Below are 144,179 nucleotides of genomic sequence, written 5' to 3' on the forward strand. Positions count from 1 at the left end.
GGTCTTTGTTTGAGCGTAGAGCTGAAATAAAGAGAAAATTTGACAATCACGATATGTCAGTTTGACCAAAATCGTACATCGTCACCAGAATGAGCTCACGATTTGATTTTTATCGCCATATCGCCCTGTTCTATCTGGTTGAGGAGCTTCTCGTTTCCCTTGTCAACATACACACACACATAATAAAATAAAAGCCCAGGACGTGGAGAAGATTCCCCGGGTGCCGTCTTCAAATCGCCCACTGTTCCAGACAAATATAATTGCAGTGTTGTTGAAAGATGAGGGTAATTTTCCCTGTTGGGACAATTAAGTCTACCTACATCAATTATGAAAGAAAATAAGCAATAACCCATAATGCATTGCTCCGTTTCAGTGCAGCCAATGTGACCTTTTTGCAGCAGTAAACACTAATCGAGTTCTTATTTTGAATATCACCGTCGTTATTGCGCCAAAAGTCATGTATTGTTCATGTTAAGTGTAGGTTTGACGACTTATTTTACGAAAACAGTTAACATCATTAGATTTAAGGTTTTGCTAAAAATCTGGCCTAGTTTTTTTAATTTTCGTGAAGTTTGTGATTTTACTTCCTGGTTGGACATGGGCAGGAGTTGTGACATGCGACAAATATGAACTATGGCGCGTGTGGGGGCTGTTACGGCGCGTGTGGGGGCTGTTACGGCGCGTGTGGGGGCTGTTACGGCGCTGATTTTTAAATTCTTCCTGGTCTTCTTCAAGTATTTTTGATGTCAGAAAATAAATGCACTGGTCAAATTGTCTCAGCTCTGCTCTGTTCCTCGTCAAACCACTAAAGTTGCTATCCGGGCGATTACAGTATCGTTTCCTCAGGGCCCAGTGCGAGGAGGGGCCCCTAACAAAGGCTGTAATTTGTGTTTTTCATTAGACAACATGTAGTGCTGGCCCACCAGGAACATTTGTACACAGGGCCCAGAATTTTGTACTACATATCTGGCAACCATAATGTTAAAAAAGTCCAAAAATGTATATAAAAAAATAAATATAGATGACAACAACTTAATAGTTATGGTTACATTTGTATATAGTTTTTTTTGCATCTTTGAGGACCTTTCACACATATTCATACACCAGTGTACGCAGACACTGGGGGCAAGGTGGGTTAAGTGTCTTGCCCAAGGATACAACAATAGTATTCAACTATGGGAGACGGAATTGTACCGCCAACCTTCAGATCAGTGGACAAACGTTCTATCAACTGAGCTACTGACGCACACTAATTTTGAAAGGAAGGTTTCATCTGTCAGAAAAATACCTTCCTTCTGTGTAAATTGCTTCTGCATTTTAGATGGAAATTTCATTCTGATTCATTTTTAGAACTCAGCGCTACTTCCTGGATTTTTGCTTTTTCTTCTTAACTTTTTCCCCACAAATTACCACTTAACTGATGTAAAACCATGACAAATATTTACCACAGGTCCTATCCCAACAAACCAAGCCGACCGCGAGAACAGTATAAAATTATATACTGCTTTGCCACTTTGTATTATTTTATTAAACGGATTTTGAAGTTCTGTTGCTGTGAAAATACCATCTCACGTTTTCAATATTACAGTTTGATTACAATTTTGGAGTGATTTCTTGAGATTTTTAAAGCGTAAAAGAGTAAATTGCAAGGAAATGATCAAAGTACTGTACACAAAACGCACAAACAGATTCTCTAATGATGGAAGTAGAAAGTTGGTCGCTCATTTTTCCTTTATCAATTATTTACAGATTTAAAAACAATAACAACAGCCATTTCTATTAATTCCTCATGGTTTTTTTATTTTATTTATTTTGTAGCATCAAACTCAAACTTCAATTTAAAATAATACAAATTTGGCAAACATTTTTATAACTTAATTACTATGTTAATGAAGTTGGCAAATACCCTGATCCCTTGTTTGTTTTGTTTTTTTATTTGCCTGGAATGTAAAATTTTGTATTACACTTGCATGTCCACCGTTAATTTCAGAAAGTCTGTTTTTATTGCTGAAAAAATAAAAACAGCCATGAGCAGGGTCGCCGCTCCACAGATTAGACCTGCAACATGTCCTGGTGGCATCATCTTGATTAATTCCATGAAGACAGGAATGTTAAATGCCATACTGTGGAACATTCCAGGCAAATTAATAACATCTCCATGTAGCGAACCTTTGAAATGGAGTTTTGACACATTTGACAATACAAAACAAAGCTGCATAGTGTTTTTCTAAGTTGCAAAAAAATGGTTTCAGGTTCTTGGCGTAAACAGGAGAGGAGGAAAAAGTTACGATAGTTTAGTTTGTGTTTGATTTTACCAGTAGTATTGATATTTGATTGAAAATTTAGCGGATCAGGTATCGATTTCCTTATCTTACAGTACTTATACAAACTCGAATTAGCCATTTTGAGAACACAAATCCATTTTTTATCAACTTGAAACTTAAAATTATTGACCTGTCATACTTTATGTTAGCTCTGAACCGTGGGAATTTAGTCACTGGATTTATTTTACACTGTCTTGTTGAAGTACAGCTGCTGTATTGGGTGCACAAATAAACTTAGTAGCTTTATTATGGTGATAAAGCTGTAATTAGACTAGCCGACCCAGTTGTATTCTCACATATCACCACTAGAGGCTGTCTAGATCGTGTGCCAGCTTTGGTCTGAGAGAAGAAGACCAGAGAGCACCGGTCTGAACAAACAAAGGCCGTGTCTCAATTCGCCAAATGCACCTTTTGAAGGGTCCCTTCGAAGTACTCTTCAAAGTGTAGTTTGAAGGTTCCGGACGAGAATGTGCCCTCCTCAGTGTAGCCGCCATCTTGCTGAAGTGGGACAGGCCTAAACCACGGCCCGCACATCCACCGTTGTCTTTGAGCGTACGTTATTTTTAATTATTTATTATTTAATAGAAGAAAAGTCAAGTTGTCACAGCTGTTTCTTTTTTTTTTTTTTATTGAATATCAAAGAGGCAAATATAACGTTTAAGGTGATTTTTTACTCATTTGTAGCTACTTCCTAACTTAAACAAAATATACCTTGTGAAAACGTAATAACAGAGAGGTAACAATATAATTTTTACATTCATAGTCTATAAACCAGAGAACACTGATTAGTTGTACATAATGTGGGATATTGCAGTTTAATAGTTCAGTATTTTGGCCAGTGGCTACACCACTTTAATAACAGTAGAGGGCACTGTTTCCCTTCTATGCCGTACGAGTTCTTTTCATCTGATTATTATAAGGTATTTTCTAGCAGTGCAGCGCTACATCAAGCTAGTATCTTGATTTACTAACTCCAAGGTAAATGACACGTGCCCACGAGGGAGTGCAGACCTATGGAATGTACCGGAACTCATGAAGATTTTGTGCACGTCTCAGGACTCTCTTCTGTCCTTTCCTCAGAGTCCGTTGCTTCATTGTTCACATTACCTGTGTGGATCATTAAACCCTTCTGACTTTACGTTTCAGTCTCTTTGTCTTTGACGCTTACAATAGAAACGAACATTCGTACATTATTCTTATTGCAGTAATAATTTCTAATGATAATAATGTCTCTTATTGTCTAGCAATAACTGCACATTCCTTTATTCCATGTAACTCTCCTCCTTTTTAATCATCAAACACACGGCCTGTACTTATCTTTATTCAGATTTAACAGTTTCATGTCGCACTGTTGTAAATGAGGTAAACCAGTACGAACATTTGAATGTGTATTGCGCAGCGGACTCCATTTTCTTCTCTTTTTTTGTGTAGTTGCGGTGCATGATGGGATATAGAAGTGCGTGAAGTGTGCACGGATGCACGCTCCGGTTACGTTCGATCTCCATGGAAACGGTGGAAAGGGAGGGGCAGGGTTGTCGGGCGCATTCAGTAGGGTGCATTGAATTGGGACAGCCCTTGTCGCGCCGGAAATTTCGTAACTGCCCTTCGACGCACACTTCCAATGGTGATTCTAAGGCCATTTTGGCAAATTGAGACACGGCCAAAGGCCAGGTGAGGGGAAAGAGGGGAACAAGTTTCACATCTGCCATCTACTGGTGAAAAAAACAGAAAACAAATAAACTTACAGGCAGTAGCTGTAACACATTTTAATATGTTAGGATGTTTTGATGAACATATTGTCACAAATTTTTAAGGAAAGTAACTTCAGTAGGTTGATTTTTTGGTTATGGCAGAAAAGAAAGTCCAAGTGTCAATATTTGGCATCGGAATTGCGAAAGATGGGTTGGTGCATCTCTAGTTGATTTAGTATACAGTGGTCCCTCGCTATATCACGGTTCACCTTTTTACATAAATGTTGGATCAGTGTGACTCTGAAGTGCTGTATGTTTGCGAGTTTTCTCCTTGACAAAACCCACAATGTCGATGAAACGTTCTGCACCGACAAATTTCAGAAACGCTTTGGACATAAAAGTGTTTCTCTGCACGAAAATCTGCAGATATTGCTGGAGCAGAGACACGTGGACAACAAATTTAAACTGATCATCGAGGAAGAGGGATATAAAATACGAAGGTTTGAACTTTGAGAGTGTTTAAACGAGAAAGAAATGTGAGAAAATGTTAATGCATGTGTGAGAAAAGTATAAAGTGTGTGATGAGGGGTTTTACAACTGCAAAACATGTAATAATTGTAAAAAATAAAGCTGATACTTAGCTGATTTAGCCTATAACGAGTTATTTTTGGCCCGCGATAAATGAGGGACCACTGTATCGGAAAAAACGGTTTTGTCACCAATATAAATTATTCTAACCAACATACAGCTGAAACACTCTGAACATAAACACAGTGCCACATAATACAGTTTATGAATCAGAATTGTAAAAATCATCAATAAATGGAAAAAAGGGAATAAAAAAATCCCTCTGCAAAAAAGAGGGTCCATTCTTCTTAATCACATCCTCATCGATTTATCTGTGTCTGTTCCAGGGTCGGTGTACGGTAGCTGGAGGACGGCGCGTCGCCCTCGGGTGCCTCACGGGGCGGGCAGCGAGGGGTCGATGATGGAGTGGGCGGGGTCACAGGTGAAGGAGACCGTGATGGCGTAGCGGGTGCCCCAGGTGACCCTCTCCACGCGGTGCAGGTTTTCTGAGCCGGATGAGAAGAAGGATAACCGACCTGAGGAACGAAAGAAAGAAAGAAAGAGCGAGCACGATGAGACCAAATGGACTTGATGCACTTTTTGTGTCGTATGTATTTTGTGAATGAAGTAAAAAGGTTGAGTATAAAAATAGAACGTAGCTGTGTAAAATGGTGAAAGAGGTTTTATTCGAGCTGAAAAGGTCAAATATACATGGAAGAAACTCGACGTGAGATTCAGTTTTGCCTGCGTTACGAACATTTCCACTTTGATTGTTTTAAAAAATATAGATGCTTAAATTCACCAAATGATTCAGGATTACTCACTCGTGCGTAGAGCTGGAGACTTTTCAAACGTCTGTGGTTCCTCTACTTTAACACAGAGGTGATTTACTTGAGTAACTGCAGTTTTTGGACACTTTCACTTGAGGAATATTTTGTTAACGCCAGTCTTACTTTAGCACAATTATGGATCTCGATGGAGAAGCTTCGAAAGTTTGGTTTTAACTAAAAATCTAAAATGCAGCTTTTTTTTCCTTCTGATTATTTTTCCATTTTCGTCTTTGCCTGAACTTCTGTGTAGCATCTGCAACCGTCACATTTGCATGAAGATTTTCATTCCCAGAGTTATTCGACCTGTTTTTAATGATTTTTTGCTAGTAAAAGGTGCAGGTCTCCATGGAGATTTTATTGCTTTGTTTGAAAGGTTCCACGTATCTATCTACATTCTACAATGTCATTCCTACTGCTCGCCTTTCTAAAGATCTCCAACTTGGCCACCCGTTTATCTCCATGGAGAAATAGAGGTTTAAATCTATACCGTGGGACATTTTAGGCAAAGTAGTAACATATCTCCATGGGGACAAGCAGGTAGTTTACCCAGCAATCGAAAGGTTATGCAGTGGACCTTTAAAATATAAAGAACAGACAAAAATAATTGATTTTTTAAATTTATTTTTTTAATCCTAATATAATAATGTCATACTTTTACACACCAACGTTGTTTGTGTTTGTATTTACGTTTGGTGAGTTACCATAAGTGTCTTTCTGAACTGAAAAAAAAAACAAAAACAAAAAAACAGAGTAACCGATGGCAACAGTATAAATAATCAGGTTCAATATTGGTGGATTTTTCTTCTGTACATGAAAATCTGCGTATTTATTATCTGAAACTACGAGTCGTGTCCACTGTATGTTTACTTGTTCACTGGCCACTTTATTAGGTACAGGGAGGCGGGGGGGTATTTAAAAGTTGGATGTACAAAGGAAAGGAGGAAATGATTTTTTTATTCATGTTTGTACTTCCTGTAAAAATCCCATTTTCTATCTGTCCAGGAACTTTCCAGGATTACCTCATTTTGTGCATATCAATAAAAAAAATTGAATTATTGCGCTGTATTTTGTGTTTGTGTGGATTACTAAAAGAGATCAGACTGATATGAAAGTAAACTACAAGAGAATGAATACAGAGAAGTGCAGTAAAGTACATTTGCAGAGTATGAGTAATGTTAGTTCAAAATAATATTACTCAAGTATTAAGTACAAAGTAGTGGTTCAAGAAATTACTACTACTACTACTACTACTATTTAAGTAAGAGTCATTTAAAGAATAACTGCCAGGATGCAACAACTGATTTAAAATTTTAAGTTTAAGTAAAATAAATAAATGATAAATAAATAATGGCCAAAATCTGGTATTTTCAAAAAACGACACAAAAATTACAAAAACTAATGTCAACGTAAAGTTTTTGTCACTTGTAGATGTACTCGGAGTGGGAACGACAACTAAAACTTTAGATTTACTTAGAAGCGTTAAGAATACTGTTTCTTCCATAAAAAATATTACGTATTATTAAGTAGGAGTAAAAGTATGCTGCTAGAAAAGTACTCTGAAACGTACAATTTCTTTAAAAAAAAAGTTGCTCAAGTAAATGTAACTGAGTGCTACCCCCCTCCGTCAATTTATCATAATATATTGACTTTAAAGCTGCACCATGTAACTTTTCTGGTACGTCACCTGCTCATCTCCATGGGGATGTTATTGCTTTGCCTGGAATGTTTCACAGAATAGCCGTATCTAAACAAGTACGTACGTTTATTTACCGGCATAAGAAAACACCTGTGATTGAAATGAAGGCTAAATCAGTTTAAAGCCACACTGAGGAACATTTGTCTATGCATGAGGCCAACCAATAACTCACAGATCAGGTTAATGTTGTGTAAAATAGGACACTTCTCCCACATCAGCTTTAACTTGGCACATGCAGACGTATCATTTGTCAAAAAAAATGAATAGAACGTCCTTTATAAAAATCACTTTGCGGGAACAAGATGGGCCTCGAGTGAAAAAAGGGAACAACAACATCAACAGTAAAGTTTGTATTTTTTGGAGTTGAAAATTTATACCAACTTTAATGTCTTAAAAACATGAAAAACAGAAAAGTTTAATTGAAATAGTTCAGTTATTACTCACTTATCTTATGCATTTAGAACATCCCAATTATTCACGCGCTTTTCACAACTTTCAGAGACCAGAGCGGACAACTACAAACAACAATTAGCATGATAATGAGCACTTCCTGATTATCGGACAAAAAGCAGCCTGCAGTGGAGCATATTTTGACCTGAACAGCTGCTTATAAGATATATCTGTACTGAGACAAGACGAATTTTGCTCAAATACATGGGAAAAAAATCAAGTACAGGACCTGCTTCTGTCCATAGAGATGTTAAAGTTTTGCCTGGAATGTTCCGCAGTATGGTATTAAACGCCAGGCCAGGAGAGGCGAGCCCCCACTCAGAGTAAGAATGAAAAAACGTCTGTAATTGAACTAGAGCTGGACAATACGACAATACTTATCTCTTATCCTATTATTTATTTTGCCGATTATTAAATGTAGTTTTTATTCAATTTTATTTATACAGCACATTTAAAATACAACTTAAGCTGTTTAAAATGCTTCACTCGAAAGTCAACAAAAACAGACGCACAGGCACAATAAAACAACCACGATAAAACAATAAAATGCCAAGATGTACTGCCAAGCTAGAACCAAATGCCAAAGAGAAGAGGTGGGTTTTTAGAGGCTGAGAGGACAGAGGACAGTTTCTAAAAACATCACCCAGAGGAAACGTCATTGTCAGTACGATTTTGTAGCTTCTCTCTTTACAGGCCGAACTGTTCTGCATCTCAATCAACAATTTCACAATTTTTCATATGGGTAATTATTAAAAACATGAATTAATCAAACTATCTGTTGCATTGCCCAGCTCTAAATTGAATAATGTTGTACAGTGTAACATTAAAATCACTATGGAAACAAGCAGATGGCATATGACCCACCAGAAACGTAAAAAAAAAAGTTTTTCTTAAGCAAACTGTTGGTTAAGTCTATGACAAAAACATATTTTAGATTATTATTATTTTTTTTACTTTTGTACTTAGCCTCTTGGGTCAAATTAATTAGCGTTACGCATAATAAATCATAAAACGTTACAGTCAATTCCACATATTTTTACACATATTGGCACAGATAGTTACTTTCAGCGAATCTAAAAAAACAGTATGAGGCGTTCTGCAGCTAGCCGTCGGAGATAAAACTTGTTTGAAAAGTGTAGTCTCCAAAAGTGTAGTCTCCAAACTTGCCGAAAGCACAATTTTTTCCAACTATTTGAGCAAACTTTTGTTGCCCGGTACAGAAATATTGTATAATCAGCTCTCGAGGTCAAAATAAGTCCACTGTGTACTGTCTGCATCGAATTATAAAGTGTTTTTTTGTACGTTGTTAGCATGCTAGTTGTTGTTAGCTTTACCGTCATGACAAAAATCCTCACCAGTCTCTGAAAGTTGTGAAAACAGCTTATAAATTCATCATGGTGAATAACTACGATGCTCAGGATGCATAAGGTAAATGAGGAATAACTTTTTTACCACTAGTTCTGCAAATTTGTTCAGTTTTTCCTGTTTTTAAGACTCTAAAAAAAAAATCACGAAATCACGTACAGCGTCTTTCACTCTACACTATGCATGAAGACGCATTTGAGAAGCAGCTGCGTTTTGTGAAAGTTTGTGTTTACAGTCAAAGAGGCGTGGAAAGTACAGAGCTGACAGACGAAAAAAAACATGTTTACATCTCGGAAAACGTAATCGTAACGTAATTTTGGTACATTTTTTTTGAGGTTGTGTCACAGCAAAAAACGGCACAAAGAACATCCATTTTAGAAATAACTGGTACTTTTGTGTTGCCTGAACGTAAAATGTTGTGTCAATAGTCCTGTTACTATATCGATACCGTTTTTGGGAGTCAATATTTATCGTGTGTACTTTTTCTTTGTAGAAAATGGACATTTTTGGTTATTTTTCTGTATTATGACGCAATTTGAACAGTAAAAGGTTGGATTATGATCTTGTGTGACTCATTGTTGCTATAAACTAACTCAGGGGTGTCCAAACTTTTCTCATTAAGGGCCATATATAAAAACACAAACAAAGCTGAGGGCCGATTGAGGGCCATAGACAGATCGTGAACACAGTGAATACTTCAAATCTGCATTTTTATTACAAGTTAGACTGACCCACTAGACCTTTATTCACGCTCACATCCTCAGTGGGATGCATTAAATATTTGATATGGGCTTGTTGAAGTAGATTTTCAGAAATGTACAGTAAAAAGTACCGTTCAAAGTAATATGGGCCGATTCACCTGGAAGCTTGAGGGCCAAGAAAAATTGGTCTAAGGGCCGCATTTCGCCACCGGGCCACAGTTTGGGCATGTGTGAACTAACTGGTTAACTGCTGCATTCTGGCATTTATTTATTTAGATTACTTTTCGGGGATAATTCTGCTTTACTGTTTGGTTTTCAATTGTAATAACCGTTTCCTAGGGAGAAAGGAAGCAACACGAAATAATAATAAGTAGCTTTTTTTAATTAGTGTGGTGATAAATGAAGGTACAATGATAATGACCGTAAATTTTAAAGTTACACGAAACGAAAGGAGGCTCCTGCGAGTACAAAATTAAGGTATAAGTTAAACACAAAGTTTGTCAGTCTCACTCGCAAAGTTTCAGGGTTCAGTCCAGAAACGAGATCCGGCGGCAGGGAGTGGCAGGGGGCGGGACTTTTTAAAGGGGAGGAGCACACCTAAGAGGTCCGTGGAGAGAGAGCAGGCGTGTAGGAGGAGGCCGTAATATCAATATTATCGTTTATCGTCTATAATTACTTCAGCAATACGTCGCAGTGTAAAATTGGTTATCGTCCAGTTTAAAAAGAACACAACTTTTAATTAAAAAAAAGTGTTCTGTCTATTGGCTGAAATATGACTAAATCCTTTGTGAAAATAGGAATAAAAGGTAATAGGACTTCAATAATATTTAATGATCTAAGCTAATAGAGGAAATGTAACCCTATTTTATCAATGAAATAAAAGATTCACAGTGATAATCTAGTAAAATAAATCTCCATTTCAACAATACCAGCCAACACCCAAGTCCAAACAACCGCACTGATTTTCAATTTCTTTTTCTCTTTTTGTCTAGCACAAAATAGCACTGTTTTGTGTACTTTTAAATAACTTTCTTTTGGTAATAAAAACAGCGAAGTCTGACATTTCAAAGAGCTGTGGAGGTGATGAAAAAACTGAGTACAAAATAAATTCTCCTTATTCCTGGAAATGAGCACATTTTACAAGGAAAAAAAAAAAGAATATGCTATCGAAATATTAGTTTTGTAGCTGTAGATATGTGTGAATGAAGCTCACAAGAGTCAATATATGACTTTTAACACACAGATCCTATATTCACAATGCAAAATCAGTATCAGTAAATATCGGTCATCGACCACAACAGCAAGACACATATTTGTTGTCAGTATCGGCTCAAAACAATCTATATATGACACTATTCTTGCCCCATAGTTTCTTAAATGAAGCCGCTTGTCTCTTTTCCTTAGTCTCAGTCACATCTATAATGAGTTTAACTTCACAGAGGCAGGCAGGATGATTACGTGAGCGCTTTAGCATGCATGAGTCACCTCCTTTGTTCGATATATACGTTTGCATGCACTGGGCTGTGTTTTCAAACCACGGGGAGGTTGCTGACGTGACTCGATCGATCGCTCCCACACTCAGGAGGCATTAGCGCAGGTGAATCACTGGTCTCTCGGGGGGCCCGGTTCATCACAGATAGAACTATACGCAGAGGTCTGAAAACGGGAGAAGTTATTGAAATTGTGTGGGTGTAGTGAATAGCAAACAAGGGTAAAATGACTTGGGCAACACTGGAATTTCGCCACTGTGGGACAAATGATGGTTCTTTTGTCTTAAATGACGTTTAATCACCGATAAACCTGACCTGCATTTGCCTTTGTGAATCGTTCAATCATAAAGTGAACCCTGAATTGAATGGATTTCATTTAGAACTGAATTTACGCTTGGAAAAACAAATGATCAGTGTTTTAATTCATCCTTTTTTTTTTTTTTTACACCTTTGGCATCTGCAAACGACAATGACAAAGATGGAGCAGGTGAGCTCAGCAGCCTCTTAATTTCACCTTCTTTGGGTCATATCAGCAGAAAGTCAGCGAAACACAGGAGCTGATGATGGACTTTAGCAGGAAGGAGCGGAGGGACAACCATCCACTATCCATCAACGGTGCTGAGATGACACAAATGGACACTTTTAATACGTGATCACCTCTCAGGAGCTGTTGTAAAACTGCACACGTCAGCAGAAGTCCTGACAATGTCTGAGACTCAAGGTCTATGTGGTCACTCATTCTGTCCCCATGCTCAGACTGCTCACGATGCAGCCACTAGTATTCAGAATAATTCAAAGTAGAAAGAAGAGCTCAAACTGCACAGTCCAGTCCAGTGGTGTTGGCAGAGACGCAGCAGTGCTCTGGATTCTTTCCGTTGGGAGTTTTTTTGCCGGACACCACAGCCCTCTACAGTAAAGACATCTGCTCTCATATGAGCTCTAAACTGGACGCTGTCACAGTATTTCTGATATGTATTACTGCTATAAACTTTACCGCTGTTACTGTTTGCGTGAGGCTCTTCTCACAGCTGCTCAGTCGAGGTTAACCAGCTCCCTCGTGGGTCAAACGTCAGTGTGGGGGCGAAAACATCATCCGCTTAAATGTCAATCTGCAGTATCTCCTCTTCCAACGCACGTGGTCATCTCTGCCAATCCCAAACAGTTGTCATATCTGACCGTCGCTTATCAGATGGTCAGTCTCCATTTGACCGTCTCACCTCATCAGCTCATCAGTACCTGGAGGATTTCTCACCAGGCCACAGGCGGTTCTCCATCTCCCGTTTTAATCCATCCCTCCGTATCTGCTTCAGACAAGCCTCCTGCTTTCGACTCCGAGCACTCCCAGCTCTCCTGATTGTCACGTCGGAGTTATAATGAGACCCAAATCATCAACAAGCACTCATCTGAGACCTGAGCATAATATTAGCCAGTCAAAATATGTCACTGATAGAGCGGAGGCGCTTAATGTTTAATGCATGGCCTCAGTCATGCTCAGGCGGGCGAGACCAGTGCAATCCTTCACTGCTGTAGACGCCAGTGTCCCTTCTCTGACCTATAAGTCTAATTGAGCAGATTGTCCTTGGCGACAGGTATCATAATTATATGCTTATTTGAACAAGTTAAGCTCAAAAATAGGACAAATTTGGACGTGAATAGTTAATAGTCTTGGCATATTTCAGAACTAGCATAAGACCACATGGTAATATTAAGTTCAATACTAATCTAATCTTGATTTACGTGTTTTTTATAGTTGGAAAATGGCTACGTGACATTTTTTAACCCTACATGAATGAGCCAGAGTTAGATTTTTTTGGAATAATTACAATGCAAGCACAGAGAAAAGGGTGGAAACTAAAATTTTCAGAGTACTCAGTAGAGCACATATGTCAAACTCAAGGCCCGCGGGCCAAATGTAGCCCTCCACATCATTTTATGTGGCCCTCAACAGGCTAAATTAAAAAGTATGATGGTCTTAAAATGTCATTTTAGCAAGTGACACACAGTTACACAGCCATATTTTTACATCTAGGCAAATGCATCTGCAATATTTGTATCTTGAATGAGTAATAAATAAGTTAAAAACAAGTTAAAAAAGTAGTTAGATTTATTTTACATCTGGCCTTTTGAGGGATGCCATTTTGCTGATGTGGCCCTCGGTGAAAATGTGTTTGACACCCCTGCAGTAGAGGATTACACAAACATGCTTGAATTGGGCTTATGGTGAGGGAACACAGTAATACTATGGTTAAAAGCTCAATTCTACGTAAAATGTCTCGTTTAAAGAAACTTTTAATGCAATTATCAAACAGAATGTCCTCTGCAAAGAACAAAATATCAGTTTTTATATAGAAAAACGTCGTACCTGTAGCATGGGCCTTCACAAACTGTTCGTGTGTTCCTTCAGATTTCAGTCTTCTCTCAAATGTGAACGCTCCTGCAGTTTTTTTTCAAACATGAATCGCACATCTAATCAATAAATAAATAACTAATAAATCAACCAATGACACTAATCTGCTTCACTTTAAGAATGGGCTGATATGATTTTTTGAGCGAATACCAATTTCCGATATTTGGCTGATAACAAAGAGGTGCATTTCAGTCTTTCAATATTATTTCCAAATAAATGTTCTTTAATTGGAAATAATAACACTGGTCGGTTAAAAATAAGCTTTTGTAAATTTGAAATATTAGTATCGTACCAACTCCAGATGGTAGACTGAAAAAATATAAATAAATATATCCTCAAAAAGTAGAATTGTCCTAAAAAAACATCCAATAGCCCAAAAAATAATAGATACAGGTTAAAGTTTTAAACATGAACTAAGTGCTGCAAGATGGTTCCCTTTTTCCAAACCAGAATCTCTTTTATATTCATTCTTCTGTGTCATCTGCAGCTATTAAAAACATGCTATTCATAAAGAAGTCCGGCTAAGAGCGTTTCACTTTAACAATACAAAATCTCCACTGTGCACGGAAACAGCAAGGCAACAACGATTTGAACTCTGAAGATCTTCGCTCGCCAAAAATGTTAATAAATCTTAAAAAAGAAATAGCAAAAAATTGATTAACTGAGACAAGTCGGAGCGAAAAGTACCACATCTGATTCAAATTAAGCACGATTCAACATGATCACAATGAAGATTTTGGTTGCATCTTGTTATTGGAACTTGGATTTTCCACACGGTCAATTTGTGGGGGATTAGGCAATTACACAATGTCAAGAAGAAAAACACCATTCAACTGTCAGGAAATCGTAGGAGAGAGAAGGATGACATGATTGACAATACAAAATGGTTGTTCCAAAAGGCGAATAATTCAAAATGGTTCCACTAAAGTTTTATAAAAAGAGCAAATAAGCAGATAATTTTGAAAAAGAGAATTAGCAGCATGGTTATTTGGATTATTACTAACAGATAGATGATTAGATAAGTCTGATAAAGGTGAAGAGACTTTGCAGGGGATCTAGAGTACACACTTCTCCAATACTTTCCAAAGATAAATTCAGATGGCCGTGATTGACAGGTGGATTAGCCAATCGGGGACACACGTGGTTCAGTCATATCAAAACAGATGTTGCTGCTCACGAGGAAAAACTATAGGAACTGAATCAATAAGCGAAGAACTAAAGTGTTAATCTGAAGTGAGAGAAATGTCATTTTGTTCAAAGTAATGGGTGACCAATGTGAAATAAAACAAATCTAATTGGACGGTCGTGTTTGAGACTGGCTTGAGGTGGGACGGAGAGATTGGGGATGAGACTGATATCCCTTTGTATAAAAAAATGCAACGAAATGTCACTCTGACCTTGCTAATATTAAACTCTATTTAACTTCTAGCAAATCATAGGAGAGAAAATGTTGACATGTGATTGACAGCTCATAATTACAATAAAAAATGAATGTAAGAGAATTAGCAAAATGGCTGTTATGAGAATATTCCCGTCAGAGAGATCATTTAATGAACGTGAATGGACACTTGTGGGAGATTTTACTTCTTTACTTTTACTTTTACATTGCACTGTAATGCTGTGGTCAACCTCTACACCGTATAACACTAGAAAATAAGTCTAATTTAATGAAAACTCTAAGTGGCTGCCTAATTGAATCAAGTCATTTATATATATTTTTAAATTGTGTCCGGAAAAAACAATTACTGCAGTTCTACTAAACGTCAAGCATATACTGGGAAATGAAAGGTTATTCCAAGAAGAAAATTAGACCTTCTGAATTAGTGCATTACAGTTTATAAAGAGCTAAAGGAGCCACGTCCAGATTATGGCTCAGGGGGCAAATGGTTCTCAGTCCAATTTCTGTTTTTTCAAGTAATTTTGCCCATTTTATCATAAGCAGGACTTTTTTTTTAAAATCTACCTTGATAAATAATAATAATAATACATTTAGCGTGTGATTTTGAGGATTTGTGCATGAATAAATGTCTGGTGGATCAGTCTAAACTGTTACAAATGCAGTATTCCCTGTATTGACCAGCAGTCTATAGCCCATTGTCTGCGTTTCATGTGACCCTCAGTGAAAAATTTTGAACACTAGAGGACAGTCAAACCACCTAATGTAAAAAAAATACATGATTTATTTGTAAAATTTCATCAAAACTCCTTCAACAAAACAAGTAGCAAGCAATTTTCTTCAATCTCACCCAACCTTTTCTGCTCTGAAGGACAAGATTCACATTAAAAACCAAACGCAGAAGATTAATTAAAAAAAAACATGTCTACCTTTTAAAATTCACTACATTTTTCCTAGCCTAAGTGCAAATCCCTGCAGTCACTTTCCCTGTGAGCGCACCAAGTGAAACAGCTGGAGGAGCTCTACAGAAAATACATTTAGCCCCTGGAGCACTGAAAACGGATAATAAAACTATTAAAGTACCAGACTTGGAAATGTCCCTGCTGCTACATTTGGTAAACGGGCTGTATGCAACTATGCTGGAGGAATATTTGCCTTACCGCAGCTCAAATACATTGCTCTGGCCTCTGAAAATGATAAAAAAGTGCGTATAAACTCATCACTGTGAATAATTAGGATGCTCAGAATGGATAAGGTAAGTGAGGAATAACTGGACCACTGCAAAAAATGTAAAATGAAATAGTTACGCAAAAGGAAATGTTGGTCCTTTGGTTATAATCTTCAACAATATGGCATAAAATGTAAGTATTTCCATTTTCGTGAATCATGCAGGTGACATTCCACCTCTAGAAAGTTACATACTATCACTTTAACAGTTCTGTGTGTCTGTTATATAAGATAATAGCTCTCTGAACGGCTAACTCAAGTGTATTCCTTCCTTACGCACTTACGGGAATTAACTTTACCACGGCGCAGCTGCTCACCTCCTGCAAAGCGTTTATATCTCACATCTTTAAGTGTTTTTAATAGGCTTATCCAGACTACGCGCAGATTTAGCGGGGGTTTAGCTGGGATTATGTGTGTGTTTGTTATGAGGCGTAAGTACCTGCCCGCGGCTCCACTGTGCGGTTGCCGTCTTGATCCATGAAAATGAACCTGCCTCCGGTGAAATCGCTGCCGTAGTCGGTCAGGTAGAGCAAAGACGTGTAGTCGAAAGAGCCGTACGTCACCTGGAGGGAGATTTTAAAAGTCAAATAGGAGAGACACCGGTATACGAGTGAAGAATAATGAAAAGTTTTTTTGTTTTTTAATGGCTAGACTTTGACATTTAGAAGAGGGATTGCAGCTGTTTAATGACAACAAGTTATAAGTGGGTCAGAAAATGTATGAGGGAGGTTGATGTAAGAAGCTAGGCTAGGCTAAACTAGAGTTAGCGGTGACCAACACTTAGTGAGATATATACACTGGTAATTCTTTGTTATGCTAGATTTTGGAAAGCTAACTGTGTCTAGTTTGATTAAAAATAAAGACAGCAAACGACAAAGTTAAATCTGTCAACTGGACAAATCTTGTAGGAGTGAAGACGTTTCGCTGCTTGTCCAAGCCGCTTCTTCAGTTCTGGTCAGAATGCTGGTGGACACTGCCTTAAATCTATCTGAGGGGAGGGGCTAACCACACTGAAACTGTAAACAGCTTTTGTTTCCAGTTTCAGATGAGACTCCCCTATTCAGCCCTTAACGACCTTGCTATTGTTCTCATTGTTCTGGGTCTGAGGATGGAGTTGTAGATGGGGAGAGATTATGTCTCAGGCTCCATTCCTGTTTAAGGAAGGATTCTCTTTCCTAACAAAAATAGCTTCTTTAACTCCTCTCTCAAACCATTTATTTTCTCTGGCTAAGATCTGAACTTCACTATCTTCAAAGGAGTGGTTAGTGTCTTTAAGATGGACGCCGGTGTTGGTACATCCTCTTATGGAGTAGCCGTTTAGTTTCTCCAATGTAACACTCACTGCACTGTTCACTACACTGAATGGAGTAGACTACATTACTTTGTTTATGGATCGGGGTTTTGTCCTTACCAATTTTTGCCTTAAAGTGTTTGTGGGTTTGTGGGTAACCCACAAACACAATATACAGTATAATAAAAGATGAACTTGCAACCTGCCCGGTGAAAACATTTCAGGACTTTCATCACCAAGCATCTTTCAATGAAAACTCAGCTTTCATCATTCTAATGTATTGTATCTGCCTCTCAGTGTAAATGCCAGGAACACAATTGTGCTGAACTTTTCACAATGGTCCAATAAGAGAAGCAGTGAACCATGTGAGCACTGAGACACAGAAGAATTATGATATCATTACAAAGAGGCGCTGGCGGGAGTCTAGTGCTCAGACAGTCCCACAGTAACACAGCTCCAACTGATCCGGTTTCAAAAGAAAGACAAATTCAAGTCTGATATGGAACATTGGCAAAATTGTAGTTTAATGATGCCTTCAAAGCCTGTTGCTCCATCTGCAATTTTTATAACCCTGCACTCAGTATTTCACAAGCCCGACTCGCTGCTTCCAACAAAATATAATTGACAACACACAGTTTGTCAAACTTCAACCGATAATAATTTTTCCAATTATGTAAGCGTTTTAAAACAAATAAGTGGATTTTGAAATGACAACATTTAGTCTGACATGGCCTTTTCTCTAACAATCTGTTATTTAAAAAAAGACAATTTTAGATACAATGATTATGCAACTTCTGAGGAAATTATGGGTCACAAAAGGTTCCAAGGGTAAAAAAATAATTGAAAAAGTCAGTACGGCCTAGTTGACATTTAAAAAAAAAAACAATGTCTAAAAAAAAGCTGAGTGTTATAGAAGGAAGTAATGGTTATTCTGTGGTGGATTTACTTGAAATTTGGAGTCTTGGATATTTTAAGAAGACGTATTGTGCTTGTGTTTGCTATGTAGTTATATTTAGTTATATTTAGCACACAAATCACAATATTCATCCAAAACGACTTAATAAAAGAAACCGCTGACTTCTGTGTTGGAAAATTGTGGAGCCCAGTGGGAGCTGTCACTGAAAATGTCATTATAACAAAGAGCAGATGATGGATAGCTGTAGGTCAAGATAGTAAGTAGTGGATTTATTTCAGTCGTACCAAAAAAAATCCTTATTATGCCACTGAAAGTAGGTACAGAGCAGTGGGCGTATACCGGTGGTGCTGAAAACAGGGGTTAATCGGCAATATAGTGTCCTAAAAATAAGCGATTAAACATTGCTCAAACATCCACAAACCATTTAAGAGAGTAAATGAGAAGGGCAAACAACTATAGCATGGTTGAAAGCTCTGAAAAGTCAATTTTGCATAATACGTCTGCTTTAAATTAATAAATAATAGAAACTGTATTAAATATTTACAAATAAAAAGCATACGAGCTGCATATTCTTGTGCCTTTTTACCATTTGCTGATCAAACAAATGCAGTTATACAGTATTTTATCTTGATGGGATATTGAATTTTGCTTTTAATTTGTAAACTCAAGTCTCAAGTTGTGATGTATTTGTTGGATTGTGCCGTTTAAAGTTATCTTTGTTAAGATTTAATCAATAACTATTTTATTTTATTGTATTTTATTTTATTTTTGTATTTATTTATTATTTATTTTGTACTTTTATTTTATTATTTATTTATGTATTTCAAGCACATGTATCAGTTAAAGTTATGTTAGTTATCTTTGTTAAGATTTAATCAATAACTATTTTATTTTATTTTTGTATTTATTTATTTTTTACTTTTATTTTATTATTTATTTATGTATTTCAAGCACGTGTCAGTTAAAGTTATGTTAGAGTTATCTTTGTTAAGATTTAATCAATAACTATTTTATTTTATTTTTGTATTTATTTTTTTTAACTTTTATTTTATTATTTATTTATTTCAAGCACATGTGTCAGTTACACTTAAAGCACATATCACAAATTAATCCTTATGTAAGCTCAAAAAGGAGTGGGAAGAAGAAAACTAAGAAAAACTAAGAACATTTTAATTAACTTGCATTGCTAACTAAACTTGCTAACTATCTTGAAAAACACTTTTACAGTGAGCGGGCCCGGCTCTCCACAAACACGACGTGTAACTTGCTTATAATGGCGTCACCTGTTTCGATGGAGACATGGAGGAAAATAATACTGATCAAATTAATTAGTGGTAAACAATGTCAGTGATACCAGATTATAAAATTACTATCTAGTATTTGTAGTATTTAAAGACACAGTACCTGACTTTTACTTAAACTTTAAACCGTTTGCAGTGGAAGTTATTCCTCAGTTACCGCACGCATCCTGAGCATCCTAATTATTTACCATGATGAGTTTTGATGCACAAAATACACAGCGGACACAAGAGCTACTTATCAAATATATCTGTACTGGGGTAAGACAAATACTGCGCAAATACATCGAAACAGGGTCTATAACACACACAAACATTGCATTCCTTCCATGTCTCATCATATTTTCATTACAATTTCAATTTGTATGTCTAATAAAGTTAAATCTGATCATATCATTGCGTCACTATTGCATTTATTTATTTATTTATATGACCGGACCAAAACGCCCAGCAGCCATGTAATGACGAGGGACATGTCTGCAGCACACGGGACAAACATACTGACTATTATATTCATTTGCCCAGATAACATTTGACACTATACAGACGGCATGATCGATGGGACTGATGTCAGTTTCAATTTACATTTAAATTAGATTCCAAGGCCAATTAGCAGCAAAAAATGTGCCGCAAGAAGGAGGGAAAGCAATGGACTATCCCACATGTCAGGGTCGGCAGGAGAAATGAGCTCTGGAATTTGAATAGACTTTGAAACCGGGTGGAAAACTGCCTGTAAAATGGTCAACTGAGTGAATTATTTATTAACAAACATTATGCATTCTAGTGGACTTTTTAATTTGCACGCGTTTGGTCATAATAAAATAAAATAACACTTACATTTGCAAAACCACACTTTCGAATTGAGGTGTTGAAGCGCCCTCTGCTGTCCGTATAGAAAAAGGCCATTTCGGTGCTGCCAGCTCAGTCTTTGTTATCGTAGCCTACCTAATCAGAGGTATAATACTCCCTACAATGGAAGCACAGCCAGACTGGACTGTACTAGACTGGAATGGACAACACTTTCACAATGTCTCCAGGCGCTGGGTTCTGTACTTTTGGTAAATAAACTTGGGACTTTGAGGTCTACGAGGCTTTTGGACAGCTAGGTTTTCCGACGCACAAAGCGAAGCACGGATACATAAAGAAAATACACTGTAGATGATTAGGGACATTAAAACCCGGGATAAGATAGGCTGCAGTAGGAGATAACTAGCTGGGGGAAGTATGGCAACCTGAGCACTATCCTCTACTTTGTCCTATTTTCTCATCAGCAATGCTATTCACATGTTGTCCCCTGTCCCACTCCCCCTGTGGAGTGTAACACTTTCAGATGCCCCGATGACAGCTGGACCCTCTCCTAGTCCTCGCCTGGTCTTCCTCTTCCTCGCCTGGCCGACTTTTCTTGTTTTGTCTGATTTTTCCTGTTGTTTTGTTTTTGTGTGTAGGCAGCACGGTGGCTGAGTGGCAACACTCATGCCTCACAGCAAGGTGGTTTGGTTCGATCCCTGGGTCGCCCAGGCCTTTCTGTGTGGAGTTTTTCATGTTTCTCCCCGTGCCTGGATGGGTTTCCTCCGGGTACTCCGGTTTCCCCCATCAACCAAAATATGAACGCCCTTCGAGACAACTGTTGTTGTGATTTTGGGCGTTACAAAAATAAATGAATTGAATTGTCAGTGCACACATTAAAGCAGTATAGACTTATTTTAAAATGACCACATTAAATGACGTGGCGGGCCGCATTTGGCCCCTGGGCCTTGAGTTTGACACATGTGCCTTATTGCATTTATTCAGTGTGTTTTTACGTTGCACTTTATCACCGAAGTAAGTTTCTAGTTTGTGAGCTGTGTTCACTGACGATGCCAATAAAAGTCTTCTGATTCTGATTCAATAGTTTAATGTCTGAAAATAATTATGAAGTCACAGTCAAGCATCTGGTGACGTAGAATATAATTTTAAATACAACATTAACATCATTAGCCAACATTCTAGTGACGGTAACATCAAAATGGTCTCACAAAAACAAAAAATAAACATTGCAGGATTCCGTGAGGGACACAATTTACAACAGGATAGACAGTGTGAGGAAGAGGCTTGAAGTTATGAATTAAATAGATTATAATGGTAATATAAAAGAGTAAAAGGAATATTTTGAAGAATATTTTGGGAAAACAAAGTCTGACTTTGTCTCGTCTTACGTCTGCTGCACAGATGTAGTTTTGTTTTTTGTCTTATCTGTTAATCTGTTTGTGAAAGAGTTTATAAAACATGCGTCACTTAAATATATTTGCTCACTTTATTATTACTATTTCAGTATTTACATTTTCTTTATCTAATCATTTAGCAGGCATGTGTATACGTCAAAACGTCTGTAATCTGATTCGTTTTGGACACTTTATTTAATTGCTCTTGGGACTGGAGTGATTGGGTTAAGATGAACTGAAATGTAATTTTATTTGGGGAAATAATAGGAAGTCGTTCTGTTATAAAAAGGTTTCATTTTGATGTGAGGTAAATTAGAATATTACATTATGAGTCACTGTGTTTGAAGCTTATTGTGAAGAATTAAAGGAGACAAAATGGAAACTGTTAGAAAGCTTGTGGTGTGCAGGCAGAATAATCCCAAAAACACCTCCAGCTCAGGGCATCGCAGTTTTCCATGGCCCTTGAAGATGTTCATGATGACACATGGTTTTCAACCGTTTATCAGAGATCATTCAAATCCATCGCTTTTACCTACCTACTGTTAGTCGTCATGTTTGAATTGAGTTCCTGCCAACTTATGCTATATGTTAAATGTCTCTCTTTTCTTCCGTAATAAACAGTGCTTTTCTTTTGCAGTAAAAAGGCGTCTTGTCACTGCAACCTTTTTATCTGTGCTAGATTATGGTGACATTCTGTATATGAATGCTTCTTCTTCATGTCTTCTAATGTTGGACATAATGTATCATGCTTCCCTGAGGTTTATTACCAACTGTAGATCTATGACCCATCACTGTGACTTGTACTTAAGAGTAGAATGGCCTTCTCTGGCCACTAGAAGGCAGGGGCATTGGTACATTTTTATTTACAAAGCTATACTTGGATTGCTGCCTCCTTATATTTGTACTTTGATCACAAAGAAAAATAGTGGCTCTTACTCTTTGCGATCAAATGATCCGTTGTTGCTGTCTGTTCCTTTTGCCCGCACAGAGCTGGCGAAGAAAGCCTTTGTTCACTCTGCACCTTTTACTTGGAACTTGTTGCAGAAAGACTAGAAATTGACTGAACTTGTCCTTAAATGTTTTTAAAACTAAACTCAAAGCCTTACAGACTGCCTCAATAATGTGCAACTGTTTTTCATGATCTATGCAATTTTAACATTGTTTGTTTGTATGTACTTGTTTTGAAATGTGCTGCCTCTTGGCCAGGACTCCCTTGAAAAAGAGGTTTTTAATCTCAATGGGACCTTCCTGGTTAAATAAAGGTTAAATAAATAAAAAAATAAAAATAAATGTAAAGGTCTGAGTATGCTTCAGTTGTTTTTAATTTCCAGTTTAGTTTTCCTTCATTGTTAAGAGCTTTTTAGTGAAAGTATAAAGTTTTCAGAGGAGGGAACTGTGAGAGAAATTCGACTTAGGTGCTGTATCTAGGGCACTTACTGCTAGCTCAGTCCTTGTCATCTCGTCTTACGTAATCAGAGGCGTAATACCTATGATTATGTAAGAGGCTGGACTGTACTAGACTAAAATGGACAACGCCATTACAGCGTCTTGAGGGTTCATGTCTCCAGGTGCTGGGTCCCGTATTGATGGTAAATAAACTCCATGGCTCCTTTCTTAAAATCTCGGGCTGCTAATTTATTCTACAACAGCAACGGGAATGAACAGGGAAAAAAAAACAAATCAAATCTCCTTAACGCAGTGAATGCTATGCTATGCTAATACAGCCATGCGTTTTTGTTATGAGTTTAAAAACAGTGTAAGAAAAGCCTGGAGTTTTATCTATGACACAACTAAACGGGCAAAATGTGAACTGAGCATTTTGAGACCTCAGAGCACATGTGTCAAACTCAAGGCCCGGGGGCCAAATGCGGCCCACGACAAGGTAAATTTAAACGTATGACTGTCTTAAAATGTCAGTTTATCAGGAGTTACGCAGTTACACAGACATATTTTTTATATCTTTGCAAATTTGAGACGAACCATTTTGCTGATGTGGCCCTCTGTGAAATTGAGTTTGACACCCCTGCCTCAGAGAATATGACTTTAATAGATGAATGAAACAAGCGTGAAAGAAGAAAAAATACAACTCCAGGTATGTTTTTGATGAGGGTACAACAGTATAACATGGTTACAAGCTTAAAAAAAGTCATTTTACCATAATATATGTTCTTTAAATGTCCAAAGTTATGCTGTTTTTTTTACACTTTATGTTTCACCTTTTATAGTGGTTTCGAATCCATTAAATACATGGAGTTGTGTTTGAGAAATCCTGCGCATTTAGGGATGCACTGATACCGTTTTCTCACAGTTCGATACGTATCTTAAAACGTGGCTAAGAATATTAATATGTAAATGTTTCCTCTTCTGTCTTTTGTTCTATCAATAAATTTCAAAAATAAAAGAAAGCAAGCATTACGTTTGGGCATTTTTTTCTTTCTTTGGACCGCAGTACCTTTCTGTGCTTTTTTATTTGATTTGAACTAAACAACATTTAATTACATCATCTCTTTTATTTGCTCAAATATCGCAGGGTTAGACTTTCATAGAGCAGTTTTTGACCATATCTGTGAAAATATGGAACAATCAACTCACTGGAGAAGTGACATTGTGAGGGTCATATTGACCCGTCCAGGAATGATGTGTTTACAATTTGAGCACACAAAGTCTGGTACTGATATTAACATTCTATCCCCTTCATTTTAATGAGGCAGCAAAATAAAAACATTCATTTGGACGTCAGCAGACAAATGGTTATTACATTTGGCAACAAGTAATACTGGCCAATATCGAACTTCCAGCTCCAGTTTCTCTAATGCAGGATTTGTGGTGATAAAATAAAACTAATATTTTACCGTCAAACTATTGAGGGCCACTATATTTTCAGTGCTTTAAGGTGCAGCTTAATGTTACATATTTTCTCGGGGGCTCTGGTGTTACTCACGTGTGGTCGAGTGGTTGTCAGTCGCCAAAACAGCCCTAGTTTTACATAGTTTGTGGCGTCTGGAGGCTAATGCTAACTCTTTTATGGAAAATGCTTTGGAGGTAACGTATGGAAAGGTACCAGGTTTATAAACAATAAAAGAGTCTATTGATTCAGTAACATAAAGGCTGTAGTCCGTTGATTAGTCGATTAGTCGATTAATCGGTCTAAGCTGACTCACCATTTTATTTAGATTATAATGAATAGCAGAAAGTAGAAGTTAGTGAGTGGGTGAGTTAGCTGAAGATGTTGTATTTTTCTGCTATTTAATTGTAAAAAGGCAGACTCAACTCATGATTTCCAAGTTTAACTCAGCTTTATTTAAATACATTGTTTCTTATTAATGTTTTTTGCATAAATAGTTGTTTTTGCATGAACTCCTGTGCAGGTGTACTTTTGTGAGTGCAGTTTGAGTCAGATACATAGTTGATATAATAACCATAAACTGTATATATAAATGAATATAGGTAACACACTAGTCACCACGTTCCGAATGGGAAGTAAGCATAGGCACAGTGGTTCCTTTGAGCGCTGGTTTCTAAATAAAAATTGATAAAAACGCAGCCCCTCTCGCTATAACTGCTACTGTGAGTCTCATCGTGTTTGTCTTAAAATGTTCGTATTAACCCCGGGTGTTTTCATGTTGCTATTTTCTCCCTAAATTAAGATATGAACATTAATACCAGACCAATCCGGTGCCTGTTTTCCTGTAGGTTGCTCCTGTTTTGATTGACATCCTTGTTGCTAAGCCAATGGTGCCTTGCTGCTGATTGGCTCTTTGGTTTCATGCGCAAATTTCCAAATATGGTTCCTGATTGTAGTTAGCCGCTATAACTGCTAGCTGCTTAATTTGGTTGCAATCGAACACTATAGATTTTTTTATTCTTATTTTATTCTTATTCTTATTTAAATGACTTTTTATTCTTATTCTTAAATTCTATCCTGTGGTTGTGGCATCGGTTAACTAAGTGAATTTCCCTTCGGGGATCAATAAAAGTGATTCTGATTCTGATTCTGATTCTGATAGATGACGTCACACTCCTTAAGTCCATTTTCATTATCCGGTCTGTGGTAATAAGGCTGTTTACTGGTCATAGTGAGCCCAGAAACTCACATAATGTTTTAATTTTTATTTACACAAACCTGTTCTATAGTTACTTGAGGGATAAATAACAGCTGCATGACACGTGTGGATTTATCTTAGCTTTTTTTTTGTTTTTAAAGTCTCTGCACTGGTATCGGTTAATATCAGGCATGAGCAGATACTTGAAATCGATATCGGAGCTAAAAATGCTAAATCGGTGCATCGTTTTTCATTATAATCCTGGATATGTCATGATTGGAACCTGGATGACACTTTGGATATCTCTTATTTATTACTTAAGCAGAAAAATATTGCTCCAAAACATTTTTCCAAGTTTCAAAAGTAAACCTAATACTTCATTCTAAAAGTTGCACAGGCGGTATAAAATTTCTGACACCATGCCAACTGCACAGTGGCAAAAAATAGCTGTCTTTTTTTATACTTCACACTGTTCATGTCATATCCAAGTGAACAGAGACACAGGCAGAGGCTATTTAAGGACTTCTTGTGTGTATTTGTGCAGGATTCCTAACTCCATGTGAGGATTCAGCATCTGCTCTGCGCTGGGGGGGAACTAAAGGGTTGTTGCAGTAAGTACGTTGTCCCCTGAGAGCTAATCAGCTGAATGTGGACTAGAAGTCGCAGACTCAGTAGAGAGATTTGAATATGCATGTGGGGAATACCGTAAAGGGCAGGAACTTTTGAATACAGAGGAGGAAAAAAAGCTGTACTACGGCTCGGCGTGTCAAGATATCAAATTCTGAAGTTTGATAAAATAAAGACGTAAATATAGACGATAAACGATTGACAGAGAACATTCAGGTTTTTAAAAGCAGGCTCAAGACCCATCTTTTTAGCATAGCTTTTGATTAGTATTTATCATTTTAGTTTACTTCTCTATTTATTTAGTCTTATTTAGGCTGGCTAGTGTGTTTATGTTTTACTTATGTTTTATTTACTTGTTTAGTTTTGACTTATTTTATTATTTATTGATTATTTTATTATTTATTGATTATTTATTGACTTATTTATTAGGTTTGACTTATTTTATTATTTTTAATCATTTTAGATTTGCCAGTGTTTCCTCTGAGGAGCCCTCTGCACCGGGAGCTGTGGTTGGCTGTGGCTGCTGGGCCCTGGCTCGTGGGCCCTGGAGGTTTGGTCTTGACCTCATCTCTTCTCGGGGCCCTGGGCTGGTGTGTCCTGTGGCTGTGGGTGACCCTGTTCCTGGTGCAGATGGTTCCTCTGGTGGCGCTCTCTCATCTGGTTCATCTTTATCCAGCCTGTTCCACTTAAACATATTTTAAATGAAACTGAGGTATTTTAACATGTGTTGAGGTGGGGGGTGGGAGTGTGTGTTGGGGTGGGGGGTTGTTTGGTTATGATTATTGATGTGTTGGGGTTGGGTTGTTGGGCTGTCGGGTGGCTGGGTGGGTTTGGTGGGTGGGACTGATTTTAATGGTTTGTAAAGCACTTTGTGTTACTTTTTTTTTTGTATGAAAAGTGCTATATAAATAAAGTTTGATTTGATTTGATTTGATGACAATATTGCTAAAAAAAAATCATGAGCGGCAATAAATAAATAGCAGAATGAAACAGTTTTGTACTTAATTTGCATCTGTAATTGGTCATAAAAGTTAATTCAACGGCTTAAATCTTATCACACAGCCAAAAAATAACCAAATTTCCCAATAGCGCAAAGAAAAAATACCCTGACCTCTAAAAATACTGCTCTAGCTTTCATATATTGCACAATAACAAGTGAATGTGGTGATTATTTGTCACACACTACGCCTTTATCTGTAGAGTTACCTACATCTGCAACGATTAATTGACGTAATAAATACAAAAAAAAAAAGAATTAGTATTAGTAGTATTAGTAGTACTATTTTAATATCTTAATCATCCCTAAAACACATACGGAATGACCTTTTTAGAACACAGCCAGTGGCATTATTAAATCTAAATGTCAAAAAAGATGAATGAATTCCACTTTTCTTCGATAATAAAATAAGAAATGGTTGTATTTTTATATAGCGCTTTTTGACCTTCTGGGCACTCAAACGTCAAGGAAATACTCAACCATTCGCGCACACATTTATACACCAATGTACGCAGACACTGAAGGAAGGGATAATAAACAATAATATCTTTTATCGTGATAAAAAGGGTAGACAATAATCGTTAATAATCAGGACATTTTATGTATGTAATCATGATAATCGTCATTGTATCACCAGAATGTGCAGAAAAAAGCTACTTCTCCCTGATGATCTTGTCTAGATCACTCTTGGTTTCACTTAAAACGAAGGAAAATACTACATCAGTTGTTTAAATATGGAACTTATTCATTATATTAAAATTGTAATCATACATATCCACAACATTTTTAACTGTCAGAATCTTATTATCGTGATATAATCGTTAATCGCAATTATTTTGGCCATGATAATCGTGACACCAAACTTCAATATCGTCCCATCGACTTGTTGGATCAGAAGACGATCACTCTCCCAAATGAGCTACTGCAGTGCCTTCAGTCACGTATTTCAAGTTTTAAATGGTTGAAAATGTATTAAAAAGTCTCAATGTACATTAGAAAAACAAGTTTGACGAGTTGACTGATCTAAAAAGTAAATGCAGGCTCAAAACTGATTTTTTTTTAGCTGATTTTATTCTACACTCTTTTCTTTTAATGCTCATTTTATTGTGCTTATTTAGGATTTTGTTTGTATTGTGATTTTGAATGACTTTTTTCTTCTGTAAAACACTTTAAATTACACTGCCTGGCCAAAAAAAAGGTATACACTCTAATATTTCATTGGACTGCCTTTAGCTTTAGCTTTAACCAGAGCTATTGTAATGCTCGTTGGTGACATATAAGGTGAATGCCGGGTTACCTTATCGATGTGCGGGTGCCAGTATTCGTCATGCTGCGTCTTGGCCTCGGTGCTGTTGATCCTGGAGAAGAAGGTGGGCTTGGTGAGGAAGAGCACGTTTACGTCCAAAGCAAACGTGTGCGCGATGGTCTCCTGAATCCTCCGGCGCACATCCCTGCACACAAACACACACACACAGAGCTCATCACGATCACGCTGGGGGTTTGGGAGCGCAAGATTTATACAGCTGTCAGTTTAAAACAATATTCCCAAAGTTCAAGATCCAATGCGGTTGAGGTTTCCAAAGACAAGAAGGATGACAAGCTCGGAAAGTATCACAGTTGATTTGCATAAAACAGATTATAATGCGTGTGGAGATTTTTCCCATGTATTGAACCGGGGTTTCAAGATTAATCCGAATCAAACTGAGATTACAATTTGAGTAAAGAGTAAAGTCTGCGTTATACAAGGAATATATAATGTCATATCGTTGGCGTATGAAGGAGTCTTCTGTTGTTACGATACCAAGTCCGTTCTTTGTTTTTGCCAAGAAATTAGTTTAGAATAAGGCTACGCAATTTGGGAAAAATATCAAATCACAGCTCAAAGTTCATATTTTAAACTCATCCAAGATAATTTTACTAGTTTTTAAGCAGAATAAGACAGTATATTTTGTTGTTTGTGGAGGAAATTGTGGCACTTGAACAAAAATGCACCCTTTGCGAATTGCTAATTGTGCTCATTGAAATTTTGATTTGATTGTGATTAATCTTGCAGTCTTATAACTATTTCATTATTATTGGATAATCCGGCATGCTTAGACCTAGTTTGGGCCTGGGTAAATCCACATTTAGTCTTGCTTTAGATATGGATGACCTGAATATTTCTCTTTGGATCTGCTTTCATTCCATTTTAAACAACAGTAACGTTTGGCTCAGGTGGTATAGTGGTCGCTCTTTTGCCTGATGGTTGGTGTTTTCCTTTACTTTATTCTACAAATATGCAAAACGTATCCAAAATGACTAAATCTCATACATTAATATGCTCATAAATACATCCACATAATCATGAAATTAAAGTACTTAATTAAAACAAAATCCTTTACATGTTGCATATCTCTCTTTGAATGCATTCATAGAGTTTCTGTTAAACTTGGGGAAGCAGGATTTATTCAGCCGTCAGTTTAAAACAATATTCATGGAGTCTGAGCTGAAATGTAGTCAAGTTGTCCAGAGAAGATGGGGGAAAAAAATAGAAATGAATCACGCTTAATTTGCATAAAAAGGATTATAATGTATATGGAGATTTGTCAGATTTACTGTTCTCAAAGCAGGATTGCAAGATTAATCAGAAACCAACTGAAATTACAATTACAATATTTTTAATTAATTAGTAAACTGTAAAAGCTGCGTTATACAAGGAATATATAATGTCATATCATGTGTGGTATAGAGGAGTGTTTTGTTGGTGCTATAAACACGTCTATAGTCCGTTTTTCTTCTAATAGGGCTGCACAATTTCAGAAAATTTGAAGCATTGTTTGCGATTTATATTTTAATATGATTCTTTTCCGCATTTTAAATTTGTCCACAACAATTGACAAAAAAGACCGAAATACGACCTGACAAACTAATACAAGAATCACAGTTCAGTGTTTGTACAGATCTTACAGTTCTTATAAAGTTGTATCCTTTGTGATTTGCTAATTTTGTCCATTAAAATTGTGACTTTGATTTGAAATCCTCATTTAATGCCATTTTACTCAGTGGCCACAATATATGTATTCAGTATTGCTGGGTTTGCGGTGACATGTCAACACACAGTCTATAGTCCAGTAAAAGTTAACACAGATGGGGACAGCTAAAATAAAAAACAAAGGTTAAAATGTTTTGTTTTGTTTGATTTTTGTTGTAATACATCGAGTTCTTTGGTCTAGTCAATAACAGAAATGACCAGCTCCAACATTTGTGCATTTACCTTTTGGATATTTCATGGCAGTGTAAAGGAAATTCAAATATTGTGAGATTATTTTACCTTTTAGAAGTCACTCGGTCTTGTAAGTAAAACTCATTTGGTTTAGTCGTCAAAGACTTTTAGAAAACTTTTCATGTAAACCTTTGTTTGTTAACGTTTGATTGCTAATCTTGTCAAAATATCAGCACATGTATTACTCTTTATAATGTAAGTGCTGATAGATGGAATCAAATCAATCAGTCGGCTTTGAGATCTCTCTCCTTTGAAATGTATCACACCTTGTATTGTTTTGACTCCACATGTTCCATCCTGGGGTGATTCAGGTCATGAAGCCTCCAGGAGCTCGTCTGACCACACCTCAGTACGAGCGTCACATCTTTACTTTGAAATGTACGTCCTCTGGTTCATCTCAATCTATATAAACCTGCTGATTTCCATGATTCGGGGTCTGACATTAGGAGGAGATGCTGTCAGACCAATTTCTTGCAAGAAATAAACTCTTGTCTTTGCTTCAACGTTGATTAGAACCTGCGAAAGGAGTCTTCTTATTTCCACAACAGCATAATACAATATCAATAGGCAAAACGGTCTCCTCATGTGGGACTACGACATCACGGCACTTTCTAGACTCTGAAAAACACAGATGCAAACTCACCCTTCTAATGGCCATTGTCTTTAATTCTGAATTCCAAACTCGTACCTGATTGTTTTTGCATTGAGGAAACCGTGCAGCTGCTTCAGAGTCTTTCTAATTTCACTGCCATTTCACTTCAGAGATTTCGGAATGATTGAAAAAAGCACACAAAGGCACTAAGCGACTTCAGGGTTGTGTTTGTAAAAAGGTTGTAACCGAGCAGACACTTGCAAATGAACGTATCATCTCGGGCTCGTGACGTCAATCTAAACTCTTTCTTCAACGACTTTTTTTTGTAAAACTCCCTCACACGGGATCAAATCTTGTTTTGTTCAGTCCTTGCGGAAAGAACGCGCCGTCGCTTTTATTTTAATTGCGTTTCATTCACCTGTAAAGCTGGAAATCCTCTTGTGTGAACACTTTGTCGATTTGGTCCCCGAAATACCTGCAACCCAGAAAAAAAAAAAAACTAAAATAAATTATCTCCACAAACTCACCAGACCTCAAAAGACGGGGCAGGTGAGACAGCGCGAGATAGAGGTTAGCATAAATTAGCACATACGTGAATGACATGGAAGGGTGCTCTGCGGGAGGGTGGCGGGTGCCATCTTGGGTGGGTTGCTAATTAGGATAAGCTTGATGAGGGCGATTGGGCGCGGTAAGGGTGACACGGGGAAATGAGCGCAGATGGAATGTGGTGGAAGTGATGGATGGGGCTGGGCTCATTTGACTGAAGGAGTTAATCACAAAGATTGGTGATTGGATAATGTTTGGGTGAAGGAACAGCTACAGGGTGAGAATGTTAGCTTGTATGATATTAATATTGAAGTTGCTGTATACTGTAGTTTGAAGTAGGACAAAGTTATTCCACACTTACCTCTCGCAATCTGAGAATATTAGTTATTCAAAGTGAGTTTATAAGCGATTCTCACAACTGTCAGAGTAGTGTTTTGCGGTCAACAACTAGCATACCAATGTGCACTTCCGGATTATTGGACAACAAGATGTATAATAATGTATAATAATTAGATTAGACAGCACGCAGCTCATTTATTTTGATTTTTAAGAGGTGCTTATACAATATATCTGTTCTGGGGCAAGATAAATTTTGCTCAACTACATGGGGAAAAAAATCAGGTACAGGGCCTTTAAAGTGAATTTTGAGACCTTCATTGATTAAATTAAATACACTTCAATGTCCCAAAGGGAAGTTTGTCTTGTGCAAAGCAAGGCTGTCACCACAAGGGGGAGTTGGAGGAGAGCCTGGATTGTATTATTATCTCTAATTATTATGAAGTATTATTTGCATTTTGATTACAGTGGTCCCTCACTATATCGTGGTTCACCATTCGCTGTTTAGCCTTTTTTTTTGTGTGTGAAATTTTCCATGCTTTTTTACATCGTATGAACGTGCATTGTGTTGTGCGTCCTGATTGGCTGTTGGACTGTAGACCATTGTCCATCAGTCTCCTCCGTGCCGTGTCTCCTGTACAGTACAGAATGTGTTCAGACAAATTTACATAAACGTTGGATCGCAGTGTGACTCTGAAGTGCTGTATGTTTGCAATTTGTTTTCTCCCCGACAAAACCCACAATGTCGATGAAACATTCTGCACCGACAAAGACGCCTACGAAGGTTTGAACTTTGAGAGAGTTTAAACAAGAGAGAAATGTGAGGAAAGTGTATAAAGTGTGTGGTGAGGGGTTTTACAGCCAAAAACATATAGAATAATTGCAAATTTCGCCTATTGCGGGTTATTTTTAGAAAGTAACCCCCCCGAGATAAAGAAGGGACCGCTGTACACGTCACCGCATGGGCCATTATAAACCACAATGCACTGCAAGAGTAAACGCAGAGTAACAGGACAATGACAGGTATTTAAACTGTGCGCAACACAGCTGAATGAAGCTGATAAAGGTGCTATGTAAATGCACTGTTTAGCTGTGATTATGAATAAACCACTAGCATTAGCCGCTTAGCTAAAGAGCATCCAAGGAAAAAAGCTCAATATTCCAGTGTGTTTTTTTCTCCAACTTAAATAAACTATGCATAATTAATATTAGCCCATGAATACTGTAGAATCACTCAGTTATGCTACGTGTTTCTGAGATAAACACAGTTGTAGGGGATCACTTTGGTGGCATAATACAAATAAACGCTCTAGTTAACCCGGGCAAAATGTTGTCACTCAGTTAAACAATAAATGACAGTTAAATCGGTTATCCATGAAAACCCCAATTTGTTATATATATATTTTTTCTTTTCTACTTGTGAGCTGCCATGTTTGTTTTGACATGACCTATTTGAAATCCGGGAGACGGGATACAGTTCCAGACCGACACGTCTTTGTAAAGTATTGTAAAAGCTTGTGTGGTCTTCGCTGGCCGGGGGAATCGTGTCGTTAAGAATGCAGGATTACTCTGACAGATGTGGAAGAAACAAAACACCACAAGTTTTTTGGAGAAAGGACATAATGGTATTCCAATAAACTTCAGTAGATTTTGCATCATGTAAAAGATCTAAGAGCGGGATTGTGACTCCGGTGTTTACCTGTAAATGTTGACAAACTGCTTGCCCATTGACAGCGCCCCAGAGTGCAGGTCGAGTATGGAAGCCTGCGGAGGACATGCAAATTACAATATAAGAGCAATACAACAGAAGAGGTGTGAGGGGTTGCATTCAAAACACATGGGTACTCTGTTTATTAGCATCAGTTTTTCTCAACGTGAGGCCCGTGCACCACTGGGAGTAATAAAAAACATTATTAAACATTATTTAAAGGCACTGGACCTGATTTTTACCGTCTGAAAACATGAAAAACAGAACTAGTTAAATGGTTTGCACTGGTCCAAAGTTATTCCTCACTTATACGATGCATTCTGAACAACCTAATTATGAATTTCACAACTTTTGGTCACGGTAAAGCTAACAACGACTAGCATGCTAATTGCACTTTTTGCATTTTCCTGATTTTTGGACTGTAAAACAACAACACCTTTAATTTAGTTTGTGTTTTTAACCTCAATTTGAAGTTTAATGCACATTTTGGATTGTTTTTTGACATTTTTTTGTACTTGTACATGTTAAAAACTGATAATTTTGTTCAGACTAGTGCACATTTTAAACTTGCTGAGGAACAATAACTCAAAGATAGAAGGATAGGAGGTTATATAAGTAAGAAAATGCAATAACAACTGTTCCATCTTAATCCCATTGCAATTAATCTTATGGCGTTATTTTTAATGATCAATTTTTTTCTTGGCTCTGATCCCCTTATGCAGCTACACCGCTGTGCTGCTTTCCAAGCCCCTAAAAACAGTTCATTTTCTCAGACATGCCCCTCACCGCTGCCCCCCTCTCTCACCCCGTGCGGTCCTTAACAGTTCATAAAGATTGATTTCCACAGGTCGGCAGAGGACGCAGAGGAGAGAAGAGAGGACCTTTCACACTTTATAGTAGCTGGCGAAGAGCGAAATATCCATAGTCCTCAAATCTGTAGTAGTGAGTCCTCCGGAGATATAGCACAAAAGTTAGAAGAACTACAAACTTATTATTACAGCTTTTACGTGAGATACTAGATAAGAGCAAATTGTTACAAGCTTCTAGGGCAAAATAATCAATAATACAACTCAAAAGTTAAAAATGTAAATAAAATATAGTCTATAATATATAAAATATGTTAAATAAAGCTGATTTTATTCACAATTTTCTTTACTAAGCCCAAAATTAGGATTGGTTTAGTCCTCGTCTTGTTTTTATTTTTTCTAGTTTCATTAGAAAAACTTAAAACATGTACATTTTTTGTGTTTAATATAATATTCCAGTTCTTAAGAGCCATATCCCGTATCCCTCACAACATTTTTCAACAGCGTGCACCCCTACAAGCCTCCATTTCTAACATGAACAGACGTGGACTGTTTAAAGATGCCAAGTCCCACTCATCCACAACTAGTGACACTGACAATCCTGAAGTGCTTAATTTCAGCTTTCAAATGAATTCACTACCAGACATGTTCATATCCTGATTTACTGACAAAAACAGCTACCGTAAATTTCGGACTACAGAGCGCACCTTGATATAAGCCGCACCAGCTAAATTTGAAGAGAAAATCAATTTTGTACATATATAAGCCGCACCTGAATAAAAGCCGCAGGTTTTCATATTGTAACATGAGACATTTACACAGAAAGACGGTGCACCGACACACTTTTTTTTAAACTGTGCCTGAAAATTGGCACCAACACGACAACAACACGGGATGAACACATCTGCAGGTTTATAAAATAAAGCTGCACCAACACGGAAAATCTGCTTTTATTTCCTCTGAAAACTTTTGTCGTCTTTTTACATTGACCAAGTTGGATTCATTGATGTCGAGCTTACGTGCAGTGGCTCTATTTCAGGGGTCGGCAACCCGCGGCTCCGGAGCCGTATGCGCCTCTTTCAGCCTCATACTGCGGCTCTGCGTGGCTTGGGAACTAACACAGACACAGCTCACAGTCCTGCGTAAAGAGCCCTGATTTTCAGACGCTGTGCGCACAGGGGTCAGGAGCAACTTTCGCCCGTCCCTAATGACACACTAATAAGCTCGTCCGTAGATGTATCATGAAAATCCTGCTGGAAATCGCCACAGAAATCTATTTGATGTAGTAGCAAGTTTATTATCTGCTCTTGTCTCCGCGGTGACGTATCACGTATAACACATCAGACACGACGCACAAAAGTAGAGCCACAAACGAGTGAAAATGAGCCAAAACAAAAGTCTTTGGAGAGCTTTTAACAAAGGGGAAAAGGACAACTGAGGAGCCAGAAGAGGAGACTACGACCTCCAAGAAAAAGAAAGATAAATTTAACAGACAATGCCTACTTAAAATCTGGGTTTGTCGCTGCAGGTGACTCTCACGCACAGTCCGCTCTGCGTAACATACGGGAAAAGCAAATAAGGCAATGAAACCTTCAAAACTGCTTTGGCACATGGAGAATAAGCACCTGGGATAAAATGATACGCTACGAGTTTTTTTGTTGTTGTTTTTTTAAAGAAACTGCGGAGCAGAGTAGACATTATCACATAATCAGCGCGATGCATGATGCAGCGGTTTGGTGAGTTGTATTTTTTTAATGCACTTAAGTTGTTTTTGCCATATTTATCTGCCACGTGTAGAAGGCTTGTCCGTGAAAGTAAAACCTACATTATTCCGTTACATTATTGTTATTATACAGTGTTATCTTCATTTTAGATGTCAAAAAGTATTTGCGGCTCCCAGTGTTTTATTTTACGTGGAAAGTGGATCCAAATGGCTCTTTGCGTGTTAAAGGCCGACCCCTGCTCTGTTTCCTGTCTGTTTCTTTATCTTAAAAACGGCATCATATCCATTTCATGATGCGCAAAATGATCGTTCAAAATCAAAACTAGTGAATTCTTCAGAGCAGAATCTTTCCCCACGTCTGTCTCACTTTTACGTTTACAGCTAGAGAGCGCCCCCCAGGGTCCGTTATCCAGTAAAATTCCATATATAAGCCGCACTGCTGTAAAAGCCGCAGGGCTCAAAGCGTGGAAAAAAAGTAGCGGCTTATAATCCGAAATTTACGGTAAATAAAAGGATCATCCAATCGAGTAGGTCTGGGCAATTAATCAAAAGATCAAGAGATGTTGAATCTGTCGTGTCTAATCATTGCTGATATGTTTGGGTCTTTTTTAGTGGAGAGGTCGTCTGTCAGGAAAAGCATGTGGTTTGGAGCAGAAAAAAACAACACTGGAGGAAGAGATTGGATCATTTTTTGTGTTAAATGGCAGAGATAAAAGTCTGTACTCTTTATGGTCAAGAAATCAGTACCAAGAGACATTTAAATTCACTTTTCTAAAGATGATACACAATAAAAATCTAAAATTGTGATCGATCAATATGTGAAAAAAAACAAAAACAATATCCCACAGCCGTACAGTCCAGCCTGTCCAGTGTTTTTTGGTTACCATTACAACAAAATGTCCCAAGTGAGCCACCGTAGATAATCATATAATATGGTTCTAATATAACATTGAACTGTATCCCGTTATTACGCAACAACCAATTTCTCTCCATTATGTCTAGAACAGGACTCCTTAGCTTTTTTAATAACTATTCCGCTATGGCGCCAGTAGCAAAGTTCCCAGCCAGGCTCAGACGGGGCGCTGCTGCGGACTTTGCTGTACTCTGAAATAATAATTTACAAGCTTTACAATATATTCCTTCTGAAGCCAACTACTAAATCATTTCTGTCCTCCTTATGCGAGATATTGTCATTTTGTTCTCATAAATATTTAATATGATCACACTCGCAAAGATGGGCTATTTCTGTTGAGAAGAAACAAGTTACAGTTTCACTATGTCAGGGTGAAGTGAGGTTAGCAACATCTTCAAAAGCCGTACTTGTATATACTATGAATTTTAAATGAGAAAAGATCAAGATTTGGATAGTAGAGTGTTGCCTTATGGAGATGGAGTGGGTGTAAAATGAACGGACGTATTTTTCAAGAAGAAGAAAAAGCGCAAACTGTCTTTCTTATTTCTTTTGTTATATTGAACAGGTACCGCGTAAAGCTATTCCTGGAGTATAGATAAACCATTTTGAAGTAGACAGTCTCATTAAAAGGCATGAGCTGCAACAAATAAATAGCAGAATGAAGCAATAATTAGCCATAAAAGTTAGTTATTCAGCACTCTACAGCTCAAATCTTATCGTATTACAACAAAAATACCCAAAATCTCCCCACTTTGACAGACAAATTGTAAACATGAGAAATATTCAGTCCCGAAATATCTTGTTCCAGCTTTCATATACTGAATGATAAGTCGATATAGTGTTTATTGTTACAGTCCTAGTGTGAGGTGTCTTGCCCAGTGACACAATGACTATAGACTGTGCAATTCATCATATTTTAATCCTGACATTCCAGATTCCCTAGATCAGCGGTGTCAAACTCAAATTCACATTGCACCAAAATTAAAAACTAAGATAAATTCATGGGCCAAACTCAATATTTATTGAAAAATTGACTGCACCTGACATGTAATGCTTAACCTTTTTATATGGAAACAAACTTTAATTTTGCTTAAACACATAATCTAGAACTCAAGCTTGATATTACAAACATGAGAAATTAAACTTGAAATAAAAGACACATCTGTAGTATTAATTTCTTATATAAATACATAAAAAAAAAAAAAAAAATTGTCTCTGTATGTAGTAATTAAGTTGGCCGAGGTGACCAGTAGCTTGTTTGCAAATGAGCGTCAACAGAAAAAGAGGGGCGCTTGTCAGTCTCAACTGCAGCGTACTAGTAAAGCATTCTGGGATTTGTAGTATTAGTGGTGCATGTGCTATATACCAGCAGGGCAGCTCTAATGCACATTTCTCACAGGCCAAATGTAATTACACCATGGGATTTGCCCCTGAGCCTGAGTTTGACATAGGTGCTCTAGATCTAGCTAAGGAATCCCAGCTAGAGGACAGGTCGGAATTCTATGGTGGAATTTGCTGTCAGATTTCAGACTGAATCCCCCATAGAGTTATAAATGCACTTACTCGCCACTAGAAATTATGACATTATCAGATTTTAGAAAGTGAAGCTGACCTATTTAAGGCGCTGTACCTGATTTTTACCATCTTAAAATGTGAAAACAGAACTACAGTCATCCCTCACTACAACGCGGTTCACCTTTCGTGGCCTCGCTGTTTTGCGGATTTTGCATGCTTTTTTTATTGTGTTCTACGTCTTGATTGGCTGTTGGACTGTAGACCATTGTCCATCAGTCTCCTCCATGCTGTGTCTCCTGTACAGTACAGAATGTGTTCAAACAAATTTACATAAACGTTGGATCGCAGTGTGACTCTGAAGTGCTGTACGTTCGCAATTTGTTTTCTCCCTGACAAAACCCACAACGTCGATGAAACGTTCTGCACCGACAGAGACGCCTACGAAGGTTTGAACTTTGAGAGTGTTTAAACGAGAGAGAAATGTGAGAAAATGTGTATAAAGTGTGTGGTGAGGGGTTTTACAGCTGCAAAACATGTAGAATAATTGTAAAAAATAAACCTGACTACTTTGTGGATTTCGCCTATTGCGGGTTATTTTTAGAACGTAACCACTATACCACTGTACTTCATTTTAAACAGTTTGCAAAGGTTTTTCCTCACTTTCCTTTATGTATTCCAAGCATCCCACTTACTCACCTCAATGAGTGTATAAGGCACTTTTCCCAATTTTCAGAGACCAGAGCATAGTTCCTGACTTGGACTTGTTCATGGCTGGCCCTCTTGTGCCACCTACAGAGCATTAGCCTGGCACTGAAAAGACTTGGCATGCAGTTTGGTAGTGCAGAGTATCAATTTGATTTCTGCTATCGGTAAACATGGAATAACCAATCAGAAAATGAGAAATAGTTGGTGGTTAAAATTGCTGTGGCTTGTTTTTTACAGTTAAGTGAACAACAGCAGTCAAAACGTATTCCACTTTTTTGCATTTTGAGCATCGTAATTACTCACCGCAATGAGTTTATAAGCACTTTTCCCAACTTTCAGAGACCCTATGACCTACTTTTACAAAATATCTGCACTGGGGCAAGACCATTTTTAAAGTAAGGACATCAGGTACAGCCCTTGTTAAACCGTTTTCTCTCAGTGTCTTCCAAAAAAATATCTGAACATCTGAACATAAATATGCTAATTGTGAACTACCGAGCAGATGGACCAAAAAGTAAAACGCACCTATTAGCATATTCTCACTTACTTTTTAAGGGATATTGAATCTTTGTCAGCTCAAAATAATGAGCTTCCAAAAACATGTGAGTGAGTAAGGTGAACCTGCAGAAGCAAGAAGCACAGCCCTCACTCTGCACTTTTAGGACGCACTCAGTTATTTGTGACAGCGCCAATATTGTTTAAATGGGTAAACGCAGTATAACAACCACTTATCTTAATAAAAAAAGAGAAAAAGTTTTGTCAACAGCTGTCTGTGTTTTAAGTATCGTTCGCACAAAATCAACGTATGTAGCCGAAATCGTAGCAGAAATTATGTTTGATGCGTGTTAGGCCCGAGCCCATACAGGGCGTAGGGCCTATTGCTTCCATGCACTCATCGTTGCAGACTGTCTTCACGAAGTTGATTACATCTTGAAAACACATTGCGTCAATGGGAGACGTCCCGACGTCAACTTTGCCGTAGAGCTACGAAATTCGGTACACACATTCTTCAAGTGATGCCAAACAAAAAATATTATTATGGCCACGCCCTCTGACACACCGGAAGTCGGCCATCTTGGATTGAAAATTCCAAAATGCCGAGTCAGCGTTTTCGCTGACCTCGCATTTTAATCAACTCCTCTGAAGGCATTTGGGAAAATTAAATTTTCGGGCACAACTTCGTGAAGACAGTCTGCAGCGATGACAGTCTGCAACATTTGGGAAAATTAAATTGACTTTATCAGACATAGGTCTGATTGACTTTATTGATTGGGATGACCCAATGGAATTTTGTGTCAAATTTGGTAACATTTCGTCATACAGGGCATAGGGCCTATTGCTTCCGCAACGATGAGTGCATGGGCTTCGCCCATGCACTCATCGTTGCAGACTGTCTTCACGAAGTTGCGCCCGAAAATTAAATTTTCCCAAATGTTACCAAATTTGACACAAAATTCCACTGGGTCATCCCAATCAATAAAGTCAATCAGACCTATGTCGTCTTTTGCACCGTGTTGCCATGGCTATGTGCCAAACTGCCAATGTTATCCTAATGGGAATCCTCCCAATTTTTCCCATTCATGGGAATAATATTAGTTTCATGGAATAATGTGAAATTTGGCACCATGACTCTTCATGTCATCCTGATCAAAAAAGTCAATCAGACCCATGTCATATTTTTCACTGTGTTGCCATGGCGATGCGCAAAAGAGCCCATGTAATCCTAATGGGAAAATTTCCAAATTTTCGTACATTTCAAAGTCTTATAACGACTTATTACCGTCAACGACGAACATAAAATTTGGCACAGTGATTCTTCAGGTCGTCCCCAACAAAAAAGTCCGGGGGCCAAGTTTGTATTTTGCACGGTGTTGCCATGGCGATGCCTGGAAAACCCATGTTTTTGCATTTTGTGCATCAGCACTTCCAATGTGTTTTGACTTGTTTGGTGACAAGTGCAGCCCAAAGCCGCAATAAAAAAGGGACAAGTGGCGCATCAGCGCCACCCACAGGGAGTGCCGGGTCGGCCGAGTGCAAAGCACGGCCCGCGAGGGCCATTCGATGCCGCTTGCGGCTTTAATTTATTTATTGTGCTTGGTTTTCACCGTCCAAAAATTACAATTCAACGTATCCTGTAACTTAAATACATTTCTTTTCTTTAACTAAATAATGGTAGACAAACTTTAAATTATATAGACAGCTACTAAAGTTAGTAACAGTTAGCTAGTTTTGCATCGGCGCTCGTTGCCATGATGACGCTTAACCTACACCTAAATCCATTTCTTAACCTTTATGTAGCAGAAATTATGTTTGATGCTTGTTTATTTATTGTGTTTGGTTTGAACCATCCAAAAATTACAATTCAGTGCATCCTGTAACTTAAATACATTTAATTTCTTTAACTAAATAATGACAAAGTTTAAATTATATAGACAGATACTAAAGTTAGCAACAGTTAGCTAGTTTTGCATTGCCGCTGGTTGCCATGGTAGAGGTAAGATCTTAAGCCCAAGCCCGAGTCCGAGCCCGACCCGACCTGAATTTCGGGCCGGGTCGGGCCTAAAATGTCAATCTCTCCGGGCTTCTCTCTAGCTGACTTTTTAAAAATAAATATATGTTTATAAAAATGTATACTAAAACGATGTGTGGATACTAAACTTAGGAATACTTGTTATAAAAAAAATAATTTGGATAAAACAGAGAAGGCGCTGTAAGGTAATTGCTATTTAACTACTAAACAGGAGCCGCAGAGCCAGAGCATACTCTGCGCACGTGAACGCCCCCTCTTAATAATTTTCCCCTCCGCAAGTCTGCATCTATTTTGACCTGGTATCCCTGATATGGAGCAGCAAGAAGTAAAGGATAAACTAAAGACAGGGGAACTGAAAAGGCAAACACGCACCGGCAAGAGTGAGGTGTGGAAATGCTTCAAATTGATTGTTGAAAATGCTACAGAAACTTACGTTGGCTTCGCTGAATGTAGTAAATGTGGCGCTTTGCTTTCATACGAGAGCAAAAAGACTGGCACCTTGACGCTGAGCAGGCATTTAAACAGCTGTACTGGCAAAAGTGATGATCAAACATCTATATTATCATTTGTCCCAAAGACCGCACATCTTCGCGCTAAGCAGACCATCACAGACAAGTGCGTGGACTTTTGCTGTCAGGACCTTAGACCATTTTCAGTTGTTAGTGGAGAAGGTTTTTTATTAGTAGGCTTATTTTTACGCATGTTTAACTTTGTTTGGTTCTTTATTTTTTTTATTTATCCTCACAAATAAAATATGAAATTTCGGGTTTGCTTCGGGCTCGGGCCTGCAAATCAAGTTAATTGGTCGGGCTCAGGCTGGGTCGGGCTTTAATACCCGCGGGCCTGGGTCGGGTTGGGCTGGATTTTTTAGGCCCGATCTTACCTCTATGCCATGGTGATGCTTAATCTACACCTAAATCTATTTCCTAATCTTAACTATTACCGAAACTTCTTCTCCTAAACTAAAATTGTTTCTTAACCAGTTTAACCACAGTGAAAAAGACGCATTTATGGACTTAAACCTCAAAAACCTCAAAACTATGTGCACCATGTTGGGTGTTGCGCTTTATGTAATTAAGTATTAAACTCACAAGTTACAACCCCAATTCCAATGAAGCTGGGACGCTGTGTAAAACTTGAAAAAAAAAATAAAAAATACAAAAATACTTCGGGGATGCTCCTTTTATATCCAATCATGACACTCACCTGTTTCCCATTAACCTGTTCACCTGTGGAATGTTGCAAACACGTGGATTTTAAACATTCCTCAACTTTGCCATTGTTTTGTTGCCCCTGTCCCAGCTTTATTGGAATGTGCTGCAGGCATCAAATTGATAATGAGTGAATATTTGCTTAAAAATGATAGAGTTTACCAATTTGAACATTAAATATCATGTCATTGTAGTTTATTCAGTTCAATATAAGTTGAAAAGGATTTGCAAATCATTGTATTCTGTATTTTTTTAAGTTTTACACAGCGTCAAAACTTCATTGGAATTGATAGACATAGACATTATCTTTCAAACAGCAGGTGGCGCTGTTTCTAAAAGGGAAGCAGCAGTGTGATTCTGCAGCTGAACAAGAGAAACCCAATGTGAGACTGTGGCTAGTGTAAGTAAGTGGGTAAAAACAAAATAAACTGAATTGGATTTATTATTTTTTGATACATTTAAGAGAGGGTTCATTTATGGTGATATAAGCTTTAAAAAAAAATCTTAGTTTGTCCTCTTAATTAGAATGTTCTTCTTGGTTATAATGAAGCGTTTTACATGATTCTTTGCGAGACGTTGTTTTGCTATATTTGAAGAACACATTGACAAAACTGATGAGCATCACTGAACCAAAACAAGTACAATGTTTAAGTTCGCCTGGAGCCAAACGGAGCATTTCAAAACACACAATATTTAAAATACGATACTATTTAAGTATATGTAAGTAAATTATGTAAATGTAAGGCTCCAGGAGAAATGCAAACATTTTCTTATTCGAGGTTTTAAAACAACTTTTGGAAACCTTAACTGTGGTATTCCACAGTAAGAGGTAAGAAATGTCAAATTTATTTAACAAAAATCTATAAATATGACCTAACTGTGTCCCCAGATACAGTTAGAATCTAATCCAAATTGCTCTTAATGTAACAACTGTAATATTGACTTATTCTTAATCACAAAAACACTGTAAATGATGGCCAAGTTGTTTGTTATAATTTGATGTTTTGGTTTTCAAGACAATTATTAATGGAGCCATGACTCCCCTGAAAATGAGATCCCAAATCTAGTGGGACATCCCTGGTTAAAGAATAATAAATCCAATCAGAAACCAAGAGCCTTACTTTTGGGTTGTGAGTTCTAACACTTAAATCTAAAATTAATCCTCACGACTCCAATTTACACCAAAGTAGTAGAGTGTGAGCGCAGCAGTGAAGCACACACGCAGGAATCACTTTGCATTTTAACGGTCAGATAGTCTACACCAGCAATCATACGCACATCCAACGGGCGTAATTACGGGACGCATCGATGAACTAGGTTAATTTATCAGCGCCAATGTAGCGTCTCCGGACTTTTAGCAGAGGAGACATAGGAAAAATAAACTCCCAATGCCCTTTCAAAATAAGATCTCTAGAAACAATACAACATGCGTCACATCCAGGACTTCAGGGAATGAGTCGTGATGGACATCATAAAGTTTATAGCCGTATAGGGGTGAATATAATACAGTTTACAACAAGTCATGAAGATAAAGGCAGATGACGCGGACTCCGAAACTTGCTAAGTGTTCAAATAATGCAAGCACCGCAGCCACGGCTTGTTACTGCTATGAAAACCATTGTCCCTCTTTTCAACTTTTTTTTTTTCTTAAACGTAATTCATCTAACCAGCAATGAATATTTAAATTATTTTTTTTAAGTAATATAAAACAGTTTGGTGTTTAAAGGTGAAAATATAAAGAGGCTAGCATTGCAGGAGCTAACTGTAAATGGACACTTTTAAAAACACGTGTATATTCTGCTTTTCCTACGTTATGTCACTGCAGCTCCAGGTGTAAATTCCGGGTGAACTTGCGGGCGTCCTCCATCTGTAGGTTAAGGCGCTGGTAGCACAGGTTCAGTTGTTGTACCTTTTATTTGAGTCTATATGTTTGTAATAGGGTGTAATAACTCCAGATGCAATAACTCCAGCTGCTATAGGACAGAGCAACAACTCCAGCTGCTAAAGGCAAGGCAAGGCAAGGCAAGTTTATTTGTATAGCACAATTCGTACACAAGGTAATTCAAAGTGCTTTACAGAATAAGAAAGATATTAAAATCACACAAATCAAACATAAATAATCACAAATAATCATCATAAAATCAACATTAAAAGAGAAGAGTGCAGAATAAAAACCTGTCAGTCATATGCACAGCTAAACAGAACTGTTTTGAGTCTGGATTTAAACATTGTCAAAGTAGAGGCCTGTCTCACATCTTCAGGAAGACTGTTCCAAGTTTTAGCTGCATAAAATTTAAACGCTGATTCCCCATGTTTAGTCCTGACTCTGGGCACCAGCAGGAGGCCGATCCCTGAAGTCCTCAAATTGCGAGATGGTTCATATGGCACTAACATGTCGGAGATATACTTTGGACTTAGGCCATGGAGAGACTTATACACAAGCAGAGCTGCTTTAAAGTCTATTCTTTGAGCTACAGGAAGCCAGTGCAGAGACCTGAGCACAGGACTTATGTGCTCATACTTCCTGGTTCTAGTCAGGACCCGAGCAGCAGCATTCTGGATGTACTGCAGCTGTGTTAAGGCTCGTTTGGAGAGGCCAGTGAGCAGGCCGTTACAGTAGTCTAACCTACTGGAGACAAATGCATGGATAAGTCTCTCTAAGTCTGGCTTTGACAGTATACCTTTGATTTTTGCAATGTTTTTTAGGTGGTAAAAAGCTGCAGATGTTATTGATTTGATGTGGCTGTTAAAGTTCAAGTCTGAGTCCATTATTACCCCTAGATTTCTAGCCTGATTTGAAGGTTTTAGAGAGAGAGACTGGAGGTGACTGCTGACACTTTCTCTATGTTTCTGTGGGCCAAAGATGATAACTTCAGTCTTGTCTGAGTTTAGCTGGAGAAAGTTGTTTTGCATCCACACACTGATCTGTTGGATGCAGTGGCAGAGTGAATCCACTGGTCCATATTCACCTGCTAGTGAGACATAGATCTGAGTGTCATCTGCATAGTTGTGGTAAGACACATTATTGCTGCGTATTAACTGGCCTAATGGCAGCATGTAGAGATTGAACAGCAGGGGTCCCAGGATTGAACCCTGGGGCACCCCACAGGTCAGGGACATTTTATCTGATATACATTTTCCAATTTCAACAAAGTACTCCCTGTTTTCTAAATAGGACTTGAACCAGTTTAGTGCCGTACCAGAGATGCCCACCCAGTCCTCCAGTCTCTGTAAGAGGATCCCATGATCAACAGTGTCAAAAGCAGCACTCAGATCTAACAGGATCAAGACTGAGACTTTGCCTGGACAGTGCAATAACAGTGCAATAACTCCAGCTGCTATCGGACAGTGCAATAACTCCAGCTGCTATAGGACAGTGCAATAACTCCAGCTGCTATCGGAAAGGGCAATAACTCCAGCCGCTATAGGACAAAGCAATAAGTCCAGCTGCTATAGGACAGTGCAATAACTCCAGCTGCTCTCGGACAGTGCAATAACTCCAGCTGCTATAGGACAGAGCAACAACTCCAGCTGCTAAAGGACAGTGCAATAACTCCAGCTGCTATCGGACAGTGCAATAACTCCAGCTGCTATAGGACAGTGCAATAACTCCAGCTGCTATCGGAAAGGGCAATAACTCCAGCCGCTATAGGACAAAGCAATAAGTCCAGCTGCTATAGGACAGTGCAATAACTCCAGCTGCTCTCGGACAGTGCAATAACTCCAGCTGCTATCGGACAGTGCAATAACTCCAGCTGCTATCGGACAGTGCAATAACTCCAGCTGCTATAGGACAGTGCAATAACTCCAGCTGCTATCGGAAAGGGCAATAACTCCAGCCGCTATAGGACAAAGCAATAAGTCCAGCTGCTATAGGACAGTGCAATAACTCCAGCTGCTCTCGGACAGTGCAATAACTCCAGCTGCTATCGGACAGTGCAATAACTCCAGCTGCTAGCGGACAGGGCAATAACTCCAGCTGCTATAGGACAGTGCAATAACTCCAGCTGCTATAGGACAGTGCAATAACTCCAGCTGCTATCGGAAAGGGCAATAACTCCAGCCGCTATAGGACAAAGCAATAAGTCTAGCTGCTATAGGAAAGTGCAATAACTCCAGCCGCTATAGGACAGGGCAATAACTCCAGCTGCTATAGGACAAAGCAATAAGTCCAGCTGCTATTGAAGAAGCAATTTGAGAGCTGAAATAATCTAAATTAGTTAAATACAGCGGCATGAACTTTAAAAACGCAGCAGTGCTTTAGCTCTTAAAAGGGCCTTAACCTGATTTTTCCCTATATATTTGAGGAAATGTGTCTTTTCCCAGTACAGATATGTCCACTATGTCCTGTCTTCATCTAATTATAAAGCGTTTTACTGTCCGAGAATCAGGAAGTACACACGTACACACTTGCTAGTTGTTGTTAGCATTACCTTGACGGCAAACTCCAATCTGAAAGTTGTAAAAAATGCTTATAAACTCGTTGCAGTGAAAAATTAGGATAAAGTAACTGAGGAATAACTTGCTTTGTTTTCACGTTTTAAGACGGTAAAAAAATCAGATACAGTGTCTTGAAAAGGGTCACAGGCTAAATATGCTAAAACAAACATATGAATAAAGCATACTCACGCCTCCCTCTGACCCGGCCAATGCCAGCCCTCTCTCTGCGAGCCTAGGAGCAGACAGAAGGTGCGTTTGAGTGTATGTTTTATTCAGCTGCACAGACACATAGGAGATGAGCACTAGAATACACTGTGTTGTTTACCTGCGCAGTACCTGCGCCTCTTCTCTGGTCACCACGCCGTCTGTCACCGCGCGACCGCACTTCTGAGGGGTGCAGCCTGAAAGAAACAACAAAAGCGTGAGAGGGAATTGGATATGAGGCATGTTTAGTGAGGAGATATAAAGAAAGGGAAATATATATAGACAAAAAACAGATAACTACAGTACAATAATTAGGTGTAACTATGAAGCTAGAAACTATAAACCAGATATTCTGTGATTGAACTGTAACCCGATAATTAGATCTGATATTTTGGTGTGTGTCTGCAGCACAAGAAAAATCTGATTATCAAAAACACCTGGTGACATTTGCATAATTCTCTTTGTTAAAACCTGCGTGAACAATCAAAGAAATCAGACTTACGCACGTCAGATGGAACTGTTGACATGACATTTCAATAAGAACGAGATTAAATAATTTTGACTCAGTTTATAATAATTAAATAGGGTCTGTGAATACTAGCCCTGTGCACACTAGCTAGCGCACCGGGTCTCAAAGCTAACAGTATATATAAAATAAACAAGCTATTCAAATTTAAATTCATTAAAATAAAGACGACCCGATTGTTTTTAAATGCAGATTACTTATTATGCATCAAAATCAGCATTAGCGTTAGCATCGAGACACACTCATCTCTTTTTGTAAACACAGAAGTGCTCTCCAGTGAAGTATTTGTTTTATTTGTCTAGTTTTTAACATGTTATCAGTGACATCCACCCGCAGCGCCCCGTCCACTGACTGATCTTTAAATATTTATTCATTTTAACATGACTCTGCAAAAGCCTCATAGAGATACAACTGGACAGGAAGTAGTGATGCTAACAGTGAGGCTGCCAGGTGCTGCACAGAGCCAGTTGTGCAATTCATTTCATTGACTTTTTGTGCTTTTTCTGGTACTTAGTTAATATAGAAGTATAACATAAGTTGATCACCATTTAGATTTTGTTAATTGTAACATGCAGGACTGATGTAAAACTAGGGCTGCACAATATATCGCAAAAATATCACAATACTGGCTGACGCAATAACTGATATCACAAGAAATTTGAAATATCACAACACAAAGTCCCCATTTTGCAAGAATTTACTGCTTTGTATCTGTCTTTATTTTTTCAAATTATCAAAAACAATCATAACAATGTGGGTGGGGATAGGGGGTAGGTGAAAACAGACATTTTCTGAGCATTCAAGCCTCAAACACAAGATTACAGTACTCAAACATGCACGAATCAATTGGAATACAACTTTGAGTAAGCTAATGATGAGGGAACAACGTTATAACACGGTCAAAAGCTCATCAAAGTTGATTTTTACACAGTATGTCCTATTTGTCATAACAGAACTGTGGATTCTCAAAACATAAGAGCTTAAACAGTTTTATTTTTCCTCTGAAATGCAAACAAATCTCAATCTCAAGATAATTATCCAGCTGTGTGCGCAATCTTGTGACAGTTTTATCAGCTGAGATACTGTCCCATGATCCTTACTGATAATTAAATTTCTGATCTATGTTATAATGCAGTTTCCTCAATACAAACACTCCCAGAGTTGTGTTTTGTTTCATTCACACATGTTTAATGCACAAACCCTGCAGATTTACGCCGACTTCTTCTCTCAAATGAAAAAAACCAGAGCATTTTGAGCTTTGTAGATGTAGACAGACTAAAAATAAAGTGTTAATCAAACATGTGTGAATGAAACAAAACACAACTCCAGGTCTGTTTTTGAGGAGGTAACAGCATTAGAACATGACTTAAAGCTCACAAGAGTCAATTTTGTGTAATACAGGACCTATAAAGTAAGATTGCAAAGTATCAGAAGAAATGATTTTACTTTACTTTCCTCTGTTTAACTGTCAATCTCAACAGTACAATAGCCCATAACTCTTTCTTTGTCCAGATTGACACATATGGTTGCCATTTTAACACTAACATGACGCACACACAGGCCAGGTGCGGAAATCAGCTCTTGTTCAGTCGAGATAACTTATTTCTCCAACAATGAGGAAATTCCGGTGTTGTAATGCACAGTTTAAGAACAGAAAGAGAATGGAAACAGGCAGTTACAAATCCAGATAAATAAATATTAGAAAATAGACTTAAACACAACACTGTCCAAGTAAAATAAAATAAAATGAAAATAATTAAAAATTAAAATAAAATAACGGACTTCGACACTAATGTACAGTAAGTGGTAGAGATGGGCCGATATGAATTTTTTTTTTTTTTTTTTTTTTTGAGCCGATATGATACGATGCTGTGCCTGATAATCGATATTTGCCTATATACATTTTTAGCTTTTAAAATCCATAGCAAGGGCCACAAATTTAGCTAAGTTGAAGTAAAGATCGTTAATTAACTTTTCACTTTTGTAAAAATAATAACAAAATGTGTTTATCTGGAATATATTTATTTTATTTTATAATTTGTTATGCGTTTCTGCAAAAGATACAGCCATTTATTTCTATTTGAATCACTGTCCATTCTTTGAGTCTGTTCAAAGAATGGACAAATAAATAGTTTTGGCAGTACCAAAACTATCTGTATTGAATATCGGTGTGGAATGGTGATATCGGTGGATACTGATATCGATGACTCAACTCCCTAATAAGTGGCTCAAACTATTATTATACACAAAGCAGCACATGCACAGGATAAACAGCAGGTAAAGTGATTCAGTGTATTATACAGGTGAGTCACAGTATGTTAGAGTATTGCGCATGATTACCGCAGGAGGATGACACATGTACAGGGCGAGCATTGTTCATTTTATAGTCTGACAGCAGAAGGAAAGACCTGCAAAGACATTTCTTTCGCACAGCAACAGTGAATCAGTCTGTCACTGAAGCTGCTACGTAGAGATGTGTAATAGTTTTGAGAGAACTTTTGTCACGCCCCTTTTTTAGTCAACCCCTCTTTAGTCCTTAGACGACGACCGCTCTATATAAGGTCCTCTATTCACAGTTTGCAACACAATATTTTAGAATTAGATACAGACAGTGCACAACAGTCTGATTTTGTTAGATTATAGTCTATACAGGAAAATAAAATGTATTAATTTACCAGAATAAAGTCAGATGCCACTGTTTTACATTGAGTCTTATGGCTTGTGATGTAGTAGTAATAGAAATAGGAGTAGTCATAGTAGAAGTAGTAGTAATAATAGTATTTGTATTAGTAGCAGCAGTAACAGAAGTAGTAAAACCATTAAGAGTCGTACAGTATTCCTAGGTAGTCTTCATTTGACCGAGGTTGTTGGAAAGAGCAGAGAAATTCTATAACTCTCCAAATAAATAATACTTTCGGTATGTTGCGTCACTGCCCTTTCTCAAAGCATTGTTCAAAAAAACTTGTAAACAAACTCTGGTGCCGCTGCCCACGTTGAAAAGTTTTTGACTACCTCCCTCCGTTAGTTTAGGAACACATTCTGAACACATTTTTCAACACGACCAAATCCCATTGACATTTCTCAACAATAAAGTCTCTCCCGCTGTTGAGGCAGAGAAAATGAGTTTTCATAGGGCCCAGAAAACCTGGCGGTGACTACAGCAGCCGAGAGTCGCAACAACAGGCACAGTGGACCGGTGGACTGGAGAATGAAGGAGGAAAGGGACAGAAGGCGAGGGGAGATGTGGCCTCTATCGGCAGCGGTGAAAGCGAGGGACGGCTTGGTGCGGGAGGTGCACATACGCAGCAAGAACCACAAGCTTTCTGATTGAGTGTCAGGTGTGTCGAGGAGTTGTGCTGTCCGTGTAGATTTGACCCTGGAGTATAAACCAGCCTTTTCTTTGCGGTGAAGAGGCCATGAAGCAGGGCTGGTCCAGCCTATAACCAGACTAAGTAGCTGCTTAGGGTCCCGAGGCACCAGAGGCCCCCCAAGAGCCCATACATTTATACTGAAAATAATATAGTATATAGAGTTTTACTGGAAACGGGGGTTGTGTGTTTACATTTGTTTTATATCTAGAGAAGCAACATATCTGCTGCTGCTACTTGTTTGTTTGTTTTTTCTTGCCGAGAAGGAGGGTCTAAGGACAGGGGATGTTCTGGGACAGTTCTCCATCTGCTTTTTTTCTGTTGATTAATTTGCGTGTCTGTTTCTCTTTCATTTAAATTAATTCTCATGTTCAGCCCTAAGAGGAAACTGTTGTGATTTTGGGCTTTACAAAAATAAATTGATTTGAATTTTGAGTCGGGCAGAGGTGAGGGCAGCTCTGTGTTTACACCGGTGCAAGGACCCGACATAATGTAAATATAAGTCCACTGTCCCGACTGGAACACATTAAAATCCACCAGAAACTTGTCTAGAATTTCAAAAATCTTGATCCCCCTATATGTTTGTGCACTGTTCTTGTGACTATAGTAGTTGGTCACATAAACACAAATACAATTGGTCAAAGTGATGACAGCAGAGTCATAATGTGTCAAATGTGAATCCCCAGAGACAAATTCATCTTAGGGGCCCCTGAAAGCTAGGTCCGGCCCTGCCCTGAAGCCACACCATGCGTTTGGTAAAGCAGACCATCCACCTGATAGATAAAAACTTTGAGCGTCTATGCACAACAATATGGCACTCAGAAAAAGTTGCGACTTTTGGGCACGGGGCAAGGACAGATTTAGATTCACTGTAAATATGAACAACCAAGCTGTAAAAAGACACATAAAAACAGTCATCATCGAAGCAAAAAAACCTGCACTTTTGGTAACAGTGTCATATTTGGAGGAGATTCACGCACTTGAGGCAAAGCAGCGGGCTATAAAATGGATATTAGAGGAACTGGAACTTGAAACTAAATTAGGTAATAGCAAAAGTGGCTGTGTTAAATGCATCAAAGACACAGTAACACTGGACTCTGGAGCACTGTCTGCATCCAATTATGAAGCGTTTTATAGTCTGATAACCAGGAAGTGTGCGCTTACCATGTTAGCTTTAGAGCTGTGAAAAGAGCTTATAAACTCATTGTGGTGAATAATTAGGATGCTCGGAATGAATCCTAAGGCAAGTGAGGAAAAACTTTGGACAACTGCAAACCGTCTAAACTGAACTAGGTTTGTTTTTCACGTCTTTCAGCCAGTAAAAATCTGTTATAGTGACTTTAATCCCAGTCTGTTTCGATTCCCGACGGCTACAGGATTGAGCAGACTTCCTCATCTACCATTATTACCCTACAAAAAAACCCTACCAACTTTATAAACCTGAAAATGCGTTTTAAATTACTCTTTAAAGCTAATGATATGGTCTTGTATTTGTTCTCTCAAGGCTCACACAGGAAATGAATTGGGACCTGCTGTAATTACTTTTACTGTTTCAGCAGACGTCTCGTGATTTATTGTTTATTTCCCGTGGTACATGCTCTGGTATAGATCTGATCTCAGACATGTGTTTGGACAAAATCGTCAAATCCTTTCAATCCACAGCAGCCTTGGGGTTTTGCAATAGGATAATATAGTAGCCTAGCGTTAATAAAAGGACCTTAACTGGAGGCCTGTAGTCGACTAAACACATAAAAGCATATCCATATCCAAAAGCATATAACTGTTTCATTCTTTTATTTATCTACTGCAGCTCATGATTTTTTAATACTGTAGATTTAGAATAGTTCTGTGGTTTAAATTTGCTCTTACTTTCGATATTATCATTTATCGTCTATATTTACTTTAGGAATATATCGTGCTTCAAATGTTATCGTGACAGGCCTAACTACATCTGCACAGGAGCTCATGCAAAAACTACTATTTACGCAAAAGAAAAGCATTAGGAAACTTCATAAACTTGTGAATCATGAGTTTAATCTGCCTTTTTACATAAATACAACAAAACATCAAAAATCTTCAGCTAACTCACTAACTTCTCCTTTCTGCTGTTGTTCCATAAATTCCTTATAATCTAAATAAAATTATTACTCAACGAATGCAAATTTTGGTCGACTAAGACTCCATTGACCGATTAATTCACTAAAAAATTAAATGACTACAGGACTACTGATTTTAAATTATTCTTGTCAAGATAAATGCTTTTTTATATCATGCATTGTGTGGTAAAAGCTGCTAAATAAGAACAAAATGAGACTGTAAAATATAACATATACATTTTAGATTGCATTTTCTTTAAGAACTAATATAGAACTCCCTTTTTATATCCAATCAGGAACACTGTTAAGAATCATGGGAAACCAACTGCCTGAAACTATCCCAGACCCTTGATTTTCTGTTATGGTCATTTTTAAGAGTGACAAAGAAAGCTTAAAGTAGCAGAGGTTGGAGAAATATGTGGAAACTATTGCATGATCCTGTCCCAAGCAGTTGTTTCTATGTCATGATGCAATATCCCAGTGGCAGAAAGCATTTTGAATTTAAATATTTATCATTTATAATGGTTTATAATATAAACCACTATTACGCAACCACTTATAGGTGCACTGTATTTTTTTGGTGGAAGTCATGCTACCTGTTTGTCATGTTATTGCTTATCTTTGTTCCACTGAGGTATCAAAGTGAACTTATTCAGTTACAGGTGTTTGCATTGATTAATGAACCTTTAAAAAACATATTCTCTTACAGTGTGCATCCTTGCCTCTCCACAGAGCTGACTTGGCCTGATGGCATCATTTTCTTGTCTGCTTGTCTAGAGATATATACGTTTAATGCCATACTGTGGGAAAATTCCAAGCAAGGCAATAACATCTCCATGGAGACAAGCAGGTGGCCAACACTCCGCCAGGAAAGTTACACAGTACAAAGAAATACTGATACTGGAATACTCAGATGACATAATTAAAGAAACTGTATGTAAGATTTTTAATTTCATAAACTTGACCTATCTTGATCTACGAGTTAACATATAGCTTTTATGCTTTTACTCACAACAATTCAAATACTGATTTATTCTTAATCACAATAAACACTGGACATGATGGCCCCTTTATTTATGTTATAATTTGGTGTTTTGGCTCTCAAAATGACTCAAATCAGAAAGTAAAATGAGTCTCACATGAATTGATTCTGTTGGTGAGTGAATTCTGGAAGCTCATGAGGCATGGCCCATCCAGATACTGAGAAAAACGTGTATGTGTCATTTATCTGCAGGTTAAAGCACAGGCAACATACAGTTCCTTTAAAAAATAAGAATGGGACAGCTCCAGTCAGTTCTGTCAATCTGGGCAACACTGCCATCTGTTGGACATTACAAAGTATATAGCAGATATTTGGAAAACTCTGTGTCTCACTGCTGTCCATAATAAACATAACTGATAATTTATTGACCATTAATTAACAGGCACGTTGAATAATGCAGCATAGACCATTAAGTTAAAAAAAATTATAAATGCATAAATTATGAGAAAGACACAAGTATTTCTACTAGAGATTAACCGTTTTGACTTTTCATGGCCGATGTCGATTGTTTAGAATCCAGAGAGACGGATGGCTGAGAAGCTCTGTCGATATTTTTGGGCCGATATTTGGGGCCGATCTGAGTTACTTTCCCCATATTGTGTAATTTAGCTGTGCAGTTACATTTGGTGCAGTATCCTCTTCATACTAGTGTTCAAAGAAATTTTTATGCATATTTTACACAGCTGGTTGGCCCAATTTATCATTTGTCTATCACTTATTTCAACATATCGGAAACCTCTTCTCAACAATAATGACTGTGTTTCTGATACTGCTATTATATTGTTAGATTTGGACCATGTTTTGTGTTTCGTTCCATGTCATATTTGTGCAGCGAGTAACGCGTGCCTCTTACCTGGGAACCGTTTGTGCTGGTCGTAGTCCTCGGAGCAGGGCACAGTGTAAACTCTGGGCTGAGGGGACACCAGCTCCCCATGTCTCACCAGCGTCTCTGTAATGTCTCCGTCTGCAGAGGCCAGGTACAGCCACAGGGAGGCGCCACACACAAATGCAGTTACCAGTAAGAGCGCCAGGAGCAGTCTGGAGCTGTGCCACGCAGAGCTCTGTCTCAGGGCATTACCGCTGTGGAGAGTTAGACACATAGTACAGTCATACTCAACCAAAAGTTGTATGCCCAACCATTCTATTTAGATTATATGGGACAACAGCAGAAAGGAGAAGTGAGTGAGTTTGTGAGTTGGTATTTTTTGGCACGTGTAAAAAGGCAGATTAAACTCAGCCTTCACAAGTTGAATCTGTCTTTATACAAATACATTGTTTCCTTGTACGTTTTTCTGCATGAATAGTTGTTTTTGCATGAACTCCGGTGCAGGTGTTGTCTTGTGTTTCCAATTTGGGTCAGATACATAGATAGATAATAGTTTAGAGAGCCTTTGCCACATAGTTTTGAGCTTTTTGGACCCTTTTTAGTCAAGATCAGCAAGGTTTAGATCAGCAGCGCAGTCTTTAGTCGACCAAGAATATCATTAGTCCACTGCAACCCTAATAGACAGCTTAGTTACACATTAGTTTAAACTATATTGTACTGACAAAACTATTATTTTGCATTATTGTGCCAATCTGTCAATCTGAGAGGATGATTATATTGACTTTCAGTGTATGTATTCATTACTGCTCAAGTCTCAGCACTGGCACGTTCCCTCTACTTACTTAAGTGTACATGTATACATTAACTGCAAAAGGAATTGTCCCCAATTTTATTACAATCTGGACATTAACCTAGTTTAAGGAGACTTAATTAAAAAGTGTATACAATTTAGCAATTCATTAAAAGCCATCTTATTAATTAATCAAATCCAATAAAATATTCTTTTTCCTCTAAATTAATATTCAAAGCTGTCTAAAAATAGGCATTAAAAATGTTACATTATTCCAAACGTAATACATTATTTAAATTATTGTGTTATTTATAAGATACATTAATAAATATGAATTAAAATACTAATAGAAAGTAATTCCCTTCATGTCATATTTGTTTAGGTTTTCGGCCTGCTGGAAAAACTGAGAAAAATTTAATAAAAGTCTTGAAGCTGATTTGAGCCTTGTGTCTGTTTTTCTGGGTTTTGGTCACCCTTGTTTTGGTCTCTATGGAGATGTTATTACTTTACCTGGAAAGTTTCATCTTATTGCACTTATCTACTTTTCTCTGAAACAGTTACAGGTGTTTCTATTGCTCACAAATGCCTTGAAAAAGATGCCTTCTTACTGTGAGTGGACTCGCCTTTCCTCAGATCTGACCTGTAACTTGACCAGGCATTAATCATCACCTGCCTGTCTCAGTGGAAACAGATAAGTTGAAGGCTTTACTGTGGAACATTTCAGGCAAAGCAATAACCTCTCCATGCAGACCAAACAAGACAATACTGAACCTTAAAAATAAAAAAAAATGCATATTTTTATACAATTTATATTTGTGCCACGTACCACCACAAAAAACATTCAGCTACGTCATTCAGGACAACTAAAAGAAAATGGAGTCAAGTCCTTTTTTGCTTTGTTATTGCCATTCAGTGTGTAGCCTAGCTTATTTCATCATAAAAAACCCACTCACCGCTTAATTTTCTTCTCTATTTCACTCGCATTCGCCCCTTTAGCATTTCTCATCCGCACCTGGGCCATGGTGGCTGTAGATCTCTCTTATAAAGCGTATAAAACCCACGCCATATGCCAAAGTCTACAGTTTTCACGTTTCACATCATTCAAATCGCCACCTGCATCCTGCGACCATGCACTTCCTGGTTGGCTCACGTCCGCTCTCCTGATTGGTGGATCCGAAGAGAAAGCTGCGCTGTGATTGGTCCGCGTCAGAGCGCTATGGAGTTTAACCAGAAACGCATGTAAACAAAGAGCTGACGCAGTTTTGACGAGTTATTTTACAGTTTTTAACGACGTAGCGCTAACGTATTGAGCTGAAAATAAAATCTGGTTTATGAATTAACGCATGGAGGCTATAGAAGAGCTGTCAATGTTAGATTAGCTGTATCGGGGCTATATTTCTTCATTTTATTGTATATTTCAGATTACAGTCTGCGATCCTGCATCATGTCTCCACCCTGGCCAACAGGAAAGAAGCTTGTGCACCTAGATCTGAAAGGTGCACCTCCAAGAATAAATTATCTTCTCAAGGTAACACCAAAAGAGTCATTGGTTGTTCATCAGATCTTTGGTGTGTGGCTATGATTTTCAAATGTGAAATAAAATGCATTTTGTGTGTTGCATGTGATTGTCCCCTTAATACATTTTCTTATTGTTTTTATTTTATGTTAATTATGATCATTTGGTTACATTAGGCTTGTAGATACTTTGTTTAATCTGGCTGTCAATATTGTAAAATGAGTTTCTCTCAGTTCTCAAATGAAAACCTAGGACCGTTGCCATGACAATTAACAATTAGAGCTAAATGTAGCTTTCAAAATGTTGCATAGAACAGAATGATGCAAGATATTGATTTTGCCTACATGAAGGGGCAAAGTACAGAGAAGGTGATAAAAAGAAACTGTTGACTTGTTTTGCACCTGATCGTACCTTAATAATTTCAATCTGCAGTTCGTAATTTACAGGAATAAATGATACAATGCACTTACAACCATTCAACAATTCAGTGTCCATTCTCTGTCTCATCCACACCATATCACAGATGTACAATACAATCACATATCTCAGCATTTTACTTTTACAAAATCATGAGTTAGTTTCATCTTATTGCTATAATCTTGTTTAGCGAGCCCGTTTTCTCTCTGTGCATTTAAATTATTTATTTATTTTTGGTTTAGTTGATAGATCTGTTTGCAGAGCTGGGAGCAGATGGGCTCCTGGTGGAGTATGAAGACATGTTTCCTTATGAGGGAGAGCTCAAGATGCTGCAAGCATCCACACAGCCTGCATACAGGTGGGTACAGCCTGCATACAGGCGGGCACAGTCTGCATGTTGTTGCTGAGTTTCATTTGCAAAACCAATGTATAATTTAATATTTTATTTACACAATGATATACCGGTATATATTTGTGTGATAGTAAAGAGGAGGTGATGTCCATCCAGGAAGCAGCCAAAGCTAAAGGACTGGAGGTCATCCCACTCATCCAGACATTTGGACACATGGAGGTGAACATTTATTTATGACTTCTTTTTACTAATTTAAAAATTATATATTATTGCAAATGTTATTTTTTCGAATATATGATCTAAAAAAAAAATCTGTTTAAAACGGCTGCAAAAGGAGATGAGTAAAATAAAATAAAAAACAGACCACACTTTTTTATTTTTCAGTCTCACTTCACTTTTGTGCGATACTTGAAGCTATATTTACAAACGGCACATATTAGCACATATTGTCATAATAATATAAATAGTGCATTGCCAGTAAAACATTTAGATGTTTTTGTCACCCACTCTAACTTACTTCAAGTTCACATTCAAGCCTCATGATGTTTATCCCTCTTCTTGTAGATTGAGCAGTGCAACTAAATAGAAATATCCACCGGTTGCATAATAGTCTTCATTTTCCAAAAGGTGTATTTTAACCAAACTCCCACGTTTTAAAATATCTTTTTTATTGGAAAGGCACATTTGCCATTTTAATATTCAGGGTAAAAGTACAATGTTCTTGTTTTTAAAGACCTGTATAGATATTTTTACAGTTGGTTCAGGGATTTAACAAAACTACAATGTTACATACAGTTATTTTTTTATGCTTTATTGAAAAAACCCTACATATGTATTGCACTTGTGTGTTGTTGTAGTTTGTTTTGAAGCAAGATTGTCTCCGGGATTTGAGAGAGGTGGACCACTGCTTGGGCACTTTGAGTCCACACAGGGACAGGCCTTTGCAGCTGGTCATGCACATGCTCAGACAAGTCATAGATTTGCACCCAGGAATCACCACTCTGCACATCGGAGCAGACGAGGTAATGTGTGACTAAACAGCATGTTAAAGCTAAACTGTTTAAGTATTATAATGAACAATAAGAGACCATTATAGTTGGCTGATACGATATACAATATTTGTCTCACTGGTGTAACAGATAAACATTTCCGAAACTGATATTAAAGGCGCTGCACCTGATTTTTACTCTCATAAAAAACATGAAAAACAGAACTAGTCCATTTTAAAATTTGCAGAAGTCCAAAGTTATTCCTCACTTACCTTATGCATTCCAAGCATCCTAATTATTCACCACAATGAGTTTATAAGCACTTTTTACAACTTTCAGAGGCCATCATTGTAATGCTCAATAAGTAGAATGCTATAGAGCTCATCAGCATTACTTTCTTACAATAACAGTGCGTTATAATGACACGCAGACAGAGCAAAATTCAGATATATTCTCTTTGACATTTTAAAAGCTATAGAAAATTAACATTTAATAGCAGTGTATTTGTCTCGGATATAAAATCATTATTTGCATGACTGTATAAACATCCAGTCATATTTTTAGCCTAATTGCTCTTCTATTTATATCTGAGGATGACACATGGTATGAGCAAACAGAGACGGGGGAACATTAAAATTATGGTGACAAACAATTAAACAATGTAATGAGGAACGTGTCCGGAGATGTTCTTAATTATGTTGTTTCAATGTTTTCACTGTGGTAATTTAGTAGATGACAGGCTGCATAATATTTGTTCTTCAAATATAGTGGAGGGCATTTCAGAAATGTCTCAGACACCCCAGTCTCCACTTTCTAACCCCTTGTTGTCGTGCGTTGCAGGTGTACTTGTTGGGCGAGGGGGAGGAGTCCAGGAGGTGGCTGAGAACATCTGGTCGCAGTGTGGAGCAGCTCTTCCTCAGTCATGTGACCGCAGTGGCTCGGGCCGTGAAGACAGCCTGGCCGCACCTCACCGTCCTGATGTGGGACGACATGATGAGGGACATGAGCCAGGACACACTCAGGGGTCGGTTAGACAATAGCCATACAAGAAACAATCAAGTATTTACTGCTATAGGTGCTAAAGGTGCACTATGTAACTTTTCTGGTGAAGAGTGTTGTTGCTTTGTCTGGAATGCTCCACACTATGGCATTAAACATATTGATTTGGCATTTATTTTATTACAAGTGTTTTCATTACTCAAAAGTACCTCCTCTCCATAGATCTGAGCTACAAGACATAGATGCGTGTAATGTCATACTGTAGAATATCCCAGGCAAAACGGTCACATTTTTATATAAATGGTCACATTTTTTACACACATTCATACACCAGTGCACGCAGACACTGGGGATGAGGTGGGTTAAGTGTCTTGCCCATGGACACAACAACAGCGTTCATTTGTGAGAGCTGGAATCGCACCGCCAACCTGTAGGTCAGTGGATCCTACCCCTCTACCAATGACGTTTATGTCGAGAGAGGGATGTTGAACCGCCAACCTTCGGAGCAGTAGACCGTCTGTCGCAAAGCAATAACATCTCCACTGAGACAAGCAAATGGCATACCACCCACCAGAAAAGTTACGCAGTGCACCTTTAGTATCTACGAGACATGGGGTGGGTGATACTGACAAAAATGCACATCTATATTAGATTATATTTTAGCAATCCATCAGAAATTGATAAAAAATAACTACAAAAGTGCAAAAATATCTACCTTTGTTTGCAAGACTATACTATGCAAGTGTCTTTCTTTTTTTATTAGCTCTTTTAAAATGATGTACTCAATTTTCACGTTTTTCATTCACATTCTTCAAATCATTTTTATACATATCCACGCAACAGTCATCTACATTGGAATAACAAATGCAATAATTTAACATAGCTCTTTCATTTTATTATCATTACTATAAAAAATGTGATACGTTGAATGACACCAGTTCATTTCTTTCCTCATCTACAGACAGTGGTCTAGTCGGACTGGTCCAGCCAATGTTGTGGGACTATAACCCTGATCTGGATGTGGACAAAACAGGTACTATCTACTTGGATACTACCACAACTTACAAAAGCCAAAGCGGTGCATCATTTTGGGCTGTACTTAGTAAGTTAATTTAAAAAAAAACCAACAACAAAAACTCCGAAAAGTCCAAAATAACATACTGCAAAGATTACTTAGTTAATAAAGTTGATTGAGCTCGTACAATTACACTTGGAAAACTCTAGAGCGTTAGATTTTTGATTTTTTTTTTTCCTTTTACAGCGCAATAAAACCAAAACAATAAAAATAAGCCACAGTGTCATCAGAAAAAAAACCTAATAGCCACAATGATGCACAGTTTTTTCCTTTGCTACAATCACAACAATCACTTTAAAATCCTGTTGTCTTCTTACACAGTGTCACTATTAGAGAAGTATAGCAGGGCCGGCATGGCGGACGTGTGGGCTGCTAGTTCGTTCAAAGGCTCCACCAGTGTCCACTGCTGTGTGCCGTCTTCTCAGAGACATGTGGACAACACGCTGCAGTGGCTCAGGGTGGCGGAGTCTGTGTCGGTCGCGGTGCATTTGAGGGGCATCGCGCTCACCGGTTGGCAAAGGTACTCACCACAAATCTACAGAAAGTCAGTTCTCAGATTGCCTTTACTACAAAGCATCTCTTGGAATTTGCGAAACACCGAATTACAACATAAATAACATGGGAATCGTGTCCAGTTTTTCGTAATTAAGCGTAAATCAGTATTAGAACTGTTATTAGTAAGAATTCTATTTGATTTGAACATGTTTACGTCACACCTGGGACACAGAAAATAACCCTATGTAAGATATAACATGACCTATAAGTTTCAAATAGCTAAAGACCAATGCTAAGGCGTCCAAAACTCCAGAATAAAGCTTTACATATGATCCCCTCTTGTGTGTGTTTCAGATATGACCACCTGTCCGTGCTGTGTGAGCTGTTACCCGTCGCTCTTCCCTCTTTAGCTGCTTGTCTCCAGACCCTCATCGACGGACTGTTTGACGTTAAAACTCAAGACAAGATCACGTCCAAACTGGGGATTTCATCTGTGGAGGTAGAGGCGATGGAAAGGTACATCTGAATACCGATTGTTATAGCAAGATTAAAGTGCAGTTTTCATGTATTTTTTTCTAATTATGACTTGGTTTGGTGGGATTGTACCAATGGTAAATATGTATCATAGTTTTACATGGCAGTTTAATCAGGAAGTAGAGCTGAGTTGTAAAACAGACACTCAAAAAAATCCATGTAATTCCATCTAAAATGCAGGGACAGTTGACATAGAACAATATTTTCTGGCAGTTTAAACATTCATTTCAACCCAGAAGAGACACAGATAGACACACGGAGAGAATTATTAGTGAGCTTTATTGAATGAGTTATCTTTGTTATCGTTCGGACCCAGGCAGAAGATACGATACAATACGACGAAGATGAAGAACATGGTTTACATTTAGGAGATGGAGGTTGTAGAGGTGACGCCGAGGAGAGTAGAGGGGACGATGAGATAATGAGAAGCCAAGGAGGTGCTGGGCAGGAGACGGGGCGCGGCACAAATCAGAGCGACCGTGCATCTTTAAAGTGGGATTAAATTGGGCAGACTGGGTGCTGATTGGATGAAGAGGAGGTGTGGCGAGCAGCGGAGTGGAGTAATTGGCGTGAGGTGATGTAGTAAACTCTGGAGAAGTGGTGAGGTACATGGGAGCACAGTTAGGTGGTCCAGGCTGAATTTACTCTAGCTTAACAAAATAAAAGCTGCAGTTTATTTTTACTTGTCCAATTACAGCAGTTTAGGGCTTTGTTACCATTGGTTGCTAGGTAAAAGTTTGCTGGAATTACTTGTCATATCTGCTGCCGGTTAATAAAATTAGAAATTTCACAAAACTCACCAAGATTTATACATTTTTTTTGTGTGTTGCAGAATTTCACAAAACACCACCATGTTTCCAGGGAGATTTCTGGCCGAGATAATAGTTGATCTCAATTCATTTCTAAATTCTGAAGACGTGCGATACTTTGAGCACAACATGTAAGTGATTTTGATGTGATTTTAGAATTTGCATTGACTTTTTTTGCAGAAAGCGTTTAAAAAGGTGCACCAAATAACTTTATTGATGATGTGTATGCCATTAGATGTTATTACATTGCTTTGAATGTTCCATAGTAAAGCATTACTTGTTTTTACACCTCAAAAACATGCATTCTTACTGTGAGCAGGCTTCAATCTCCACAGAACTGACCTGTAACTTGGCCTGGTGGCATCACACGCTTATCACGCTTATAAAAGTTTAGTGCTGTAGTGTAGGCAAAACAATAACATCGACATGACAACAAGCTTTTTACACTCCACCTGAAAAGTTACACAGTGCACCTTTTCATATGTTTGATATAAATCCATTGGATCACTTGGAGATGGGACAGGAATTTGTTTTTCAGTTTGCCACGCTCGTATTTTTGTTGAAAACACGACCACGAACGCACAAGCTCCTGAAAATGTGTCTTAAGTTTTCATTTAAATCATTATTATTATTTAAAAAGATTTTCAGGCAGTGTTTGCAAATGTGTGCATTGTGTCTTGGAACTGCTGAACATTCCCCCATAGACATCCACGTACAGTCCAGTACCCCCCAGAATGGTGTCACAGCAAAGTATTAATATTTATATCACCAGAAACAAAGTATAAATATGATGATGTACTGTATTTGAATTTTTATTTTTATTTTTTTATTTTTTTGACTCGCTTTTTCTTTATTTGCATTGACTCGCTGCAGGTTTGTACGAGGTTGGTTCAGTCCTCACCAACGACAAAAGAAGATGGTCAACCCCCTGATCGTAATGCAGATCCAAAGCCAAGCTGCAGCGTAAGAATTTGAGACAGTTTTGTGATTTTTTTTTACAGGCTCCCTCCAATAATATCGAAGATTTATTGATGCAATTACGACTACAAGAATATAACTTTATTTTCTAATGTTGAAAAGTCCTCATTTATATATTTCCTGTTCCTTGACACCATTTACTTCACTTGAAATATACATAAAAAGTCCAAGGTGCCAATATTTGCAGTACATGTACAGTTTATTTATTAATTTAAATCCCCATTTTTCCTGTAAAAGAATCCATGTTTGTTGTTTGCGTGCAGAATATATGTCATGTCATTATATTATTATCCTGTGCAGGTATGTGTCAGTGCTGCAGGAGAAGCTGGACGTCCTGAGAGGAGAGATGAGCGCCCTGTACCCAGACTCCACAGTGCAGGAGTGGGAGGAGGAGCACGTGTGGCCAGTCCAAGCGTCACTGCAGAAGGTTCTGGAGGACACCACGGCCTGCCTGAGGGACATGCTGCCGGGACAGTCAGGCTAAAGACACTTTAACCGGAGCTTTAACCGTAGAGTGTGATGTTTGCGCCGCAGTAACACAGCCTTTATGTTGAGGAGAGCTGAAGGATTATGGAAAAAGACCTAATTGTGATTTTTCTAACAAACATATTGATTCATATCGATTTGGGATTTATGAGTTCTTAACAAAAATACTGAAATATGAACTGACAAACTAACACAAGAACCACATTTCAGAACGTGCGTGTACAGATCTAATCTACAGGGTTCGACTAAAGTTTATTTATGTAGCACATTTAAAAACAACTTCAGCTGCACATAAAACAAGGAGAATATTGTTGCTATTGAAGGAAATTATGGTGCAATTATGGCAGCCTCTTTGATTAATCTTGCAGCCTTTTAGTCAAGTTTACAGTTTATTTTACTACAGCTTATCCATTAAAGCTGAGCCGTTGTTTTAACAGAGTTTCTTATGCTAAAATGTTGCATGTTCTGGACTGGATATTTTGAATTACAAGCCCGACTCCACAGACCGTGATCCCTTGCGTTTCAGTGCAGTAAAAGTTAATTTGAACATGTTTATTGATGTATTAGTAATGTACTAACACAGTAATGACATGAAAGGATTCTTCATGAGTCCACATAGTATTACATTAAAATAATTCCATGAGTTTTATACTAATACCTACATACACCAGTCAAACGTTTCGATAAACCATCTCATTCATCTTTTACTACTTTCTACCTTTTAGATACACACCGAAGACATGAAATATATGATGCAAGATATGTGGAATTATGTAGCAAAACATTTTTTTAAATATATTTTATAGTCATATCCTCCAAGTAACCACCCTTTGCTTTGTCGACAGCGCTGCAAACCTTTGACCTTTGACCTTCTCTCAATGATTTTCTTCTTTTCTTCTTTCTTTTCTTCTTTTCTTGAGTCAAGAAATGTCAAAAGTGCAAAGCAGTGGTCCAAGCAAAGGTGGCTACTTACAAAAATCTGGAGCAAGTTTTGAGTTATTATGAATGTATTTTTATGTGCTACGTTCCACATGTGTTTATTCCTAATTCAAAAAAACATAAATGAAAAAGTGTGTCCAAATTTTTGACTGATGAGTGCATATGTGCAGTATTAAAAAGTGTTTAAGTAATCAAGGCAGTCAAAGTTGGACGGTAATGTAACCTTGGATATTTCATTTTCTACTGTGAGGAAAACATCTCATTAAAAAAACAATAAAAAACATCTTTGCAAGCACAAAAAATTAATCATGATTCCCACATTTCCCAAAAGAAATCTCCTGACTTTTCCATCGTTCAGTCTTTGGTTTTAGAATACAACAAAAACAACAATTGGAGGTATTTTGCAAGTAATTCACTTTTGGCCCCAAATCCTTCGTGCTTAATTATAGTTTGCATTTGTCTGTTTAGGAAATGTTCAAATAGTGATTATCATTGTCATTACGGAAGAGTGAAAACAAACAGGAGCTTTGAATGGTATAAACACATATTAGACGCAAGCGGGAAGGCACCAAGGATTATGATAAAATGGTAGCATAGGTTTGATTCAAGCGAAGGTCCTAAATATAACCAAGATATTTCAATGAAGTAACACTAATAAGTAGCAATTTGAGCAGGTATCCATACTAAACAAGTTACATTCACAGGACAGAAATGAACCTTTCCTGAATAGTTTTAGAATGATCTTGAGCTGCATCAGAACAAGTATAATACACATAGACTAAAATACGCCCACGGACGATGGAACCTTGACGACTATTTACACAAATATAAGGCCACACAGTAATTTAATGTTGAAAATGTCTATAAAGAAAGAGTGTTTTTAATTATCATTGTCTTATCACAGTCGAATTTTAGTATCATGACAAGACTGAATAAAATGACTGGGGTGATTTGTGTTTTTCTGGCTGTAAAATTTGTTCTGATTGGTCAAAACTGGAACCAATGACACCTACAGATGCAGTGGGGTCTGAAGAGTAGAATGAGATAAAAAAAAAAAAAAAACAAACTCAATTTGACCAAAAAATGACTTAGACAGTTATGATATGAGACCGGGGACTATGAAAACATCTTTAGACAAAAAAGGTGCACTATGTAACTGTCTGTACGGTGGGTCATCACCTGCTTGTCACCATGGAGATGTCATTACTTTACCTTGAATGTTCCAGAGTATGGCATTTAACTTATCTATCTTGCATATATTCAGTTACAGATGTTTTCATTGTTCAAAAAAAGCTTGGACAAACATAACTTTTTTACTGTGTGACATGTGACTCCGATCCTTGTGGCATCACCTTCTTGTCTCCATGGAGATAGCAAAGTTTAATGCCATAATGTGGAATATTTCAGGGTGGCCAGAAGGTGACACAATCAGTAGAAAGGGGTAAACATAGATACACCTTGACAAAAAAAAACATATACAGTATTTTCCAAGCTATAAGTCGCACTTTTTTTCTGTTGTTCTCTATTTTATTGTTATTATTATAACTTCCCTTTAAAGATAAAATGTCTGTTCTTGGTCTCAGATTTTGTAAAATTAATATCCCCAAAGCATGCGACTTATAGTATAGTGCGACTGATATATGATTTTTCTTCATTATTATGCATTTTTTGGCTGGTGCGACTTATACTCTGGAGCGACTTATAATCCGGAAAATACAGTAATTATTATGTTATTTGCTAAAGAGGGGGATATTATGCAAAATTGACTTACTCCCTTAACTTTATAATTATAAGTATTAGAATAATTTATAAACCCTGACATAAACCCTCTTTTAGAACAGCAAATTCTGTTTTTTAATTAGTTGACAATAACTAACATTTTGGCATGAAATACAGCACATAAAGCTTTCATTTGATACAAAACTTAATAATAATAACCACCCTTGATATACTGACATCGCTAGTTGCCCCAAACAGATAAAAAAAAAAGTTCAAAATGGCGGTAGATGGGGGTCAAAGTTCTCGCTCTGATTCGCTGCTGTCCTCCTCCTCGTCACCTCCGTAGTCCTCCTCCTCCTCCTGTTGTGATCGCTTGCGTAGATCGTCCAGCCCCACAAACTTCTTCAGTAAAGCTGCTATTGCCTCCACGTCACTGGTACAAGACACACACACAATGCTATAAATATCACTTCATAAATACACAAAAATATCATTACACTTTACAATAACTGCACTTTAAAGGAGCTGTGCCTGTGTTTTACCGTCTTAAAAACAGAACTAGTTCATTTTAAAGAGTTTGCTGTTATTCCTCACTTACTTTATGCATTCAGAGTATATTATTCACCACAATTTTAAGAGTCTAGTGAGAAGTTTTGTCAGGGTAATGCTAACACCAACTAGTATTCTAACATGGACTTTCTAGATCAGAGGTGTCAAACTCATTTTCACCGAGGGCCACATCAGCAAAATGGCCGCCATCAAGGGCCAGATGTAACTGTGCGGCAGGATGAATGTCACTAAATGTAAACAAATGTCATGTAAAATAAATGTAACTACTTTTAAACTTGTTAAATAACTGTTTCTGTATTTATTAGTTATTCAAGTTGCAAATATTACGTGTCTGTGTAACTCCGTGTAACTGTGTATTTCCTGATAAACTGACCTTTTTAAAAGTGTGTGTCTGGTCAGCGCACACCTTCAGCACTGCTTCAAAAACAGCCTTTTAATTATTGGACTATTTCTTGTTTTCTTGAAGGCTAACTTTAGCAGACTTAGCTCCGTGTTTGGTGTCAAAACGTCTACGTAGATTGTACTGACCCCGTCTCATGACACAAAAAACATACAGATTTTCTCCTTAAAGCACAAACTTGTATTCACCTTTAACACCTTTCTTGAAACTGCCTTCCACGCTGACAATTTTCCTCTTCCTGAACAATTTGGGATGATTATTTGCAAATAATCTCATTAGTTTATTGTCAATGCACACATTAAAGCAGTATAGACTTATTTTAAAATGACAGTCAAGCCTTAATTTACCATCTCGTGGGCCACATAAAATGACGTGGTGGGCCGCATTTGGCCCCCGGGCCTTGAGTTTGACACATGTGTTCTAGATGCTGTACACAGAGGACTTATTTTGACCTCAACCTCAACAGCTGCTTATACATTTTGTGGAAAAAAAATGGAAAATAACAGTTCCAGGGCATTCCAGCCCATCTGAGTCATTTGATTTTGCAGTAGCCCAACGTTGCACTGCTGCCAATAATATCTAACTACTCACTGACCACGGAGTTACATTTGACCATTGTAATGCGCTGTGGTCTACTTCCATTATGTGGCCAGACGCGCTCATGTCACTGATGCGCAGTAAATACTTAACTGGCCAAAAAACAGGAACCATCACGTCGTTACAACAATAAAGATGATGAGCAGAGACAGGGATGGTACTGATTTGTATGTGGTGGAAGCAAATGGGTGAGTAAGATGTAACATGAGACCAGTGGTGTGGAATTAAAATGATGGAAATGTAATAATATGTTTGTAAGTGCCCTACATACAAACGCTATTGGATTGTAGCAGTAGTGGACTCATGGAATAATGTTAAGCAGTTTAAATGAGGCTAAAAACAATAGCCCCCAGCTGTTAGTAGTAATATAATATGCTTTTGAGAGATTATTCTACTGTACTAAAGGCACGCCACCTGCTTGAGTCCATAGAAATAGAAAGTTAAACTCATACTTTGCAACACTTTCCATGGAAATAGATACATTTTATGCCATATTGTGGAATATCGTAACCAAAGGAACAACATTTCTATGGAAACAAGCAGGAGGAGGCCCTTTTGCAGCCCAAATAAGAGTCAGTTTTGTGAAGTTTTAAGCAGAACAGTAAGGACACATGTTTTTGTAAGTTTGTCAGTGCAATGAATAAACACAACCAAAATTAACACAATGAACTTGCTTTTATATTTGTCTATTTTTTGACTAAAAGTTGCATGCTGTGGCTTTAATTACAAATGTTCTTTTCCTTTTATGGCTCAATCACAATCATCAAAATGTATCTTTCCTGAACATAAACAATACAGACTTTAATTGGTGCCATTTAACACAAAAATAGTTCAATTTCTTCCTAAGTCTGAAACACAACCTGCTTTTACAGACAGAGGATTGGCTGTAGACCTCCATTAAAATGTGATTAATTACACATTTATTTCACTTATTTACAAGTTAAATAAATTATAAATAAATGAAATAATAAAACTCATTTGGGGAGTGTAAAATCAACAGATAGACTTCATACCAAAACACAACTTTGCAAACACTTGATTAAAGGTGAAGTCGTCCATTTGAGCGTCATATAAAATATACTTTACACACCAACAACTGTCAGGCAGCGAGAACAACAAAAAAGCAACAACAAAAAATGCACTGTTACTTTTCTAGACGCAACTTGTCTATTTGTCTCGAAGGAAATGTTGCTTTGCCTATATGTCTCACAATATTAAACATATCTATCTTTCAACAATAAAGTGGCACTACCAAGTCAGATCTGTGGAGAGGCAAGCATGCTCAAAGAAAGAATACTAAGGTTTTCTAAGGTATTTTTTTAGCAATAGACACAGCTGTAATTGAACGACTGCAATATACGTTTAATTCCATATTGTGAAACATGACCATGGATACAAGCAGATGGTGGACGCAATTCCAAAAAAAGTTATATAGTGTACTTTTAAGGATAATATGAGAATTTTACCATATATATATTTGACCCTCTTTTGTCAAATCATTCTAGTATTTGTGTGTGAAAACAATTTAAAGTTAATATTATTTCTATGTGATTTGAACCTTTCCCTTACCTGCGTCCTCTCAGCATGGCGCTCTGGGTGAGGGGGTAGGAAAAGCCTGTAGCGAGCCTTAGCATTAGCAGGTAGCCTTTCCCCAAGTAGCGCACCCTTTCCTCTTGAACGCAGACGTCTCGCAAGTGCGCCATGTCCAACACCACTGGAGGAGGAAGAGGAGGAAAAATGTTAGTTAACTTGATACTCTCCATCTAAAAATCAATTCCATCTGAAAATCTACTAATATAGTTTTGTGCCAGTTTCTGTTTCATATTGATTTAGACCCAGTAATTTCACAGCTATTAAGCACAAAACAACGTGAATCATTTTGAATATCTATATTTAAAGGTACAGCATGTAACTTTATGGAGGTGGCATCTCCATGGAGACGAGCACGTGGCACCACCAGGACAACTTACACATGACCCCGCTCACAGTAGAATTTAAAATGCATTTAAGATACATTTAAAGCCATACCGTGGAACAATTCATGCAATGCAACGTCTCCATTTCAGAAAAGTTACATTGTACTCCTTTAAGTAAGCTGATTATTATTTGTGTTAAAAGATAGGGCCGTAGACTGTACAATAGAAGTGGACTAAGGGACTGTGACATCACCCATAGCGTTTGGCTCTAGCAAAAGGAAGTTGGTCAAGGATAACAATTATAGGGGCGAATTTGCAGCCAGGTTCCATATTTCCGACCGCAAGTATCATAGCAACCAAAGAGCCAATCCAGAGAGAGGCTGTTGAGGTTAACGCACTGCTAGTTTATCAAGGAGCAGGTGCTTAACAACGCGATGAATCAAACCTGTTGCTAAAGCTAACGAAAGCAACCTCGGGGGAAAGAGGGCACCGCATTAGTCTGTTATTAATGTTCATATGTTGATTTACGTGGATTAATACAAATATTTTAAGAGCAAAATGATGAGTCTGACAGCAGTAGTTATGGAGAGAGGGGTGAGTTTTTGAATAGAAAGTGAATAGTGTAGCCAGTGAATACTATAAAAAGTAAATAGAAAGTGAGAGTTGATGCTCACTTTCTATTTGGAACACAGAGGCTAGCAGGTTAGCTTTGTCAATTTACAGTCTATGGATAGGACCTTGAACTACCCCCATCTTTAACATCACAAAAGTTACATTGTGCACCTTTAAATACAGATTGAAGCATTACAGAATTCCATATTACTTCTATACTGCTTCCCACGCCAACTTTAAACTAAAATATGGATATTATTTTGCTTTTAAAGACAGCACTTAACCTTTCTCTTGTCCCTTCTTCCATAGTGTGAGGACATACGCGTACAAGCTGAACGTCTTGAGCTCAATTAGGTTATTGGTCTTATCGAACACAGCCTCCTCCCACTCCTCCATGTTCTGCATCGCCACAAATAGACAGCCGCTGATGTAGAAGAGCTTCCACAGGATGCTGTCTATCAGGAGCAAGGAAAACCAATCAAAGGGTGCAAAATACGCAACATGCAAATAAGTGAAACAATTATGCAAAAAAGCTGTGGTACCTGAACTGTAGTAGGCCGCAGCTACACCAATAGATGATATGCCTGAAAAAAAGAATATATTTTACCTGACTGCAATGAAGCTTTGTGAATGTTTTATAAATGTGTATATTACATTAAGTTAATACTTCGATATCTATAATATAATATCAAGTGTCACAGTGGAGCAACAGTGGCAAAAACATGGTCATTGTGTCCTTAGGCAAGGTACTTCAGCCATTTTGCCTGTTGCCATGAAATCGGTGTGTAAGTGAGTGCTGAAGGGCCAATGGTTACATCAGTAGCTTATCACTGTTGAGCGTAGACTGAATGAATAATGCACTGTAAAGTGTCTTTGAATGTGTGGGTGTGTGTGTACACTCGGGTTGTCAAAAGTATCAAAAACAGACTCTAATCGATACTAAAACTAGATAACCTACTAATTTGAGAAGGTATAAATGCTAGAAACAGAAATGAAACTTTCCTCAACAGCTTTAGAATGATCTTGAGATGAATGAGACCTGGACAACTGAGGCATTACACAGATATAAGACCACATGGAAATATAAAAGAAAGTACTCTTTCTTTATTATCATTGTGGTATCGCAATCAGTATTGAGTATCGAGTCTGTCCCTTAGTATTGAAATCGAGTACTGAATTTTAGTATCGTGACAACACTAGTATATAATCACTTCTAGTATTGTAGCCTTTATTACTCTACTTAACCTCTTTTCCCTCTCAATCTCAATAGTAATGAGTGTCTTAGTTACTTGTTTAACTTGTTTTAATAGACCTGTCTTGTATTCCTATTCATATGTTTTATTTTTTTTGTTATTCTGCTGCTGCTCATGCACTTTGCTTTCAAAACACAAAAATGTCCCCATTGTATAACAAATTATGGTTATGTTATCTTATTAGTGGCGTGTACTGCATATATAGGAGAGATGGGGGTAAATTGAGACACGTTTTGCTTTGTTTGTTTTTTTGTCAAAACAATTTCAATTCTTTTTATTCAGTAGATCATACAATCCTCTTGAAGCATCTGAAGCATATTGGATTTGACAACTCTACATATAATTGGTTCCAAAATGATCTTTCAAACAGAACCCAGGCGGTAGTGTAGTGTATGATGTGTTTAAACCTTTTTTTTTTTGCTGGTTTTTGCTGTTTGCCTCATCTTACCCCTCTCTCCTCTACTATAGTGCACTTACCAACTAGAAGAGACCACGAGCGTATCCCAGGGGCCCTCTTGAGATGTAGCAGGGTGGGGCTGTGTTCCTCCACTGTCATATATCCCATCTGGATAAAGGCCAATTAAAGAGTAAAACAAAAAAAACATTATTGTATTTAGACCTGCATACAGTTCATTTAACACAGAAATACGTTTAAAATATATACATAATTAATTTAAAGTGTACACAATCAAGATCTGAAGCAGGGACTAAACCAAGACTAAAGAAGGACCAAATGGGGATGCTGCACTGAGTACCCTCCTACCATGTGACTGATAGGATGTAAACAACAGCATGCTGGATAAAAAGTAACTGATCAATTGTGTTAACTTACTTTTACTTTGTCCCAGTAGTGTTTCTTCTAAGAGAATGTAGAAAATAGATGCGATAATAAACGAAAGAACATACGGTAAATTATAAGGAAGCACTTCTGTTTTTCTGGACGATTTGGCAACAACCGTCATGAATGGGCGCCGCTTCCTTCCGCATTCGGCGCGCGCTGATTGGCTGGATTCACCGCTCATGCAGCCTTCAAAATAAAAGCTCAATACATGTTTTTGCTTTTCGGTTTATTTTGTCCTCATTGTAAACTCGTCTTAAATATTGGTATATTTATGTCTATGTCATTTATGTCTTCGTCCTTTGTGGTGGCACTTCCGGTTAAGTCAGAATCTCATTAATTTCAAAGGAAAATTTTAGAAAAGTTTTGCTGCTAAAATATGATATTAAGTATGTTGATTTGTGTAAACGTTCTCGGTTCATGTGCACCAATAAGTCAACAATTCACCGATTCTCAGGGAGGATTTGACAATGGCAGCACCCACGGAAACTTCCAGAAAAAGGTAAATACAATTTCGATAAGAAGATTCATATTAAAAAATATAAAGTTTAATATTTTATTGTGTCATCCTCCACTTCCGGTGCAGAGCTAAACCAATCGTGCGCATGCGTAAACTCACCGGCGTACACAATGGACCTGGACCTTCGCGTTTTTGTCTTCCAGATGTGATCGCTTTGAAAATAACCGAGGATATATGTTGTAGGAATCTGTAGCCATGCACCGGAGCTGACAGCAACCAAAAAGCGACATTCTGTGCGTAAAAACAAGCCGAAAGTGTCCCTGTATTCTGAGATGCCCTTTACTCCGCCGTGTTGTGTCACTACGGTGTTGGGTTGATGCCATTGTCCACTAACAGTAAACAGAAGTGTCCGCGAGGTAAATGGATTAAAAGCATTGTTTTTTGGCTTGGATTGCATGTAAAATATCTAAAATGCACTACAGAATTATGTGCAACAGTTAAGAATTATTTGCTGTGATGTTTACTATAATTTAAGACCTCAAAATGGCTACAGTAAGTAAAATAATAAACATTCTATATGAAAAAAGCTTAAATTCAGCACTGGATTATTGTGTATTTATAATGGATGAGTTGTTCTAAATGTAATATTAATCTAATGAACTAATATTAAAGAAAAGAGCACTATGGAACTTTTCTGGTGGTCATCAGCTTATCTCCATGAAGTTGTTATTGTTTCTCTGGAATGTTGCACGGTATGGACTTAAATTTATCTATCTCCATGGAGACAAGCAGGGAATGTCAGGTTATAGGTCAGATCTGTGATGAAGCAACCGCACTCAGAGTAAGAATGCTTTTAAATGAGGTTTGGAACAAGAAAAACAGCCATAATTGAATATATTGCCAAACTGTGGAACATTCCAGGCAAAGTAATAACATCTCCATGGATACAAGCAGGTGCTGGAGCCCTCACCAGATAAGTTACATAGTGTACCTTTTAATATTAGTAAATAAATAAATACACATCAGTTCTCCCCCTTAACTGCCTGATGTAACCACATTTGTATGGTTATAGTTTGGTGGCAAATTAAAAAAGAAAGAAGATTACTATTAAGTTACTCTACCTTGAAAATAATACATAATAAGTAACCGTAAATAATAACACAATAGTGATTAGTGTTGTCACAATACTAAAATGTCAATCTTGATTTTGATACTAAGGAATAGACTTGATACCGACACAACAATGATAAGAAAAAATACTTTATTTAGACAATAGAATGTGATTTTCAACTTCTCAAATGAGTATCTAGTTTTGATATTTGTTGTAGTAATACTTTTGACAGCCTTACTCTGCACTCAATTTTGTCACCCAGGTTGAACCCTAGAAAGTCACACCGCGTCACGCACCATAGTAATACATGTTTTTACAGCTTATTTCAACTTCCCTCCTTATCCTTGTCCTTAAACTCTCTCTTCATCACATGCAAGATTGCTGTTTTTGTTTCTCTGCTGATATAATTAACAAAAGCCATTAAAAACCTTAATGACCGGATACTCGAGGCTTCTGTCATTTCCCACCATTATATGGCAGTTGTATTGGTGATAAGAAGAGATAGTACACTGCAGTCGTGTGGTGAACGGGGGAAGGGGAGGTTCAACAACTATGCAGTTCAATAGTTAGAATGGCTTTTAAGGACAAGCTTAGAGCAAAATGAGTGGAGACTTTATGATATTTTTATTTTTAATTTAAAGCAAAGGGGCAAAGATGGCAGAGGTGAGCCTAGCCAAGCGGAAGGAGAAGTGTGAAAATTGCACTAAACAGGTACTTTTTGTATATTAAGATCACAATATTTCAATGCATTTTGTAATGTAGTGTTGTATTTTATTTTGTGAGGTTTTTTTTGCTTTAGATTTTTTTTTAATCTATTTTTTTTCCCCAGTGCAACAAGAAGCAGACAGAAGATGGCAACAGCTCAAACCACAACAACACAATAGCAGCTGAACAGGTAAGTTGATGATCATATTTGTCCCGTATGTTGCTCACTAAATGCAGTATACACAGGGGTGTAACTAGTTACAAAGTATAATGTTACTGTAATTGACTAGAATTTTTTGATAATTGTACTTATTTGATTTTAAATGTAACTAATTACAATAACATGGCGAATACAAGCGCTGAGTTAAAATATCTACTCAATTGCCCTGATCCATAGCTGACTCAGCTCTTGGCCAGAGCTCAGAGAATATTTGGATTGTGGTTTAAAATGATTAAATTCAGTTTTAAATGGTTCAACTTATGTAAGATACTTAACTAAAATGCAGCTTTGTTAAAAACTAACTAGTAGCTTGTACTCTGAGTAGTATTTTTCATATGTGCTTTTTACTTTTACTTAAGTACAATTTTGGAAGCAGCACTTGTACTTGTAATTGAGAAAATATTTAGCCATGTTAGTGTACTTTTACCTAGTACAAATTTGCAATACTCTTTCCACCCCTGAGTGTACTAGCAGTCAAGAGTTTCTACAAGTTTTTTTAATTTATGTTTCTTCTCTATTTCCAAGATTATTTGCACTGTAGATTAGTTTTGCTGCTCATCCAAGCTGTTTCTTCAGTTCTGGTCAGATCACTGGTGGACACTGCCTTATATCTGTCTGAAGGGATGAGCTAACGACACTGAAATTGTAAACAGCTATTGTTTCCAGTTTCATCCTTAACGGCCCTATTCAACCTTCAATGGCTCGCGCTATTGTTCTTTGTTTGCTTTTGGGCTGAGGATGCAACTGTAGATGGAGGAGAGATTATGTCTCAGGCTCCATTCCTGTTTAAGGAAGGATTGTCTTTCCTAACAAAAATAGCTTCTTTTATTCCTCTCAAACCATTTTTTTCTCTGGCTATGATCTGTACCTCAATATCTTCGAAGGAGTTTTTAGTGGCTTTGAGATGGAGATGTACGGTGGACTAGGGTCCAGAGGAGCTCTCGCTATGGTGTTGGTACATTCTCTTATGGAGTGACTGTTTAGTTTCTCCAATATAACGCTCCCTGCACTCTTCACTACACTAAATGGAGTAGACTGAAGTGAAAACCATTTCAGGAGACTTCATCATAAAGCAGCACTGTCAACAAAACAAACAAAAAAAACTTTGAGAATTGAAATATAAAATATTAAAAAAAAACTGTGTTACTTTACTTATTTGCTACATAATTCCATACATCTTGCTTCATATATTTATGTCTTCTGTCTGTAAAATGTAGAAAGTTGAGACTGTCTGATCCTTCATTTGTCCAGGGGTGGTTCACTGTAGAGATGGTTTGATCGCAAAACATTTTTCATGGGATTTAATATTTATTGTTAGAACATTAAATACGTTGCATTCAAATAAAATAGCAGCAAACAAGAAATTTTGTGTTAGTCTTGCATTAAAAACATAATTTTAGGTAATCATATATTCATAAATACTGCATATCACTCCATAGTGATACATTAGCCAAAATGCCATAAAAAAGAAAATAAAAGAGCCGTGGAAAACCTGATAAACTGCTGAGTCACTACGGGTAAATGCAATTATCACACTAGTGTCAGAATGCTTTTATTTAGCATGTACTTGAGATCTTATAACAACACAATCCTGAGCCGTATTGACACAGAATGAGAGCCACATGTCATTCAGTCAGCCCCAGGGCAGCTAGTGTTGATCACAGTGCTCTTGTGTCCCTGGTGCAGGTGAGGGAACCTGGCCAGCTGCTGTTCAGTGCGTGCCTGTCCTGTGACGGCTGTCTGTCTGAGGAGGAAACACTCATGATCTCACAGCAGAGTCTGGAGGATCTGCACAGGGTGTTGGCTCTTAATAAGGTATGGGGATTACTTTTCAACAAATTCTACTTTCATAATAAATTGTACTTTTAATGGTAGTTTAGAGACATTTTTGATCTACTTGAGCTATGTTATTTTAAGTGTTTGTCCACTGATCCGGAGGTTGAAGGTTTGAATCCCCGACGTAAACATTATTGATCGAGCAGTCAATAATGTTTATTCATCTCTGACAAATCTGTACATAAAGGGAAAAAATACCCCTAGAAAAAGAGTATATTTAAAAAGAGTTAAATGCCCGTATTGTGTTCCTCTGTTTCAGAAATGTGATGCGTCCAAACATAAGGTCCTGGTGGCCTCAGTCTGTCCACAGTCTCTGCCATTCTTTGCGGTCAAGTTCGGACTGGACATCGGCGAGGCGGCCCGAAAACTGTGTGGGTTCTTAAAAAGTCTAGGTGAGTTAAGTTAAGGAATAGATGATAAATAATTTAGACCAGAACTAAGTCATATTTTTACCTTATTAAACATTGTTGTAAGTCCTTGTTGTGGTGATTAAATCATTTTTGGGGTGTTGGAGTGTCCATGTCTCTGGGCAGAAAACCAGCCTTTCAACATCGCTGACTCCAACCCAATCGTGATTATGATTTATGTTTTTTTTTTTTCTTGTTAAAACATTAAAATAGCAGATGTTTAGTTTAGTTTAGTCAGTGAAATTTAATTAAAAGTAAATCAAATGTATTCCTCCAAGGTCTAAATTCTGCTCCAGTCCACATACATTTGCTGAAAGAGGATTGGCTATAGTTAAAGAAAGTCCCAAGATAAACATTGACCATTTGAAACTAACTGCACAGCCCTAGTTTGGTATAAACCAAATACACTTATTTTAACAAGGAGCGATGGTTACAGCTGGAACAGCAGGACAGAGGGGAGAGAGAGTGTGTTTATTGTAGGAATGTGCGGTATATCAGTTCCATTATCAGTATTGGCCATGTGATGGAAATGTATGTGTATTTTGTGAAGAAAGTATTCTTATCATGTCTTTGTGTAAATGCATAGGAAACTTTATGTTGTTTTACCTGTCTCCAAGTGTAAAAGTAGATTAACACGTGACTGTGAACAGATGTAACTCTGCTTTTGTAATGTTAATGTTTGTCATTTTGCTATATATTAATAAAAAAAAAATACAGATATAGATAGAGTTATATTCAAGACCAATACTTTTTTGGTGTTGCTCCATTTTCTGTGTGCCCATGTGGCTTTCCCAGATGTCGTCAGTGCATCACATTTGTCTGTGTGAACAGACTCAACAATGGAAATAGAAGAGCATTCTGTGGCTGTTTGTTTACACAAAAATATAACGAATGATTTTATATCCCAGATAAATACATTTTGTTATTATTTTATACAAAAGTTATCGACCACAGCAGCAAGCCAAATATTGGATATCGGTATCAGCTCAAAAACATTCTTCTCGACCTACTCATTATATTTATTCTTTCTATTTTGTTCTCTTTGTGCAGGCGTAGCACATGTCTTTGATACCACAGTGGCTGCAGGCTTCAGTATATTGGAAAGCCAGAGGGAGTTTGTTTCCAGGTACCGTCGGAGGAGCCACGACAGCAACACCCTACCCATGTTCACCTCGTCCTGCCCAGGTAACAGAGCACTACATTTTCTTGCACGCCAGGAAAACCGGATAACTGTCCTAGTCCAATTTAAACCGATTTATCAGAATGTATGTAAACCCGGGCACTCTCATCTCAAAAATCCCAATAACACATCTCAATGCGTACTTTGATACCTGTGGCATTTAACTGCACAATCCAATGTACTTTAGAGGAGGCATTCAACTGCACTGCGTAAGAAACAGCCACGGAAATATTATGTGTTTGGATGTTTGTTCACTCGTTTTAGATCAGCAGTGATGACAAATTATGGCCTCTACACCGAGCACCCACACACCAAGCACCCGCTGTTTTGTTGTGGGCTGCTATTTTAAAGGGAAAATGAAAACAAAAAGTACCGCAGCTTCAGTAAATATTTGTGCTGTAGAGAGCAAATAACTTAATGCTGTTTCTAACATGTCTGAAAATCAAATGCTCAACATAAATAATATCTGTCTTATCAATTTTTTTGTGTGTTTTGCGGCTTACCAAAGTGTGTTTTGCGGTAAAGAATTGAATTTGGTTGATTAACGCACTCGGATTTTCCCTACAACAACTTTGTATTGAATATAGCCTAAGTTGCGCAGACCTGGTGCAGTGAGATATGGAGCAGCTTCCTACCACTCCCAAACCATCGAGATAGCACTAGAAAATGACACTGTAGCTAGAATTTTTCATGTCAACGCTATAAAGTTTTCTATTCTAGTGTTTTAATCCTTTTTAAATGGACTTTTAAATATATTCAACAATAAAACTACAATGACTGAAAATATTTTAAAGCTGCACAGGCTGTGCTTTCTGTTTATCTCTGTTATTGCTTTGCTTGTTCTACAGTTTAGTATTAAGTTTAACTACAGGTGTATTTATGGCTAAAAAATACATATATTCTTACTGTAAGCGGGATCACCTCTCCACAGATATGAGCTGTAACTTCTGTAAAGTCTGGTTGCGCCTCCTGTTTGACTCTATGGAGATAAATAAGATTAATGGCAAAGCAGTAACATCGCCGTAGAGACAAGCAGGTGCATAGTGCAACTTTAATTATATAATGTTCTCTGCAGTGTCATAATATACTTCTGTCTCCATGGGGTCTAATTATTATTACTTTATTATTTACTGTGTAGTTCCTGCTAACTCTGTAGTTTAGACGTCTCAAAACACGGTGACAAATATGGGACAAACATTCTGAAATGCATGAGATACTGGTATTAGTTAAACAATGTTTAACTGTTTATATTTCAGACTTTCTCAAATATAAAATTTCTCAAGTAAAATTTGAGTTACACCTCTTCTATATCTCAACATAACCTGGATAAAGATTCTCATCTAACAACTGACTAACTTAACTAACAAAAATATACAGGAAAAAAAAAAAAAAAATTGAAAATTGAGGAACACAAGGGGAAAAAGTGCCCAAACCTAACACAGTTGTATCGTTCCAAAATGTGGTATTACACTGAGAGCAAAAATAAAAAATGACAAGAAAGAAAAAAATATGAGGCCAAAACTGTCAATTTAACCGCACAGCTTTATTTAATTATTACAAATTATATCATATTTTCATCTTGTCTCATTCTCGTTACACAGATGTACCACAAACAACAAAATCCCTCGTCTTATTCTGTATAAAAATCACTACGCTTGTAATTACTGTACAGACATCTTCAGGAAATGTGAGTCTTGCTTTATTTTGCAAGTTTATATTTCAGTCAATTCTTCTGGACGTGTTTAAAATGTAAACTTTGAACAGAATCCTATTTTAAAAACATAAATCTCTAATCACAATCGCAATGCTTCAGAAAAATCGCAATTCCATAATTTTCTCAAATCGTTTTACAGATATGGTATTAAGGTGCTTTGTGAAATTCTCCCTCACTTTAGATCTTGAAGGACAAATATGTCTTTTTGTGCATGTAAAGGGTGGATCCGGTATGCAGAGCGCGTCCTGGGCAGCCTGGTGACCCCTCACATCTGCACTGCCCGCTCCCCTCAGCAGGTCATGGGCTGCCTCATCAAGGACTACTTCTGTAAACAGCAGGTACGTACGACAGACACTACGTTTACATGCACGCCAGGAAAACCGGACAACTGGGCTATTACAATTTACACAGATTTAACAAAATGCATGTAAACTGAGGAACTTCGTTTATCTGTTTCTGCCAAAAGTTTCTGTCAAATATGTATAATAACCATTTACCCGTATAGCTGCAAAGTTTTAGTGTTAATACTAAATTACTAAACGCACCTGAATGTCTCGTAGCCCCCATTTGAACCTATTTGTTTCTTTGACCTGCTCTAGACTGGGACACGTGTGGTCTGACAGGTTTTGGGGCAAAGACGATTTGAATTTGGTTGTTTAGCTCACTCAGATTTCTCTATGCATGTAAACAGTGGAAAAAAAAATAATAAATAAGACAATACTTGGGTTTTTTTTTGGCTATTACTTGTTTTCATACATAGGACATATTATTTTTAGTCACAAAAAGTGTAATACCAAAGTAATGTTGTCACAATACCAAAATTTCAAACTTGATTTCGATACTAAGGAAGAGAATCAGTACCAATATCACGATGATATTATAAAAACAATAGACAGTAGAATATGATTTTTAACTTTAAATTGTAGTACGTTCTTTTACAATGACCATTTGACCTTATATCTGTGTGATCCCGCAGTCGTCCGAGTATATTCCATAGTGGTCCATGGTCGTATACTCGTCTATGTGTCTTATACTTGTTCTGATTCAGCTCAAAATCGTTTTAAAACTTTAGATTTCCAGGTTAGAACAAAATACATTCAAACAAGGACCATTCAAATGCATTAAACTATTATCCACTATATCTATATGTCACTGTGTATCTAGCTGTATCTTATCTGATCTCATTTTAACCCTGAATGTCCCTGTCTTTTGTTTGTTGGCCCCACAGAAACTGAACGCAGAGAAGCTCTACCATCTGGTGATCGCTCCATGTTTTGATAAGAAGTTGGAGGCGGTGAGGGAGGAGTTTTACAACAGTCTGTTAGAGAGTCGTGACGTCGACTGCGTCCTCACATCAGGTTCATATATATATATATATAAAGCTCTGCCTTATCTGCTGCTACTGCTACTGCTGCTACTTCCCCCTGCTAGAGCTGAGGCTTTTTGCTGTTTTAAAAAAAATGAAAAACAGAACTAGTTAATTTTAAACTGTTTGCAGTGGTCCAGAGTTATTCCACACTTACCTCATGCATTCAGAGCATCCTAATTATTCACTTTAATGAGTTTATAAGCTTTTCACGACTTTCAGAGACCAGAGTACCGGTAGTAATGCTAAAAACAACTAGCATGCTAATGTCAAACTTCTTGATTATTGAACACTAAAATGCTTCCTAATTAGATACATAACAAATATGCTCAAGTACATGGGGAAAAATTGGTTATTCGACCTTTAACTATCTAGGTTAGAGGTTCTTTTGGCAGAGACCGTTGTTGATTTCCATTGTTGTAGTTCAGTGTTTGTATCAAGGCTACAATAATGTGTTTTCACCTCAGACTGTGTATGTATAACAGGACATAGCTAACCTGCTAGCCGCTGCTTTCCAAGTAGGAAGAGAGCATGGGCGTTCTTCCAGCTCCACCAGCTCTGGTTTTAATTTACCTTCTATTGAAAAACACCCCCGTGCTGGCAGGATTCTCATTTTGATCTTAAAATATTCATATTAACCCCTCTACATGATTCTGGTGTTTTTATTTTGCTATTTCGTCCGTAAATCAAGCTGTGAACATTAATGACAAATCAGAGGCCATCTTTTGCTAAGGTCGCTCCCGCTAGCATTGGCATCAGGTTTGATTGACAGCTTTGCTAAGTGCCTGCCCCCTGCTAAACCACTTGGAAGAAGAACAGGAAGGAGCGTTACCGTCTACAGCCTCACTCCTGATTGGCTGTTTGGTTGCTTTGACACTCGCTGTCGGAATTCCACATTTGGAACTTGGCTCCAAATTAGCCGCTATAACTGTTAGCCTCGATGAGCTTCATTCGGCTGGAGCCAAATCTATGGGTGACACTCCCTTAGTCCACTTCTTTACAGTCTACGCCTCAGGTTCATACACAGCCCTGCCCCATCTGCTGCCCTGCTACTGCTGTGCTACTGCTGCCACTTCTGATGCTAATCATGCTAATGCAAACTTTAGGGCTGCAACAATAAAACGACTAATCATGACTTGTCTAGTATAAAAAATAATTTAATATAAAATAACGTATTGTGATAATCGTTATCTGGGCCATACAGACTCTCAAACACATGCCACATAACTATAACTAATTTCATTTCTGGGCTACTGTGTAGTAGTAAGTGCACTTTTCATCAGTGAAGAGTGCTACATAAAAAAGTTTACGTACTTAAAGAAACTGTATGTTTTGATTTTAAATTCCATGACATGACTTTTCTGTCTACTCATATGCCATTAATGATTACTGGAAACAATTGTATTTCTGATTTATTCTTGATAACAAAAACATTGGTCAGGATGTGCACATTGTTTGTTTGGCAGATAAATGTCTAAAGCCTGATAAAAAATGTCTTTGTGTGTGACAGGTCAGATCTATGGGTTGATGGAGCAGAGGCAGGTGACAGTGGAGGAGCTGGACTCATCTCCACTGGACCACATGTGAGTACTGATCTAGTCCTACTGTACAGGTTCTCCATACATGCTCAAGTACTTTCAGTTTATTTTTGTAGAGCCCAAAACCACACAAAAAACAACAGAATATTTATAAAATGAAACCGTGAAACAGTTATTAGTCATTAACACACATTTACACGAACTGAACCAGACTTGAACCAGGACTGATGCACATTCATTAGCAGACAGACATGTGACCGTGTGGGTGTTGTTCTTTTACTTTTGTGTTGTTGTTGTTGTGTAGTCTGGGAGAGAGCTGTGAGGTGGACCTGCACAGACATGAGGGCCGTGGCTCAGAGGGCTTCCTGGAGCACATCTTCAGACATGCTGCCAAAGAGCTCTTCGGTCTGGACGTGCACCAGATCACCTACAAGACGCTCAGGTAATGAGCCGCGTAACACAAGGCAATGGGCTCAGTCAGTCAAAACACGAATTATGTCAGACTTTTCAGACGTCCTTAACATGATTAAACAACAGTATTTACATTACATATTGTATATTGTGCGGTTATTATACAGTAATGGTTTTCTGCTGTCAGATGCTTACTCATGTCCATTTACAATGTTCTTATTTGAGTAAAGGTTTTAGTTACTTACAAGCTTTATGTCGACAATATTAAATTATTTGAACATGTGTTTCTTGCCCAGCTCAGTTTGTCTCTTTTTTTGTCCTTTGAAAGTACCAGATATTTATGTTTCATCCTTCCAATAACTCCATCTTCAAAATAAAAATCACATTTTGTCCTCAGTTACTCAGTACAGTTACTATCAGTTGAGTAGTAGTTTTCTCAAATACTTGACTAATTTCTACTGCTGCACTTGTCCTGTCCTGAATACTCACTGAACGGTCTGTGCAGAAACCGAGACTTCCAGGAGGTGACTCTGGAGCGGGATGGGGAGGCTCTGCTACAGTTCGCTGCAATCTACGGCTTTAGAAACATTCAGACTCTGGTGCACCGCATGAAGAAAGGCCGTGTGCCCTACCAGCTGGTGGAGGTGCTGTCCTGCCCCGGAGGTAACTACGACCTAATGTATGATCTGCACGACTGTGGTGTGGAAAGTAATAAATAAAGAGTTAATAGTTGAACAACGCCAAGTAAACACATTTTGTTAAGTTTATTTTGGTGTTAAATTTTCAAAAAGAAGTCTCTTTTTGGCCTGTGGCCTTCATCAGGCACATGATTATACAAGATTGTACAATTTAATAAGGTGTGAAATTTTCACCCGATAATAGTGGTTCAAACCAAACCCCATCAATACTGGAGATAATTCAGAGGATTTAAATTAGATTAATTTGATTTGTACAGTGAACTGTAAAATAAAATTATTTAATACCCTAAATAAATTATTCTGTGCAAAGCACCATATTTTTACCTGGCAATTCCCAAAATGTGTTTTTGCTGTGTAAATAGTATTATTAGTATTGTGTGTAGTATTAATCATTATTATAATATAAAAGACAAACTGATTAGAAGTGAATGTCCTATGTATATTTTTCTGTTCAAATAAATACATATTGTGTATTAATATTATTTATGTGAATAGATATTATGTAATATCTTTAATATTTAAATTTACATAATAGAAAACATTTCCATGATTTAGAAAGGAGCAGATATGAAGAAAAAAATCTTATGTTTAGTTAAAGTTAACCCTTCATTCACGTTTAAATTTAATAATTTCACGGTTGTGCCGTCCTTCAGGCTGCCTGAGCGGTCGGGGACAGGCTGAATCAGAAGAAGGCCGTATCGACAAAGGCCTGGTGCAGCAGATGGAGGAAGCCTACACCAGTCTGCCCGTCCAACTCCCCGAACTCAACCCAGCCATCCACACCCTCTATCAAGACTGGCTCCAGGGACACGACTCCCCTCACAGCAACGCACTGCTCCACACCGGATATCGCACCAACAACCTCCTGCACCCGCAGCCCCCGCACATGCAGTGGTGACCCATAAGAACTGTGGCAGAGCAATAACCTGGAATTACATCATGGTACATCATTGTAAAATTACATTTTAATTATGGATTTTGGATTTTCATTGCGTCATTGCAAATTTTCTTTTTTATGGATAAAGCTGCACCATGTAACTTTTCTGATAGGAGTATTCCACCTGCTTGTCTCCATGGGAATGTTATTGCTTTGCTGGGAATGTTTCAAACTATGGCATTTAATTGTGTATCTTCCCTGTATTCATTACGTTGTTTTTTTTTTTTTTTTATTGTTAGGAAATACTTTGAAAAATATGCATTGTTTCTGTGAGCGGAGTCGCCTCTCCACAGATCTGACCATACTGTGAAACATTCCAAGCAAAGCACTAACATGTCATGACAGGCCAAAATAAAACATGGTAGTTTAAAATGCGTATGACAGGGTAGACCGCTCATGTCAATAAAACATTTATTTTCATTTTGGTAAATAAATTTACTTCCTTGTTGGAGCAGCAGATATGAGGCTGGCAGAGGTTAATCTTTTAACTGTTGCCTTGCAAACATGATGCTGACACCTGCCAAATCGAGATTGCACAGTAGATTTGTTTGGACAAGGAAGGCATTTTTCTGACAGTTTAACCTTTCATTTAACAAAATAAGGCGTTGCTGCAAGTAGGATGGAATGTCGTGTGTTGACATGGGTAGAAGTATTCCAGTTTAGCACAGGTACTATCTCACCAGACCAAGTAATAATTAAACAAACCTGTCATATGCACTTTAAAGAGCCAGTATGATGCTATTTTCTGATCTATGTTATGTTGTTTTCTCATCACAAACATACCTCCTATACAGCGATAGAGCCTCCTGCCCTCCGCCTGAAGTTATAATGTATTCTTCCATTCAGCCACTAGGCGGTGCTGCTGGTATTCTCAAAGGGACACAGACCTGTTTCTGAGCCTCACAGAACACAAAGAAGACTTAAAGTGGGTATCATGCAATGTGATCCAATAATATGTAGCTAAAAGGATCCAGTGGAATTTTATAATGTAAACTGGAATCATGCATTAAAACCGTAAATGCAGTTTTGAATTGTATATTGTAGCTTTATTTATTTTAATTTCGAAGATTAAATTGCATATATTACACTGTTTTCTGATCTATGTTATAATGTCCTCATCAAAAACAGACCTGGAGTTGTGTTTTGTTTCATTCTCTCATGTTTAACGCACAAATTCTGCGTATTTAGGCTGAGTTCTTCTCTCAAACGGAAAACACTGTTCCACCTTGTGATGTCATGTGGTGATACAGGAAGTGCTCCTCTGTGTTTTTAAATTCCACACACCTTCAATAGAATCATTTGGATCATTTCAGCCCTGGAATTGCCAATCTCTACTGAACTAAAGGTAAAAGGAGCTGTTAACTTGAAAACTACTGCTACATAACATCACAAGGTGGGACAGTGTTTTCCAAGAAGAACTCAGCCTAAATATGCAGGTTTTGTGTGTTAAATGTGTGTGAATGAAGCAAAACACAGCTCCAGATGTGTGTTTGATGAGGTAACAACGTTATAACATGGCATAAACCTCACAAGAGTCCATTTTGTGTAATACAGGACCTTTCCAGCTAAGAGAATGTGTGAAAACCATAGTGTAACAAAATGCCTGCACACATATATATAGTGGTCATTTTGGTCAATAGGTAGTACTTTTTATGATAAATAGAAATAATATCCAATAAACACTTAGTAACACTGTGATTTTGGTGTGAATCAAACTTAATTTTAAAGGTTCTACATTTTGCGTTGAGATTTTAAAGTGAGGGTATTACGCAAGATCAATTTTTTTTGGAGTTTTCTACCATGTTAATCCATTCTTTGCACACTCTCCATTATTTCACAGTCAATTTGGTCAAACATTCAATACATTTACATTCATATTTTGCCCATACATGCACCTAAGTCTCCATAGAAAGTCACAATGCCACTATAAATAACTGCACGTTTGGTTCGGCCATAACCAGTGTTTTATTTGAGCTTTAAACGAGCTGTAAGTGGGACATTCTCTCAGTGTTAAGTGGATAGATAATGGGCAGATAATACATTCTGACCAAAAGTGGGGAACCTGAGCACGCTTTCAGACTTTGTATATATATATATTTTTTTAATTATAATGTGTGGGCAGTCACTGTTGAGCTTCATTGCACCGTGACACAGAGACAACTGTCGATAATGTCATGCAATTGTCTCCACACAGTTGTCATTACTCTCTACCCACTTAATGTATTTTTATTCTTGAAAATGCATCATCAAAAGCACAATGTGGTTTAGTGTTTCCCATGATTTTTAGCCAATAACGTTCCAGATTATTCCTGAATATGTCCCGTTTAAAGTGTTCATATGACGCTGTTTTCTGATCTATATTATAATTTCAATTTCTACTGAACAAAAGCTAAAAAAGGCAGTGTTAACTTGAAAACTACCACTTCGTGACATCACAAGGTGGAACAGAGGAATAAACGGTTGCTCAAACATGTGTAAATGAAACAAAACACAACTCCAGGTATGTTTTTGGGGAGGTAACGGCATTAGAACATGACTTAAAGCGTACAAAAGTCAAGTTTGCATGATATGAGAGCTTTAATAACAAATTATGAGTAGTGATAGTTTTAACTTTTGATTTTTGATCATCTGTGTCCACGAAAGCCAGTGATCGTTTAACCAGCTGTCAGGGGATTTTTTAAACAAGCTGAACCAGTGCGTGGCTGTTTTCATCAGCGCTGGAACTACGCCAACGATGTCACAATTGTAGTCATAGTAACTGCGTAAGAAAACGAAAGTTGTTATGTTATATTCAGTTCAGTTCATTGTTGCATTAAGTCTTCTATTTTTCCAGAACACAGACGGAAAACAAAACCAAGCTGCTCAACTAGTACAATGAATAGAGATAATTGGTTGTGTGTTTTCCCCATTGTCCTGCTTTCAGTTTTCAGTTTAGTCCAAATATAGAAATGGTCTTGGTTACTTTAAATGATCCTGGTTTCAGTTTTGCTGTAATCCACATGAAAGGTTAAACTACTAATTTCTTTAAAACATAGTTAACATAATTATAATTTGACTTTTACTAAAAAATTCAAGTTTTTTTTCATTGTCCAGGTTTGGCGAAGTTTATAATTTCACTTTCTTGTTGGACACGGGCAGCAGATACGACGTACATAGAGGTAATTCAGTGTCCAGCTGTTATCTAGCTACCGTAATAGAATCATAAAATCTCCAGTTATCCTTAGACTGATAAAAAAGGTACTGGCCACATCTAGTTATAAACAGATTTATTGTCCGATAACAAGGAAGTGAGTTGTTGTTGTTCACCTTACCGTGATGGAAAACTCTGCTCTGGTCTCTGAGAGGTGTGAAAAGTGCTTATAAACTCATTGCAGTGAGTCATTAGGATGTTCAGAATGCATAAGTTAGGTGAGGAATGAGTTTGGACCACAGCAAATGAGCTAGTTTGGGGTTTTTTCGTGTTTTTAAGAGAGTAAAAATCAAGTACCGTGCATTTAAATGGAGCAAACTACAAAACATCTGATGTATGTCTTACAATTGGATTTTTTTTATTTTTGTAAGCCCGCTGATGCAGTGTAAACAGAAACGCAAAAAGGGAAATTAACGCTGAATCTTTAACGTCTTTTTTTGAGTAGCTTCTGACTTTTTATCAAGACTTAAACTGCGATTTATATTGTGCAAAATGTGCTGTATTTGTTAGGTTTCAGTCGTGTTATAATGTCATTACCTCAGACCTGGAGAAAAACAGACCTGGAGTTATGTTTTGTTTCATTCACATATGTCTGAGTGACGCTTTATTATTAGTTCTGTTCCACCTTGTGATGTCATGCAGTGGTAGTTTTCAAGTTGACCTCTACCTTTAACCTTTAGTTTATGTTGTTTTTTTGCCTCATTAAGGGCCACATGTAAAACCACAGACAAGCTAAGGGCCAGTTGAGGGCCATAGACTGGTCGCTAACACAGTGAATACTTCAAATCTGTGTTATTATTACAAGTTAGATCCTCAATGGGACACTTCAAATATCTGATATGTAGAGTAGATTTAAAGTAGATTTTCAGAAATGTACAGTAAAAATCACTGTTTAAAGTAATATGGGCCAAGAAAAATTGGACTGAGGGCCGCATTTTGCCCGTGGGCCACAGTTTGGGCACGCCTGAACATCCTAATTATTCACCGTGATGAGTTTATAAGCGCTTTTTACAACTCTCAGACACCAATGCAGAGTTGTGTCGTGACGGTAAAGCTAACAGCAGCTAGCATGCAAGCACGCACCTCCTGATTATTCTTATAAAAAGCTTTGTAATTAGATGCAGACAGATACAGCGGACTTATTTTGACCTGAAAAACACATTTTACTCAAACACGTGGGGGTAAAAGAACAGGTACAAGACACTTCCAGTTTCCGCAGAGGGACAAGTGTGAATGATGTAGGTATTTGTACAGTTTTACACGCACAGAAAGGGTCACGTGGGTTTTATGTTGCAATGGTAGCCAGAAAAACTAGACTTACCTTTACACACATTTCACGCTGAACTTTCACTTTTATCTTACCTGTGTGGGGGCGGAGAGTGACTGTTGGACTGAGTGATTTGGAAGTGCACACTTTCCCTCACTGCCATCGAAGACATAATCTAATGCACATGTTTGGAATTCTCTGCAAGGTAGGATTTCACAACTTTTACATTTGTGCTGAATGTAGCAACTTAACATGATGATGATGCTAAATCTAGAAAATTATTTAAGATACTTTGTAAAAACCATTTTGCAGCTAGAGCTTCTTTGTTTTTATTTACACAGTTTAACCCAATGAGAGCACAAGGGTTCTCTTATTCTATGGTTGCCCTGTTTAAAATACAATACAAGCAGACCCAAAAACCCAAAGCAAACAAATATACAAGTCCATATAAAACATTAAAAACAGGTGCAGATGCGTGTATAAAAGTGTATTAGTAGATTATTAAACTGCGATTGTGTCACCAATGCATACAGTTTTGTTTTTCCTTGGAGTACGTTCCATTTTTGTGAAGTAAAACCGCTAAAAATCCTCTTTCCCATCTCAGTTTTGGTGCAGCTTATGTCTTAGCCTTATGCCATTATAGTCATGTGATCTGGTATTAAATGTTCCGTTATCAACAATTAACAAGCACTAAAGGTATTTTCTTGCAGTTTTTGAAGAATTCAGTTTGCATGAGTGACTTGGAAGAAATTGCACTTAATATCTACTACTTCACTTTAATTTTTTATAGATTTTTTTGGGCCAATACAAAGGGTATTTTTGTAAAGCTGACACACTTTACAGCCGTTATATCGCAGTTGTTGGGTCAATACGACCCAACAACTGCATGTTTTAATGCCCACAGTCAGAAATTGTTCTAGTTTATAATGCACTGCGCTGTTAAAAAAGTAAATACTCAGTAGCTTTTTGTAATCTATTTGTATATAAAAGTTTTTTTTATTATTATTTTAGCTTATTATAGGCATTTATTTACAATTATTCCATTATATTTTATGATTGCAGGGTTGTGAAAACTGGTGTAGCTTGACTTATTTGGGAGGCTCTAAGCAAAACATTTAACAATTACAATGCATTTACGTTTAAAGTTGCAATTTGTAACTTTTCACCTGCTTTTCTCCATGAGGATGCTTTAGATTTGTAATTAAACCCTGCTGCACGTTTTGCTTATCACAAAAAACAACCTGTAAAAGAATAAAAACAAGAGACTAGATCAGTTTAATGCAGTATTGCGGAACATTCCAATCAAAGCAAAAACATCTCTGTTGTGCAAAAATTACAGTTGTAGATGAAAAGTAATCCATTTACAAAGCTCGGTGAGTTTTGCAATACAGGAAAAAAGGTTTATTGTTTGTTGCAGCAGATACAGACAGGACAGGGCCCAGGCCTGCCCTGGCCACAGACCGGTAACCTCCTGGCCTCTCCCCCAGTTCCCCTCTCCCCTAAGTCCAAGTCTCAACCACCCAACCAACCACCCACCCACCAGTCACCTCCCCGAGCATCTGAGCTCTGACTATTTTATACCAGAATGACAATGCTACATACATTTCAAAGCAGAGTGACTTTCACACCCATATGATAATGAACTTTTACACTTAGACAGGTAGAACAACAGCGAGTTTCTTGTGGGATGGAGACAGAGCTTCACACATGTTAATGTCTCGTCTGGGTCTGGCAGACTGACACAGATGAAATGCTTTTTAAATACACAACATGACTATACTTAAATTTCTATCACACTTTCTCCCTTTTGATTATTCATTAATCATACTTCATAAACAATCATCACAAACAGAACATGCACAAAAACATTCATTATTGTGGATCCAAAACAGATCCATTATTGTTGACTGAGATGGAGGGAAATTCAACAGTTCATTGTTGTGTTCAGTTCAGTTTGTCCTTATCCAATATGATTTGTAGTCAGACAGTGAATGCTGTTTTAACATGATGGTGGCGGTGTTCAGTTAAATCTTTCCCATCACCTGTCCTCTGTCCCTTTATCCTCCTTCTGACCACACATGGCTGTACTCTCCGTCCGCACGCAGCTTGGCGTCTCTCTGGCCACAGCTCGTCTCTGGAGTTGTCCTTCAGCCCATGTGTCGATTTCAGGGCTGAGGTTGGGGACAAGAGGAACAGGTCGAGTTCTTCTGAGTCACATGAAAAGAAGTGAATAGCTGAATTTTTCTGAAGTTTTTCTCTGGTGACATTGAAACAGCAGAATGGTTTTAATGATGTAGGTCTGATTCAGTCCAGGAGAAGACCATGTGTCCTCCTGCTCAGGAGAAGACCATGTGTCCTCCAGCTCAGGAGAAGACCATGTGTCCTCCTGCTTAGGAGAAGACCATGTGTCCTCCTGCTTAGGAGAAGACCATGTGTCCTCCTGCTCAGGAGAAGACCATGTGTCCTCCAGCTCAAGAGATGTTTTTGTTTCAAGTCCAGGTGGAAACTTATCCCTGGCTTCAGATGTTGTCAGGTTACAGGTCTTATAGTTAATGGAACATTCTCTAAATGATAACACCTTTTTTCACACAATCCAGTTTTGAAAACTAAAATTAAATTTGTAATATTCCCCCTTTGACACATTTATATATCTATATATACATGTGTCAATTTTGGCTTAGTTATCTTCTGCTGCAAGAGAACAGTCAAATTACTGTTGCTGGAATAAACATTTTGTGAAGCCCAAAACTGTTATTGGTTAGTTGTTAGTGTTGTTAGTGTGTGATTATTTCATAGGAACATGTAAAGAAAAAAGAAGAGAAATTATGCAGCATCCGCATCTCCTGTAACAAAAAAGAATTAACAAAATCGCAGGCGCTTAGTCGTCAAGGATGGTCAAGTCAGTCAAGTCAGTTTGGATTTCTGATCACTATTAGCTTTGATTAGGCCTTCATTTTGTTTTTAAGAGAGCTCTTTACAATTTTTGGGAATTCGTGGAAGAATTTGGTTTCTTCTTCCTAATTACAATTGAGGAGGGTTTTTTTGGTATCAGTTGGACTTTTCTTAGGACATGTTTGTCATTAAACTCACTGCAATGATGAGACAGAAAAACACACAATAAATACAAAATTTTTCAAAAAGGAAATATAAAGAAACAAAGAAATGTAGACAATGAGTAGATCAGTTGAAACTGCATCCTGTCATTTTCTTGTTGACACGGTTTACAATGGTTTAGCTGTTACACACATATTTTCTGATGTCACATATTTCACACCACACAGTTTGGTTGATCAGGTCTAAGGACACACAAATGTACAGTTCACTTCTTGTGTCATGCTCTGTACTTAACCATTTTCTTTCTTTTCTTTTTTTTCAGATTTTTTTTTTCAGTTTTTGTTTTGTTTTTCTTTTTCATTTTTTTTCTCTTTTTTTTACTGTTTTTTTTTCTTTTTTTCACACTTAACATTGCGAGTGAATTAGAGCATACTGTTGACATTATGTACATTTATATTTGTCTGCATTTTGCTATCACATATTATCTTCATTCTTCTGAATTTACTCTCCCTCATGAAAAAAGTTAATCTGTCCTTACACTCAACTACACAGGGATTCTCACCCTTTTGCCTTTTACCAGTTAGTAACCCTAGATAGGAGTTTCACCTAGTGACTGTTCGCTAAATAGCAGGGACTTTCACCCGTTTGACTGTTTACTAGCTAGTTACAACTAGAGGGGAATTTCACCCATGACTGTTTGGTAGTTAACTGTAATGACTCCTAAACCTCACTCTGGAGAATAAATTAAAGTATGTCCCAATACTAGATATTATACAAAGCAAAAAGTAGCACAACTAAACCCATGCACCTTTAAAATGCAGAGGGCTTATGGCGTAGAGGGCACTCCCGTCTCCATTGTCCAACTTGACAACAGATGAAACAAGGTTCATTGAAAAATCTTCTCTTGTTCTTTTGATGGGCTCTCCTCCCATATTTGCTCTGCTTATGTGTTGGCTGATGAGTCTGTAGTTGTCTATGTAATTGTGAATTCACTCGGTGCTTTTCATGTTGTTGGGTCTTATTGTACATAGTCACTGCTGCCATATGCAGTTCTTTCTGAATTCTTTCTTGCTTCATTATTTTCTTTCTGTTTAGCTGTTCATATGCATGTGTGGCGTGTCTTTTCAGTTCAGTTAGGCGAGCAGCATTCCAGCCAATGCAGGTTTTCTTCACAGCTGAAGAAATGTCTGTTTTTAGTCCATTAATGAAATAGTTACACAAATATGTTTCCCAGACATCACGAGTTACACCTAAGTGATCAGGTCATGTAAATCCACTGTGGGTGTTATATACTTCTGTTAAACGTGTGAGAAACTCTTCAGGGTCCTCAGTGTCTCTTTGTTTGCAGGATTGGATTTTGTCAGTATCGATAGAGGCAGGAAAGGCTTTTGTGATAGCTGTGCAGATGTTATTCACAGCTTCTCTATACAAATCATTGGAGTCATGCTTCCAATCAACATGATTGCATCGCAGTTCAGTGTTTTGAAGTTGATCAGCTATTTTGTGCCATTCAGTAGGTTTCATTTTCAGGATCAATACTCTCCTTAGTTCTCTCATAGTAGGTTTGAAATCTTGACAAAAAGTGATAAGTTCTTTAGCAAAATCTGACATGATGCTGTAGGATTGGGCAGATGTTGAGATGCTGCAGATATTTCAGAAGAAATCCAAGGGCGGAAAACTAATGTTGAACCTTGTGGACCAGAGACTTCAACCATTGTCATAGTGTACATTGTGTCTTCTTCAGCACAGCTCACTTTGCTTGTTTCCATCTGTATTTTCACGTGTCCATTACTGTCCTGTGTTGTAGAGTTATTTGGTGAAGGATCAGGCAGACAGGTTGGATGGGGGTTGTTCAGATCTGGATCAAACTTCAGTACAGTCAACTGTTGAGACAAAGAGTTCTGCGAGTGGGGCAATTTCAGCTCACACATTTCAGTTGCATCTTCAAAGAGAAGAGGCTTGTGCATAGTTTTTCTGATTTTGACTTCAGCTTCGTCTTTCCACATTTTTAAACATTCCTTGTAATTTTCGATGTTTTCAAATTTTTTTTTATCAAAAATGTTATTTTTTCTCTCATTTCAACTTCAATTTCACATAATTTGTTTTCCAATGCATGAACATTTTTTAAACTGAATGCACCAAGTTCTGAAGACTTCTTATCTCCATGTTTTCTTCTAATAAAATCAACGATGGGGCGTCCTGGAGGGGAATACTTCCTTGAAGTTTTGCTCCCCATTTTAGATGTTTTAGCACTCGTAACTTCCAGTAGTCCCAAAAGTGAGGAAATCAGGAGTGGTGGAGGGCCATTGTTGCTTGGATTGTATTAGCAGCACGTTGTTAGGGCAACATGGTGGTACACACATGAGATTTTGGACCCAAAAAGACTGAAAAGTTGTGAGATGAATCAAAAATGGCATAGGATCAGAACTATGCCCGTTGGGTATGTTTAGTTAAGCATTTTGCATTTCCAAAATACATTCTCCTTTGATTCACCAGTCTTTGTAGATGAAGATTTCCTTTACAAATGGAAAGAAGCCTGTATTGGGAAAGCTCACCAAGTAAACCTTGTTTGAATCCAGCGGTGGTGATCCAGGACAGAAACCAACGTCCGTCCATGTTCCTGTTCGAAAGATCCGTGCATCAGGACAGAAACCAAAAGGAAGACAAAATCCCATCTTCACTGTGTTCTGGACGACCACTCGTGGGTCCCACTTCTGACACCATTATTGTTGTGGAAAAATTACAGTTGTAGATGAAAAGTAATCCATTTACAAAGCTCGGTGAGTTTTGCAATACAGGAAAAAAGGTTTATTGTTTGTTGCAGCAGATACAGACAGGACAGGGCCCAGGCCTGCCCTGGCCACAGACCGGTAACCTCCTGGCCTCTCCCCCAGTTCCCCTCTCCCCTAAGTCCAAGTCTCAACCACCCAACCAACCAACCACCCACCCACCAGTCACCTCCCCGAGCATCTGAGCTCTGACTATTTTATACCAGAATGACAATGCTACATACATTTCAAAGCAGAGTGACTTTCACACCCATATGATAATGAACTTTTACACTTAGACAGGTAGAACAACAGCGAGTTTCTTGTGGGATGGAGACAGAGCTTCACACATGTTAATGTCTCGTCTGGGTCTGGCAGACTGACACAGATGAAATGCTTTTTAAATACACAACATGACTATACTTAAATTTCTATCACAATCTCTACAAAATCCGACATCTGGAAAGCTGCCAAAGCCTTGACAGCCGATCAAAAGCAGTTTGATTTTGCCAAAAAAAAAAATAAAAATGTATTGTTTTTGCAGTGACAGTAAAACTCACAGATGACTTCCTGATTCTTGGATAAAAAAATGTTTAGTGTTTTATTTTGACTTTAAGATCTGCTTATACAGCACATCTGCGAAAAGACACATTTTGGTCCAATACATGGAAGAAAATCAGGTAAAGTGAGGTCATCAGGCATTATTCAGCATAGAGATATTCACTTTTACTCTTTTATTGTATCAAATTAAACAGAAAATGCACCCTAAAGTCTCTATAGAGGTGAAATTTCCCATTTTGTGCACTGTGCTCCAAGAAAAACAAATGTACTACAACCAAAACATGAGTGTGTTATGCATATTTTCCACTTTAAAGATGATTTTATGTGCTCTCCATGTGTTCTCTTGTCAATAATGTCGCAATAACTTCACTGTGTGTTGTAGGTGCCACACACTGCGAGATGCAAGTTCGCAGCCTGGTTCTACTTTGGGTTTTCTTCGTTCAGGGGGAAAGAGTCGAAAATAAACAAAGTACGTTATTACATTTGATATTTCTAATGTAGACGAGGTAGAGTATAGTCAAAATATAGTCAAAATAAGAGTCATAACTCAAGTAGAAGTAGCAACAAAGTAGTGATCCAGCGAATACTTAAAGCACAAATGGCAGGTTTTTATGTTTTTTTCCTTATTATGACTTGATTTGTGATAAATATTACAAAAAATATTAATAGTTTTACATCAGTTCAGCTTGAAAAGTGACAAAATACAGGAAGTAGCGCTGAGTTGTAAAGCAGAATCCATCAACACTGAAAATTCCCTCGAAAATATAAGGACAATGCACACACAAAGAGGTGTTTTGTTTTGTTTGGTTTTTTTCTGGAAGTTTAGACCTTCACTCAAGGAAATCTAATCATAACTATTTCACAAGTTAGATAGGTTTTGGCCCTTGTTAAGATTGCGGTTGCTAGGTAACAGTTATGTAAGCATGTGCCATATCTGTCCAACCAGGAAATAAAAGTATAAACTATGCTTTAGAGGAAGAGTAATCTAACCTAACTACTACTCAAGTAACAGTCTGCACATAACAGCTATTTTATTATTTGTTAAATCAGTAAATAATGCACGAAATCTGGTATTTTTTAAAAGATTGACCATAATGTTTTGGACTAAATGGTGCAAGAAACTCAAATGTTCGAATCATTTCATATTATCAAAATAAAGCTTTTGTCAAATGTGGATTAATTCACAATGGGAACTGAAACTTTTACTGAACAAAGAGTACTGTTTCTTTCTGAAAACTACAATAATATATATTTTTTAAACTCAACTGACTGTAAATGTACTACACACCTATGATAATGTGATATAACTTACTAAACCTTGTTCCTTACACGTGGTTTTGTTGTTTTTAGGTGTCTTTCTTCACTGTGTCCCACCAAAAGATCAAATTGTCCCCGGAAAAAACCTGACTGTTGACTGCCAGATAAACAGCACGGCTCATCATGACACTTGCAATTTCTCGAATATGCGCTGTTTCTACAATGGCAAATTAAATACACCATGTGGGCCGAAGAAACAGGAAAATGCCAACAATATCAATGTGACTGTTGAGGTGTACAATGTCACCACCTCCGGGAACTACACATTAAAAATTCATACAAACTGTGGGGTCTCACTAATGTTCACCTTTGAAGCAAAAGTAACCAACACTAAGCTTGACCGTAAGTAAGACTCATTTTGCTCCAATCAAACAGAAACAAATGACCGATAAAAGACAGGACTGAAGTGATCGGATGAGGCTGAGAGGTTGATATGCGTCTGGATTTTCACTTAAAGCACACGTGACAGTTTAATTTGTTTATAATTCTGACTTGGTTTGGTGTGACAGTATCTGTGGTAAGTATTTATTATAGTTTTACATCAGTTCTGCAGCGGTTTGTGTGGAAAAAAAAAAAAAAGTTTAAAAGGAAGTAGGTGTGAGTTCTAAAACAGAACAACTCTACTTATGTCACTGAAAATTCTGATCAAAATGTCGGGTAAATTTACACACAAGACATTTTTCTGACAGTTTAAATGTTCTTTTAACAAAATACAGGTGTTGTCATGTATTTATCTATATTCTAATTATTGCGTAATTTAGTTTTGTCCCTATGGTTGGCTCGCTATAGGCAGTGGCGGAATGTAATGAAGTAAAAGTAGTAAAGTACTGCACTTTAGTAAACTTTTTAGGTATCTGTACTTTACTTAAGTACGTTTTAAAGTGGATAGGTTTTACTTTTAGTTCACTACATTTGGCATTTGTACTTTCTACTCCACTACATTTTGAACTGGATTTAAAAGTAAACAGTACTTTTATATGATTTGAGGGGTTATTTTTAACATGTTCGTGGTAACATCCTGACTAAAGTTTTTAAGTTCAAGCTTCAGGTTTCAGCAAACAAAAATAAATAAGAAAAAAAATTATGAAAGTGATTTGTATTTTTACAGTTGGCCAAAATATATCAATTTTTTTTTTTTTTTTGTGTGACATACTTTTACTTCTTACTTTTAAAGTACATTTTTAAATAGGTACGTTAATACTTGTACTTAAATAGTTTTTTATGTGATACTTTTACTTTTACTCAAGTATTTTTTTTACATCTTTAGCTGTACTTTTACTTAAATAACAAAATTGAGTACTTCATCCACCACTGGCTGTAGGTAAGAGTACATATGTCAGTGCTGCCAGTGTCAAACCAGGAAGTAAAATTATAAACTTCACTTAATGCAAAAAAAATAAATAAATGAATAAATAATAATAATAATAATAATAATAATAATAATAATAATGATAATAATAATAATAATAATAATAATAATAATAATAATAATAATAATAATAATAATAATAATAATAATAATAATAATAATAATAATTTTGAATAGTTTTTATTCTGAATTTCAGTTGATGAAATTTAGTTTGTACATTTCAGTATGTTTCAAATTCAAAATAAATTCACCTTTTAAATATACAGCACAAATATATTCAAACATAAGCCACGCCCTGAAAAGAAAGGCCAATAGGAAACAGCCATCTCTGTTCTCGTCAGTCACATCATCAGTTGCTTATGTCTTGGATCTTTGCTACAATTTACAGTTTAATTCAGGTTTTGACTGTTGAATTTGTGGGCTTTAAACCATGTTATAATGTTATTACCTCTTCAAAAAGTTATATTTGTTCCATTCACCCATGTTTGAGTAATCCTGCATTATTAGTCTGTCACATCTCCAAAGCTCAAAATGCTCTGTTCCACCTTGTGATGTCATGAAGTGGTGGTTTTCATGTTAAAATCTACCTTTTACTTTTTTTTTTTTTTTCCAGTAAAGATTAGCAATTCCAGGGCTGAAATGATCCAAATGATTCTAGTGAAGGTGTGTGGAGTTTAAAAACACAGTGAAGCACTTCCTGTATTACCACGTGATGACATCACAGGGTGGAACAGAGTGTTTTCAGTTTGAGAGAAAAACTCTGGTTATGTTTTTGATACAGAAACAACATTATAACATGGATCAGAAAACGTTGTAATATGGGTCTTTTAATTTAACTTATACAATTTCTATTTCAAGTCTGTTTCAAATGTTGGCTCAAAAGTCTAAATTCATGTTTTGTTTTGTTTTTCTCGACAGCTGGGAGAAGCATTTCGACAGATAATCTGCCAGATAAAACCAAAATTATTCTACTGGTTCTGGGGAGTCTTGGTGTATTAGGAGTATTAGTAGCATGTGTGACACTGGTGATTATAAGATGCCGAAGAAAAGACACCAAGTCCACAAGTCCAAAATACCAACCATCTAACACCGACGAAGATTCTGAGCTGACTGTTGTATAATCTGTGACATCTGACCTCTGGCTGGTCCAGGAATCGAACCCATGACTCTAAAGTTCCTCACTGTGACGAACAATCCACAACAGATACAGAGCGTGTTATTATTTTTGTCTGAGCCACTACAGTACATCCAACCAGGTGTATTCTTCAATCATGTAGTTACATCTACTATTCCTGCTCTACACGGTTAAATATTTGTTGAAATCTTGTACAAAAGACATAACTTAAAGCAAACACTTGTAAGAGTTTGAATTTAAATTGAATAACCGTAACATGACGGCCGAAATGTTTGTTACAGTTTGGTTCTCAAGATAATTATCCAATCAGAAAGCAGGGTGAGCCTCACATTTGGGTTGCCAGGTTTAATGAATTTACTGAAATCCAGCTGGTTTAAACCTGAAAGGACTCTGAAAGACTCTGATCTGAACGGCCACTACGTAAACCTCTTTATCTTCAGGTTAAGACACAGTTGATGACCGTCCTACTTTGCCTTATTATATGTCTTACCAGGTAGCAAAGCAAAGGACTTTAATTTTCAACTATTATTTACTTTTGAGCTATACACCTATAGTAATGACTCTATCTATATTATACACACGCTTATGTTTGTGCAACCTCTAATGTGCATGTACAGAGGCTTGGTGCAAGTTCAAATGGAAATATCTGTGTAAACCCTCAGTCGTCCAGGTCTGATCCATAGCAAACCACGAAGTTTAAATCTGTCAGCTGGACAAATCGCTGTAGGAGTGAAGACGTTTCGCTGCTCATCCAAGCCGCTTCTTCAGTTCTGGTCGTTCCTAGCCACACTAGCTGTCTGTGCTAGTGTGGCTGTGCTATATGTAAATAAATGTGTACAAAGTGATTTCCTTTTTTATTGAACAGAGACAGTTGAAACCAGATGTTTGTATAAGCTATATAAAAAGAGACATGTGCTTTTTTTTTTTTACGCACTGTTTGACATTGAAGGGTATGTCAAGTAATAAAGCTTCTAAGTTGCAATACAAATACATATATCAAAAATATGGAATGCATATTGATTGAATAAAGTTTCTTAGGGGCATCACATCTACATATATACATCTTTTGATATTGAAATCATATAGGTTTTGAATATTGTCATGTAATCACCATCTTTATACTAGAGTTTGAACACCATGTACTAACACTGACACTAGGTTAAAGGTAACATCGTAAAACGTGAATTATGGAAGACAGTTGGTCCCTTGCAGAAACTCTTTTACCAAGTTAAGGCAACATTGTAGGAGGTGAATCATGTCGTCTGACAGCCACTATGTTTGTACTAGAGTTGGAACATCTTGTATTAATACTGAAACTATGTTAAAGGCAACATTGTGTGATATGAATTGTGGGAAACTGTTGGGGTTGTGTAGACGCTCCTTTACAGGGACAGGGTGGTCGGATGAGACTCAAGACCTGAAAAATAGACTGGTGCGGCCCAGAGAGATGAGCGAGGCTGGAGGGAGGAACCTGGGCGACAACCTACTCAACATAATATTTGCATATTCATGTTTCATGTTACATTTTTATGTTACGGGGCCAGGGAAAAGCAGACAGACCGCCTGCTGCACACACGAGGGATAGATCATATGACCCCGGGTCCTGTATTAGATTGTAACTGTCGGGAATAAACTTTTGAGATTTGAACAGATCGAATCCAGTCGTCATTTTGATAGAACACGCCTAACAACATGAAATCAGACTAAACTTTTCCTGTTTTAGGTCAATTAGCATTACCAAAATTATTTCTATTTGCTAAATGGCTGGATAATTTAACATGGATTTTTTTTTAATACAATTTTGCATTACTTTCTCAGTCTGAAGTTTTCATACATTTCATTAGTATTTGGTACCATTGCCTTTAAACTGTGTGACTTGATTTGGAAATCCTTCCCAAAGCTTCTCACAGTATCTTTCCTGACAGTTGGTGTAACTGAGCAAAGTTTGTAGGTTTTCTTGCCCGCACATGCCTTTTCAGGTCTGTCCATCATTTTTTTTATAAGATTGATGTAGTATTCAGTCTGTAAAGGTACCAGAATAAACTGTCGAGAGGTTGTAAAATACGTTTAGCTCAATTATTTCATAATTACAGCTTCTAAGGAACTTAATAGGCAACAGGCAATTTCTTTAGTAAATGCAGATAAAATGTCCAGTGCTATTCAAACCATCACATTGCACACAAATCAATATTAACAAATACAAAAACCACACCAAATCAAATAAAACATTTCAGACTAAAGTGGCACTTCACTACACTATGCCACATTGCACCACTGCCTGAAATTTACTAAAACGATATAAAAAGTGCAAGAGATAAATATTAGCAGTCCATATACTGTACATTTATTAATAAAATGAAACATAGTAGGATAAAAAAAAAAATAGTGACAAGTATAAAATAAGATACATTTCCTATAAAACACACACTTCATACCAGTTGGGTCTAATCAAATAGATCAATGTTACCGTTGTCAAAGGTTGAGTTCAAAATGTTTGTAGTCCTCTCCCTTTGACTTAACAACCGTGACTAAACTCAAAACAACAAATTAGTGTTTTAAATCAGCACAGTAGTAGTAGTAGTTGCAATAGAAGTGCATACAGAAATCACATCATAAAGTGTTTAGTGCTACTTCTACCCATAGCTGTTTGATAAAATGTCCATGGAATGAATGTGCAAACTGGAAGATTATTAGACTGTAAAACGAGCACATCACACTACTTTCATTTTAGTACTGCAAACAGTGAAAAGATCGCAAGGTAAAAAGATCACTTACACAGTCTCCATTGCTACAACTTATCCCGTTACACTAAGATCAGAGTTTTGTGGTGGCCAAGTGGCTTAACATCTTTGTTATCCTTAAACCACTTTGTGACCAGTTTGGTACTGTCCATGTGGAAGACAGGTGCATGAGAAGGCCAAGAGTTTACTGAACAAACTCTTCCTTCAATGAGCTTCATGATGAAGTCTTTTGAAATGGTTTTCACTTTTCACTTGTCAGGTTTCATTAGTGGAATGTCAATGTCAGAGTGTGCAAAATCAGCGGTCAAAGCAAAGGGTGGCTGTTCTGAACAATGTAAAATATCAAACATGTTTTGAGTGATTTCACACTTTGTGTTTACTACATTTCACATATGTTCTTTCATAGTTTTGATGCCTTCAGTGAGAATCTACAGTATAAATAATCATGAAAATAAAGAAAACTATTAAATGAAGTGTGTCCAAACTGTTGTCTCATGGTGTACTTTTTTTTTTTCATTTTTTCAATTCATTTTATTTTTGTAACAGCCAAAATCACAACAACAGTTGTCTCGAAGGGCGTACACATTTGCATATACAAATGAAATAGTTAATAATGTTTTGGCTGACACTAATGTTCTTGTTAGCAGTCACAGACAGATGATAGTGTTTGGCACATTTACAAAAGGACACTATACATTATATTATATACTGGGATGGCTTCATAGAAATGATTCCAGCTGACGTCCTACAAAAGCAGAGGACATTGCCCGTGGTTCGAACCCTGAGGCCCAAGGGCCTGGGAGTGTACCATTGTGAAATATGAGAAGTAACCACTGAGCTAAACCTCCACAGGTGTGTCTCGCTCTGTGCGGGTTTATAACATGTCTGATGAAAACACTACAACACAGCTCTGCTGTCACGGCAGTACACACAGAGTCAACATCACACTGTGCAAACAGAGCCTCCCCAAAGCACATACAGGTGCAGGGCTGGAACTTTACTTTACTTTATTTTACTTTACTTTACTTTACTTTATTTTTCTTTACTTTACTTTATTTTTCTTTACTTTACAACATAATTTTACTTTAGTACTTTACTCTACATTATCACTTTACTGTACTTTACTAATTTATGCTACATTATGTAATTTACTGCTTTACTTTACATTTTTTTACTTTACTATTTTACTTGACTTACTATGTTACTTTACTGTTACTTTACTTTACTTTACTTTACTTTAACTTTACTCTACTTGACCTTACTTAATAAATTACTTTATTGTCATTTTACTTTACTACTTTTCTTACTACTTTTCTTACAACTTTTTTTTTGTACTTTATTGCTTTACTCAATTTTATACACAATTTCATACTTTACTTTACTCTACTTGACTTTACTACTTAATTTCACTACTTTACTCCACACCAAAACAATATTTCCCCTTGTTTTTTTGTTTTTGGGTTTTTTTTGTTTTTTGTTTTTTTTGTTCACTGGGACTCAAACTGTCAAACCTGAAGAGGATGTTGTCATGAAAGTGCCATTTCAACAGGTCTTAAACCACAAAATGTTTTCTTCTCAGCATAAATACACAAAATGGAAATTATGCTTCACAATAACTTCAGAAAGTGGAAGTTATTCAACCTCAAAACAATGATTGGTGTCATTTGGAAAAAAAACCCAAAAAAAACCCTTTAGACCATAAGCTTAATATGACAAGTTTGTGGAGCCAGTCACAAACAAATTATACGGTAACATTTGTGGACAATAAATTTGGATATTTCTTCCAAAAGCCTTGAATCTCCCATAGAGTTATTCAAGTGATTACCCTTCATCTGAAACTCTAGATGACGAACACAACTTGTAAAGGTTTGTGCCTGAACTGACTTTGTTTAAAAGTATTTTAAGTGCATTTAAATACTAAGCAACCCCTTCCTCCTATAATACAACTGACATATATTCTAAGGTCCGTATTATTTATATTGGAACCATCAGACCCTGTGCTACCAGTCAGCACTTACATATATATCCTGTTATCAAAGCATCACTAGTGTCACATCCTGTTGACTTACAGCTTCTGAGCATTTGTTTGAACTTGAAGACAGTGACTGAGCTCCATCTGAAGACCTGCACTGAGAGGCTCTGCTGCACCATGAGGGCCCTGTGGTGCAGCTGCGTGCTCGGGCTGCTCTGTTTACCTGTGCATCAGGGAATGGAAAACACAGTAATAGGTGAGTCCAAAATGGCATCGGGTTTCAAAGAGTAATATTTCTGAGTGCAGGGTGTAATAGTTTGAATCTTGTTCCTTATGTACCTTTTAATTCAAAAAGTATCTAAAAACTTGTAGGATGGAACTTACAAAAACTATTATTTGATTTTATTTAAAGGTACATTATGTAACTTTGGTGGAGAGTCTGCCGCCTGCTTGTCTTCATGAAAATGTCATTGCTTTGCCTGAGATGTTCTCACAGCACAACTTTCTTGATTTTACTCAAGTGCTGCCATTTTTTTTTCTCCAAAGAAAGACCTTAAAACCATGCATCCTTACTGTGTCACCTCTCCACAGATCTGACCTGTAACTTGGCCTGGTGGTGCCACTAGTGTTGACAATAATACTTTGAAAATGTGTTACAGTTACAGAATACTGAATGCATGCATTAAAATGTATTTTGCAACATATTTGTTAAATGGACTGATCAGAGTATGGTATTCTGATACTTTCACACTGAGTTGCATCATATTTTCATGTTTAAAAAGGCGACATATTAGACGTGTTTGTCGCAATGCTTATTGTGCATTTATTTATCACTGATCACACACGCACCACAAGAGCTGTGGTTTTCTCTTCCTAATACCATGCAATATAAAATGCATACTTCTGTACCACAATGTATTCTTTTGGTTTTGATAACTTCTGAATGTAAGAACATTTGTATCTGATTACACACATTTACTTATTAGTCTCCTTGGGGATAAGTTTAATGCCATACTGCTGAACATTACAGCAAAAGCAATTACATCACCATGGAGACAATCCAGTAGTGGATCCTCCATCAAAAGAGTCACATAGTGCACCTATAGCTAATATCTTGTATTTGCATGTTTTATTTCTCATCGATTCCAGTTCCAGCTACTATGGAGCTCAACAGTATTGCCCACTTCAAAGTCTGCTCTGGTTCTGCAAGTCAATTTTATATCAATTTTTTCCATAGACTTTTCAAAAAATGCAAGTATTAAAGGTCCTGTATTGCACAAAATGTATTCTTGTGAGCTTTAAGCAATGTTATAATAGTGTTACCTCCTCAAAAACATACCTGGATCTGTGTTTTGTTTTATCCACACATGTTTGAGTAATCTTTTGTTATTAATCTGTCTATATCTCCAAAGCTCAACATGCTCTGTTCCACCTTGTGATGTCATGAGGTGGTAGTTTTCAAGTTAACAGCTACTTTTATGATTTAGTTCAGTGGAGATTGGCAATTCCAGCGCTGAAATCATCCAAATGATTCTAGTGAAGGTGTGTGAAGTTTAAAAGCACAGTGGAGCACTTCCTGTATTACCACATGATGACATCACAAGGTGGAACAAAGTGTTTTCAATTTCAGAGAAAAACTCAGCCTAAATATGCAGAGTTTGTGTGTTAAACATGTGTGAATGAAACAAAAACAAACTATAAGTATGTTTTTGATGAGGAAGCAACATTATAAAAAAAAATAATAACATAAGCTTTAAGAGGCTAACCAGCTACATGCTAACTGATATTTGTAATGTGGTTGTTTCAAGTCCAAAAAATATGTTTAAAACTTAAAATAACTTTGCGGTTAGTTTCAGAATCAGACTTTATATAAAATGATTTGTACTGTGGTCATTAGTTACCACAGAGCTGCTTTCAAACTTTTAATATAATTTTTTTGTCACAAAGTCACTGGGAAAAATGAAAGGGAAATTTGCGTCCAGAACCAGGGGGTGGGCGGTCACTGTTGAGCTCCATGATAAAAAAACAAAACAACCCTACAGCCCCTTCTTGAGGTCTTTAGTACTACGTTCAGCCCATTTCATGTACCGTTTCCTCACATACTGTCATCCATTATCCTGCAGGTACACAGATCCCGTCCTCCACAACAGAAATGAGGGTGAACTCGTCTGTTAACATCATGTGCTCCATCACATCCAAGAGTGTCCTGGGACTGTCTCTAGACCGGCGTTTTAACCCTGGGAATGTAGTTTACCTATTCCTGAACAGTGGTCAAATTGGCAAGAAGACCATCACCAGGTACAAAGGGCGTGCAGATGCCAGAGTGGTCCTGTCCAGTGAGACAGACCTTAAGATCAACTTCAGCCTGTCCCAGCTGCAGGTGGACGACACAGACCTGTACTTCTGCCGCTGGAAATACTACAGTAACAAATCTGAGACGTTCGAAACCAATGGCAGCATTATTATAATCAACGGTAAACACACACAGTCTTTCTCCGTGTAAAAGTGCATATGACAGGTTGGACTATACGTTTGACTAAAGCATAGTTAACAACAGCTATTTAATTTAATTTAATTTATTTATTTGGTTGGGACAATGCATATTAATGAACAGACATGATTCAGCACAAAGGTAAACACACCAGATTATAGTCAAAAGTTAATTTCCGTCTGTTGACCCAAAGGCTGGGGTCAAAGAAGGGTCAAAATAAAAATTGCACAGTTCCCATAGTTGCATATTCCACACATTGCACATTCCACACATTGCACATTACACTCATTGCACATTCCACACATTGCACATTACACTCATTGCACATTACACTCATTGCACAGTTCCCATTATTGCACAATCCAAAAATGATCTATATTATAAACATACCTGGAGTTTGTTTTTCAAACTCTGTACACCTTAAATGAGATCATTTGGATGATCTCAGCCCTTGAACTGCCAATCTCTACTGAACTAAAGGTAATAGGTAGCGGTTATCTAGAAAACTACCGCTTCATGACATCACAAGGTGGAACAGAGCATTTTGAGATGGAGACATAGACACACTAATAAAGGGCTCATCAAACTTGTGAATGAAACAAAATACAACTTCAAGTATGCAAAAAGTTAGGGGCATGAGATACTTGGATGTATAGAGATTGTGCAAAATTGTCCTTTTGGTGCTCTTCAGTGTAGTCTCAAATACAAAGCTGAAAAAAAAAAAAACAAAAAACCCCCCAAAAAACAGAGGCACTCAAAAAATACAAAATAGGCAGGTAAAGTTAAAATCTTGCCAATGCGTTTTGGTCCTTTGGCCTCCATAGGGGGGCACACTCAGGATGGCTGTCCCAGAGCAGATTTAAATTCACAGGTGTAGCTCACATGATCAACGGTGAAGTGAGAAAGTGAGTTTTGTTCTTAATATGACATTTAAATCATGCATACATTCATGTTCATATTAGTGTAAATAACTACTACATAATATAAAAAATACAAAAGTGCTAGAGATGTATACTTTTCTCGATGATGAATCTTAAAAACATTTATGAAATTATCCAATGTAAAAAGTAGGCATTGATTTATATTAACTCTCCATTGATGCCTGGAAACTGTGCAGCCTTGACAGAATAAATTCAATAAGATTCTGAAGAAGTTTTTTCAGTCTATTTCCTCCTCTTATTGTTCCTTGAACGTGTTCTATTCCATATTCCATATTTTTAGGCTTTTACAACTGCCATGCTTGGTTTGTTTATGGTACATGGTCATGGGATACAGGGGGTTACAGGTCCTTATACTCTGTTTGTGTTCAGCCAGTCTGTTTTTCAGGTTGCGTTTTGTTCGGCCAACATAAAAACACATGGACATTCAAGTCGGTATACAACATAAGTGGTGTTGCAATTAATGATTGTTCTGATACTAAAACTTTGACCTGATTCAATGTCCATGAAAGAATTACTAATCCTCTGTACATGTTCACAATAGGTACAGTTACCAGACAGACTAGTATGATATAGTTACTCGACAGGTGTGGTAACTGTATCTATTGTGAACACGTACAGAGGAAATGGTTTCGGGGAATTTTAAGGTTAGGGTTTGGTTAAGTTTAGGAACAAGATTGATGCAAGATGCTAAAGTGAGGCAAATGGCTAAGGTTAAGGTAATGAAAATGTTTTTGGGTAGTTAATATGTTAGCAGAAGTAAAATATTTGTCACCTTCAAGCCTTATCTCAACTTACAGGAAATGAAACATAAAACAGTTAAAAATATAACAGTTCAAAGCAACAGAAGCTAACAGGGCAACCACAGCTACATGATAACGTCAGTCCTTACAAACCTGACTATCTAGCACTAACCATTTCACATCTATTGGCCATGTCATTCCAGGAAGTAAAATTATATTATATACTTCACGAAAATATTTAAAGGAAAAACTTTGGACGATTTTTTTAAGTTACCCTCAAGGCTGCGCTTTGTCATCTGTACTGTTCATTATCGTTATGGTTAGATTACGTGCACAATATGTCTGTCACATAAAAGTTACACCTTAAAATAAATGTAATTGTGCACTATGTGTTCCTCGTAATTGTAGATCGTATTCCAAAAAAGGTTCAAGCTGAGTGCGGTGGCAATTTCCTAGATGATGTTGTGCTTGTCTCCCTGAGCGTCATGTCCATCCCTTTTGTCATATGCATCCTGGTTTTCTCTGCATTTCTCTTGCACAAACGTGTAAGTACTGCATGCATTGCACACGTCATAACTAGTGATACTTTGCTGGTGCTGTCATCAACATAAATGACTAACTAGAGGCACCGCTCTGTCTGAAGCTCTGTTACTCAAATTAGACTTTGATCTGGGCTTTGTTTTAACACAATCTGACTGTAAAGTTCTGACTGATTTGGAACTACAACAGGTGAGCTGATTTGTGCTATTAAAGTCCCTCTTAAATAACATTATAGCCAACAGTTTTTCAGATAGTCTCACTTAAAAAAAAAAAAAAAAAAAAAAACAATCCTGTGATCAATAGGAACATTCAAAGTCTCGTTTAAGTGTTAGATTTTCAACAAAAAAGGTGAAAGTGACTGAAAAACTGTTGACTAATGTCTGTAATGTAACTTGTAATGCAATTTTTACCTCTACAAATTAGCTCACATGTTTAAGATAAGTCAGTTGTTTCTGACTCAGATTAAAATCTAAATAACAGAGCTTCAGACAGAGCAGTGCCTCCAGTTGGCTTCACCCCCCAGAGATTCTTGATGACATCATCTGCAGAGCATCATCAAATTATATCAACTCACGTCTGCATCTTTTGTTTCAGTTTCAAAAGAAATTTACGCCAAGCCGACCTGCCAACAACCTGTCCCAAAGCGGGCGTCAGCACATCTGCCCGCGTCCTCTGAATCCATCTTATCATTATTTAAGTACATCAGTGAGTTTAGGTTCAAGCCAGATTTAGTCATTCAACTTAAGAAAATTTGTGGAAATTTTGGAAACCGAAAGTTATTTTATTTGGGAATATGTTTGGGAAAAAGTGCTGTGAAAATATATGATTTGTACACAGAAAACCTCAGTCATCCGGGGAGTAAAAGGCAGATGGGCTTTGCTTTTTGGCTTATTAACAGCAACACATTAAAGAAAGTGTGTGGAATTTCATAGAAAATAGTGTAATGTTTTGTAAATAAATAAATGCATTTTTTACAGTAAATATGAAAATAGTAATACATACAATACATTGTGATTATTATAGATTTTCAGCGTTTTATAAATGTAAAAATGTCAATAAAACTATTCTACTCTAAATCAACTCTTTTATAATTGTGGACTAACATTATGCTGTTGTAGCCACTTATAATAGTGTCTTGAAGTGTCACAGTTGGTGAAGGATCTGGCTACAGACCTCTACCCAGAGGACCCAACCTGCAGACCTGTACCAGGAGGACCCTCAAGTGAATTACTAAAAATGGACAGATGGAAATGAGCTTTTTCACCTTTAAACGTTTTTCACATTAACTAGTGAAACTAATCCACCACCAGTTCAAAAGTGTAATTAAATTGCATATAAATTGTGAAATAATGAAAAAGTAGGGACATGTTGGTGGATGCGCATCCTGGTGGTCTGCAGGGTCCTCTGGGTGGAGGTCTGCAGCCAGACTCTCTTGAAATCGGCAGCTGTCACTTTTATGATTGACAGTAATGTGTGACACCACAGGTAAATGTCTGTTTTTCAAATCTCTTCCAAATTTAATTCACAAAACTTTTTTTTTTTTTTACTGTTGTAAGTTACAAAAGTGCACCCAAATTTATTTCATTTATGGATCATAAACTGGTCCTGTATGTTCTAATTGGGTTTTTACTCCCTTTTTGCACAAATTATAAATAGGCTAATATATTGTTATATCCTCATAAACATAGTAACAAAAAATGTTCTGAATTTAAATACACAGATGTATACATAATACAATTAAACATCGGTTGGCATTATATTTACAATGAATGGGTTAAAAAAAATTGAAAAAATTAAATTGTTTACTAGGAACGAATCACACTACTCAGTCAGTAGTTCCCATACGGACAGCTTTAACTGTTACACCGAAGTGCAGCACCACCAAAACAGTGCATAGAAGTCCCAAATTAAGTCTATTTTCTTCGTACTTGAGAATATCAGACTGTGCACGACCACATACAAAGTTGCATGCTGTTTCCAGAAGAAGATAAACGCGTTTCACCTTGACATTTTAGCTCAAGGCTGGAGCTGCTGCGATGTGGAGCTAATCCATCAAACCAGGGCGATAACGAGAAAAAGGCTCACGAAAACGCCCTAAGAAGGACTATTTTGGACGAAAACAAGTATGAGGACCCGTACATTATTGTCTGGAATAAAAGTTTGGAATCTTGGAAAATCGACGTGGGTAAATCGAGTTTCAAATGGTAAGACTTTGCTCAGAGACTCTTATGTATTTACACCACAGTTTGTAAATACTCACTAAAATAAATGACAAATGATAAATCTGCACTGTGTGACTTTTTTAATAACGTAACCCGGTGTTATTGGTTTGCCTGGAATGATGAATAATGTATGTTGATGTTAATGTTAGTGTAATAGCCTACTGTGTAAAAAAATGTAAGCTGATGGTGAACCTTCCCCCAGAAAAGTTACATTGTGCAGCTTTAACAATGGGTTGATTTGAGTTTCGACAAGTTCCTTCTTGTAGGCTTCAATCGTAATATATTAACAACACACTATTGAAAAAAATAGGCTGCTACATCATAAAAAAACGACTTTAAAGTAGAGTCTTTCATATACTGTACTTTGATCAGCCCCTGACAGGTCTGAGTGATTGACAGGAGGATTTAACCAATCACAGTGAAGGGTGAAATTAGAAGACACAGATTGTAGGTTTGTGAGTTTGATATATCATTAATGTCATTCAAGTTAAGTGCACATTTATTGTAATAAGTATCAATCCTACATCTGAAATTGTATTTTTTTTTTTGTGTGTGTGTGCTATAGCTAACTAGTTAATGCAGACCTATTATGCAAAATTTACTTTTCAGAGCTTTTAACCATGTTGTTTTCCCTTCTCTTTTACACTCTCAAAGTTGTATTTGAACTGATTTGTGCATGTTTGAGCAATTTTTAACCACTTATTTTTAAGACGCCATTTTGCCAATCCACCCCCGTTTTGACCACCACATGCCCACAGTTCTCTTACTTCGTTCTCCAATTTTATTTTCTTAATCAGTGATACATAGTCATTTTAGTACAAATGAAAAGAAATTTGCTCGCTAGCAGCTATCCATCAGAGGTTTTGTAACATGAGAGTCAGCGGATTTATTTCTTTTATTAAGTAGTTTTATATCAATATTACAATTTAAAATGTGCAAACTGCAACATAATGATCCACAGATGTCACATATTATAATTATATAGCAGACACAAGCACAATATGTCTTCTTTAATACATCTGGAAAGTGTATGTGTAAATCTGTGGTTAGATATAGATGTTTCAGCGAGGGCTGCAACTAACAATTATTTTGTTAATCGATTAATACAGCCATTACAGAAAGCTGAAGTGAAGCTGCTTGAGAACATCCTGGTGGAACATATTTACAGACAAAGGAGTGTTTTCATCAAAGACACTAAGTGTACACATTTCTTGTGTCATTTGTATGTAATTCCTCATTCATAAATCCTCTTCTCTCGGCTCATGTTTTGGAGCCTGTGTATTCACCCGTTAACGACTATTTAATTACTAAAATAGTTGAAAGCAGTTTCAGCAATTGAAATTATTGATTAATTGTGATTAATCCATTAACTGATTAACTGTTGCAGCCCTAGTTTCCGCCAATTCCGATATCTGTTATTGAGTGACTACAGTCAGTTACCGCTCTGCCAAACTTTTGTGGATAGTACATACACACCTTTGAAACCTTGGAAGGTTTAAATCCCGAATCTAGCACTTTGAAATTATCATTATGCGCAGTTACTCACAATGGCTTCAGCCATCGCGCTGTCAAATTTTTCTGTATTGGCTGATAACACTGGGTTACAAAAAAACATTTTTGAAAGTTGTCTGTGTTTTTTCAACTGAATTAGGACCATTTTGCACCGCTGAATCCAAAAATGATATCCATTTTTCTCAGTCAGGTCAGGTTTTTATGCTAATTTGATTTTGAAAAATCCGATCTTCTGACTAAATTGATTACAATTTTGTGACATTATCAGTTGATTTTCTTTAATATTTCTCATCCAAAAAATGTTTTAGGAGATAAAAAATAGTTTTCTAACAGAATGTATTAATTAAATGTTATGTTATGTTAATTGATAAAGGTAAGTACATGTAAATTGGAACGTTACGTTATCATTGTGCAAAATTCAGGACATGAACTTCAGTTTCTATGAACCCCTTGAATGCTCAGCAGCAGGGATGTCTCTCTTCAGAGTCCAACAGTAATCAGCCATCGTGACTGCATCCCAGCGTCCCTGATACCTGGTCTCCATCTCTTTTATGTCCTGATGGAATCTCTCCACCTGCTCATCACTCAGTGATCCCAGATTCTCAGGAAACCTGAACATTTAGCTCCTTTTGGGAAAAAGGATGTGGAGCATCATCATTAAAACCACACTGGAGGAATCTTTGTCAGGAACTTCTCCAAAGACAGGTACTGGAATTTCATCACAGTGAGCTACAGGACGACGTGCTGATTCACAGTCAGGATACTTGAGGCTGCTTCGGTTCTTTCTGTTGATCCCAGTCACATGAATAGCCCAGAAGTAGCTATTGATGTCGGCTCCCTCCAAACCATGGGAATTCCAAACTTTAGACAACTCTTCTTGCCTTTAGTCCACTGACGCAGATACTCGGTGCATGACATGCCATGTGTGGTGCCCAAGCTTCATCTTGGTCACCAAGTTTAATACCAAAATAAGCATGGTAAGCACGCTTTATGAAACTTGTGACTTGATTCCTGTTAGGAACATTGGTGTATTCACCGCAGATGTAGCAGAATATGTCTGGCTTATTTTTGCAAGATCTTCTAGTCAAAGCCATTTCATTCACTTGTAATATAAAACAAAACAATTAGTCATAAGTTGGCACATGCAAAATCTTCAGAATTTGTTTATAGCGAGAAATATAACAGAATTTTGCATCATATGACGTGAAAATACTCATACATGTAAACAAAATCGTTAAAAACAAATATGTAGCTTAGTTCAGAACGTTGACCTGATTGAGCAAAACCAATGTGATTTTTGGATTCAGCACATCAAAATTACCCTAAATCAGCAAAAAAAATCTTAGACAATAAATTTAGTGTTGACCAGTGTAATTGATAATAGTTTTTATCAGTATGATGATGGTAGTAAACTAGGGCTGCAAGATCTCTACCAAATCGAAAGTAAGTACCATATTAGTACCAAGAAAATAAGTACCTTATTTTGATAATGTGATTCTTGTAATACTTTTTGTCTCTGCCAATTTTCCTGCATGTGTTTAAATTTTGAACTTTGAACAGAATCCTATTACATAATGGAAAATCTTGTCAGAAAAATTGCAAGTGGCTATTTTCCCTAAATTGTTCACCTGTAATGTAAACATACAGATACTTAGCTTTGTTTCTCTTTTATTTTATAGTAACTCACTGCTCTGTTTAAAAAGACTTATCTGATGCACCGAGGACAAACTTGGACTCGCACACACTTGATCTTAGAACAGATCATCTGTGCTATATATCTTTGTAATGTGGACCCTGGAGTCTGCAGGGTGATTACATTTGACCCACATTTGACACTAAACATTTATCTAACCATTGGTGCCAGTTGCAGTCTTGTTTTTGTCTGTAGTTTTATATAAACCTGCCCTGACTTGTCTTTAACTGTTTGTGTTTTGTCATGCAGGTGTGAATGTGCGAGCAACGTCCTCTCTCTCCTCACATGGGCCCCGGGTTTGTATCGTGGGTAGCGGTCCAGCTGGTTTCTACACCGCCCAGCATCTCATCAAGGTACATTCCACCAATTGGTGTAGGAGTGCGTGGGTGAGGGAGCACAGTTTTTTGGTATCTATCAAAGACAAGCAAGAATGTTCCGGGTTCGACTCCCTTGCACTGTGGAGCCTTTCTGTGTGGAGTTTGCATCTTCTTCCTGTTTCTGGGTGACCAAGACTGGCTCAAGAGATGGATCCCCAGGCGCCCACTGCTTCATTTTGTGATCAGTTGTTTAATGCATTTGGTGCAAAACTCAACCATGAGATTTACAGACACTAATAGATTTGTCAACAGGACGATCAAAAAAACATATTTATTATTTTCAAGATTGCTCATGCACTCGTAACCATTTCCTACTTTTGTTTTAATCCACTGTTACAACTATTGCTCGATTGTAGCTGTCTGAAGAAAAAGTGCACTCAGATCAAGGCCCTGTGCTGCAAAACTGAATTAGAGTGTTAGCAAGGTAATTTCCGGGGTTAATCCAGGTTATGTGGTACTACAAAACTGCATCACTTTATATCAGCGTAGATCTTTATGGTAACGTGAACTAAACTCATAAGCTGTCCCGGACCAGGTGAAGTTCCAGAATAAGAAAAAAGACAACTCTTTAACCAATCAGAATGGTTGGGTTCAGGGTTGACAGAGCAAGTTGTCAACCCGCTTTGTAGTACCGCTTATCGACAGACGCTTGTGTCTGGGTTTGGAGAGAGTGGAGTATTTGAGCCAGTTTCTTAGTACAAGCCTTAGGTGTAAGATAAGGCAGCACGCCACTGCCTTATCTCACACCTAAGGCTTGTATTTTGTCATCTTTTCAATCTAGTTATACAGGTGAAATGATCAGGTTTGACAGGTTCGAGGTTTGTGAATTTATCTTTTGGATTTGCCAAGTCATCATGACACTTCCGTATTCAGCGAGATGTTTGTGTCTCAGTGCTAACGCTAATGCTAATTTTGAGGAATAATAAATGTTAAAACAATTTAACAGACTGTAATCTATCTATAAAATCAATTGGATAGTCTTTTCTTTGATTAATTTTGATTTCATTTGGTTGTTTATTTTATATTTTTTACACTTTTAATAAAAGTTATCATTGACATAAGCAAGAGTTGAGTGAGTTTTTGTTCATAGTTCACGGTTAAGTTTACAGTACGTTCACATTTTTACTTATTTATGTATAGACTTAGTTTGGTCCTATTCATGCTTGTTCCTTTAAATATATCTATCTTTTTTTTTTTATTAATCTGAAAACATTCTCATTGGTTGAAATAATTGATCATTTGCTCAAAGTTAATGTTGCTGAACTTGCTTTTTTAGGAAACACAACAATGATTTTTTTAATTTTATACTCAGGTAATAACAGATACAACAACAACAACAACAACAAAATAACAAAACTTTATACATCTCATAATAGTACTTGTGTGTGATTTTAGGCCCATCCGGATGTTCACGTGGACATTTACGAGCGGCTGCCGGTCCCGTTTGGCCTGGTCCGGTTTGGAGTGGCCCCAGACCATCCAGAAGTAAAGGTATTCCCCACGCACTATCACAAAACAATGAATATAATAATATGAGATAGTAAAGAGCAGCATAGCACTGACACAATAACCCCAGCAGCAGGATAAATACCAGTAATGCTTATCTAAATGAGTCATATTATAAACTACATGCAACATAGACTTGGATAATGTTCGCGCTTTCATACACGACAGAAAGAAACATACATTCTTTTAATGCTTAAGGAAGATCTATTGTGCTTGTGTCTGATATAGTTAGAATCTATGACACCGGTGGAACATTATGCTATAATTGGGGCAAATTAAAATCTCAATATTCATCTAAAATGAATTAAATTGACGGGAGAAAAGTACCAAAATGACTAAGCAACACTACCGAATCCTACGTGTATGACAAATTAAGAACTTTTTTACTGGAAAGTGAAGTAAGTCCAGTGTGGTTAGTTATTATCTTTATAAAGTCATAGAGGGTTAATAATTCAACTTTGTCCAGGTCAAATGTAATATACTGCAGATTATTATTGCTATTATTGCAAATTAAAGGTTTGTCAATACTGAGCCAATAAAATGATTATGAAACACTCATTTCCTGCATTTGATAAAGACTTAATCGTGCTGTACGTGATTTTTATTGACTGTTTGTTTGATTTTCAGTGGTCCAAAGTTATTGCTCAGCCTTCCTTATCTTATCCATTCAGTGCATCCTAATTATTCATCACGCTGAGTTTATAAACGCTTTTCACAATTTTCAAAGGTCAGAATGGAGTTTTCTCATCACGGTAAAGCTGGCAACAACCAGCATGCTAATGTGCCCTTCCTGATTGTCAGAAAATAGTACGCTTTATAATTAGATGCCGACAGTACACACAGCTGTCTCATTTTGACCTAGAGCTGCTTGTAGAATATATCTGTACTGGGGCGACACAAATTTCACTCAAATACATGGTACAAGGCCTTTAAAAAATATTTTGTATAAAACTTTGGTAACTGATTAATCTAGACCTACGTTTGTACTGTCTGTAAATAAAAAAAACATTTAATACCTGCTTAATTTCTGTATATTTGAATGAGCATTACATTAACCTTTAGAATATAGTTGCTAAATTAACTTTACACTCTTTTGCACACTTAGGGAGTACCACACAACTTTTTGCAGCTACTCTTTGCAATGTTGGCTTCAATTATACAAAAAACAAACAAACAAAAAACTCAGATAAATCAATGTAACAAAAACAAACAAACAAACAAAAAAACATTTAAATATGCTCTACATAACTTTTCTTGTGGGAGGTCTGCCACCAGTTTGTCTCCATGCCCAGGAGATTAAGGCATCCATATTTGTTTGTTTTTTATTGCAAAGAAAATACCTTGAAAAAAACATACATTTTTATTGTGCGGGCTTGCCTCTCCACAGATCTTGGCCAGTTGTGTCCCCTGTTTATCTTCATGAGGACGGATAACTCTGGGTGTGTTTTTAATGAGGCAACATTATAACACAGATCAGAAAATAGTGTGATATAGGCCCTTTAATACCATACGGTGGAACATTCCAGACAAAGCAATTGATGTATTTAATATTTAAAACAGAACAGGTTGTATTTACTCTAGATTTTGATGATTATAATTTCAAAGTGAAGGGCAGGGATCTGTATAACTCTATGGGAGATTCACAGTTTTTTTTAAAGAAATGTTGCATCTTATTTATAGGGAAGCTCAGATCGATTAAGGCAAAATTAACGTGATCGATAATATAAGAAACGGGCCGATCACACATACGAATCACCCACATAGGTAAGTGATGGGCAGGTAGAAGCACATTATTGGATTAAATTGATGCTATATTAGATTTTGGTCAAACTTTAGTCAGATTATTTGTTCAAACACTAAAATACTTTGCATCACTACTTCAAAGTCCATCAAAAAATGAGATGATCGTATCGGTGATAGGCACACCTTTACTTATTTCCTCATTATTTGTTTGGGATTGGCTCCACAAACATGCCATTTAATCTCGTGTTTTAAAGTCCTTTTTCGACCAGTCCATTGAACTTTGTGCCAGTTTCTTTTTCATGTGGATAGACCCAGTAATTACAGAGGAATTAACCGTAATCCAGGTCAACAATTCTGCGATGTGACAGTTAAATCTAAACATAGAATTTGGCCGTGTGTGGAGCAGTGGTGGAAGTGGTAAAGTACTGCACTTAAGCGTACATTTTAGGCAAGGCAAGTTTATTAGTATAGCACAATTCATACACAAAGTAATTCAAAGTGCTATACAGAATAAGAAAGACATTCAAATCACACAAATCAAAACATTTGGAGAGGCCAGGCGTGCGTTAAGACGGCTGCATTTTACGTATCTGTACTTTACTTAAGGAAATTTTAAACGATATACTTTACTACTTTTACTTCACTACATTTGAGAGAAGATATCTGTGCTTTCTACGCCACTACATTTTTGAACAAACATTTATTTTGAGGTTACAAAAATATACAACCTAAGAAAAAAACTCAATTCAGCTGTTTCTGTTGAACAAAATTCAGCAAAAATCTTTATCAAAACCACTACATTTGAAGCCTTAAATCTGCACAAAATACTTTTAGTTTTTACTCTTTTATTACATTTTCAGGCAGGTACTTCAGTCCTTTTATACTTAAGTAGAGTTTTCATATCATACTTTATTTTTGAGTATTTTTAGCTCCCGTATCTTTACTTTTACTTAAGTGACAAAGTATTTCTTGCACCAGTGGAACGCAGCTCATTGAGACTCACATCATCAACATTCCCTGGAGGTGTGATGCTACCGGAGGCCCAGTGATTTATAATTGTTGAGCCCTTAATTGTCTGTGAACAGGTCAAACTAGAAAGCTGTCAAGTGTAAACAATTATAATCTCAGCCAGCTCAGGTAGAAATGAATGGAAAATTAGCCACCTGAGGCTGAATAAAGACATACCGTAAATTTCGGATTATAAGCCACTACTTTTTTTCCACGCTTTGAACCCTGCGGCTTTTACAGCAGTGCGGCTTATATATGGAATTTTACTGGATAACGACCCCTGGGGGGCGCTCTCTAGCTGTAAACGTAAAAGTGAGACAGACGTGGGGAAAGATTCTGCTCTGAAGAATTCACTAGTTTTGATTTTGAACGATCATTTTGCGCATCATGAAATGGATATGATGCAGTTTTTAAGATAAAGAAACAGAAAGGAAACAGAGCAGGGGTCGGCCTTTAACACGCAAAGAGCCATTTGGACCCACTTTCCACATAAAATAAAACACTGGGAGCCGCAAATACTTTTTGACATCTAAATGAAGATAACACTGTATAATAACAATAATGTAACGGAATAATGTAGGTTTTACTTTCACGGACAAGCCTTCTACACGTGGCAGATAAATATGGCAAAAACAACTTAAGTGCATTAAAAAAATACAACTCACCAAACCGCTGCATCATGCATCGCGCTGATTATGTGATAATGTCTACTCTGCTCCGCAGTTTCTTTAAAAAAAACAACAACAAAAAAACTCGTAGCGTATCGTTTAATCCCAGGTGCTTATTCTCCATGTGCCAAAGCAGTTTTGAAGGTTTCATTGCCTTATTTGCTTTTCCCGTATGTTACGCAGAGCGGACTCTGTGCGTGAGAGTCACCTGTAGCGACAAACCCAGATTTTAAGTAGGCATTGTCTGTTAAATTTATCTTTCTTTTTCTTGGAGGTCGTAGTCTCTTCTTCTGGCTCCTCAGTTGTCCTTTTCCCCTTTGTTAAAAAGATCTCCAAAGACTTTTGTTTTGGCTCATTTTCACTCGCTTTTGGCTCTACTTTTGTGCGTCGTGTCTGATGTGTTATACGTGATACGTCACCGCGGAGACAAGAGCAGATAATAAACTTGCTACTACATCAAATAGATTTCTGTGGCGATTTCCAGCAGGATTTTCATGATACATCTACGGACGAGCTTATTAGTGTGTCATTAGGGACGGGCCAAAGTTGCTCCTGACCCCTGTGCGCACAACGTCTGAAAATCAGGGCTCTTTACGCAGGACTGAGCTGTGTCTGTGTTAGTTCCCAAGCCACGCAGAGCCGCAGTATGAGGCGGAAAGAGGCGCATGCGGCTCCGGAGCCGCGAGTTGCCGACCCCTGAAATAGAGCCACTGCACGTAAGCTCGACATCAATGAATCCAACTTGGTCAATGTAAAAAGACGACAAAAGTTTTCAGAGGAAATAAAAGCAGATTTTCCGTGTTGGTGCAGCTTTATTTTCTAAACCTGCAGATGTGTTCATCCCGTGTTGTTGTCGTGTTGGTGCCAATTTTCAGGCACAGTTTAAAAAAAAGCGTGTCGGTGCACCGTCTTTCTGTGTAAATATCTCATGTTACAATATGAAAACCTGCGGCTTTTATTCAGGTGCGGCTTATATATGTACAAAATTGATTTTCTCTTCAAATTTAGCTGGTGCGGCTTATATCAAGGTGCGCTCTGTAGTCCGAAATTTACGGTACATTACAATGATTAACTAGGCGTGTGCCATATGGAGAAAATCCCCTAAAATTCTGGAGATGAGCTGTTAGTCTCGTTTGGTCAGTCGGTCAACAGTGAAAACATTGCAGAATTTATTGTTATGTCATTGTCGATTCAGCTTTATTAAAGGCGCTGTCTTGCCATATTTACTGGTTTGCCGTGATGCAAAGTCATTAGCTTATTCCTCACTTTACCTTATGCATTCCCAGCATACTACACCACACTACGCAATAAAATACTTTCTAATTAGATGCAGACAAGAGACAGCTGGCTTATTTTGGCCTCAATATCTGCTTATTCTATAATGTGATGTCATATTCCCAGGTGGGGAGCAAGAGCCAGTATTCCTTATTGATTATATTGTACTTTACCATGAAATATCCAAAAGGTAAATTCACAAATGCTGAAAATCTGATCACTTCTGTTAGTGACTAGACCCAAGAACCCACTGTACTACAACACGAAACTGCATTTCAACCATATTCATTTTAGCTGCCCCCATCTGTATTAAATATGATGGGCCTATAGAATATTGTGATGTTATCTGAAACCCAGCAATATAATATATCTGTACTGGGGCAGGACAAATTTAGCACTAGCCGTTCGACTCGGCTCTTTCTTTACCACAATAGCCATCACTGCAGATGCTGCGTCAGTCCGTCTGTTAATCTCATGCTACATCCTTCCCTCACTCGTGAACAAGACTCTGAGATACGTGAACTCCTCCGCTTAAGGAAGAGCTGATTCTCATCCCGGTTGCTTTGTGCTCGACTGCGGGCCACCCCAGTGCATGTTATGGGTCCTGGTTCAATGGGGCCATCAGGACAACGTCATGTGATCACCTCTCACATGTGTCACTGTTGTTGCACTTGGGCGTTGAAGTCCCCCTGTAGAATAATGGAGTCCCCACTGTCTAGTACCTCTCCCAGGAACTCCAAGAAGGCCGTGTACTCTGCACTGCTGTTTGGCCACTAGGTTGACACAACAGTGAGATGTGTCCCCGACCATCAAATGCTCTCTGACAAGCACCCACCCCAAGCCCAAACTGGGCAAAGCCAAACTGGGCAATGTAACAGGCCTTGTTGTAGAAATCAACATAAAGAGCTTCTGAACTGCTCTTAGTCTGACCCGTCCCCTATGACCTGTTTGCCTTGGGTGACCCTACCAGGGGCATGAAACCCCCAACAAGTTAGCTCCCAGGATTATTTGAGCACACAAACCCCTCCACAATGTTAAGGTGGCAGTTCAACTGGCAGTTCAAGGAGAGAACAACTAATGCAACTATGTTAAGTCTTTCTATTGTCCATCAAATTCCACTAACTCCTACACAAACATGTTGTGTAGGAGTCTGAAAACACCCTTTTAATTTGAAACTGGTCTGAGAGGAGGTTCATGCCAAGTTCTGCTTAACATTTTTGCTAATTATAGCATCTCTTTCAATTTCAGAAAACACAATGTCTGTTGCATTATCTGATGACAAAACCCAAGGTGCACTATACAAATGTTCTGCTTGCCACGTTATTTCATGTCGGGGATTATTCACACAGTATGGCAGTCCTCTTATCCATCGTGCACAAAAGTTACACAACCATCTTATTTTCATCCCTGCATTTTTTGGAAATAAAAACACCTGTAAATGAAGCAAGATCAGTTTAATGCGACACTGTGGAACATTCCAGGCATGTATCCAGTGACCATATCTAAGATTTTGATTTAAAATGTCCTCCGAAGGATGCAACTGTTCAATTGGGGCACGACTAGTTCTGTTTTTCACATTTTTAAGCCCATAAAAATCAGGTACAGTGCCTTTAAGTCATTGCCGTGGTAAATGTTTATACTTTGTGATCTCTTTTTGTTTGTTTTTTTAGAACGTCATCAACACATTCACACAGACAGCCAAACAGTCCCGATGTAGCTTCTACGGCAACGTGAACGTGGGGCAAGGACGTTACATGGAGGAGCTGAGGGAGGCCTATCACGCTGTAGTACTGGTACACACTTCAAATACAGCTACATCTGTACTGGAGCAAGACATATTTTGCTCAAATACATGGAAACGAACATCACCACAAATATTCTACCTGCTGGTTTCATGTTAACAGGACCAAATTTTAGTTTACTCTTCAGTTAGAGAGAAGACACTGAACTTTGTGATAGTTTTTTCTTTCATGTGGATAGGCCCAGTAATTAGAGACACATCTACATTTATTAAACAATAAATTCCACCATATATAGGAATTATAGAAAGTCGCATGAACCCAACCATGAACTTTGTGGATGCTAATGCTAATACATGCTATTGTTCGTAGAGTTACGGAGCAGAAGGCAACAGGACTATGGGAGTACCTGGAGAGCACCTGGCTGGAGTGTACTCAGCTAAGGACTTTGTCGGCTGGTACAACGGGGTTCCCAGGTGTCGACAGTGTGCGCAATACTTGACACTGCATAGTACTTTTTGTATTATATACTATATATTGTAGTATTTTTTATCTTACTGTGTGTGTTCACGTAGCTGAATCCAGACCTGAGCTGTCACACTGCAGTGATTCTCGGACAGGGGAACGTAGCGCTGGACGTCGCACGGATTTTACTAGCTCCTGTTCAAATGTTAAAGGTGATAAACTTATACTTTCTGACAGTTACTATTGAATATGTTTGATATCTATAGTTTAGTTTATCGAACATTTCTTAAATTGTTCAGTTAAAGGCCACAAACTTGACCTATCTGGACTCTCTCTGACCTGAATCCTCACTCACTAAACCCCAGAAACTGCAGCCAATCATGAATCAGTGCTAGTGCAGCCTCTGTAGCTCAGTCAGTGACTTTTGGAGGTTCTGAGCTTTTCACATGAGGCCTGTCCGTGTACAGAGAATGAGAAAAATGTGTACGTGTACTTTACCTGCAGGTGAAGACAGGTTCAGTTATGATTATAGTAAAAACTGAGAGCACAAGCTGCATACAGTTCATTTAAGTCATGGGTGGTATATCAGAAGTGGCATTTTTTATAGAGGAGATTCATGTATTTTAATATAAAACTCACTTGTATTGGTATCAGAACAATATTGTAATACTTGCCGTAGTATTACTGGTATCAAATCGAATCATTTGTATTGCCCACCTACAAAATGAGTATGAGTATGTACGGTTTAAGACTGACGTTAGCCTTTATTGCATATGTGTCAAACTCAAGGCGCATGGGCCAAATGCGGCCCGCCACGTAATTTTATATGGCCCGTGACAAAGTAAATTAAAAGGTATAAAATCTCAGTTTATCATTAGATACACAGTTAAACAGCCATTTTTTCATATCTATGCAAATCTATATGCAATATTTGTAACTTGAATAAGTAATAAATATAGAAACGGTTAATTAACAAGATTAAAAAGTAGTTTTATTTATTTTACATTTACATTTATCTTACAGTTAATTACATCTGGCCCTTTGAGAACAACCATTTTGTTGATGTGGCCCTTTATGAAAATGAGTTTGACACCCCTGCTTTATTGTCTACATAGGGAATTTTAGTCTCTAACCAGGAGTGTAGTTGGACGTAACCCATTTAGAAACAACTGTCACCGTCCTAGGACAGCTGTTTCTCTGTCATGGTTCAAAATCAAAGTACGAGAAAGGACTAAGAGGGCAATAACTTATTTACTCACAGTATTTTGAAACACAGAATAGCTGATCGTTATATCTGTCCTGTTAGTAGATTTAACAGTAATCTCTTCACTCGTCACCTCCATCTTGGTTTCATTACAGCTAAAACAACATGCCACTGCCAAGTCAATCCAGTCAGCTGAAAAAGAAATCAGTCACAAATGTGGATATTGATTGATTTTTCAGAAAACTGACATCACGGCCCCAGCCCTGGAGTCCCTGGCTGAGAGTCGAGTAAGACGAGTTCTGATAGTGGGCAGGAGAGGACCGCTGCAGGTGGCTTGTACTATAAAGGTAAGAGGTGTAAGGATCATAGAGACATCCTGGTGCTTTGTGTATTAAGAGGAACTATCCAACCTCCAGCTCTAAGTTAACTAATTAAAGTAGGATTTTTGGTGCTTGACGAAGTAAAACTCATTTTTTTTTAATCCAAAGTTTTCAAACTTTTGTGGCCCACTATGTTTTTGGTGCATTATTTAGTTTCCATCATAATATTGGATTTAAGAAATGGTCATGTTCAGATAAATTGTGCTGGAAATTAATTATTTTATTGCAAAAATTGAAACTTACATAATTACATAACTGCTGTACTGTTTGTTATGTAATTTTATACCCTTCAAACATAGTTACATTTTATTTTTTAATTTAATTTTTAGTTTTGGGGAGTATTTCTAAAAGATAGACCACAAAAACATGAGAAAAACGTAATCTTATCCGAAGCAGTGAAACGCAAATGTTCAAATCATTTCATATTTTCAGCATAAAGCTTTTGCCACTTGTAAACTTACTCACGGTGGAAAGAGAAACCACAACTTTTGCTCCAGAAAACTATGACCTAGCAAGATGGGACACTGAAAAACTCACTAGGAAGGGAACGGGGATGCACCGTCTTCTTCACATAAATGTAATTTTAAAAAACTCTAGGAGAACCAGGGATGTTATTCAAGTAGTCTCAGTGATTATAATTTGACAATTTACTTCACTGTCTGAAAACCACCAGTAACACAGGAAATGATGAGATTGTGTAAAATGGCCTACCACAGACAGAGGTTTGTTGCACCACATGAACTGTATGCTGCACGTGACAATATCAGCAGGATGAACAGTAAGGACATTGGTGATTGCTAATTAGCTGTAGCACTAGACACATTATTCTAAATCGAGTGTTGCTTAGTTTGTGCTGATCTGTGGCGCAGGAGTGAACTGTGTAGAAAGCAACAACAAACAACAGCAGTTTTTCAATTTGTTCCCAAAAACACCTTTAAAAATGCTGTACCTGATTTTTCTTAAAAAAAAAAAAAAAAACCTTGATAAACAGAGCTAGTTTATTTGCAGTGGTCCAAAGTTATTCCTCACTTATCTTACGCATTCTGAACATCCAGTTTGTAGAGTGCTCGTCCTCTGAGCCGAAAGTTGGCGGTTCAAATCCTGCTCTCAACATAAAACATGCCATGATCAGTTTTTCAGTTTATAAGCAAAAGTGCTTATAAACCGTGATCAGTTTTTAAGCACTTTGCACAACTTTCAAAGACCGGAGCTGAGTTGAGTACAACTCAGCTCAGCTGATCCTTGAACTATAAAACACTTTATAATTAGATGCAGACAATTCACAGTGGACCTATTTTCACTTGAAGAGCTCCTTGTGCAATGTATCTGTACTCAGACAAGACACATTTTTGCTCAAATACATGAAAACTCTATTCACCACAAAGATTCCGCCTGCTGGCATTATGTTAACAACTTTTTGTGTACTCTCCAGTTAGAGCAGCATAATTACATTTTTAACTCTCAGATTGTTTAGTTAAGACTAACAATAAATCACAGCAAATTAACAGAAAAACTGGAATTATAGAGCATAAGGTAAGCTAAACTGAATAAAGAGTTATTTAGCAGATCGATCTCAGTTTGTCCAATTAAATGATCACAGCTCATCATGTTTAGATATTGTGGTCTGTCCCAAGGGTCAGTGTTGGGCCCCAAATCTGCTATTACATATATTAATGACACAAACTTTTTTTGTGCTGGTGAAAATTTGCAACATTTAGTTTTTGAAATTGAGTCTGAAATGCTAAAATGAAAAACATGGTTTGATAGGAGCTAATTATCTCTAGACATGAGCGAAGTAATACTAATGTTATTGGGAAATTATAACGATAATAAACAAATACAGCTGCAAATACAGAGTAAAGAAAAATACATTCCTAGATATTATTGAAAAAAAATTGAAAAAAAAAATTTATTGGAAAGAACACATACAACATACGCATATTACATACATACATACATACTAAAATAAAATATATATATTTATTTTTATATATTTTAGTATATATAGATGTTGTATGTGTTCTTATATGTTGTATGTGTCCTACCAGTATTTGTTAAGGCCAAGTATTTTCTGGATGAGGAATCTCTGCATGTACTTAATTGTTTTACTAGTTGTACCATATTTAACATATTGTGCAAAGATCCGAGGCAATAATTAAAAATCAATGCTGGAACCATTAGTTATGCAATAAAATTCATGCATTATTTGTGCTTCAAGACAGCACAAATAATGTACAAGACAAAAGAAAGAGCTACAGAAAATATTCAAAAATATTATATTGAAATGGAAAGCACTTATAATTTAAGGAGACGGCATCTCTTTAAAATGGCCAGAGTCCAGACAACAAGGAAACATTTTTGTATTTTTTTTTGTATTTTTTTATTTAACCTTTATTTAACCAGGAAAGTCCCACAGTTACAGTTACATTTACATTACACACACACATTTCAACACATCACAAAATGGATTCTTAAAAGCAATTACAAATCATAGCCTTAATTTCCAAACCTTTCAACATAGATTTAAACTGAACTATTGAAGTCAGTTCTTGTAATTTCAAGACTTTTTGTAAATCATTCCATGTTGTTCAGTTTGTGGGGTCAGAATATAGAACTGTAAATGAGTAAGGTTCAAAAAATATGTGAAAAAATGGCCAAATATGAAAATGTTTAATGAAAGATATAAAGAAATGATTATAGCTAAGTATATAGAAGAAGGAACTGAAGTTAATATGGCATTATGAATGTAAACTAAAATGCAGTTAGTCATTTTGTGTGTGAAGTAAAGTTTGGACATGTCAATTATCCCTCAGTTATCCACTTAAGCTCCACAGTAAAGAAAAAATTCAAATCCGTAAACACACTCCTACAACGTTTTGTCCTGTTGACTGATTTAAATTTAATCTTTAACCATCAATAAAAATGAGAAATAATTGAAAAAAAAGATTATTTGTTTTTCAGTGATTGTTGCGACAACAGATGTTTACACGCTGAGTTATTCTTCACACAGCGTTTGGTTAAATAAATGACCCAGCCCATGTTATACTTGGCACACACCTTTGTTTCCCTGTACATTGGTAACTGATTTTAGGACAAGCTGTTCAATGCATGATGCTATTTATACACCATTATTCTAAGCTTTAATTAATCATTTCTCTGTGTTATACCAATTTGGCACGTTGCAAAATGTTCTTCAAGTGGTTTTACTCAGATCAGCTTAGAACAACAATGCACAAAAACTAAAAAGGCATGTTTAAAACCTCTGGACATGCTTCTGTTTACCAGGAACTCAGAGAAATGGTGAACCTGCCTGGGACCAAACCTGAGATGGTGGCAGCTGATTTTGATGGTATCGCTGAAGCACTTAAAGGTAACACGCACTCTGGTTAACTGGGTACATATAAGATTTTTAAAGGACATGCATTTATTTTTATTTTTTTTATTTTTAAAGATACTACAATCAGAACTGAACCTGGGTTGCCAGTGTTTTATCCTGCCTATTAGTGTGGTGAAAAGTTAGATTAGATTAGATTAGCCTTTATTGTCTATTATTTGTTTTGGGACAAGGGAACTCATGCCACATACAGACATATAACATACAGCACACACACAGTGGACACATCAATTAATGCAGTTCATAAGAAAAACAACCATTTAGCATTTGATAATATTACACCATTCCCATAATTAGCACATTTTACACATTCCCTTGGGCCTAAAAGTGTAAGGGTGAGTATTGCACATTCCCTGGGTGCATATAGTATTGCCCAATCCCTGATGGTCATACACTAGGGCATTATTTCTTCAAGTTCAGCAAGGAAATTGAAAGGGGAATAAATGAGTGCTTAAACCTGTTTAGTGTGCTGGTTGTGACCCTGTACCCTGTTCCTGACGGCATTAACTCAAACTGGTTGTGGAGGATGTGAGTCGGGTCATTATGTATTTTACTCCCCAGTTTCACTAGTGTCTCTTGAAAGATCTCCTGAAGAGGACGGGGGACCATGCCAATTATTTTACCCACCGTTTTAGTCAAGCTTAAGATTTGAGCTTTCAATTTGACAGATAGGTTGACAAACCAGGTAGACATCCCATAACGAATAATAAACTGAATACATGCTCGATAAAAAAGAAGCATTACATTTTTGTTCACTCCGTAAACCCTCAATCTTCTTAAAAAGTACAGGCGCTGACTGATTCGTGAGCAAACAAATTCTATGTGCTTGCTCCAGTTAAGTTGAGAATCAAAATAAACCCCCAAATACTTGTAACAAGTCACCTGACTCTTAACTGCAACAAAACTGTGATCACCAACAGATCTTGGATCAAGTAAGTATTGAAAATAGGATATTCATTGATACAAAAACTAGATACTCATTTGAGCATGTATCGATACTAAAAAAGTCACATTCACAGAACAGAAATGAACCTTTCCTGAATAGTTTTAGAATGATCTTGAGCTGTATCAGAACAAATATAAGACCATAGACTAGTATACGCCCATGGACCACTATGGAACCTACCTACAGTAGATGACTGAGGGATTTCACAGGTGATACATGGTAATATAAAAAAATACTAGTAAAGAAAGAGTATGTCATTGTGGTATCGGAATCAGTATTGAGTCTATTCCTTAGTATCAAAATCGAGAAATGATTGGATCATGACAATACTACTGCAGATAAAGGACACATATTAGTTTTTCTTCATTCTCAGGATATGGACAGACCTCATGTGAAAGTGCAGAACCTCCAGAATTCACTCACTGAGGTGCAAAGGCTGCACTAGCACTGATTCATGATTGGATGCAGGTGCTGGGGTTTAGGTGACGATTCAGATCAGAGAGTTCAGCACTGAAACTGGCAACACAAATGAGACTCATGTGAGGCTCATTCTACTTTCTGATTGGATAAACATCTTGAAAACACCAAATTTTAAAATCATCATGTCCAATGTTTTTGTACCTAACAATAAATCAGTATTAAATTGTCAATAAAGGTGATGTTGGATTTGAACATGTTTACCTCAGACACAAACAGGCCATGTTTTTGAAATTTCAAATTTAAAAAATGACACACGCAGTTCTTTTAAGGAGATACGAAAAGCTTTTAAATACTATTGGATGCATTTGGACTTGTATTTGAATGAAAATCAACTCACCTGTAGTTTAAGATCAGTGAATTATTTATGGTCAGATTATGTACAAACAATGCTCAGATTAAAGAGCCAATTAACTGAGCGCTCCCCCCGAAGAATGTTAAAGACATCAGCTGTACAGTATCAATTTACAATAAACAAAATGTAAAATGATCATCTTTACTTGTAATTCTGTCTAACTAGACTCAAGACAAACGTATACACCCCATACATGTTAACCGCAGTTGGCCCTTATAGCAAATCTGTGGTCAGACAGAATGGAAACTTGTGTGAGTTGACGGCGCACAGACGCGATGCTGTCTGAATTCAACACAGGAAATGACACATGTGACAACTCTGAACACTGAACACGCTGTGCAGATAAAATGTATTTGGAGGACTTTGAAAGCTAAATAATGGCACGTTTCTGACCACAGAGCTGACAGGAAATTAGTACTTCTTCAAGTACTGGTGCCTCTTTTTGTACTGTGTGAGACAAAATGGTAATTAGAAATGTTGTGAGTTTGAAAAATGTTGTTTCTCATGTGCCTAAAATATGTTTTTTAAAGAATTGAGAGAAAATTACAGTAAGATTTGAACTGACTAACTCCCCACTACAGGGTGATTGATTAACATACTGTGTCACCTTTGCCCTTAACTAACTATGCTTTTTTGATCATTTTAAATTGTAGAAGTATTGATTCTTGCCATCCAAAGTATTATTCTTTCACATACGGATACTATTTTAATCAAAGTTTAAACAATGCACTTAAAAATGCATTGTGTAACATTTCTGGTCTTGGCATTAAATTCTCACATTTACATTTATAACCTACATTTGTAGCCTACAGGTCTTTTTACTGCACAAAATAATTAAATAAAAATGTATAAGCATTATTACTATACATGGACTCCACAGATCTGTACAAAGACACATTTTAAATACTATCGGACACATATGGGCTGGTATTTGAGTGCGTTTTCGTGGTAAAATAAATAAAGAGGACACATTTTCTTGTCAGTTTCAGTCAGTTCCAAGTAGGAACTGACCCAAAAGGTTTGGAAAGTACCGGTACTGAAAAACTACTGTTCTTTCGGTGGCAACTTTCAGTTCCTTGGCTTTAAATGCACCAATTAGCCAAGGAATACTTTGCACCGATTTATCAGCTGTGCAGGTGCTCACGCATCACGACTGCACTCTGCACAAACTAATGGCACGAACAGCACCCATAGTCCTACATGTGTCCAAACAGCACAGTGCATCATCTTACATCTAACTGTCTGCAGATAATATGAACCACACTCCACCAAGATCCTCGTTGCTTCACGTAAAAGTCTAATTCTTAAGTAAATGCGGTTTAGCCAGTCTATAGTGTGGACCATATCTGCGTAAAGATGTATAGAGGTAAAGTAAGCGAGTCCGCGTATAGTTCGCCATAATCCTCCTCCTCTGCTCAGGTAAACACATGGTAAAAGCGCTGCCTCTGATCTAACATGCCACATATGAAGAAAACTAAAGTGAAATTTAATGTGAGTCCACGTGAGCATCAGCTGTGCACTCTGGACCATTTGATTTGAGTTATAACTGTTGTTTTAAAATATGACGTTACATTGTTAGAACATATTTCAAGGATAGAAAAAATATGTTCTTAATAATATTGACCATTAATTTCCAGTTATATAAAAAGCATTTCTGACAAATACTCGCAAACATAGTCGCATTACCCCAGTTCTGTACTCCCTCCACTGGCTCCCAGTACATTTCAGGATTAATTTTAAACTTTTAATGTTTGTTTTTAAAGCTCTGCATGGTCTTGCACCTTTATATCTTTGCGAGCTGTTAACGGCTCATACGCCCAACAGAGGTCTGCGGTCGGCCAGTCAACACCTGCTGGAGGCCCCCAGAACCAAAAGGAAACAGTGGGGTGATCGTTCATTTTCTGTGGCTGGTCCCAGACTTTGGAACTCTTTGCCCCTAGAGTTACGCTCAGTCACTACTTTGTCCCTGTTCAAAGCCAAACTAAAGACTCATTTGTTCACGATTGCCTACAGCTAATGACTGTTTTTATTGTTTGTTGTTTTGTATATAGAATTTTTGTTGTTGTTGTTTTTACATTTTAATGCACTTGAAAAGCACTTTAGTTCAGTTTTTGCTGTTGTAAAGTGCTATACAAATAAAGTTTGATTGATTGATTGAAAAAAGGGTATCGTCAAAGTACTGGAAAAAAAAAATCATACAGTAAATGTGCAAATTCCAAATGCATGAAACAGATATTTTGTGTGTAGATGTGGCACGGCCAAGGAAGCGTCTGACTGAGCTGCTGCTGAAGACGGCCCTGGAGCCCCCCGGGGAGAAGGAGCAGCAGAGGAGGAACACGGCCGACAGGAGCTGGGGCTTCCTCTTCTACAGGAGTCCTCTGGAAGTGCTGCCTGACCCCAGTGGAACCAGAACTGCTGCTCTCAGGCTGGCAGTCAACAGGCTGGAGGTACTGGTTATTATTGTTTCCTTTTTGTTTATTTTAGTTTAGTTATTTTATTTGACTGTTGATACTGCTGAACATTTCGCCTTAGACATACAAGCAGTATCCTCCCAGCACGATGTCATTGCAAAGTATCAACACGCAGTTTATTTGACAGTTGATAGTACTTTGCAATGACACCACGCTGGGGGGTACTGCATGTATGTATATATGTCTATGGAGGAATGTTCAGCAGCTACCATGGTGTCACAATGCACACATTAGCAAACACAGCTAAAAAATACAAAATGGATTTAAACATATTTATTTTCTTTCTTTCTTTCTTTCTTTATTTATTTATTTCCATAAGTTATTTCTAGGACCATTGTGAGTTTTTCTTTCATTAACCAACGGGTACCAACAATTTTGTCCATGTGTGTAAAACTAATCTTCACGGAGACTACTACACAAAGTATTTTTGGCAATAAAAACTCTTAATAATAATAACAATAAATGAAACATAAGCCCTATTTACATGGGATTTATTTTACTCATTTCTAAAAACTTAAAATACTATAAAAAATAACCAATAAGTCAGATTTGAATTAGAATTGATGTCCTGTTGGGTAATTATTTCCTTGTCATTTTCCCTCTCTGATCCCCAGGGCTCCGGAGAGGCGGCCCGTGCGGTGCTGACTGGAGAGGAGGAGGTGATGCCCTGTGGACTGGTCATTAGCAGTATTGGGTATAAGAGTCTGCCCATAGACCCAGCTGTGCCCTTTGACCCCAGCAAGGCTATAGTCCCTAACCACATGGGCCGGGTAACGCAGGCTGCAGGTAAGAAAGTAAACAAAGCAACTCTTTCTTTCTCATACAACAAAGGACCTTAAGGCTACTTTTTTTCTAAACCCTAAAATTCCTAAAATTGCCTTGCGGTGCCATCTAGTGGTGGCCAAACTCGATACATTATCAAGAGTTTGTGAACTTGCGAGAATTCATCTTACTGGCAAGGCTATGTGTGTGCGAGTATTTATCACATTGCATGGACTAAACTCTGTGGACTCACACCATGGGGACAGGCCTCCCAAATGGGGAGAAAATCAGGTCCCCGTGACATAACTTTTCTTTATTATCAGATCAACAACATGATTTTAAGATATTTAAAATATAGGTTAGGCAAATAGTGACTGCGGTTAGGAAATTAATGTAAGTATATGTACTATATCCCCAGAAGCATGGATACCCAACATGTTGTGTTTGTGTGCACAGGCCTGTATGTGAGCGGCTGGCTGAAGACTGGTCCCACTGGGGTGATAGCCACCACCATGAACAGCAGTTTTGACACAGCCCGCTCCGTGCTCGAGGATATGGGCTCTGGAGCGCTGGACGTATCCACACACAAGCCTGGCTCCAACTGTATCCGAGCACTGTTGGACCAGCGAGGTGAGAGAGAGGGAAAATCTGTGGAATATCTGTTTACTTCTTCATCTGAGTTATTCATGCACAAACAAGGACAATCAGAGCTGTGACAACAAACTGAATTAGTTGCAGAGGTGGATAGTACTCGGTTACATTGACTTGAGTAACTTTTTTTAATAAATGGTACTTTTCAGAGTATTTTTCAAGCAGCATACTTTTACTCCTACTTTAATAATAATATTTTTATTGAAGTAACCATACTCTTACTTGAGCAAAAGTTTTGGTTTCTCTTCCCACTATGAGTAAGTCGACAGGTGACAAAAGCTTTATGTTGACAATATGAAATAATTTAAACATTTGTTTCTTGCACAGCTCCTTCAGATAAGATTCAGTTTTTCTCATTTTTGTGTTCACCAGATTGTGTGAATAATTTAATAATTTGTCCTACCAGTTACATTAACTTCAAATAATAAACCAGATGTGGTGGAACAGAGTATATTGAGCTTTGGAGGTGTAGACAGAATAATAAAGTGTTACTCAAACACATGTGAATGAAACAAAACACAACTCCAGGTATGTTTTTGATGAGGTAACAACATTCTAACATGCCTTAAAACTCACAAGATTAAATTTTGTGTAATACTATATAGGACGTTTAATCATCAGTAAAATTAAAGACCTCTGCCCACAAGCCTATGTTACTCATGCACTCGCACAACTATTTTTCATAAATGTAAAAAAGCAGGATACAAATCAATACTCTACAACTTGATAAACCTCATTAGTGTGATGCGTTTTGTAATTTTCCAGGGATAAAACCAGTGACATTCTCTGACTGGGAGAAGATTGATCAGGTGGAGAGCCAAAGGGGAGAGGCTGTGGGGAAGCCCCGAGAGAAGCTCCTGACTGTGGAGGAGATGCTGGAGGTGACACAGACATAAATACTACTACACACACGGATTAGGGCTAATACTTCTACATGCTGCTTATGTAAGAATGGTTACTAAAGTATATGACTGACAATGGTACTTGTGTTTAACAGCTACTCTACCTAGCTTTATTTTTATATGGGATCATAAAATTAATATACAACGGTGAAAAAAAATAACTTGAATAGGCTTAATTATGTTTCTATGATGTTTTCTATGTGATATGTATGTAAAATGTGTGCACTTAATCTATTATTCATGCCAATCAAAGAACTTTTACTTATTAAACTGTCTTAAACACTCCTTGAGTTTTTGATTTTCATGTACAGCTGAAACCAGAAGTTCACACAAAATAAAAAGACACGTGCATCTTTTTTAATCACTGTCTGACATGAAATCAGACTAAATTTTAGCTGTTTTAGGTCGATTAGGATTACCAAAATAATTTGTATTTGCTAAATAGAATAATAATAGAAGAATAATGAGAGAAGGATTTTTTAAGACACATTTTTATTATTTTTTTCAAAGTCAGATGTTTACATACATTTCATTTCAACTGTATGACTTGGGTCAAACCTTTTGGATATCCTTCCCTAAGCTTCTCACAATAGTTTTGGCCCACTAATCTGGTCATTATCCATTTGGAAGACCCATGTTTATATATGTGTTTATACTTACGCATAATTGTTTGAACAGATGAGTATGGCACCTTCAGGCATCTGGAAATTGCACCCAAGGATGAACCAGACTTGTGCAAGTTCACAATTCTCTTCCTGATATCTGGGCTGATTTCTTTTGACTTTCCCATGACGTTACACAAAGAAGCAGTGTGTTTCAGGTGTGTCTTCAAATACATCCACAGGTGTAATTAACTCAAATGTCGTCAATACATCAGGAGCTTCCAAAGATGAAATCATCACCTGGGTTTTCCCAAATTGTTTAAAGGCATAGTAATCTTATTGTATGTATACTTCTGACTTTGAAAAAATAAAAAATCATTTTTCCCTCATCTTAAGTTATCTTGTATGGTCCTGCATTTGAGATTGAGTGCTCAGAAAATGTTTTCACTTACCCCTGTCTTTATAGTAGTAACATAGTTTCAGATAACATCTAGAGGTGTTGTGAGAGAGTACATATCCGGGTTGGCCAATCTAATGGTAACTTTACCACAATTAAGGGTCTAAAAGCACTGCACCATTTCTCCTGTACAGCCGAAAAGAAGATGAGATTAAACTGCGAGGAAAACCAAATATCCCCGTTTGAGATTAATTCCTGATCTGATTTGTTTTAAGTAAACCAGTGAAATGTCTGGGGGAAGATACCAAAGGAATTCTTTCTGTAAATGCTGTCAGAAGTATCAACAACAAATTAAAGGCCTACATAGATACCGTAAATTTCGGACTACAGAGCGCACCTCAATATAAGCCGCACCAGCTAAATTTGAAAAGAAAATCAATTTTGTACATATATAAGCCGCACCTGAATATAAGCCGCAGGTTTTCATATTGTAACATGAGATATTTACACAGAAAGACGGTACACCGACGCCTGCCTGAAAATTGGCACCAACACGACAACAACACGGGATGAACACACCTGCAGGTTTAGAAAATGAAACTGCACCAACACGGAAAATCTGCTTTTATTTCCTCTGAAAACTTTTGTCGTCTTTTTACATTGACCAAGTTGGATTCATTGATGTCGAGCTCACGTGCAGTGGCTCTATTTCAGGGGTCGGCAACCCGCGGCTCCGGAGCTGCATGCGCCTCTTTGAGCCTCATACTGCGGCTCTGCGTGGTTTGGGAAAATACATTTTAAGTATTTAATTGAAGTGTATTTTATTTGTGTTAGCTCGTTTTTATTGTAGTTTAAATTGGAAGATTATTATGATCTTAAAATAAAATTATATTTTCTTATTTTTCGTTGCTCAAAATAAGCGTCACACTCGCGGAACAATGTTAAAAACAAACTCCGCTCACGTCTCACAGACACAGACACAGACACAGCTCACAGTCCTGCGTAAAGAGCCCTGATTTTCAGACGCTGTGCACACAGGGGTCAGGAGCAACTTTCGCCCGTCCCTAATGACACACTAATAAGCTCGTCCGTAGATGTGTCATGAAAATCCTGCTGGAAATCGCCACAGAAATCTATTTGATGTAGTAGCAAGTATATTATCTGCTCTTGTATCCGCGATGACGTTTCACGTATAACACATCAGACACAACGCACAAAAGTAGAGCCACAAGCGAGTGAAAATGAGCCAAAACAAAAGTCTTTGGAGAGCTTTTAACAAAGGGGAAAAGGACAACTGAGGAGCCAGAAGAGGAGACTACGACCTCCAAGAAAAAGAAAGACAAATTTAACAGACAATACCTACTTAAAATCTGGGTTTGTCGCTGCAGGTGACTCTCACGCGCAGAGTCCGCTCTGCGTAACATACGGGAAAAGCAAATAAGGCAATGAAACCTTCAAAACTGCTTTGGCACATGGAGAATAAGCACCTGGGATTAAACGATACGCCTTTAGAGTTATTTGGGTTGTTTTTTTTTTAAAGAAACTGCGGAGCAGAGTAGACATAATCACATAATCAGCGCAGAGCTCACACTGATGCAGCGGTTTGGTGAGTTGTATTTTTTTATGCACTTAAGTTGCTTTTGCCATATTTATCTGGCACGTGTAGAATGCTTGTCCGTGAAAATAAAACCTACATTATTCCGTTACATTATTATTATTATTATTATTATACACAGTGTTATCTTCATTTTAGATGTCAAAAAGTATTTGCGGCTCCCAGTGTTTTATTTTACGTGGAAAGTGGATCCAAATGGCTCTTTGCGTGTTACAGGTTGCCGACCCCTGCTCTATTTCCTTCTTTATCTTAAAAACTGCATCATATCCATTTCATGATGCGCAAAATGATCGTTCAAAATCAAAACTAGTGAATTCTTCAGAGCAGAATCTTTCCCCACGTCTGTCTCACTTTTACGTTTACCACTAGAGAGCGCCCCCCAGGGGCCGTTATCCAGTAAAATTTTATAAGCCGCACTGCTGTATAGGCCGCAGGGTGGAAAAAAAGTCGCGGCTTATAGTCCGAAATTTTGCTTTAAAATCTGAAGAAGGACTTCACTGGACGCTGCCTGTGACTTTCAACTTAAACTTGGGTGATACTGAATGCCAAGCCAAAGCAACAAGGGATAAAAGACGATGCTAATATAGTTACATCACCCAAAAATACATCGTACAAACAGCATGAAGTTTGAAGAAAAGGGATTTCACAAAATTATTCGAGGATATGTGAGGTTTGATAAAGTGGAGGTTAAGACATTCATCAGTGGACCTCTGATGAACAAATTTAGGCAAGGTGAGTTTAATTATATAGCACAATTCTTACACAAGGTAATTCAAAGTGCTTTACAGAATAAGAAAGACATTAAAATCACAATACAACAAATCAAAACATAAATAATCACAAATCATAAAATTAACATTAAAGGAGGAGGAGGATAAGTACAAAGAAATATTTACAATAAAAAAGGCATATATTCCATAAATGTATATATTTTTGGTCAGAAGGCCATCATTGTAAATAAGAATTTGTTCTTAATGTTTTTCCTGGTAAAATAAAGGTAAAATAAAATAAAAATAAATAAAAAATAAGACAGGAAAGGAGAGAACCTTTTATTTTATTTTATTTACTTAACAGTGACGTTTCTAAGGGGAATCTTTACATGTGCACTACCTGCCTAACTTGGAGACGTACAAGGAGCTGTGCTCTGGAATCAGAGTGAAAAGTCTAGCAAACTGATTTAAGTTTTTCAAGATGTTGGAACTTTATTTGCATGTAAAGACATGCTGAAGATTCTTCCTGTCTGAATAAATGTCTGTTTAAACACAAGAACAATTTTGTGCCCTGTATAAATCTGAGGGGAGTAACAGCAGGGGTCACCAACGGTGCCCGCAGGCACCAGGTCCCCCCCAAGACCTGCATGAGGTGCCCGCACCAACGAGCTGAATCAAAAAATTTTTATTTTTAAAAAAAATCTCCCTTGCATTTATATACATTTAAAAATGACAATATCTTAAAAATATGTTCATTGTACGTGAAGTTTAGATATGTTAAGGTGAACTCTGACCTACTCAGTTCAAAGGTCAGTATTGTGCGCGTGACAAAACTAGTGCTCCACTAGTGGGCGCTGCAAAGATGCGCACTGAATGCAGTTTATCCCAAAAACATGTCAGAAAAAACTATGAATTTTATGATTGTAAAACCTGCGTGTTTCATCTGTGGGGCGACGGCAAAGTGGCACAATGTGGAGACACTTCGTGTCACAAAAGCTCCCAGGCTCATGACCTACGGGCAGAAAGACTGTGCTAAAGGCAGCTTTGGGTAAGAGTCTTTTTCACGAGACCAGTGAAAGTCACAAAAAGCAACCAAGATTTAAAAGTATGCAAGTTGATTTTTTCAATTGACAACTTTTTGAAACATGGTGCAACATTGTTTTGTTAAAGGTTAGTCAGTGGCTAGAGTAAATGGGACACTTTTCCTGAGATGTAGTGATAATTTAACAATTTTTAAGATTAATAAAATTAAAGTGCTGAACATTGATATCCATTTCCCACCTTGCAGTCTTAGTTGATAATTGTGAGAAATTAACGTAATCAGTGTCTTCACATAGATGATTAGCATTAAATCATCAATAATGTATAACCAAAAGGCAAACTGAGCAAATGTGTCATTTCTGAAGAGCATATCAAACTGGTAGCTCATCGTATGACTCGGTACCCGTTTCAAAAATGTTGGTGACCCCTGGTCTACAGCTAAACAAGTGCCCAACTCTTAGTAATCTACCAAACAGGACAAACACAGCAACAGTTCAAGTTAAGATTTTATTTAAGAGAAAAGTAGGCAGTACTTATGCAACACATCTTTGAAACAAAATGAACTGCTGCAGTACACGAAGCCTTTTAGGGTCAGTCCCTCCATTGTCACCGAAGGGTTCTTCTGAAGGGCATAGCACGTCTTCGCCTTCTGCTCTCCTTTTCATTGGATGTGTGGTTGCCACTTGGCTCATTGACATCGTCCAGAGTCGCATTCCCGTAGCTGCCCACGTCATCCAGAGTCACGTTGCCGTGGCTGCCCGCGTCATGCAGAGTGGCATTCACGGCGTCGTCCAGCGTCGTGTTGCTGCCGGCGTCGTTAAGCGTGCCATTCACGGCGTCGTTAAGCGTGCCATTCACGGCGTCGTTAAGCGTGCCATTCACGGCGTCGTTAAGCGTGCCATTCACGGCGTCGTCCAACGTCGTGTTGCTGCCGGCGTCGTTAAGCGTGCCATTCACGGCGTCGTCCAACGTCGTGTTGCTGCCGGCGTCGTTAAGCGTGCCATTCACGGCGTCGTCCAACGTCGTGTTGCTGCCGGCGTCGTTAAGCGTGCCATTCACGGCGTCGTCCAACGTCGTGTTGCTGCCGGCGTCGTTAAGCGTGCCATTCACGGCGTCGTCCAACGTCGTGTTGCTGCCGGCGTCGTTAAGCGTGCCATTCACGGCGTCGTCCAACGTCGTGTTGCTGCCGGCGTCGTTAAGCGTGCCATTCACGGCGTCGTCCAACGTCGTGTTGCTGCCGGCGTCGTTAAGCGTGGCATTCACGGCGTCGTCCAACGTCGTGTTGCTGCCGGCGTCATTAAGCGTGGCATTCACGGCGTCGTCCAACGTCGTGTTGCTGCCGGCGTCATTAAGCGTGGCGTTCTGATCATTATGAGTGACTGGACTTGTCTGTAAACAAAGGCAGTTTTAGCATTAAACCAAACCTATAGCTACAATTAGACGCAACAAGTCCAAAATGGTGGTTGTGTCGGCCAGTCCAATAACTGATGGCATTTTCTCACAAAAACCACTACAGACCCCAGCTACGTCTTGTCTTCAGTCAGGCACACCATCAATATGTTAACCCTAGCGTTTTTTTCTTTGTATAAGACCAGAGTAGTCTATATTCAATAAGTGTAATTTTGGCGTCAGCTGTGGTGTAATGCCAAAATTAAAGTCATCAAAAAGAGGAAAAGCTAAACACCATTTACATTTTTGTAAACATGACAAGTTCTCCAATACTTGCATCACAGTTAAAAGACTACATGGAAGTGGAAGACAGGCTGAACATTTAATTCAATAAAACCTTTTATAATGCAAGTATAAATTTGTGACAGCAACCTGTCCTGGGACTGCAGGTGGAAACTGGCATATGAGGGCTTTTGCGCACCGTCCCCAATCTTTGACCGATCCTGACATTACGAGATTCTCTCAGCAGACCAAGTTCAAATGAGTATCAGCCCCATCTGTGATTTTTATACTGTAACGAATTTGGATGCTAATCAATACTATACTGACTCTTGGTCAAATCTTTCCCAAGAGAATTCCTCCACCTTCAAATTTGAAGAAAAACCTACCTCATTTTGTGCACCCCCTGCGGTGTCATTGGACAGAATGTGGACCTGCTGAAACCTTTTCACTGCTGCTTCCACTGCATTGTTTTCCAATTGAACTGAAATGACACATTTTGGTAGTAATGTAAAGGCTGGAACAGCTAATGTTATTAACATTTAACCTGTAATATGCAGTTCACAAAACCAAAGTTAACCATTCTAGTTAAGGGTTAGCAAAAGAAACTGGCCTTTTCCAATTAAGTTTTTCATTTTACTTATGGATGGACATAGGAGGCAGATGCGACATCCATAGAAGCAATTCCAAAACTTACTGGGCAACCATAATATTAAGGGCCAACCACACACACACACTAGTCATGATCAGACTGATATTGACATAGGACTCAGCGCAACTTCCTGTATTTTTTGCACTTTTACAAAACACTACATCCAACATCTATTCCACCACTTATTAATTTGGTCAAAATGTATTCAAATGCATCAAAAATAATCAAAGTCAAATTACTCTTAAAGACTAGGCAACACCAAGTTATTTTTCCTGGTAGAGTCCGCTACCTGTTCAGGTTTGCCAGTGTGACATTCAATTTTTCCCTTCTACATGGAGACAAGCAAATGACAATCAGGCCGAGCCAGCTCACAACTGGTATGCTTGTTTTTGCAGGCATTTTCTAATCATAAAACGTAGTTTCAAATAGGCCTAGTAGATCATTTTAATGCCCATGGAAGGAGTCAAATATAAAATGTGTGTGTTGCATTGGCTTACCCTGTTTAACGTTGGCGTCCACGTTGGCGTCCACGTTGGCGTCCACGTTGGCGTCCACGTTGGCGTCCACGTTGGCGTCCACGTTGGCGACCAGTGACTGGAGCAGTTTAAGCACGTTCTTCAGATCAGATGATTCTAGGACATTACAAATAACTTTACCATGCTGAAACATGAACATTTTCTAAAATAAAACATTAATATTACAGTACCTTCCCGTTCATGCTTGACTTCACTCAAACTCTTGTCACTGCTGCCAACTAGTACACAAAATACATAAATTTAACAGTTTTTAGGATATAAAAATGTTACATTTAAACTTATTTACCAGTGGCTGTCCCAAGAACAAGCAGAAAGCAGCACAAAATCCAAACAACTCCCATTTCGATGGTGTCAGGGAGAAAAGTCCAGTCAGAAGTGCCACATGAGGC

The 144,179-nt window shown here is 37.6% G+C and overlaps 7 protein-coding genes across 7 annotated transcripts; 4 read left to right on the top strand and 3 right to left on the bottom strand.

Moving 5' to 3' along the window:
- Nucleotides 1–2,955: 2,955 nt before the first annotated feature.
- Nucleotides 2,956–57,795, bottom strand: uts2r2 (urotensin-2 receptor 2). The gene is made up of 9 exons (XM_033985332.2): nucleotides 57,610–57,795; nucleotides 55,894–56,120; nucleotides 48,130–48,205; nucleotides 47,994–48,036; nucleotides 33,953–34,017; nucleotides 31,790–31,846; nucleotides 28,815–28,968; nucleotides 16,584–16,707; nucleotides 2,956–5,118 (listed from the first exon to the last, which is right to left on the bottom strand). Exons 1-9 carry the CDS (start codon nucleotides 57,675–57,677, stop codon nucleotides 4,976–4,978), a joined length of 957 nt encoding a protein of 318 aa, XP_033841223.1. The 5' UTR covers nucleotides 57,678–57,795; the 3' UTR covers nucleotides 2,956–4,975.
- A 69-nt stretch (nucleotides 57,796–57,864) lies between these two features.
- hexdc (hexosaminidase (glycosyl hydrolase family 20, catalytic domain) containing) lies at nucleotides 57,865–66,542 on the top strand. Its single transcript, XM_033985093.2, has 11 exons — nucleotides 57,865–58,184; nucleotides 58,832–58,947; nucleotides 59,073–59,160; nucleotides 59,799–59,963; nucleotides 60,771–60,954; nucleotides 61,891–61,962; nucleotides 62,326–62,524; nucleotides 62,854–63,015; nucleotides 63,866–63,973; nucleotides 64,716–64,805; nucleotides 65,121–66,542. The coding sequence occupies exons 1-11, from the start codon at nucleotides 58,101–58,103 to the stop codon at nucleotides 65,302–65,304; spliced, it is 1,452 nt and encodes a 483-aa protein (XP_033840984.1). The 5' UTR covers nucleotides 57,865–58,100; the 3' UTR covers nucleotides 65,305–66,542.
- Nucleotides 66,543–68,258: 1,716 nt separating this feature from the next.
- On the bottom strand, nucleotides 68,259–74,297 carry LOC117387564 (cytochrome b-245 chaperone 1 homolog). The gene is made up of 6 exons (XM_033985094.2): nucleotides 74,145–74,297; nucleotides 73,790–73,877; nucleotides 72,602–72,643; nucleotides 72,344–72,514; nucleotides 71,101–71,245; nucleotides 68,259–68,397 (listed from the first exon to the last, which is right to left on the bottom strand). Exons 2-6 carry the CDS (start codon nucleotides 73,875–73,877, stop codon nucleotides 68,259–68,261), a joined length of 585 nt encoding a protein of 194 aa, XP_033840985.1. The 5' UTR covers nucleotides 74,145–74,297.
- Nucleotides 74,298–74,719: 422 nt separating this feature from the next.
- On the top strand, nucleotides 74,720–88,289 carry narf (nuclear prelamin A recognition factor). Its single transcript, XM_033984697.2, has 12 exons — nucleotides 74,720–75,026; nucleotides 76,363–76,432; nucleotides 76,551–76,616; nucleotides 78,333–78,461; nucleotides 78,742–78,874; nucleotides 79,940–80,074; nucleotides 82,003–82,121; nucleotides 83,012–83,141; nucleotides 84,660–84,732; nucleotides 84,992–85,129; nucleotides 85,604–85,761; nucleotides 86,450–88,289. Exons 2-12 carry the CDS (start codon nucleotides 76,376–76,378, stop codon nucleotides 86,692–86,694), a joined length of 1,383 nt encoding a protein of 460 aa, XP_033840588.1. The 5' UTR covers nucleotides 74,720–75,026; nucleotides 76,363–76,375; the 3' UTR covers nucleotides 86,695–88,289.
- A 17,943-nt stretch (nucleotides 88,290–106,232) lies between these two features.
- Nucleotides 106,233–111,754, top strand: LOC117387249 (uncharacterized). The gene is made up of 4 exons (XM_033984698.2): nucleotides 106,233–106,363; nucleotides 108,231–108,581; nucleotides 110,688–110,824; nucleotides 111,414–111,754. Exons 1-4 carry the CDS (start codon nucleotides 106,285–106,287, stop codon nucleotides 111,549–111,551), a joined length of 705 nt encoding a protein of 234 aa, XP_033840589.1. The 5' UTR covers nucleotides 106,233–106,284; the 3' UTR covers nucleotides 111,552–111,754.
- Nucleotides 111,755–112,678: 924 nt separating this feature from the next.
- On the top strand, nucleotides 112,679–136,732 carry fdxr (ferredoxin reductase). Its single transcript, XM_055229506.1, has 12 exons — nucleotides 112,679–113,023; nucleotides 116,496–116,599; nucleotides 118,019–118,114; nucleotides 124,494–124,616; nucleotides 124,935–125,051; nucleotides 125,138–125,239; nucleotides 126,471–126,578; nucleotides 129,897–129,981; nucleotides 134,031–134,230; nucleotides 134,869–135,040; nucleotides 135,473–135,646; nucleotides 136,433–136,732. Exons 1-12 carry the CDS (start codon nucleotides 112,945–112,947, stop codon nucleotides 136,561–136,563), a joined length of 1,491 nt encoding a protein of 496 aa, XP_055085481.1. The 5' UTR covers nucleotides 112,679–112,944; the 3' UTR covers nucleotides 136,564–136,732.
- A 4,691-nt stretch (nucleotides 136,733–141,423) lies between these two features.
- Nucleotides 141,424–143,929, bottom strand: LOC129457154 (putative uncharacterized protein DDB_G0282133). Its single transcript, XM_055229411.1, has 3 exons — nucleotides 143,752–143,929; nucleotides 142,992–143,086; nucleotides 141,424–142,323 (listed from the first exon to the last, which is right to left on the bottom strand). The coding sequence occupies exons 1-3, from the start codon at nucleotides 143,927–143,929 to the stop codon at nucleotides 141,541–141,543; spliced, it is 1,056 nt and encodes a 351-aa protein (XP_055085386.1). The 3' UTR covers nucleotides 141,424–141,540.
- Nucleotides 143,930–144,179: the final 250 nt, after the last annotated feature.

Source organism: Periophthalmus magnuspinnatus, chromosome 19, assembly GCF_009829125.3.
Source record: "Periophthalmus magnuspinnatus isolate fPerMag1 chromosome 19, fPerMag1.2.pri, whole genome shotgun sequence".
NCBI lineage: Eukaryota > Metazoa > Chordata > Actinopteri > Gobiiformes > Gobiidae > Periophthalmus > Periophthalmus magnuspinnatus.

Bases quoted from the DNA above. Each gene is read 5' to 3' on its own strand.
- uts2r2 (XM_033985332.2), bottom strand. From the start codon at position 57,677: ATGGCCCAGGTGCGGATGAGAAATGCTAAAGGGGCGAATGCGAGTGAA. The intron at 31,847-33,952 runs GTAAACACCGGA...TCTGGGTTGCAG, and splicing joins CAGTTTGTCAACATTTACAG to GTATTTCGGGGACCAAATCG. The intron at 5,119-16,583 runs GTACTTACGCCT...TTCGTTCCTCAG, and splicing joins CACAGTGGAGCCGCGGGCAG to GTCGGTTATCCTTCTTCTCA.
- hexdc (XM_033985093.2), top strand. From the start codon at position 58,101: ATGTCTCCACCCTGGCCAACAGGAAAGAAGCTTGTGCACCTAGATCTG. The intron at 59,161-59,798 runs GTGAACATTTAT...GTGTTGTTGTAG, and splicing joins AGACATTTGGACACATGGAG to TTTGTTTTGAAGCAAGATTG. The intron at 59,964-60,770 runs GTAATGTGTGAC...CGTGCGTTGCAG, and splicing joins TGCACATCGGAGCAGACGAG to GTGTACTTGTTGGGCGAGGG.
- LOC117387564 (XM_033985094.2), bottom strand. From the start codon at position 73,877: ATGGGATATATGACAGTGGAGGAACACAGCCCCACCCTGCTACATCTC. The intron at 72,644-73,789 runs GTAAGTGCACTA...TCTTTTTTTCAG, and splicing joins CTCGTGGTCTCTTCTAGTTG to GCATATCATCTATTGGTGTA. The intron at 68,398-71,100 runs GTAAGGGAAAGG...GTCTTGTACCAG, and splicing joins GCCATGCTGAGAGGACGCAG to TGACGTGGAGGCAATAGCAG.
- narf (XM_033984697.2), top strand. From the start codon at position 76,376: ATGGCAGAGGTGAGCCTAGCCAAGCGGAAGGAGAAGTGTGAAAATTGC. The intron at 82,122-83,011 runs GTACGTACGACA...TTGGCCCCACAG, and splicing joins ACTACTTCTGTAAACAGCAG to AAACTGAACGCAGAGAAGCT. The intron at 83,142-84,659 runs GTTCATATATAT...TGTGTGTGACAG, and splicing joins CGACTGCGTCCTCACATCAG to GTCAGATCTATGGGTTGATG.
- LOC117387249 (XM_033984698.2), top strand. From the start codon at position 106,285: ATGAGGGCCCTGTGGTGCAGCTGCGTGCTCGGGCTGCTCTGTTTACCT. The intron at 106,364-108,230 runs GTGAGTCCAAAA...ATTATCCTGCAG, and splicing joins AATGGAAAACACAGTAATAG to GTACACAGATCCCGTCCTCC. The intron at 110,825-111,413 runs GTAAGTACTGCA...CTTTTGTTTCAG, and splicing joins CATTTCTCTTGCACAAACGT to TTTCAAAAGAAATTTACGCC.
- fdxr (XM_055229506.1), top strand. From the start codon at position 112,945: ATGAGGACCCGTACATTATTGTCTGGAATAAAAGTTTGGAATCTTGGA. The intron at 113,024-116,495 runs GTAAGACTTTGC...TTTGTCATGCAG, and splicing joins GGTAAATCGAGTTTCAAATG to GTGTGAATGTGCGAGCAACG. The intron at 116,600-118,018 runs GTACATTCCACC...GTGTGATTTTAG, and splicing joins CCGCCCAGCATCTCATCAAG to GCCCATCCGGATGTTCACGT.
- LOC129457154 (XM_055229411.1), bottom strand. From the start codon at position 143,929: ATGTTCATGTTTCAGCATGGTAAAGTTATTTGTAATGTCCTAGAATCA. The intron at 143,087-143,751 runs GTAAGCCAATGC...GTGTCATTTCAG, and splicing joins GGACGCCAACGTTAAACAGG to TTCAATTGGAAAACAATGCA. The intron at 142,324-142,991 runs GTAGGTTTTTCT...CTTTGTTTACAG, and splicing joins CAGGGGGTGCACAAAATGAG to ACAAGTCCAGTCACTCATAA.